Here is a 144,179-nt window from a genome sequence, read left to right as displayed (position 1 = left end):
GATGATACCCAGCTCTACCTCTCTTTTAAATCAGAACCAGTGAAGGCGGTGAAGGTCCTGTGTGAGTGCTTGGAGGCGGTTGGAGGATGGATGGCGGCTAACAGATTGAGATTGAATCCTGACAAGACAGAAGTACTGTTTGTGGGGGACAGGAGGCGGGCGGGTGTGGAGGACTCCCTGGTCCTGAATGGGGTAACTGTGCCCCTGAAAGACCAGGTGCGCAGCCTGGGAGTCATCTTAGACTCACAGCTGTCCATGGAGGCACAGGTCAACTCCGTGTCCAGGGCAGCTGTTTATCAGCTCCATCTGGTACGCAGGCTGAGTCCCTACATGCCCACTGACTGTCTCTCCAGAGTGGTGCATGCTCTAGTTATCTCTCGCTTGGACTACTGCAATGCGCTCTACGTGGGGCTACCTTTGAAGGTGACCCGGAAACTACAACTAATCCAGAATGCGGCAGCTAGACTGGTGACTGGGAGCGGCCGCCGAGACCACATAACACCGGTCCTGAAAGACCTACATTGGCTCCCAGTACGTTTCCGAGCACAATTCAAAGTGTTGGTGTTGACCTTTAAAGCCCTAAACGGCCTCGGTCCGGTATACCTGAAGGAGCGTCTCCACCTCCATCGTTCTGCCCGGACACTGAGGTCCAGCTCCGAGGGCCTTCTGGCGGTTCCCTCACTACGAGAAGCCAAGTTACAGGGAACCAGGCAGAGGGCCTTCTCGGTAGTGGCACCCACCCTGTGGAATGCCCTCCCACTAGAGGTCAAAGAGAACAACAATTACCAGACCTTTAGAAGGCATCTCAAGGCAGCCCTGTTTAGGGAAGCTTTTAATGTTTAATGGATTTCTGTATTTTAATGTTTGATGGATTTCTGTATTTTAGAATTTCTGTTTTGTTGGAAGCCGCCCAGAGTGGCTGGGGGAACCCGGCCAGATGGGCGGGGTATAAATAATAAATTATTATTATTATTATTATTATTAAAGAAAAATGTTACTCTCAGCTGGATACCGTCCTATCAGAGACACCTAAGGAAGATAAATTATCCTCCTGGATTTGGATCTGTGGCCTGGGACTATTGGGAAAGAAGGAGTTGGCAACAGCAACCAGAATGGAATCTTACTTTTGACAATATGTGCAGCACACAACCTTGTTATTACCAACACACTCTTTTGACAGAAAAATAAATTTAAAACTTCATGGAGGCATCCTCGTTCAAACCACTGACACCTCTTAGACTAGTGCGGCTTTCTCCCAATTGAAGTGTAGAGTGTTTGAGGACCGGGACGTTCGCAGGGAAACCAAAATGCTTGTTTACAAAGCTATTGTACTACCAACCTTACTATATGCTTGTGAAACATCTCCAACTCCTCAAAAGATTCCATCAATGGTGTCTCTGAAAAAATTTACACATCACTTGGGAAGACAGGTGAATTAATACCAGTGTACTGGAAGAAGCAAAGATCACCAGTGTTGAAGCAATGATTCTTCAACATCAACTTCGTTGGACTGGTCATGTTGTGTGGATGCCTGATTATCGTCTTCCAAAGCAACTACTCTATTCCAAACTTTAAAATGGAAAGTGTAATGCTGGTGGTCAACAAAAGAGGTTTAAAGACTGTCTCAAGGCAAATCTTTAAAAATGTAGTATAAACACTGACAACTGGGAAACACTGGCCTGCGAGCGCTCCAGTTGGAGAACAGCCTTTACCAAAGGTGTCATGGGCTTTGAAGAAACTCGATCTCAGGACGCAAGGGAGAAACGTACTAAGAGGAAGGCACGCTTGGCAAATCCATACCGTGATCAACTCCCACCTGGAAACCAATGTCCCCACTGTGGAAGGACGTGTGGATCCAGAATTGGCCTCCACAGTCACTTACGGACCCATTGTTAAAACCATGTTTATGGAAGACAATCTTACTTGGCTACGAGTGATCGCCAAATAAGAAGAAGAATTTAAGAACTCCCCCTCCCCCCCAAAAAATGGTGATCTGCACTGTCAGTGTTTTTCATCTGCTCACATTTGTGTTTATACAACTGTTTTCTTAATTTGCTGGATGGTGTCAGCAAAGAAAAATGAGTTTCTGAAGTACAGATCCCCTAAACCACACTGACCAACTGGAAATGAAAATGAAGAAACACAGCAAACTCTCAGAAAACAACTAGTATTCCTGATGTAAAAGCTGGAATCTCGAAAAAGAAGAAAGACCGAAAAGAATGGGGAAAGAAATGCTCCCAGCAACAACATTTTGGATAATAATATGCGTCATCCACTATATAAGCTGTTGCTAAGAAATGAGTACAGATGCGCCAACCTCTCTTTAGTGCAGGAAACCGCTGGGTCAAAAATACTGAAATTAAAATACCTTTTTAAAAGATGCAGGTGTAAAACACTGAAGTTTGGTTGATAGGATGTAGTCAATGGAAGGTTGTTGTTGTTTTATGAAAAGGAGTGGATGAGAAACATCTGTAACAAGAAAGAGTGTGCTTTGAAATGCAGAGCAAATACCTCCTTAAATCTTGCTGCAAGTCAAATTCTGCTCTTGGGTGCAAGTCAATAAACACCATTGACTTCACAAAGAGACAGTTATGAATATTCAAAAGCAGAACTTGATCCAGTGTATGAGAATGAATGTACATACACACAGAGAGGGGGGGGAGAGAGGAGGAGAGAGAGAGAGAGAGTTGTTATTGAGTGTTTCTGAAGGCAATGTGTTTCAACATTCCAAGAAAAGAAGAGGCCTCTAGAACAGATCAACCCTGTGCTGGAACCAAGTGAAAACTCCCCCCTTGCTGCAGTGCTGGGGCATGTTGTAACACTTTGCGTGTTGGTGCTCCCCTGGAGCATGACATGCAGCTACAGAATAATGAAGACATTGAATGGCTTGATTGACAGGGCTCCAGCGGCACACAGAAAAGAACAATGATTGCAACATAGTGGCAACCCCCTCTTGGATTAAAATTTCCTTCTCATCTGCAGAATCAGGAGGATGCCAGCATTTGTAAACATGCTTTATTAAAACAGTTACCACAGTCACACATAAACGTGCGCGCGCACACACACACACAGATAGAGAGAGAGACAAACTACACACAAATGTAATAAGAACCTAGGAAGGTTCATCCTAAAGAGAACTCAGTGGCAAGGCTAGTCCTACTGTTAGGCAGAATGAGGCAACCGTTGCAGGTAGCAGATGCTGAAGGGAAGCTATGGAAACCCTCGGGCTGTTATTTCTCTACCGCTTTATAATCTCCTTTTCTCCAAACTCTGCAACCTTTGTTAATGGTATAATGGTGTTTAAGTTTTTAAATGGAAGTCACTTGGAGACCTTTGGGTAACAGGCAACTAACAAGTCTAATAAATAAATAAAATAGTAAATAAATAAATAAATATTTCCTGCACTTGGAGAGCCCCACCCACTAGGAATCAAGCACCTGCCTAGTTGCATAGCACCTTCCTGGGCTCTGCTGCTGTTTTTGTCATACTGCAGTGTGATGAAATGTCAGGAACAGAATTTGATAGACAGATAGAGAGATGACCCTGATGTGCCTTCTTCTGAAACACGAATCAAGTATTTCATTTTCCATGGGTTCCTTTTACAAGGGCAGCTTGTAACATGCCATAACTTTAAGGATATGATTACTGGGGACTCTTAGGTAACTCTGTTGTTGTGCCCAACAAGACACTGATGTTTTAATCACATTACTGAACAGTGTGTCTGTTTACCTTAAACCATCAATGTTCAGTTCTTCAAAGCTCTTTGTATTTGGGTTCTCACCCTATAAGCTCATAAAGCATCTAAGTTTTTTACCTCCCCCTTCTTCTTTTCTTCAGACTGTGCAGTAACTACATTACAGTTGGCACAGCACCATAAAAACACGTTGGCAGTCAAACAAATAGCACCACACGAGACCCAACATAATTGTGGGTTATTGAAAAATGCTTCCTGTACATGGCTGGAATTCCCCTTGCAAGCTGAAAAGTTTTCTTAGCTGGCCAAAGTTCACTGTCAGAAGTGCCTGCTGCACACCTTCATGTCCTCCCCTGGAGGACACACTTGATCCATGACTTCAAAGCTCAGTCAAAGGAACCTGTCACTTATGCCTTAGAACTCTTGTCCAGTGTCACCTAACCTGGAAGCCAGCTAAGCCTGGGCTTTGGGGGCCAAGGTATCACTCACAAAATCCCACCCAGCACAGACGTAAGGAGCAACAGGGGAGGGAGAGCACAAAGGATTGAAAGAATAAAATAGGAAAGGATTCACTCTCTTCTCCAAGTTACTTCTCCAGGTGACTGCCTTTACTTCTGTGCCTGATAAAGAGCACCCTCAACCCCCAACTGCACCAATGCTCTCCTGCACAAAGTCCAAGCCAAAAGTATTTAATGCCACCAAATCATACACTTGGTTGTATTTATGGTGCAAGTCCCTCTTGATTGTCGGTTCAGGTATTATTTATTACTGTTATAATTACTATTACAGTGGCACCTCTGGTTAAGAACTTAATTCGTTCCGGAGGTCCGTTCTTAACCTGAAACTGTTCTTAACCTGAAGCACCACTTTAGCTAATGGGGCCTCCTGCTGCCGCTGGGCCGCTAGAGCCTGAGTTCTGTTCTCATCCTGAAGCAAAGTTCTTAACCCAAGGTACTATTTCTGGGTTAGCGGAGTCTGTAACCTGAAGCGTTTGTAACCCAAGGTACCACTGTATTGTTTTTATTATTACTACGTACTACTGCTGCTACTATTACCCTTCCTATTACATACATACAAAATTTTCTTTGTATGCCACCTTTGCGCGTTCAAACCATGCTCAAGGTGACTTGCAACTTGAAAAAAATGTTGTTGTTGTTTAGTCGTTTAGTCGTGTCCGACTCTTCGTGACCCCATGGACCATAGCACGCCAGGCACTCCTGTCTTGCACTGCCTCCCGCAGTTTGGTCAAACTCATGTTCGTAGCTTCGAGAACACTGTCCAACCATCTCGTCCTCTGTCGTCCCCTTCTCCTAGTGCCCTCAATCTTTCCCAACATCAGGGTCTTTTCCAAGGATTCTTCTCTTCTCATGAGGTGGCCAAAGTATTGGAGCCTCAGCTTCACGATCTGTCCTTCCAGGGAGCACTCAGGGCTGATTTCCTTAAGAATGGATAGGTTTGATCTTCTAGCAGTCCATGGGACTCTCAAGAGTCTCCTCCAGCACCATAATTCAAAAGCATCAATTCTTCGACGATCAGCCTTCTTTATGGTCCAGCTCTCACTTCCATACATCACTACTGGAAAACCATAGCTTTAACTATACGGACCTTTGTCGGCAAAGTGATGTCTCTGCTTTTTAAGATGCTGTCTAGGTTTGTCATTGCTTTTCTCCCAAGAAGCAGGCGTCTTTTAATTTCGTGACTGCTGTCACCATCTGCAGTGATCAAGGAGCCCAAGAAAGTAAAATCTCTCACTGCCTCCATTTCTTCCCCTTCTATTTGCCAGGAGGTGATGGGACCAGTGGCCATGATCTTGGTTTTTTTGATGTTGAGCTTCAGACCATATTTTGCGCTCTCCTCTTTCACCCTCATTAAAAGGTTCTTTAATTCCTCCTCGCTTTCTGCCATCAAGGTTGTGTCATCTGCATATCTGAGGTTGTTGATATTTCTTCCGGCAATCTTAATTCCGGCTTGGGATTCATCTAGTCCAGCCTTTCGCATGATGAATTCTGCATATAAGTTAAATAAGCAGGGAGACAATATACAACCTTGTCGTACTCCTTTCCCAATTTTGAACCAATCAGTTGTTCCATATCCAGTTCTAACTGTAGCTTCTTGTCCCACATAGAGATTTCTCAGGAGACAGATGAGGTGATCAGGCACTCCCATTTCTTTAAGAACTTGCCATAGTTTGCTGTGGTCGACACAGTCAAAGGCTTTTGCATAGTCAATGAAGCAGAAGTAGACGTTTTTCTGGAACTCTCTAGCTTTCTCCATAATCCAGCGCATGTTTGCTATTTGGTCTCTGGTTCCTCTGCCCTTTCGAAATCCAGCTTGCACTTCTGGGAGTTCTCGGTCCACATACTGCCTAAGCCTGCCTTGTAGAATTTTAAGCATAACCTTGCTAGCGTGTGAAATGAGCGCAATTGTGCGGTAGTTGGAGCATTCTTTGGCACTGCCCTTCTTTGGAATTGGGATGTAGACTGATCTTCTCCAATCCTCTGGCCATTGCTGAGTTTTCCAAACTTGCTGGCATATTGGGTGTAGCACCTTAACAGCATCATCTTTTAAAATTTTAAATAGTTCAGCTGGAATATCATCACTTCCACTGGCCTTGTTATTAGCAATGCTTTCTAAGGCCCATTTGACTTCACTCTCCAAGATGTCTGGCTCAAGGTCAGCAACCACACTACCTGGGGTGTATGAGACCCCAGGTCTCATGCGTATTGAAAAAAATACGCAACTACAATGTAACAAAAGTAGTGATATTAAGAATAAAATATTAAAAAATACACAACCAAGTGGAACAATTTCCACATAAATCACAAGAAGATCTAAAATATACCAAAAAAACCCAACAGCAACAAACCCCTGCCAACAACCCTCCAAACAACACCCCAGCCCTAGACTTTGTTGTTGTTGTTTAGTCGTTTAGTCGTGTCCGACTCTTCATGACCCCATGGACCAGAGCACGCCAGGCACTCCTGTCTTCCACTGCCTCCCGCAGTTTGGTCAGACTCATGTTCGTAGCTTCAAAACACTGTCCAACCATCTCGTCCTCTGTCGTCCCCTTCTCCTTGTGCCCTCAATCTTTCCCAACATCTGGGTCTTTTCCAGGGAGTCTTCTCTTCTCATGAGGTGGAGCCTCAGCTTCAGGATCTGTCCTTCTAGTGAGCACTCAGGGCTGATTTCCTTAAGAATGGATAGGTTTGATCTTCTTGCAGTCCATGGGACTCTCAAGAGTCTCCTTCAGCACCATAATTCAAAAGCATCAATTATTCGGCCCTAGACTTGTATAATTGTAGAGGCAATTCTTATTTTATGCACATTCAAGGCATGCACTCAAGGAGACTTTCATTATTTTCATTATTCTTTCCCTCCCAATATTATCCTTATAAAAACCCTGTGAGGTAGGTTAGGCTGTGAGGCAGTGACTGGCACAAGGTTACCCAGTGAGTTTCATGGTTGAGTGGAGATTTCAACCCTGGTCTCCCAGGTGCTAACCACTATAGTCTGGTACAGGCTCAATGGTGGGGGGAAATGAAATAGACAAATAATAAAATACACTCTTCTAATTTATTATCAAACAATTTATTATCAAACAAATGAATTTTTAAACCCTGGTGGCTATCACAACTTCCTCTGTTCTACTTTAACACTTTCTGTAAACACAGGCAATATCCCGGCACCCTGCAAAGGTCTTCCACCACTAGACTCAGTTCATATTTCTGGTGGGTTAATTAATTCATCTGGATGCACCAAATCACCATAATCTGAAGCTGGTTTTTGAAGATGCTGAACCCCCAGCCCCCTTGAACTGCCTTGCCACTTTGACTACAGATTTATGACTCATGAGTTGTATTGCAGCATAAATATTAATACTTCAGGCAAAACATCCTTTCCTGTTCTCCACAGCATAACATCATTGTTAATCTCTCTCCTTCATGTTAAAACATTTTCTAACTTTCAAACGGCACATGCAGCACGCAAGAACATTTTCAACGTTGCAGAACCCAGGAGTGGAATGACTAAAACCTGTGATTTATTCACCGGAGATTTGTTAGAATTTTGGCAGTGATTTATTCTCCACAACAAGTTGCTTGAATTGCAACATGGTACCCTAATAATCCAAAGCATTTAACATTTCAACACGAACGTTAGTCCTGTCATAAGTAGTAATAGTGACACCTTGTGCCTATCAATACACATTCTAACCAGAAGTCTTGTGTCATCTAATCCATTGTTTTAGCTTTGTAAGGCAAGCTTCTTGCAGAACAGGGGGATATGCTCTAAAAAATCAATAAATGCATCTGCCATGATATTCTCCAAAAACCAGTAAATAAAAACAGGTGGAGCTGACATAAGCAGTCCAAGTCAGCTTTGTGACCATGTCACTGAGGACTGTTGAAAGTGAGGGCAGTTTAACTGGCTAACTGAACATTTCCCCAAAGACTGCCAAAAAAGGAGAGGCATTCTTAAACGTGTTCACAAAAACTGGTGGGTGTTAGTCCTTGTGTAACGAAACAGTCCCACTCTCTATTACTAAAAATGCGCCACAGGAATCCAGGGGTGAAACCACCACACCCCCCCCCACTTCTCCTGCCGCCTTAAAAATGAACTCCTATTACTTGGGTTCCTTAGTAAAGAGAGTCTTCCAGCTTACGTGGCCTGGTATCTTGATAAACTCTAGGCTGTTTGACGGACTAACCTCTTGCCTACAGTAAAGGGTCTCAGTCAGATTGATTCCCCACTGCAAAAGTTTGCCCTTTCCACTCTGGCAACTTTGTAGCACCCCAGGTTATCCTCCTAAGCCTCCTCCGTGTAACTCTAAGACACAAACCGTTGCCTCTATTCCCGAGGTAAGTTTTGTCCTCTATTGAGCCACCACTTCTGTGAGTTTAGATACCCAGCTGGAATAACTAAGCACATCCACTAACATTTAAGAAAGCTTTATTTAGACTAGATGACTTTTAAATGCGTAATGGTTTCATGTGTACAGGCTCTTAGATCATATTCTTAGTTTCAATTAACAATGGCTAGATAATATACTGTAATTCAATTAAACTCCTCACAACACTTTAAGATCTCCTACGCCTACCCACACTCTCCCTCGCTCCCACAACCCTCTCCCCGAATTAACTGCCTCCCATTCCTTTTAAACTCCTGGCAGTCCCGCCCCTCAGGAATGGAATGCGTCATTTATCCAGGAGGTTGGGGTTTAACTCTCTGCACCCTGGAGTTCTTTTGCCCACCAGGCCATTCCGTCACACCTTGCATCTGCCTGAACATTGCATCAACATTTTAAGATCATACCTCGTTTTGAGTATGGCCACATTCTTATCATACATTTAAAGCACTATGATTCCAGTTTAAACAGTCCTTCCCCCCTCCAAATTTTTCAATAAAGCAGCTTTGTTTTTAGACACGCTTATTACTGGCATGTAGATGTTGATGCATTTTCATCTGTTTTGCTATTAATTTTAATTGTTTTGTTGTTATTTCTTGCAAACCGCTTCAAGTTCATGTGGTTTATAAATTTTGTTAAATAAAAATAAATAAATGCAGTTCTCCAACTATATTGCACACAAAAATACATAAACTGGGTTAAAGTGTGCATCCAAATGTATATATTAGTGAAAATAGCATACAAAAAAGCATTATATTACATTATATACACACCTGTTTTGCAAAAATGTGTACAGTGGACAGAATCTCATGTAAATATATGTATATTAGGAGAAATTAGCCCTAAAGGGTGTTGGTTTTTCATTAAGACTTTAAAAAAAAAAGAACTACTAACCAATGTGGAAATGTGAAGAATTGAATTTAATATTGGAGAAATGAGAAACCAAGAGAAACCAATTTTTTCAGATTTGTACTTTCCTAAGACTCCCGGGACACTTTGAGAACCGAAGATAGTGAGCATTTCTCTAATTGCGTCAGCATGGGGCAGTTTCTCCTTTCAAGTTCCAGGCGTTATAGAATAGAATCACAGAATTGTAGAGTTGGGAGGAACCCCAAGGGTTCTAGTCCAACCCCGCACAATGGGTTGGGATCCTTGCTCAGCTCCACATTTGTAAATCTGGGATAACTGATAAATAACCATAAATTTTTGGATTCCACCTGCACATATTTCTAATTTTAATCATGTGCCCTAAGAGCAATGAATGCAGGTAGGCATGCAATTAGAGTATTATTAGAAACACATATTAATGAACTGTTCCACAAGTGTGTCTTCCACAAAGTAATCAGCTAATCAGAGCTGATTAGTTGCTCAGATCTAGTGGCACTGTAGCCCAGCATTGTAGCAATCATAAAATAATTCATGAATAAGATAGGCCTATTGTGTCATTCATGCAAATGAATTTTGCTTTGGCCAGTAAACTCATCCACACTTCTGCTTCCCCCACTACTTTGCCCTGAGGAAACCCAGTATTTACTGCTGAATCGGAGCAAAACATCAACCAAGTTTTCCATGGATTGGCATTTGCTCTGATCAAGCAGTAAAGAGCAGGTCTTCTTGAGGAAAGTAGCATAGCAGATGGATAAACTGCTCAGACCTCTGCTTTTTAGGAGCAGTACAGGTTAAGTGTGAATGACCCCTATCTTTCAAAGAAAACCCCAAAAGTATCTGCCACCTCAGCTAACCACAAAAACAAACCCCTGTGTTGCAATGAGAACCAATCACAGAAATATAGACACAACACATAGGCTAATAACTTTTAGAGCATATATAATAGAATAATTATATCATTCAAAAAGTAGAAATAAATCTATTAGAGTTCATATATAAGTGAGAGAGAGAAAGTAATATATATATATATAAACTGTGCGAAAACATCTAAATAATAGACAAAATACAGCAAGTTTAATTGGAAGTCATTTTAAAATTTAGATAATAGAATACTGTATAAGTTTGAAAGTAACAGAATAATTGGTTTTATGTTCATTGTTTGTTGTGTATTATTTGTTATTGTTATTGTGTGTTATTTGTTATTGGAATGTATAATTTATGTTTGTAAGTATAATATGTGTTTGTAATTTGTTTGTTTTATAATTTTTAAATAATAAAGATATATATTTGAGGGGGGAAAGAGTTCATGTATACAATGCAACAGACTAGTGGTATAGAACGTCAAGCCATGTGTTCAAGATAGGCATCAAAGGTCAGTCTCACAATGGTTATTCAAAGGTTTCAACAAAAGATGCCTCAAAAGTCTTAAAAGTAAAGTTTTCTCAAGAGTTTTTCTGAGACATTTTCTGCACCTTGCAAATGTCCAGGCTCCCATATGGCAATAGATCTCTGAAAGCTGGAATACAATTCTTTTCATTACTGATGGAATTTGAACTTATTTAGCTTTTTTTTTAAAGCCATTGTAGCTGTAGTATGTAACTGCAATAGGGACTAGGGACTAGTCTACAATCCAGATTCCTCAAATTTTATATACGTTATATTAACCATACATTTTAAAAATAAAAATAAGTGGAAGTTGCTGTTTATTAAATTGTAGATCGTCTCAAATGTAAAAAAGAAGGAAGGAAGCTATGTTTCTGCCAAACCTATCAATATCCTTTGAAACTGTATTAAAATAAAAAAGATAGTCAACTAAAATCCATCCACTGGTTCATTGCCCTAAAATTTTATAGTAAAGGAAAAACAACCCTTTTTATACATGACTAATCATTAGTCATTATACATGACTAATCCATATATTTTAACGTGGGTCTTGTACCACCCTGTCACGGGTAAGATGCCTGCGATGATTTAAAAAAATTTCTGTACTGAATCCAGGATTTTATTTTGTTTTAAAATAAATTATACCTAATTGCAACTCTCTTACTTCTACACACAAGCATCTCTAACTGGGAGACTTGGAAAAACTTGTTAATATGCTAGTTAAATGCCTTGAGCATACACAATGTTATCATCTTGTACCAATTTAATAATAGTCATTTAAATTTTAAATGAAGGCAAACTAATCAATAAAAACACACATGGACTCTCATGGGATGCAGAGAGCCCTAATCTGCAATTAGCATGCAAATAAAGACACAGCAGGAAGCAATGGAGAGTATTGACTTAATTGCAATATTTTAGGAAAGGCCATACAAGAAACGAGTGACATTCTTGTTTTTTCATCAGAGTAGACTTGGATATGTTTCATAGACTTTGGCCATGATCAAAGGGAAGTTGTTGTGGCCATTGAAGGGAAGACATGCCTTCATCATTGGCTGAGTTCAGCCTCTGTTCAGCCTCACTTCCTAGTCTCATAGGACAACAGAGGGTTATGCTCCCTGGTAGGTGGGTGTCAAAGGGCAGCAACACTAGAGAAGTCTGAGTATGAGGGTAGGAAATGCCACCTGAATATTCCCAGCACCAAAGTCCACATTGTTGTTGTTGTTGTTTAGTCGTTTAGTCGTGTCCGACTCTTCGTGACCCCATGGACCATAGCACGCCAGGCACTCCTGTCTTGCACTGCCTCCCGCAGTTTGGTCAAACTCATGTTCGTAGCTTCGAGAACACTGTCCAACCATCTTGTCCTCTGTCGTCCCCTTCTCCTAGTGCCCTCAATCTTTCCCAACATCAGGGTCTTTTCCAAGGATTCTTCTCTTCTCATGAGGTGGCCAAAGTATTGGAGCCTCAGCTTCACGATCCGTCCTTCCAGGGAGCACTCAGGGCTGATTTCCTTAAGAATGGATAGGTTTGATCTTCTTGCAGTCCATGGGACTCTCAAGAGTCTCCTCCAGCACCATAATTCAAAAGCATCAATTCTTCGGCGATCAGCCTTCTTTATGGTCCAGCTCTCACTTCCATACATCACTACTGGGAAAACCATAGCTTTAACTATACGGACCTTTGTCGGCAAGGTGATGTCTCTGCTTTTTAAGATGCTGTCTAGGTTTGTCATTGCTTTTCTCCCAAGAAGCAGGCATCTTTTAATTTCGTGACTGCTGTCACCATCTGCAGTGATCAAGGAGCCCAAGAAAGTAAAATCTCTCACTGCCTCCATTTCTTCCCCTTCTATTTGCCAGGAGGTGATGGGACCAGTGGCCATGATCTTGGTTTTTTTGATGTTGAGCTTCAGACCATATTTTGCGCTCTCCTCTTTCACCCTCATTAAAAGGTTCTTTAATTCCTCCTCGCTTTCTGCCATCAAGGTTGTGTCATCTGCATATCTGAGGTTGTTGATATTTCTTCCAGCAATCTTAATTCCGGCTTGGGATTCATCTAGTCCAGCCTTTCGCATGATGAATTCTGCATATAAGTTAAATAAGCAGGGAGACAATATACAACCTTGTCGTACTCCTTTCCCAATTTTGAACCAATCAGTTGTTCCATATCCAGTTCTAACTGTAGCTTCTTGTCCCACATAGAGATTTCTCAGGAGACAGATGAGGTGATCAGGCACTCCCATTTCTTTAAGAACTTGCCATAGTTTGCTGTGGTCGACACAGTCAAAGGCTTTTGCATAGTCAATGAAGCAGAAGTAGACGTTTTTCTGGAACTCTCTAGCTTTCTCCATAATCCAGCGCATGTTTGCTATTTGGTCTCTGGTTCCTCTGCCCTTTCGAAATCCAGCTTGCACTTCTGGGAGTTCTCGGTCCACATACTGCCTAAGCCTGCCTTGTAGAATTTTAAGCATAACCTTGCTAGCGTGTGAAATGAGCGCAATTGTGCGGTAGTTGCAGCATTCTTTAGCACTGCCCTTCTTTGGAATTGGGATGTAAAGTCCACATTGGGATGTAAAGTCCACATTAGATATTGCTATAATGCATATTTTGGAATTTTCTCATGGGCCAGCAGGGCTAGTTTTACTTTTTGTGGAGCTGCACTAAAGTGTTAAAGCATATTTGAAGCATTCTTTCCATCCAAAAATTATGGGCATTGTAGTTTGTTAAGGGTTGCTTAGAATTTTCACTTTGTGAAGGGTAAACTTCATTCCACACTTGAAGGAACTGATCTTTCATTGTGACAGCAGCTATACCTTGGGATTCCCTGCCCACTGAAAGTTGTGCTGTTTTCGACACCAGATATAGAAATTTGACATGTATAATAATAATAAATAATAATTTATTATCTATACCCCGCCCATCTGGCCTTGTTTCCCCAGCTACTCTGGGTGGCTTCCAACAAAACAGTAAAATACAATAATCTATTAAACATTAAAAACTTCCCTAAACAGGGCTGCCTTCAGATGTCTCCTAAAAGTCTGGTAGTTGTTTTTCTCTTTGACATCTGGTGGGAGGGTGCCTCCACAGGGTGGGTGCCACCACCGAGAAGGCCCTCTGCCTGGTTCCCTGCAACTTGGCTTCTCGCAACGAGGGAACTGCCAGAAGGCCCTCGGTACTGGACCTCAGTGTCCGGGCAGAATGATGGGGGTAGAGACGCTCTTTCAGGTATACTGGACTGAGGCCATTTAGGGCTTTAAAGGTCAGCACCAACACTTTGAATTGTGCTCGGAAATGTACTGGGAGCCAATGTAGGTCTTTCAAGACCGGTGTCTTAAAGTTAATTTATTTTATAATGTAGATTTTTATTTTAAACCCCTGCTGATTTCATTTATATTTTGATTTTTTTTTCAAGTTAACTTGTTTTTAACATCTGATTTTTTTCGGGAATTTTTCATTAAGAAATATAATTAAGCGGTATATCAACCCTGCTAGATATGTAAATAAATTATCATTATTTCCCTGGGTTTCTGATGTGCCTCTTGTAACTCTATTCTTTCTTACTCATCTTCCTGCCTTCCAGCAGCATTAGCATATAAACAACTTTACACTGATGTCCTCCTTTTCGTGTGGGATTTCCCCCCCCCCCCCCCGTGAACTTCTTGGCTGCAATCCTAGGCAGCCATATGTGCAGTTTGGGAAGAAGTGCCTAAATGCACAGCTGGAGGTGTTGGGAACGTTTTCTTTCCTTTGGCAGTTCAGCCAGCAGAATAGGAAACCTTCTTCCCTTTCCCTCCCCCCCCCAAAAAAAACCCCTAAATCAACCTGTTCAACCAGATGATCAGTAAAAAGCCTTCAGAATCATCTCCCATTTCATGCATATTTCTCGCACTCCTACACATATAGCTTTCTAGAGTCTGGTATTTTGTCTTTTGACTTTTCAAAAGTGTCTCTCAACTACTGATGTTTGTTTGGTTTTTTCCCTTTTCTGATCTCCAATTAGAAGACATATTATATTGCCTCTGCTAAGAGACCAGTTCTCTTTGGTCCTACCTCAACTGTCACCTAGCAGTAGCCATACCATCAAACTACCTGAACTACTTCCAACTCAGCTGCTCAGTATAAGAAATGTGGCTTTAAGAACTTGTACGTGAGCTTGCTTTATTCCCTCTTTCGTTGCCATCCATTTTCCCTTGTGTGTCATGTATTTATACTGCAAGCCTGAGGGCACTGGCTGTCGTACTATTGATCTTTATCAACCATTCTGATAGGCTTCTCTCTCTCTCTCTCTCTTTTTTGCTAAAGTGGGGGATCTTTAAATAAATAAAAAACAATCGAGATTCAGAGCAACATTTTTAAGGATTAAATCCTCCCTCTTAATTAGCTCACATTTACACTATATGCTAGGTAATGCAGTGTGACTGTGATAGCCAGGCTAAATGTATACTTTGTGTCCTGTGTGTAAAAGGACTCCTGGACGGTTAAGTCCAGTCAAAGGTAACTATGGGGTTGGGGCGCTCATCTCGCTTTCAGGCCGAGGGAGCTGGGATTTGTCCACAGACAGCTTCCCGGGTCATGTGGCCAGCATGACTAAACCGCTTCTGGTGCAACAGAACACTGTTACGGAAACCAGAGCACTCGGAAATGCCGTTTACCTTCCCGCCGCAGCAGTACCTATTTATCTACTTGCACTCGCAACTGCTAGGTTGACAGTAGATGGGACAGAGCAACGGGAGCTCACTCCGTCACGGGGATTCGAACCACCGACCTTCTGATTGGCAATCCCAAGAGGCTCAGTGGTTTAGACCACAGCGCTATCCCACATCCCATGTGTATATCTGTGTGCATATGTGTTACACAAAAAAAGTGTTGATGCAAGGGTGGAGCAACCTAGATCAGGATGATGAAATGAGTGGTGAAAGTTTAACTTTTCATTCATTTGACTTGTATCTCATTCTCTCCAGTAGCAGGGACCCTATGGTTTTAAAGATGCTGTTGGACTTGGATTCCAACTTCCATCAATGCCATCCAGTGTGCCCAATGGCCAGGGACGATGGGAGTTGTAGTCCCCCAACTTCTGAATGACCACAGGCACCTCATCCCTGTTCTGTTTAGTCCAGTTGCAAAACTGGGGTTGCAGCACCAACCCAAACCCACCCATCCTGAATCCTCTACAAATTAGCAGAGTTAAATCCCAGCTGCTTTGGAAATCATGCCTAAACCCAAGAGGTTTACATTATGTTTGAAGGATGAAATATCAAATGCGGCTTCTATTTATAAACTACTACACTCTTTCTTTTCTTTTTGTCATACTGATAAATATCACCTGATGAATCAGATAAGAGAAACATTGGCAGAAGCCCACATTCTGATCTCATCCAAAGCTAGCCTGCTCCTGATTAATGAGTTGTGATATCATAGTCTGTGAGGACACATACTAAAGTGGCAGCGAAACAAGTAAGCACTAGACAGTGTCGCACCTTCTTTCTTCTTTAAAAGTGGAAATTTGTAATTTCACAAACAACTTATGTTTTGTTTCATCCAATACCTTGGTCCTCGGTTGTTGTTTTATCCAAACTCAGTATTTTTACTTCACTGTTGTAATTCTATTCACACTTGCTGTAAACAAAGATCTGAACTACACATTCAGGTCAGGAGATATAGCTCATAGAAAGGATACCAGTAATTCCTGGATGCCAAGATCCAAGTTTGGGACAAGTACTCCTCTTTGGTGAGAGAACCCAAGGAGATATTTAAAGTCCCAAAATATGCAGCAAAGTAAAGCATAGAAAGGCTGCTGGACCTTTGAAATATGCCCTTCCAAGTCAGTTCCAGAATGTCCCCTTAAAAATTCTCTTTCCAAAGTTTCCGTCTTCCTCCAGTATAGGGAAAAGACCCACACATTTGGTAAATTGAAAACTGGTTTACTTACAAGCTCTTCAAAGGTCAGGTTAATGTGCTTCAGAAAAGTTGCACAGGCAGTAAAACTTAGCTTAGCAAGCAAGTTGTAAAAGCGCCTAGATTATTGGTATAAGGTACTCAAGAGAGGCTTGTGAAAGCCATGCGGTTCAGCTGAAGCAATCAGCTCAAACCTCTTCATCAGCTGATCTTATGGATAAAACAACAGGTTTGATTCTACTCAATGTAGACCTATGAAAATTAATACACCCAACTTCATCATGTTCATTAACTTCAGTAGGTCTATGCTGAGTACAGCTTAGCTGAATATGACCCTATGCCTTTTAGAACTACCTGAAAACACATGTATATCAGCCCATGTGTATAGGTATGCCTTAAAGGGACCAATGCAACTTATGATTCAAGTATATCATTAGTAAGCTAAAGAACACTAATGGGCTGTCTCTTATTCTTTCTTTTTTGAAAAAAATGTCTCCGGGCTTTGTAACATAATATGACAAAATGAGTGGTTACATTCCATTCATAAATTGATTAAACTGAAGATCACACAGGTAAATTATATGTAGAGGCTGGAATTAGCACACATAATGAATTTTTTTCTTTAAATCTAACCAGCTAGCCAATTGATTTTTTACCTTCACAATTCCAGTTTATAGTGCCATTTCTCTAAGTGATGTTCTTCACCAGGGTCTAATTTAAATGATGGATCCTTCTCAATTACTGTCCATTAGAAGACAGGAAAACATTAAAATCAACAGAGTATTGTGAGAATTATGGGTTAGTCTTTAAGTAGGAGATTGTAAGTGAAAATTAATTTAACATGTTCATTTCTGACCTGGATATTTTAAAGGGGGGTGGGGCAGTAGAGCTTAAGCTAGAGTTGTTCTTTGACCAAGAAGAAGAAGAAGAAGATTGTGCATGATACGGAAGAGACAGGGGGCAGTTAGGGCAGTCATAGATTAAAAGCCAGGTGTTTATCTTCTCCAAGGCATGAATATCTTCCTCTGTGGAGGTAAATAGAAAAGTTCCTGAAGGCAAATATTGGGTTAGCAATCCTCAGAGCAGAGGTAAAAGGTAAAGGACCGCTGGATGGTTAAATCCAGTCAAAGGAGACTATGGGGTTGTGAAATACTTCCTACTGTCGTATTCTGGCTATGTCCGGGAAATTCCGTACATATGGCAACCTAGTTAACCCAGAGACTGGCCCAAGGTCATCCTGTGAGCTTCATGGCCAAGTGGGGATTTGAACCCTGGTCTCCCAGGTCCTAGTCCGACACTCTAACCATTACACCGCACTGGCTCTACTTTTGAGTAAAGCCTCAAAGCAGAATGGACATGGGCACTAAAAATATTCTTAAAATGCTTATTAGTGTGAATCTGAAAGAGAACTATCTTAAAACAATACAGTGGTATTTAATCCGTTCCGAAGGCACCTTCATGAGTCGAATAATCCGTAAGTCGAAAAACGCCATTGGAAACTCAATTTCCCATAGGAATGCATTGGAAACGGAAAAATTCATAAGTCGAAGCAACCCTATCTAAAAATTCATAAGTCGAAAAATCCTTATCTAAAACTGCCGCGGGTTTTTTTTTCGGGTGTCGAGACATTCATAAGCACGCAGCGATTACCCCCCATTTGTAAGTTGAAAAATTCGGTTGTCGACACGTTCGTAAGTCGGGCGACCACTGTATTCCAATGGTATTTAACTGCACACAGAATTAATTAAAATTTTGGCCCAAACATACAACCAGAGGCTTCCTTCCCATAGGGGCTAGTGGCTCGTTGCGCCAGGGTGCCAGCCTCTCAGGGGTGCCCCAGCATTGGCGGGGCACAATGAGCCACGAAGCCCTACGGCTCCTCTGCCGCCGCCTCCTCCTCCTCTCCCTCGGCCACAGGAATCCCTTGCCTGCCAAGCCGCTGTCGCCTGAGGGAGCGGTGGGAGCAGTGGTGGCGGGAGCGGCTCCCGAGGGGCCTCCTCCACATCACCGGTGCCCGCTGCCCCACCACCACCACTCCCAGGGCACAGGCAGCAGCGTGGCACCCGCCTCCTGCTCCTCGGGCCACTGGGCAGCAGCGAGAGCACCGGAAGCGGGCTGTAGTCAGGTAGCTCCAATGGCGCCCTCTGCCCCAGGCTAAATTTTGGGAAAGGGAGGGGGCGCCGGAGGGACCTTTGCACCACGGCGCTGGATGTGCTTAAGACGGCCCTGGGTACAACGGAATTCAGATGGATTTAATAGATAACTTTTGTTGTTGTAAAAAAATAAAATTGCCTTTTTAGGCAGAAGTATTGAATATTATATGAATAATAATGAGCTACAATCTTCAAAGAAACCCTAAAATAACTCTACTTTTCATACTTCATCCTGATATCATTAATACTGATTTACAACTGATTACTGCACTAACAACTGCAAAACACTATACAATATACAGTCATACCTCGGTTTAAGTATGCTTCGGTTTGAGTACTTTCAGTTTAAGTACTCCGCAGACCCGTATGGAACGGATTAATCCACTTTCAATTACTTTCAATGGGAAAGTTCGCTTCAGGTTAAGAACGCTTCAGGTTAAGTACGGATTTCCAGAACCAACTACACTCATACTTTGGGTTAAGTACGCTTCAGGTTGAGTACTCCGCGGACCCATCTGGAACGGATTAATCCACTTTCCATTACTTTCAATGGGAAAGTTTGCTTCAGGTTAAGTACGCTTCAGGTTAGTACAGACTTCCGGAACCAATTGTGTACTTAAACCGAGGTACCACTGTACTGAACAAAAATGGGAAAATTAAAATCTTCCTACCATTGGGTAGGGAAAACGTGGCAGACTATCTTAATGATAAAACTTACATATGAGAGAAGGCGTACTACTTAATAATCAAGAAAAAAAATTATTGGGAAGTGGGCCTTGTTTTTACATTTCTGGAATGACAAAGTAAATGACGATATTTTTGTTTTACATTTATTCATGGCATTATAGAGTTTTTGTTATGTTGTCTTCACGTGTCTCCCCTCTTCACATGTTATTTCCTCGGGGGGGGGGGATTGGCTTTTTCTCTGCCCCCCTCCCTTTTCACTTGTTTTCCTTTTTTTTTGCATGAGAAGCAAGCATGATTGGTGTACAATGTGTTTGGGGTTTTTTTTTTGCTATATATTGTCACAACATAATATTTATTTAACAAATTAAAATAATAAATACAGTACTGTGACTTAAATAAATAAATAAATTAGAATGTATTTGTGGTTTAAAATCATTTCCCACATAAATTACTTCTGGAGAAGAAAGGGGTTGCACTAATGGAGCGGGGAAGCAAACTCAGAGGAGAGAGGCTTAAACAGAAAATATACAGAAAATTCTACTTGAGTTCTAGTGTCAGAAATGCAAAAAAAAAAAATCCTTCTCAAACTCGCAGGCATTATTTTATCTTCCTGTCACGGTGTGTGTGTGTGTGTGTGTGTGTGGAAAATCCCCAAGCTGATAAACTAAAAGCAGGCTAGTGCTGCTGCAGAAAAAAAGATAATATAATTATCCTAATGACATCAGTCAAAGAATTTCATGTAACTGAAGCTGAAACTATGAATGAATGAGGATACTAATGTTACAAAACCTCTACTGCTCCCACCCCTCTCCTGTGGAATTAATACTACGGAGACCTATAAAAGATTAATCAAGGTAAGCAATCAATAACTTCTCAAGTGCTAATAAGCAATGCCATGTTCTATGATATGTTGAGCACTTTATCATGTTTAACCATATGAAGATTTATGGAAAATCCATTGTTAAAACTAAAGGATGAGGTAATGCACCACTTAGTAAATGAAGTGCAATTACAATTTATGCTTGATATTATACATTCCAGAGATCTGCAAAAATCATTTTGATTTCTTCCTTTTTAAAGAGAGGAAACTGAGGTACTGTGGTCACACATCTTGACATGTGTGAGAACAGCCAGGAAGTCAGTGGTGCCCATCTCTCAAGGAAAGTAACCCTGAAATACTGTGCCTTTCTTCTTCTCAAAACAGAAGCACGCCAAAAACCTATTATAATGTTATTCAGTTGTTTGACTTTTACTCAACAAATCTGAAAGATAAAATATAAAATCTATTAGGATTAAAAAGGTTCCTATTATTACACGTCATTCTGAAAGATTTGTAGGTCGGTCCAATGAAGGGCTTAATGGCTTATTAATAGCCCATAAAACAAAGGCCTCAACCCAAAGGGTCATTGACAAGGGACCCTATGGGGCCCTACATCCTACTGCATATTATTAACTAAACCTACCAAATCATGTGTTTAAGAAAGCTGCTAGAATTACGTGAATGGATCCCCTGTATTTGTTATGACAGCCAGCAATAAGTATTTCTGCATGACAGTAAGTCTAGGACTTGTATTTGCTCCGTGTTTTAATTGTTTTAATTGATTCATCAGCGGCCTTAATCAATTTTAATCCATCAAGTGTTATGTGGCAGGAGTTGACAACATTCTCTGGCCAGGATCCAAACAACTGCACAATTACTGTATATCTGTACACCAAAGGAAGCCTGGAGCTTGTGTTTGCTTGAAGAGCAGTCAGCCCATGATCCCATGCACATGGGGAGTTTTGAAGCAGAAAGACCTTTCAAGAAGGCATACCTGAGGGAAGGCTGCAACCTCTATGCAGTCCTATCAAAATAGTCTTCTATGTAGCCCCCCACTATTCAACCCAGACTCCCTGGCAGAAGCCTGAATCACTCTTGGACCTCTCCCTCCGGAGCCATCAGGACCCTGGTCCTGCAAAGGAAATGTGGCTCCATAAATACCAGAGGAAAGGATAGCCCAACACACACAAACACATTTCATTACTTGTAGGAGTGTATAATGACTCAACTTTCCAACAGTATTTACTTGGAGGCTCTGGGGCCACTATTGGACACCCTGAGATACTTGTGATGGCTTTAAACATAAATTATGGGTAATCGTGTCCTCCCTTGTGCGCTTGGCCTTGCTATGCCGTCATGTGTTGTCTGTCATTGGGGACAGGGGCGCGGCGGGAATTTCCCCCACTTGGCTGATTGGCTGGTGCCATTTGGGTTTTGCCTGCCACGTAGCAAATCGTCACAACTTGTAAGGTTGCGGATAGGCTCTGGTTCAGGTGATAGGGATGGGGGAACGCTCTCGCCATCCCTATGTGAAGGTATTCCGTTAAAGGAATCCAGGGATTCAATGGTTTGGTCAACCCTGTGAGGGGGTTGTGCCCGTGCCTGAGTCCAGGGGGACATCTGGATGGTGGACATAGCCTGTTCCCGGCTTTCTGCCTATCCAGGTATTCACCCTAGGCTGACCTATGCTACTTGCAACAGTGCAGGGAGCTAGTCGAACCAGAGCCTAGACAACCACTCACTTGCTGTATTCAATAAAGTTTTGGCCTAAATTCTGCCAAAAACCAAACCAAAATTTGAGTCTTGTGTGAATTTATTTAAGGGGGAGGTTAAAAGGTCTGAACACGCAAATACCGTAATACTTACTGGTATTAATTTTCTATAAGTATTTGTCATGATCCAACATTCATGGAAAACCTGATCCAAAATGTGATCCATGCACAGAGAGTTTCTTCCATGGAATTAACTGGACTTCTTGAATCATGATCAATATTTATAAAATACCAACACTGTAAATTAGCACTTGCTTGTCAAAGGAGGTGGTGCAATGAATCACACCTGGGGTGGGGATCTGTCTATTTCAGTTTCTTGTTTTTCAAATGTTATATTAAATCATTCACATCAGTTCACAGTTTTTTTAAAGTCCTTATAAAAATTCATTCTACTATGAATTTGCTTAATATATACATTTTTGCCAAGGAAATTTTCCCTAACATGATGCATTTTTCATTGCCATTTTCATCAACATATGCATTTTTGCACGTGTTACTTGACTGGAGAACTGCGCTGCAAAATTTGGTGTCCTGCGAATTTCAAAGGATGGTTGTGTTTCTGTTTTGTTTCAGAAAGTATGAATTAGGTAGATTTATGAACTGAATCAAATTTGCTCCTACATTCTGTGCCTACTTGAGGGCCTTGGTTTTGAAATTATTACAGTGGAGGATGGTTGACAGGAAGGGGGAAATCATAGGTACTAGGTGTCCACCAATACCCTTAATGACCCTTTCTGAGCACCTTCTCTCTAGGATCCTGAATAAGTGAGGCTGATATAATCTCTACAGCTTATATATCTTACTTAAGGAGTGGCTAACCCTTTTTGGTCTGAGGGTCACATTCACCTTTCATTGGTTCTCCTGGGGCCACATGCCAGTGTGTAGTCACCCAAACTAAAAGTCAGGTTTAGTGAGCCACCACTAAAAGTCAGGTTTAGTGAGCCAGGGGAAAAAAATGCTTCGAGGGCCACATCAGGCTCCCCAAAGAGGGTGGTTAGCACCCCCATCTTACACTTTGTGACACAATTCATCCATGTGTTGTTTATTTCATTTTTTCTGAATGAAAATTCAGGAGTTAATTTTTCAGAAATAGTAATCATGAGAATTCACACACAAAAGCACACGCCAATATCCCCTAGCACTAATAAGTCATTCAAGACATACTGCTTTCTAAAGCAATGCTGCTATATATACAAAAGCCATCATTTCTTAGATTCTCCAGGGCATGGGATACATAGTCTAGGATTTATAATGACAGATTTAACATACACTACATTAAATGTCCCAGGCACTTTCATTTACCTCTTTATAATTAAATATTAATCAATTTCACAAATGTATACATTACGTTTAACCGAAGTGCATCGATCCTTTTCATGTTTGAAAAGCAGAACAACCACATTCTGCTTTAATACAGCATATTTAGAATGCTGATTGATTAAATCCTCAGACGTTCTTATGGTCCAATGTCATTGCAGAAGCAGACCCACTTGCAAGGTTTAAATCCTTGTGTGAATTTGATTTATTCTGGTGTGTCAGTAGAGGGGTTTTTATTTGTTTGTTTGTGCAAGTGTAAAAATAATATAGCACTTTCCTTTTCACCAGAAAGGGTCACGGCAGTGTGCAGCAATCAGAATAATTAGAAAGTCTTGACACATATTTCAGCAGCTAGAAGGTCCTCAAAACCAGGCCTGCTTAACTCATATCTCTCCAGCATTCCAGGAAAGATCTCCACCTGCACTCATAAATGTTTGCCCTGTTATTCTTGAAGCCAAAATACAAGGGGGGACCACCTCACTCTCACCTTTCAGAGTTCTTTAGTTGACCTTACTTTCAACTTACCACAACTAGAGAAGCAAAAGACCACACCAGCACTTAAGCATGCCTGGCCTTCTGGCGAGAGATAAACCTGTCAAGGCTCCTCCAAACTGGTGTTTTCTGCAAGTATACTCTGCAGCAGGTCAATGAAACAGTAATAGTGCATTAGTGCAGCATTTATATTGGACCATCCACACAAAGAATCATAGAATTGTAGAGCTGGAAAGAACCACAAGGGTAATCTCACCTAGCCCCCTCAATGCAAGAATCTTTTGCCCAAACCCACAACCCTCAGCTCTACCAACTGAGCTATCCCAGGGGAAATCATTCTGATTTATAAATTGCTCTGAGATGCTTAACCAGCCAATATTATTGCATTGTTGCTGACTGGAGGGGCATTTTTCACCAGGGCGCAATGAAAGTGGGACAAAAAAAACTTTTGCTATAAAAGGTTCAGGATTTCAGCAGAACGTTTCTGGACATGCACTGGACATGTACAGCTGAAATGGTACTTCATTCACACACTTTTCACCCAAGGAAAGCTGCTCTGGAATCTTTATTCATGCAAGTGACCCCAGCGACTTCGTTGAGCCTGTTGCGTTTAACCAGCTATTCATATGAGTCAAGGTTTCAGGAAGAAGCCCTATTAAAAGTGGAGCCACCCAGCTTTCACACTGCAAGAGATTTTTATTGCAGTTTACCAGACAATGATCCACCAAGCAAGTAAATGGTTCTGTTCCTTTCCAGGGGTGAGGGCTGGGATCTTGTAAATCCCCCAAAGGCTAAATTAGATTTGACAAACCTAACCCACCTCAAAGCCCAATCAACCATACCCAAATAAATTAGTAGAATACTGTTGCAGCAACACATGACCTTTAATTCAAAAATTAGCAATGGCATTTATTGTCAGGTACCGGTATTTTAGGTAGCTTAAGCTAAGGAAGTTTGGGGTCTAAGGTTGCCAGGTTACAATGCAGAGACTGCCCCACTACCTTTACATCTGCTGCTGAAATGTGAGTTGGAACAGCCAAAGACTCTCTTATGATTTCTCTCTAATGATCCTTTGGTTTGACCTCTTCCCTCATTTACTAAGGACATAAAAACATAAGAAGGGCCGATCCAATGGTCCATCTAGTCCACCATTCTGTACTCACAGTGGCTAACCAGATGCCTATGGGAAGAATACAAGCAGAACTGATGGGCACAGCAGCACTCTGCCCTCCTGAGGTTTTCAGCAACTGGAATTCAGAAGCAGAGCACACCCATTCAGAACATCCAAAGTCCTGCTCCCTATAGAGACTGGGCAAGAGACTGGGGCTGTGTACACATTGCCACTTTAAAGCACACAGAAGGGTTTTTGAATTGAGTTTATTCATGTGCTTTTATTCACAATTGTCCACATCTGTGATTTCTGGTAGGACCTCAAGGAGGATAGACAAAAGGGCTGGAAGAAACATCTGAAAGAGGCCCACATATCTGAAAGAGGCCCGCCTCCCAAGCAAAGGCAGATTCTCTAGGTTGCAAAATGGCAACAATGCTACCTCCGCAGTTTTGTTTCCTCATTGGGCTGTTTTGCTTCCCCTCCTCCAATTATTTTCTTTTCTTCCATTTGGGGGGGGTGGGTGGATGGGACTCCCCAATTCTCGCTACGTTAAATTGTTGTGTTTCTCCACTGATGTCTATGGGCAGTTCTCATTTATTCTCCTGAGGAAGGTTTTTTTTAAGCTTCTCAGTATGAACTGAGAAATGATCTGTCCGGAACACATTATTGTTCTCTCTTTCTTTTTAATGTTTATGTGTCTTTTCCTATGCCCGCTTTTCCCAGCTACTCTATTTTATTCCCCTCCCATCCAGTTGTTATATTCCCCCCTCACTGGACTATTGCTGGAGTGAGGGAGTACCCCCAGAGGAGATTTGTCTACATTTTGTTTGTGCCTGGGCAAACCTCAAAATTACCCTTCCCCTGCTGCTACTGTGCTCGTGTGTGGTGCAGTTTTGGCTACATTTTGTGAGCATGTGAAGAGTTGAATTTAATAAGAGGTAATGATAGCAAATGGAACCTCCATATTCAGAACCAGCCAATCTCAAAATACCAGCTGCTAGAGACAAACAAGTGAGGGCTGTTGTTTAAATATTATTGGGTGTTTCCTATAGATATCTTTCTGGTGACTCTTAGAAATGGTATTCTAGACTAGATGGATCCTTGGTATTCTGAAGCAAGACTCTTCTGATGTTCTTAGCATCAACTTGAAATTCATCCCACATGTAGCCCCTTGAAAAAAATCTATTTTTGGCTCATTCTTATTGCAATTAAAAAGCAATGTTAAAAATGTACTTGATATGCCAATCCCAAAAGCATATAATAGGCACTAAATATCTGCAGCTTCCGCCCACCCCATACAATATAATATGTGACAACAAAAGTATTATCCTAAGGGTTTGATAGAGACATCCATGTTAGCTGAAATCACTGGGCTTTGATTGCAATCCAGACATGAAACACTTAAAGCATGCCAATTTAAGAACAGTGCCTCTTTGATCCAGTTTTGCCCAGCCTTGCATCATTTACCTGTCTCTGTATAGTCTCACCAAATGATTGGCCTACAGATAGAAATCTTTTGAGGGCAGGGAGGAACAAATTTTAATCAGCATAGGAACATTCACTAATCTCTATAACATTAAATTGCAAGGGGAGCCATTACTTCACTGTCAAGATTAAGTTTCTCTGAAATGCAACATCTTACTTTCCAACCATTCGGAGCAATATATTTTCATTCATTCATTTCTATCCCATCCATTCTCCCCCAAAAACTAGTTAAAGTAAAACAAAATACATAAAATAAAAACAAAGAAGCCAACTGAAAACCACTGGATACCTGCAAAGGTATTCCCAATGAGACCTCCCATTGGGGCAGCCATCAATAAAATCTCTCTCTCTCTCCCGCCTCCCCACCCCTGTGCCTTTCCTGATCAAACACAGAGCACAGATGGAACACACACACACACACACACACACAGAGAGAGAGAGAGAGAGAGAGAGAGAGAGAGAGAGAGAGAGAGAGAGAGAGATGATTATCTTCAAAAGGGCATGAGCAGGGGACCTCCCCGCCCCCCTTGCGGTCCTTGAACTAAAACCATTACTTTCCCTGTGGTCTGCCACCAGAAAGAGCATTTCCATACCATGTTGCCCACCCTGATAAAAAAAAACACCCAATGTTGTGCTGTCATGAAACCATGCATTTTCTCATCCTTGCTCCACATCACAGACTGCTGCCAATAGGGAAGGGATTCATAATGATGTAATATCGCATAGATGAGAAGTATGCTTTATTATACAACAGGGGAGGGAAAACCTTTTACAGCCCAAGGGCCACATTCTCTTCCAAGATCACGTACCAGGGGTGAGTGGAGGGAGAAACAAAAGTTGGCAAGGAAACATTGTGGGCTGATTTATTCACAAGCACTCCTCTCAATTCTCCATCCAGGCAAGACAGAGGCATTATCAGAGTTCAAGAGCACAATCCAACCAGGCAAATATTCCCAAGAAAGGTGTAAAGGAGGGCTGGTGAGGGGTGTGACCTGCAGAGCATCCTGGGGGCCAGATAGAAAGGCATTTGGATCCCAGATCAGAGGTTCCTGCCTCTGCTATACAAAATAAAGTGGAGGGTTGCCATTTTCAATAGCAACCCCATATCTATTTTAATATGCAGTCATTTCATAGATAAATCAAGGTGGGAAATGGCACAGATCATATCTAGGTTCAGAAATAAAAGGAAATTGAGGTTTCCTGCTATTGCTGCACACTCTGATGCTACTGTGCACTAGAGGAGGACATGCTGTGTTGCCAAATGGGCAATGGTTCTTTTGGATTCAGGTTGGCAACAAAGAACACCAAATTTGCTCTTTAACAGATTTTATTCATAGGGTGAAGATATAAAGAACAAAAGCAAAGGCAAATAACCTTACAACCCTTTGTGTTGCTTTTGTAGGAAAATTTTGCGTTCTGAAATTTCTATTTTCCATCTGTGTGGGAATAGGTACAGAATCTTAAGAGCCAGGTTGCAGCCCTTGTGCCAGCCTAACATCTGTGTCAGCTTCTCTCTAAGCAGGGGTGCCATTGGGGCTTATATACCTTTTCCCTGCTGGTCTGCTCCCACCAAAGCGAAAGACTGACTAATATTTGGCAGGAAGTCATCACAAATAACTCCTAAAGCTAGCTGATACTCCCTATAGCAGGTTTCAGTGTGAGATCCCTGTGGAAGTCAATCTAGGTCATCACAATTCCCATACAGAGTAGCTTCAGCAACTATTTTATAGAATAAAAAGAATTAACAACTTAAAAGCCCAGGTTCACAGGATTTCTAGGCATTACCTGCACATGAGAGGGAGAATTGCTTGGCACCACCCTAATCTCCTCATGATAATGATTGTCTTCCGTGGTATAGCCATAGCTGCCAAGTTCTCCCTTTTTTTAAGGGAAATTCACTTATGTTGAATAGGCTTCCTCGCGAAAAAAGGGAAAACTTGGCAGCTATGGCTATACCACGGAAGACAATCATTATCTTGAGGAGATTAGGGTGGTGCCAAGCAATTCTCCCTCTCATGCAATATAGATGGGAAACTTCCACTTCTGATTTTAAACTAATCACAGTCCCATCTGACATCTGAGTTGGGGGGGTGTCTATAGTTTGATTAAATACTAATTAATTAGAACAATACATGATCAAACAGAGCCTGGCTCATCCTAACAAACCAGTTTAAAGAAACCACAGTTCTCCAAGTTTGGACATCATGGGAAACTGTGGTTCGTTTAAAATCAGAAATTTTTGATCTGCTACTCTAGCATGCAAAGAGCAGGAAAGGGAGAGGTGCAAACTTGAAGTTCATGCAAGCTCATTCACATAACAGGCAATAACAGTTTTCCATTGCGTCTGAATGTGGCCACTATGGCTCGGGTTTTCTGCAAATTGTCATTTATTCAGATTCAGTGGTAAAGAGTGTTGTTGTTTTTTCAGGGAAAGTCATGGGGCAAACAATAAATCGCTCAGACCCATGCTTTCTAGGCACAGTACAATCAGAAGTGTGGAACGGCACTATGTTAGCAAATTATTATTTATTTAATTGCACGGACACATCTATATGGGGCTTACAGTATACAGGATGCAATTACTTAAAACCTATTTTGTTAATTTTAGATATCTATGGCAGTGCAGTATATTTTGGGACATTCTCCTGCCCCTTAAAAGGAGGCTAGAAAGCAGGTAGCCACATATTCCAACTCTTGGGACATGTTTCACTGCAATGCACAGTGAAGCCAAGGTTACAAAAAGGACATCAAAATAAATGGGAAGGAAGCAAATTAGAAAATGGATAGAAAGAGCCTGCCACTTAATAAATATTAGGCTGGCATTTGCCTTCAGCAAAGAGTTATTCATTTATTAAATTATTTCAATTTATATTCTCCTGTGTTACAAAGACTCTTGTCAACATGTTTTTAAAAATATTAGATAAATAAAAAATGAGGTGCCGAGACATAAAATAAAAACAAACACAGATTAGCCTTCTGCTAGCTAAGCTCTGCAACTAAGTGCCAGTCTATGCAAAGCAGTCTTATGAAGAAAATTCCTAAATAAGGCTGTTGATTTACAAAGCATAAGCAAGTTGAAAAGCTATTCCCCATGTCACTGAAGAAAAAGGAATCTGTTAACTTTTACAGGAGCAACTGAGTTGCCCTCGGTGGAAACGGAACAGAGTTGGTGGGCTGGTTATTCTTTTGCTACTGTGGGGTTGAAGACATTCTGGGGCACCATGCAGAGGCTCAGGCTCAGGTGATGCTAGGCCTTGGCCTCCCCCACAGAGGGGCTCAATCCCAATGACTCCAAATGAAATTTAGAGATGGAACAGGTCGTGCCATAAAATATGTATTTCTGTTTTAACATCGTTGCCATGCAAATATATATTTTTGCCATATTTATTTATGGGACAATCTACCATACTCTCCTCTCCTCCACCCATGTGCACAGTTCTGAACTTTGTACTACCCTACCACCAATTTGTCATTGCTTGGTCCCAGCTCCTGCCAACCTAGCAGTTCAAAAGCACGTCAAAATGCAAGTAGATAAATAGGAACCGCTACAGCGGGAAGGTAAACGGCGTTTCCATGTGCTGCTCTGGTTCACCAGAAACGGCTATGTCATGCTGGCCACATGACCTGGAAGCTATACGCCGGCTCCCTCGGCCAATAATGCGAGATGAGCGCGCAACCCCAGAGTCGGTCACGACTGGACCCAATGGTCAGGGGTCCCTTTACCTTTTACCTATGCTCATAAATAGGCTGTACATGCTTAGAGTAGGGACTGGGTTGGAACCTTGTTTTAGCAACATTGATTAAACATTGGGAAGAACTTTCTGACAGTTAGAGCTGTTTGACAGTGGACAGTACGAGCTCAGAAGGTGGTGGATGACTCTCCTTCATTGGATGTTTTTTAAAAGAGGTTGGATGGCCATAGGTAATGGATTCTTTAGCTATGATTCCTGCATCACAGGGGGTTGAACTAGATGACTATTATAGTTCCTTCCAACTCCACAATTGTATGATTCTGTGATTGATTGATTGATTGATTGATTGATTCTCTATAAAGCATATACAGGCTCAAACTCTGATTATTTCTAAGCATTGGGGAAGGGGTCATGCTAAATGCTATTGCTCCTTAATAACGCCCTTTACGTTAAAAGTGAGCATGCCATAAATAAGTCTTATAGCCTGCTTTTCTCTTCAGCAGCCCTGTTAAAGGATCTGCACTGCCTGCCAATTTGCTACTAGGCCAAGTCTGAGGTGCTTTTTTTAGTTTACAAAGCATTCAACAGCTTGAGGACCTGGCTCTTTGAAAGACTGCCCCTTCCTTTACAGACCTTCCTGGTCAGCTAAAGAGGCCCTCATGGTGAAGCCACCCTTTACATCAACTTAGGGGTTACTCAGAGCTGGGCATATAGTATGGTGGTTCCCATTATGTGGCTAGGGCTCCTAAATGATAGTAAACAAACATTGACTTGTTTGCTTTTGGCTCACGCTGAAGTCATTTTTATTCAGAAAAGCTTCCTCAGAATAGCAATGCCAGCCTTTCATTTTGATTTTATTGGTCACTGATTACTTGTATTTCTGTGCTTTTTTATTGGATACATTTTGAATCTGCCTTCTGAAAGTGGTTCTGGCTACAAAGGCTATACCACATAATTTGCCCCCATGCCTCGAATGTCCGAATCAGCTCTAAGGCATTTAGAAACAAGTCAAAAGCAGGTGTCAGAGACATATCTAAGGTAATAAAAGGTTTCCGACAGGAAGCCCATTCTCATCATTTGGGACAAAATGTGAAGAACAATTCATCTAAATAATGAAAACTACAGTGCGATGGAGAGTGGCAGAGTGTAATTATCCAGCTGGCACAGAGCCAGGTCACCAAGTGTTAACACCTTTAATCTTCAATCAGCAGGCCTTTCATATAAGGACAGGATTCTTTTTCTAAAAGAAAAAAATCTATCTGTGGAATGAATGAAAAGACAGCTGAGGAGGAGTGGTGGTGGTAAAATTCTATCTTCTTTCTTCATTGCTTTATCACTATATATGCATGTAGAAATTCTGAAATATTGATTAACTTGTAATCTTTGAAGTTAAAAAATGTAATAAATTGTAACATCATAGCCTGGCAAACACAATATTCCTTTATGCCAGCTACTGAGATTTGTGAGGAGCGAAAATAAGCTCAAATGCTAACAAATGGATCTCCTCAGCACACAGTGAACTAAAATGGTTGTAAAGTTTCCAAGTATTGGATAAAAAAAAATATTTAGATTTGTTTTATTTAAAAAAAATATGTCCCTCTGCCAAAGGTTCGTGATGGCTCACAGTAAAAAAGGAAAATCCATATATAGAGATAGAGATATATATAAATAAAACATTTTTGGCGATACTGTACAATGACCAAATAAATGTGCACCTTGTTCAGCAGGCCTAGAGGACGTATGTGTCTTACACAGCAATCATCTACATGTTTACTCAGAAGTAGGCTCCACTGAATTCAATGGGACTTGCTTCCAGGCAGGGATGGGCAAGTAAATACATGGCCCTCAGGACTCTCCCAGGGCCACATCCCTCACCAGCCTCGCTTTACCCTCTCCTTGAGTATTTTTGCTTGGCTGAAATGTGTTTTTCAACTCCTATAACATTTCTTGCTTGCCTGGATTGAGGACAGATTGTGTTAATGTGTGTAGAAACTAACCTACAGTACAAAGAAAAAAATACAGTTCCTGCTGTATGAGATTATGCATGATGTGGATGAAGAGAGATTTTTCTGCCTCCCAAAATACTAGAACCCAGAGCCATCCAATGATCTCAATGTTAGAACATTCAAGGCAAAAGAAAGTACTTCTTCACGTACCATATAGTTAAAAAGAAGGTATTAGCTGCCACAAGATGCAGTGATGGCTATCCACTTGGACAGTTTAAAAAGAGGATTAGACAAATTCATGGAGGCTATGGCTATCAATTGCTACAAGTCATCATACAGTACAGTGGTACCTCGGTTTATGAACACAATTGGTTCCGGAAGTCTGTTCATAAACTGAAGCGTTCATAAACTGAAGCGAACTTTCCCATTGAAAGTAATGGAAAGTGGATTAATCCGTTCCAGACGGTCCGCGGAGTAACCGTTCATAAACTGAAGTGAACTTTTCCATTGAAAGTAATGGAAAGTGGATTAATCCGTTCCAGACGGGTCCGTGAAGTACTTAAACTGAAGCGTTCATAAACTGAAACATGGGTGTAATTGGTTCCGGAAGTCTGTTCATAAACTGAAGCGTTCATAAACTGAAGCGAACTTTCCCATTAAAAGTAATGGAAAGTGAATTAATCCGTTCCAGATGGGTCCGCGGCGTTCATAAACCGAAAATTCATAAACCGAGGTGTTCATAAACCGAGGTTCCACTGTAGTTATATTCGCCTTCCTCTGTCAGAGAAAGCATGCCTCTTTATGCCAGTTGCAGGAAATCACAAGGGGGCAAGTTGTTGCGTGCAAGCTTCCCAAAGGCATCTGAGAACAGTATGCTAGACGACATGGGCCTTTGGCCTGATCTAGCAGGGCTCTTGTCAGGATCCTAGGTTATGTATTTCCCTACCTACGCTGATTTGCAAAGCAAGTTGTTCTATTTTAAAGTCACAGGAAGGAGATGCCTCACACATTTTAAATAAGAGATCTTCCACCTTACACAAAGCCACTTTACAGAATCAAGCAATGAGTGAGCTTTCCTCAGTTTAGCAATGTTGATAGCAAGATTAATTATCTTTCTGTTGCGATGCAAAAGCTGCCACAATGATGTGTCACTGCCACTTAACCAGCAAAGGCTTATTCATCACAAGTGACAAGCCGGCAGCAAAGTGAAATTCTTGTTCCAAGAGTTGTCTCTATGGCTAAAGGTGCTTTGAACACAATAGTTCCCTCAAAGCCGGATGAGGACGTGAAGAAGGAGGAGGGGGGAAAGAAAGAGAGAGGAGAAAGACGGAGAAGTACTTGAGCCAAAGAAAATGAGTGGAAGAATTTAAGCAATTTGATTTAAAACAACAAAAAAACCTGACCTTTTCAGATTAAATCTGAACACCCATTAGGTAAAGAGGAAACACTGTTTTGCTTGTTTGTCTCATTTGAATTGACTCAAATTCCTACTAAGAACAACAAAGCACTTTCTTTGTCCTCCTTAAATTAAAAGCTGGGGAAGGCATGTTTACAAACAGCTTAATTGATTTCGTGCAAATACTGTGTTACATTCCAACATCCTGTTAAAAAGCCCTTTGGATTTTCACATGTTCCTCTTCAAGGTGCAAAATTGGAGTTGGTGGGTAACTTGATATTAGTGCCACTGTGCTGTGTTTTACAAGCAAATTGTAGCAAGGGAAGCTTTCGCTTACCCAGTGGTCTGTCTAAAAATATACTGGATTTTCTGGCATGCTGTGGCCTTTCAGACAGAAAACTAGCACCTCAGGGAGAAAGGTCCTAGCCCTGAAAAATGAGATTACCCACTTGCAGTCTGAAGTGGAACAGTTCATTATACCACCCCAGGATTCTTCTGATATTGCCCTGCACTTATTGACAGGGGCTGAGAGATAATGATGTTGGCCAGTTAACAACTGGCCTAAGGGCTCCTCCGAACAACCTGTTTATTGAGCATTCATCCTGATTTATTTGCACAAAGTTTATGCAAAGATCTGGGGTCATTACTGAACATTTATTCCAATTTGTTTGCAAGCAATTAGCATTCATGCTGATTAGCTTATGGGATATTTGTACATCTTCCCATCAATCATTTGTTCATTCCACCCTTTTCAATGAATTTCCCCATCACTTTCCTAACTGCAAACAGTCTAATTCTTTTTTAAAGTGGATTTGTTGCACTAGGGTGACAGATCATTTTAATCTACTTTCATTGAACAAATTTGCATTTCCAGTAGGCACTTAAATTACTCTCACAAAATATTGGCAGCACCTTAAATGAAATTAACTTGTGCTGGAATCCTAGTTAAGGATAGCCCAGCAGAAAGAAACACACAGTAAAAGACAAAGTATCCAAAAACAACTTGTTAAGAGTGGAAACAACACAGTTTATCAGTTATTAACATGTTGGGGGGTAGGAGAGGTGCAGGTGAAAGAACACACCTCAAATCTCAAAAAGCATTGAGCAAAGCACCTACAGAAGTGCTATTTAGCACAGGAGACACTTAATAGCTCTTTCAATCAAACATGTCTCACCGCTGAAATCAGCTCCATGGCTTAATGAAACCAGATGGCTGAAAGAATTTGAATGAACACAACATGCTCACAAGGATAAGTGTGACAGCAAATAGTTAATTGATTTATCCGTCATCTAAAACAGTTTCTGGGGATGAACTGACTTGTGGTCCAAAACTTCTGGAGGGCACCAGGTTGGCGAAGGCTGATCTAAAAGCACTGCTCACTCATACAGCTGTAGTGATATAATGAAAAATTTGCCACTACATTTCTGTGGGTCTTGCATCCATCAGTATGTGGTTCTAGGTGTCCACTTCCAAGTAAAGGTTTGTTCTGTTGCTGGTAGGATCCAATGACAGTTCCACAAATGAAGAAACCTAGCACTTAATCTCATGCGAGCATAAATACACCCTTTAAAACACAAGAGAAATGGCTGAACTTTACCATTAGGCTTCCATAAAACCACATTGCGTACAATCCCATAAAATGAAGTTAATATGTAATTGTAATCATAAAAATTACATTAAAATACTGGTATTGTCAACTTAATGGCACCATAAAAGAAACTGCTATAATGGCAGTCTTTGTTAGCCCACTTGCATCACTATTAATTAAAACCTAGCCTTTAAATTTGGACCCTTTGGTAGCTAGAAACATTGTCAATGTTCATGGGAGATTTCATGCATATAGCAAAGTATAATGGGAAAACCTTTATTTCAAAGTTGTGATCATAAGTGTAGGCTGATCTACACGTGAACAGAAACTGCATGCTCTGATATGCCATGCCACTTCAGATTAGAGGCGGGGAACATGAATAGGCTATGCACCAGATCTGGATTTAAGATCTAGATTTGGGATTTGGTCAGCTCTGGGAAAGCAGAAGTTCCAACTAGACAAAGATAATGAAGTTCTGGTCACTTAGTTTCCCTTCGAGAGCCCCCATTATGGTAGTTCAATCATCTCCCCATTAGTAGTTATTTTATACTACAAATGTTCAAAGGGGGGTGTCCTGCTTTCATTACACTATAGTGCAAGAGTGCCCCTCCAAAAGACATTGGCAATAATGCTGGGGAGCCGTCAAAGGAGGAGGAGGAGGAGTTTGGATTTGATATCCCACTACCCTAAGGAGTCTCAAAGCAGCTAACAATCTTCTTTCCCTTCCTCCCCCACAACAAACATTCTGTGAGGTGACTGAGGCTGAGAGACTTCAGAGAAGTGTGACTAGCCCAAGGTCACTCAGCAGCTGCATGTGGAGGAGCGGGGAATCGAACCCGGTTCACCAGATTATGAGTCCACCACTCTTAACCACTACACTACACTAAAACTGAATGATGTGTGGACAGTCCAGTATAAATCTAGGAAATCCAGCCCTTCAAATCCAGCCCTTCAAAAATAAAGGTTCCCCATCCCTGCAAGAACAACAGCATATTCGTCACATTAGGCAGGGATTCACCCTTTGCACTGCTCCATTACCAGTAATGGCCAATGGGAGACCAGCCACATTCAGCAAGGAAATCTGTTTCCCCAATAGACTGCTTCTAGGTGAGGCTTGCTCACTGGCCTGACTCTGAGCAAACAGGTGTCTGCTCTTACTGGCTATGAATCTCTATAAACTTGCTCATCCTCTGACCTTGTCTTCCCCTGTCCTGTCCCATCCCATCCTCAGCGTAACAAGAACTGCAATGGGCAGTAACAAGGTTGACTTGTGCTATTTGAGCTAGTGGAGCAACATGCAACGTGGGGAAGGACCATAGCTCAGTGACTAAGCACCTAAGTTTTGAATGAACAAGCTCAGTCCTGAGCATCTCCAGGCAGCTGGCAATGGAGAGCTGCTGCTAGTCAGAGGAGACAGTATTGGGCTAGGTGAACCAATGGTCTGATTCAGTATAAGGCAGCTTCAGAGATAAATATGCATAAGATAGCAGACTGGCGAGCCCAACCCTAAGTATGCTAAAGACAGATCACTTTATTAAAATTTCACAGCACATTCTCTGTTGCTTACATCAATTGTCATGTTGATGCACACTTCACTATAGATACAATAAAGTAGTGCCAGAGGTGCTGCTGCTTTCATCATCCCCTAAAATGAGTCTGGGCTTTTTTGGGGGGGGGCTCACTCCAGCTAAAGAAATATGAACGGCAATGAGTCACAAATGCCAGGGGAACTCCTTCGTCAGTTGGTTGATTCCTGGTTCTTTTTTTCCCAAGCCAGCTGCCAGTTTCCTTTGGAACATGATGCTGGGAAGTGGCCAACTGCTTAACAAAAACTCATTTAATTTAGAGAGACTTTCAGTTTTACACTCAATAAACTGAGACTGCAGTTCGCTTTTTTTTAAAAAAAAAAATCTGCCTACATGCAACACTTGCAAAAAACACACACAGTCCTTTAAAAAAAAATCCTTAGGTTTATTAGGAAGAAAGAAAAAAGAAAGAGGGGGGGAGAGAGAATCTCAGTGAACCACTGAAAAACAAAGTGGGTACAGTGTGTAGATGGGGAATGTAAAGGAAGATGACCGCCTAAATGTGGCTGCTTTAGCAATGGGTGACATTTCCAGTGGGCACCGGAACAACTAGATATTTTACGAACGTCAACTTGTCCCTGCTGCACTGGAATGCTGTGTGTCACGTAAGTGAAACAGAGCCTCCTGAGTCAAAATCCTTTTTCAACTGGAAAAGGTCATACCAGCAAAGAGAGAAAAGGCGAGTGAACAAATGCACGTTATGCACACAGAGACCCAAGAATGAACTGACAGGAAAGTTAAAGCCAAAGAAGGCAATCTAGTTTTTTTCATGGACAAGCAATACAAGACAGAGCGTTTGATTATATGAAGCAAAATCATACCTTTATTCTGTTATGCACCTGAATCCTGCTGTGGGATGTACTACACACTTTCCTTACGTTCCATAGCTGGGCAGGATATAATAATGTTGGGTTGCTAAGGTCTTGAAACTTTATGTCCTATTCATGGGTGTAGCCAGGGCGGGCAGGGAGGGGCAGCTGCCCCCATAAATCAATAAAAAACAATAAAAATACATAGTTAACTGAGGTTCTGCCCCCCAACAAAGGCCTGCCCCCCCCAACAAAAATCCTGGCTATGCCCATGGTCCTTGTTTCAGCTAGCCTGAGAGCCCACTGAGCAAGACTTGAATGAACCTGACCTGGAGGGGAAGATGCCCAACAATGTGGAAAAGGTATCCGAGTTTTTACATGTGTCTGGCTTGCCTTTCTATAACAATTGCTAAGGCAGGTAACCTTATATCAAATTTAAAATACCAATACAAACTAAATGTCATGAAAATTAAACAAGAGAAACAGTTCTAAAGGGTGGGTTTTCATGGGGGAAGCTTGAGGCAAAACAGCAAAGACCACCGCTAAGACACGGAGCATTATAGTGCAGGCCTCTGCCTGGAAAGAGAAGGGCGAAAGGTAAGTGTGGACAAGCCCAAAATACAACAAGATCTGGATCAGGCCAGTGGCCCATCTAGTCGAGCATCCTGTGCTCGCAGTGGCCAACCAAATGCGCATGGGGAGCCCACAACCACAGCAGCACAACATTAAAGCAATGTTAAATGATGTACATTTAAACAGCAGCAACGACAAATTCATAAACAGTATCCATACCCATGAAAATATTGATATAAAGTCAAAGCATTACAAGGCAGCGTAACATAGAGCCACCTATTCATAGAACCGCTCACCCAACCTCAATGTCACCATCCGTTCCATGGCCGGCATTTGGTACCTCACACATTATCCTCCTCAACTAGCCGCTCACATGCCGCAATATTAAAGGTTCTCCCCATCTCACTAATGGGCCCCTGCCCCACATGCACTGGACCATCATAACCTGGGCCCAGACCTTTAAACAGTAACGCCAGAAACGCCACATAAAAACAAAGACAACACGCCGACTCCATATTTTATTGGACGGTCCGTTACAAAAAGGAATCTGACTCCTTAATCTCAAAGAAAGTTCCACGCAGAAAGCGTTACACACAGATATGGTGTCAAGGCATGAACACAAATGTATAGCATGTATAACCCCATTTACTTGGGAGTATTGTTATTTTGTATTGCTCTTAATGTTCCTTTGTTTATCAACACTCTTCATTGAGGGTCCCTGCAGACTTCTTCTTTTTTTAGATTAAAATAACCTTTATTGAATTTAAAATAATTATAAAACAAAACAGTCAACTAAAATTCCAACAAAAAATACACAACAACCAAAAAAATATACAAGTAAACAATCATAAACATTCAAATAAAACTTATCCTATCTTCTGCCATATTTATCGGTCTAGCTTCTACATCTTCATTTCAATCCCTGCAGACTTCTATAGGGTGAAGAACATAAAACTCTCTCTCTCAAAAAAAAAAAACCCACATAGCAGCACATGAATAAGGAGCTTATTCCCTTTTTTTATTCCTAACAAGGAACTTAACAGCACTGAGGAAATTTGTATTTCTTTTTAACACTTCGGGGAAACTTTACTACTAACCTGTTCTTGAGGGTTTGGGGCCTTACAGAAAGGCGGCAACAGGCATCATCTGTTCTGAGGTAAAATAAGCCAGTTGCCCATATGGTGGCTGCTCCCTGCGCCTCAATTCTACCACTGAGCATGTGCAGCCTTGTTAACATGATATATTATAGAGCAAACAGGCTACACTTGCTTACCAGTGACTGTCTACTTTAAAGGTGAGTGAATGAATGAATGAAAGGGGAATTACCTGTATTATTTTTTGCAGTTCCACTACTCTACAAATGCGCTAATGAATGCCAACGATTACCAAGTGCCTGTTCGTTTCCTTCCACCAGGCCTTTGCCCATGGGTAATATTTAGAGCTGGAAAACACTCCTATGCTTGAAATGTGCTTAATGTTTACAAATCTGAGGATCTGCGTGAGAATTCCCCCTCACGCAGGCTGTCTGAAGCACACAGGCTTACTTCCAAGAAATGTTTCAGAGCGGATCATCTCAGGAGACCATATTATACACGTTGATCTCTTGGCTTAGTGAAGAAATTCCTACGCCAAATGGGTATTCTCAGATTCTTAAGTAGCAGTTAGGCCTCCTCTAGGAATGATTTGTTTCAAGTACGCATATGAGCACTCATCCAGCCCAGAGGTAGCAGTGAAGGGGAGCGATTTGTAGTGGTCGCACCCACTGTAACAGCAGCAGCAATGGGGGGGGGCGGCAATAGGGGCGGTGGCAGCAATGATCAACTTGAGCTGTGGTTGGAGCTAGTCACGGCTATCAGCTGCACCGTGCCAAAAGCCTACTGAAATCTGACACTGGCCTTGTTGTCAGCCTCTCTCAACATCTGCTACTTGATGCTTTCAAACTGGAAATGCTGCCGATTGAATCTGGGGGTTGCAGCAAACCAAGCACCTGCCCTGCCACCAACTTGTGGTCCACACCCGATGTCTGCTCTCAGTTTGACAACCAAACCCACCTTCCACAGCTTGCGACACAATCAAGTGAAAAGGCAAGCTTCATGAGAGTCAGCCGAGGACAAACCAAAATAATATGGTTGATGCGTGAGAGAAGCAAGAGACCGGACGATGCTCACTGTCATGCGCCCTTCAGTGGCGGGGGTTTGCCTGCTTCTGGCTCAGCCTTGCATTTTTATTATGACAACAGTGACATCCGGTATCTTTCAATCCTAAGGACTTGATGAAAATATGTGATGGAAACTTTTTTCTCTCTCTCTTTTTTCTTTCTGGAAACATGAGAAGAAGCTGCTTATCTTTGGGAAGACGCTACCTTTGATGCTGATGTAAAAATGTACAGAATGTGTCTAAACTCAATTAAGAAGTGTCTGAAGGGGGGAAAGAAATCACTTAACCTCTTCAAAACACTTCCTTTCCCCATTCTAGAGGCGGCTGATGTGGTCTTTGAACAAGAGTAGGAGGGCAGGCAAGAATTGTGCTGAAAATTTGCTTCTTTGAAGTAAATTGCCTACTTCAAACTACTGTCTCTAAGTAGTTTCATAAAGGGGGGGAAGGATCAAAACTAACATGAATTACAGTTTAGAGTAAAATAATGTTGCCAATCTGCTCAAGGTAGCACTGCCCACCTTACCTTACCTTCACCTCCCCTTGGCACTGCTCTTGCACAACTGCCTGTCATGAGCTTTTGGAGTTGTGCTCAGCTTTCCCCATGTGGTAAACCAGAGAATGGCACATAGCAGCCTTTTCAGTGACGTGCCTTTCACAGACCCTGGACTGCTTCTGCCCATCAAGGCAGGCCATTGGGATCTTCCAAGACAGGCAGGGGCAGAAAGAGCTTCCTGTTTCAGTTGAGCCTGGATTGAGCAACAAGGTCTTCCTGAGCTCTGGCATAGATGGTCCTGTATCCTTAGGTACTGATTCGCACCTCAGCCCTGACTACTGTTGACTATGGTCCAGCCCTGACATCACTGAACCAAGGACTGCTATGGTCAACACACTCTCCACATGTGGAGGCACTGTGGAAACTTTAAATATGTTATCTGTCCAGTCCCATAATGCTAACAGTTACCCTTACAGGACACTTAAGAAGAGCTCCCTTTCTCTCCCTCTCCCTCTCCCTCCCTCCCTCTCTCTCTCTCTCTCTCCCTCTCTCTCTCTCTCTCTCTCTCTCTCTCTCTCTCACACACACACACACACACACACCCAGCAGAGAACATTGGGGAGAGGACTGAATTCTTCATTGAGATATTGGTGCCAGGACCTAAGACAGGTTTGCCATACATCAGGAAAATTCTGGCCTTGTCCTGGTTTTTGGGTGTAAAAATGGCGTTGGGGGGGGGATTTTGCCTAATTGGCAAAATGTCAGTTAAAACCCAGATATATGGCAATGTTATGGAAAAAGCAACAGAAACAGCTCCCAAAGCTTGAAATCACTATGGGGGGGGTCCCCAAAAAAGCTCAACAATTTTAGTGGGTTTCCCAAAATAGCTCAACAACTTTGCAGGTGTCAGGAATTTAACTTTTTGGAATATGGCAACTCTACCCAAGATCATGAATTACCTGGCATGTTTAATTAAAAAATATATATTAAGGGTGGGGGGAGTTGAACAAAAGACGGAAAAATATGATCTGTAGCATGCAAGTTTTAAATGCAAAATATGTAAATGCTAATCAAGGCTAAGAACATTTTGCTTCCGTAAGAATCAAATTCCTGTAAAGAATTTCGTTTTTGTACAAGGAATGTAAATGCTACACTTAAAACAAACTGAAATTTATTTTAATATAAAATAATATTATAAACTGGAAGTGTGTGTGTTGTGTAGAATTTAACATGTATCCATACAGCTCTGTACAAAAATATTAACTTTAAACTACAAATACAGAGACACCTATAGACTTACGGTAAGTCACATTCAAAAGTTCTGTCTGGTGATGCTGAAAAACAAGACTACATTGAGGATAAGCTCAGTGACCCATTTCAGAAGGAGGTATGGGGAGAAGGGTTAGGGACTGAAACTATCCACTTTAAAATGCCTGCCTCTTTTAACATGAATCAATTAATGAAATGGTTTGCTGTTAAATTATAGCCTGCCCTCACACACATGATGTAAATACATGCTTAATTCCCATTGAAACCAGTCAGTTCTGCTCAAATTAAATTGAATTATGCATAAAGAAAAGAAGCTTCTTCAGAGCACAAAACACCCATAGCACCCTCTGCTGATAAAGAGGGAAGAGAATAAAATTCACAGACAGCAATTCTACAAACATGTTTTTTTAAAAAGAATGTTGGGGGGGATACATGAAAAATGCATGCTACATTAACTGTCATGTAAAGTGATCTATTAAAGAAAATTGTATTTGGAAATCTACATTCAGTACATCCCAGCCAGATGAAAAGATTCTAACCAAGCAAAGACATTTTGCAACCTTCCCACATTTCCATTCATCAGTCCAGTATTCATGTTGACATTATTTGATGCCACCACTCAGCAGGCCATTGAATTATTCATTTGGCTCTTCTTGAAAAATTAAGGATGTAATCAATGGAGCGCATAGATGTTTAGTAGGCTTGTATTGAAATGAGATGATGGGGCTAACTAGGGTGCAGACTAGCTAGGATAGGGTACCTCTGAGTGTTCATACAGAGGTGAGATCACAAAAAGCTCTTCTGTTAAGTCAATATATTTAACTTACTATTACTGATCAATAGCAACTTAATATAAGTCAGGACGTAGTGGCTCCTAGGCAGTACCCTGATAATGCCATTTGTCAAAACCAAATGTGGACAAGTAAATTAAAACAATTCTTTAAAAAGATAGTTAAAAAGGCTCTTCTTAAAAACCTAAGAACTCCCTTAAAAGAATCAAGTCTTCAAAGAAGTTGTATGACCTAAGAAAGTCTTTAAAAGAATCCTTCCAAAACAATTTAAAAATTATAAAGTACCGGTAGCACCTTTGAGACCAACTGAGTAGTTTTAGGTATAAGCATGCACACTTCTTCAGATTAGATTAGATTAGATTTCTTTATTGTCACTGTGTAATTACAATGAAATTGGATGCTATCCCATAAAAACAAAAACAAGAAACAAAAACAAAAAAACCCAACACATTTTCAGCCACACATTCACATACCTACACAACTCTTCAGGTCAATTATTTAGTTACAGTATTTAAGATGGTTATAGCTTTTGGGTCAAAACTGTTTTTTAGTCTATTTGTTCTTGATTTAATTGTTCTATATCTCTTGCCCGAAGGCAGTAGTACAAAAAGACTATATCCCGGATGAGATGGATCCTGTAAAATATTTTTTACTTTTTTGAGGCAACGGGAGTTGTATAGATCTTCCAAGTAGTAACAGCTGGGATAGGCTTTGCCAGAAGGCCATTATGGAGCATAGATATTGGAGCTGTGACCCATCCAACCACTTTTTCCCCCTACAGGAAAATGTCCTTCAAAAGCAGAGTCCAGCATGACACTACATGACTGCACTATAATTTATTGGCAACTTCCATTCTGTTCAGTCTAGTCAAGCTTGGGAGTATTTTTTTCCACTACAGCATGTAATTGTCCCCTTTTAGGTGTTAAATTAGCATATTTGGCTTCAACAGTCATGTAAGACATTCTGCTATCATTTGCAAAGCCAGCCAGATGGGCAGGGTATAAATAATAAATTATTATTATTATAACATCATCTCTGTACCAGTGTAGATGTTCCATTCCAACTTTGGATACTTCATGCGTCTGATGAAGTAAGCTCCAGTCTACAAACGTTTGTACCACAATAAATGTGTTAGCATTCAATTTCTACAATGTTGTGACTTTGACAGCAGAGAAGGCATTCAGAGGCCCATTTGCCCCACACTTACAGAATTCTGATGGGTTAGCCTGTCAGCTCAAGCTAATTCATTGCATCCATAGCAGCTCCAGTGCCCAACACACACACACACACACACGAGACTGCCTTCCGTTTATCTCAGTATTGTCTACACGGACTGGCAGCTCTCAAGTATTTCAGGCAGGGGTGATTCCCACCCCTAGCTGGAGAGGCCAAAAATTGAATCTGTGTCCTTCTACATACAAAGCAGCTGTGCTCCAGCCCTTCTGCACCAGAGCTCTGAGGGCCAAACTATATATTGTTTTTTCTTTGTTTTAGTGGCTCTCATATTTCTATGTAAGCTGCCTTGAGTCCCATCAGGGAAAATGGGGAGTGGGGTATAAAAAAATCTTAATAATAATAATAATATGATTTCATATATTTGCCCTTACGTTTATAGGGGTGTAACATAAATTGCCAATGCAAGGAGTCTATCTAGATTCAAAATGGGGTAGGGGGTGGGTAGGAGGGCTTTAGCCTTTGACAGCCTTCCTGCAATGGCCTGTTTTTGAATCAACCCCTGCATGCTGGCAATAAGCATACTGGGAAAACTTCTCATTTGCTTTCATTCTAAAACTCACATGAAAACTAATTTTAAGATGCTTCATACTGTTGTTTTTAAAAACATAGTAGTTGACTTTGGAATTGCTCAGAGCATGCCCTGGATCTACTGTGATGACAGTTTTAATAAAGCAGCTGCTATGTGCCACCAAGCCTAGCTTGGTGCTGCCTTTTAAATAGAATTGTTTGTCTAGAAATGCAAGCAAAGGCCAGTCTCTGGACTAGAAAAGGCACCTTTTGATTGCACACACTGAACTGAATCCCTAATAAATTTCCCCACACCTTTGTCTGAACTAAGGGAGGCAAAGGTCTGCATTTTCTCACAAGCATGTACAAGCCTCATCCCAAATCATATGGCTTTCAGCCTCAGAATCTCACTCTTAATTGACTTAAAGAGTTTGTCTGAATGACAACGGACATCACTGATTTGTTACTTCTGTCATCTTTGCTACCAGTGCGCTTTACTTCAGATCAAAGTCAAAAGCCTATCATATATATATATATATATATATATATATATATATATATATATATAACATATACAAACCACAGTGACAAATAGTATGCTTTGTTTGACATTGCAAAGCAAACAAGAAATTGCTTTCAATAACAAAGAGAAAGAATCCCCTCTTTTCAGTCCTAATTCTAAAGCCTGAAATGCTATGAACTAGGTTTACTTCACGCTCAAGGAATGAGCCCCTTTCAAAAATATAACTAGCCTGACGAAAGTTAAACTGGAATTGCAATGTTAAGATTTTTTTTTCAAAATTGTGTACTAAGAAAATGAAAATAATTAGCTTCCCACCAGCAGAAAGTATTTCTTTTAGCAGTTTGTTTATTAGAGTCAATATAGTAACATACATGCAACTGCAGAAAATAACCATAAACACGGAAAATAACCCCCAATAATTAGTTACAGGTAGGTAGCCGTGTTAGTCTGACGTAGTCAAAACAAAATAAAATAAATAAATAAAATCCTTCCAGTAGCATCTTAGAGACCAACTAAGTTTGTCATAGGTATGAGCTTTCGTGTGCATGCACACTTCTTCAGATACACTGAAAAAGAAGTCACCAGACCCTTATGTATAGTCAGAGGGTGGGGAGGGGTATTACTCAGAAGGGTGGTGGGAATGGGTGATTGGCTGATAGGACCACTCCTATCAGCCAATCACCCATTCCCACCACCCTTCTGAGTAATACCCCTCCCCACCCTCTGACTATACATAAGGGTCTGGTGACTTCTGTTTCAGTGTATCTGAAAAAGTGTGCATGCACACGAAAGCTCATACCTATGACAAACTTAGTTGGTCTCTAAAGTGCTACTGGAAGGATTCCCCAATAATTAAACAAACATTGAAAAAATACATACAAATATCAGTACGGTAGTATTTGCATACCTATTCTGATTTAGATGCAGCTCAACAGCCTAGAACCTATGCTGTCCTAGATTTCAAAGCCAGAATTCTATGATCAGGAAATCCCAAACTATTATTGCAAAATAAATCATGCAAACACACAGATTTTTCACTCAGTTTCATTTGACCTAAATATTGCAACAATAGTTGGTTAGTAGTAGCCTGAACACAGTTGAAAATAACACCAGGCCTTCTTTGAATACCTGCATTAAGGTAGATACTGATCTGCAAAATACGGTAGTGCAGTTGGGACCAGTACGATGAAAACATAGCTTATACTCATGAATGTGACCCAGAACCCTGATGTGCACATAATTCCTGCAGGGTCAAGCTTCTCATCAGGGCCAGCACATCCCAAGTCGACACCCCTGTGGGTGGTGGAGAAGTTGCACTGGCATCGGCACAACATCTTGCTGAAATTGCATGACATCTTGCAGAGTGCACAAGACTTTGCTGGAAATCGGTGAGATCTCACCAGCAATCAGCACTGCTTCTCCACCGGTGGCAGAAGCAGTATGGCCGAAGCTGGGAGGCATGGCAACAACAGCAGGGCAGGCTGGCACTTCTCATTTCACCTCCAACAGCAAAACAGGACACACTGTTCCTGCTCCTCGTTCATTCCAATAGAGGCTGATCTGTACACACGTTTCCATAATCAAAAGGAATAGCAGGCTTCCTCAAACTCAGCCCTCCCCTCCATATGTTTTTGGCCTACAACTCCCATGATCCCTAGCTAGCACTGATGGTCAGGGATTATGTGAATTGTAGTCTCAAAATATATGGAGGGCCGAGTTTGAGGAAGCCTGGAATAAGGCAAATAACAGTTTCATAATAACCCTGCTTTGAAGTTCCATCTGCAACATGTATACCAATGTTGCAGGCCATGGCCCTCTTGTTGTATTGCTGGCATAGCTGCCAAGTCTCCCGTTTTTTGCGGGAAACCCCCAGATTTTAATCCGTTTCCTGCTGTTATCCCAAACAGAAAAAAAATCCCGGAAATCCACTGGATTTCGTACCTGCCAGGGAGGCTCCATTTCGGGTGCCGCTCTGCCCATGCCTGGGCGCCAGAAATCGAGCTGAGCGGCACTGGAAGTTGCTTCTACGCATGTCCAGACATGTGTAAAGCGACTTCCGGTGCTGCGCCGCTGCTGATCCCACATTTTTCAGCGGGAGACTTGGCAGCTATGATTGCTGGCCACACTGCTAATCTGTCTGTTTAGCTGCATGTCTACGCTCACAGTTGTTACAGGCATGCCACTCAAGCCAGGAGTATCAAGGGGTGTGGCATCCAGGCACAACCCAACTCTCCCTTTGGTCCAGTGAACATATGAGGGGCTCGTCTTCACACTAATGATATACACAGTATGGGATTGTATGCATTGAGCAGGGAGAATTTAAAGCAGGGATAGCCAGTGTGATGCTCTCTTTTGGTTATTGTATTTTTATTCTATTTCACTCTGCTATACACATTTGGATAACGTGCTTTATGTGCTTTTTATTTTGTTTCCTTGGCACTGGTCACTTACTGCAGCAATCAAGGTTTGATATGAATTTATATCCCATACTGTCAACATCAATCTATGTTCTCATGGCAAATAACAAAATAGTAAAAAAGCAAAAATACCATTTTAAATAGTAATACAGTGGTACCTCGGGTTACAAACGCTTCAGGTTACAAACTCCGCTAACCCAGAAATAGTACCTCAGGTTAAAAACTTTGCTTCAGGATGAGAACAGAAATCATGCTCTGGCTGCCGCGCCCCCCATTAAGCTAAAGTGGTACCTCAGGTTAAGAACAGTTTCAGGTTAAGAATGGACCTCCTGAACGAATTAAGTTCTTAACCAGAGGTACCACTGTAATGAAAATATAATGCATACAAATTATTACAGCGAACAACCTAGTCAAATAGAAAAAAATTAAATTGTCCTAAGTGCCTTAACTCAATGGCAGGGAGCCTGCTTTGCATGCACCAAGTCCCAGGTTCAACCGGAGAGAGACCCCAGCCAGTCAGTGTAGACTTTGGAGAGGACCCACTGCAGAATAACACAGAATCAGTCTGCAATGAGCTTTTATTTTCGGAATGAAATCAGCTTTCCAAGAAGCACTTTTCGGAGACAAAAAATATGCGATAGCTCTCGACTGTGGGTAGACTACCGTACATAGAAAAAACAAAGACTCAAGACTGTCTCCACGGAGTCCTGGAGGGAGGCGCGTGCATACAGCATCAGTACTGTATAAGGCAGATTCCTATGTTCCTTAAAATGCTTACTTTGGTAACTCTTAAAAACTTGAGGAAACAGAAATAGGGAGCGTCTACAAATCAGGTGTTCACTACTACCGTAGCTACTCTTAACTAGGAGAATGAGGGGTCTCGTAGACCGACCACCTCCCATGTCTTCTCCAAGAGAATCGCGTTCTACTGCGGTCTCCTAACAAAAACAAAAGCAGCAGCAGCAGCGTTCAATGTAAACCACGCGTCGGATCCACCTGAGCCGCCCACAGCCAGAGGTGCGTACGCGCCTGCGCCTTTCCTCTTCCTCGCCGCTTTGCGTCTTCTCCCGCGCGCCGCAGACGTTCGTTCCGTCGCTCGCGCGCGCTGAAACCTCCAATCACAACGAATCTTTCTAGCTCGCGTTCAACCGTCTCCGCCGCCGGTGCGCGCACGCACGCGCAGTCTGGACGAGCCTGGTCGCGCCTGGTCGCTTAGCAACCGCGCGCGTGGCCGAGCCCGCGGAGGGGGGGCGAGAGCGGTTGACCAGGTCGGTGTGTCGGAGGGGCGAGGGAGATAAACGTCGCGGGAGGCAGGCAAGCTGGGGGGGGGATCTGGAGTCCGGAGCGGGGGCACTACTGTTAATCTGTTTATTACATAATTCATATGCAAGAGTTTGCAGGTTTCCTCCTTCCTCCTAACCCCTTTTCCTTTTTTATGTAGCAGAAGCCTGAGGGCAGGGACTTTTCTTTAGCCGTTTGTAAGCCGCTCTGGAGCCTTCCCTCCACCCTTTTCTGAAGAGCGGGGTAAAAATTAGTTAAATAAAATAAAACCAACATCTCGCCTTTCTTCCAAGATGCTTCAAGCAGCGCACATCGTCCTCTTTCCTCATTATCCTAACGAAAAGCCTGTGCGGTAACTTCGGCAGATTGATCACCATCAGTGAGTTGCTTGGCTGATGGTGGAAGTTTGAAACAGTCTCCCTTGCCCTGATTGGACAGTCTTAACCAGGGGTCAGCAAACCGTTTCAGCAGGGGGCCGGTCCACTGTTCCTCAGGCCTTGTGGGGGGCCGGGCTATATTTTTTGTGGGGGACGAACGGATTCCTGTGCCCCACAAATAACCCAGAGATGCATTTTAAATAAAAGGACACGTTCTACTAGTGTCAAAACACGCTGATTCCTGGACCATCCGTAGGCCGGATTTAGAAGGCGATTGGGCCGGATCCAGCCCCTGTGCCTTAGTTTGCCTACCCATGCTCTTAACTAACCGCTCAGGGATGCCAGCTTGAATAAAATACAGTATTGTGGGGGGCAGCTAAGCTAGGGTTACCAGACGTCCCCGTTTCCTGGGGACAGCCCCCAGATTTGCGAATATTGTAAGTCCCTGGACAAATTCCATCCCCGGAATGTCCCCGGATTTCATCTAATGTCCCCGGGAAACGCAGCAGCGGCAGTCTCAGCAGCCCAGAGCAGTTGGCTCTGGCTGGCTTCAGGAGCTGCTCAGAAGTCCCCATATGATGGTGGTGCAGGGGCTCTAAAATGCAGCTTCCGGGCTGCCTCCACCCTCCCTGACCTCAGCAACTAAGCTGTGAAGGGAGGCGTCATGCTGCCTATCGGAGCAGCCTTCCAACTCCTCATTGCGTGCAAGTGGGGGGGGGATTTCTCAAGTTAGGCAACGGGAAGCCTCCCTTCCCAGCTAAGGGATCCCCCCTCCTGCTTGCATGCAAGTAGGAATAGGATTGGGGCTGCTCTGATGGGAAGGGAGGCATTGTGCTGCCTGAGAGATCCCTGCCCCCTCCTGCTTACACACAAGTAGGAGTTGGGATGGGGCTGCTCTGAAAGGCAGTGTGAAGCCTCACTTCCCAGCTGAGGGATCCCCACCCCCTCCTGCTTGCACGCAAGTAGGAATGGGATTGGGGCTGCTCCGATGGGAGGGGAGCCATTGCGCTGCCCGAGCCTTGCCACTGCCACCGCTCTCGGCCCTCCTTCTCCGCCTCCCCACCACCACTGAAGAACCAACAACTCAGGGGCTGCCCAGGCTCATGGAGAAAGGAGATAGAAGCCTCTGAAGAAGGGGGAACATGGCGGTTGAGGTCAAGGTGGCAGCCACCCCTCTGCCACTGCCATCGCTGCAGCATCAACATCCCGAACGTGTAGTATTTATTTATAGTGTCCCCAGATTCATTGAAAAAAAATCTGGTAACCTTAAGTTAAGCCCTGCTCTGCATAATCGATCACTTGACACGATGCACACATAAACCATTCGAAAGGTAATGCCCATCAACTTTGGGAGGGGGAGGGGCCCCTCAAATAATTCATGGGGGGGGCAAAGGGACTTCGACCCCTAGGAGTTTGCTCCTATGACACCACTGGACTATTTGTAAAGTTTTTCTATTTCATTTATGCTATGCTATTCATGCTCGAAGTGCTTTACAATAATTTTAAATTGGGGTGCAAAAATATGTAGCTCTCTATTTTTATTTATTGAATTTATATACTGCCCTATACCTGCCGAATCCAATACCAGTTACCTGCCAGACAATGTTTTTGTTGGTCAGTTTAGTGACAGTTGGAGGAGAGCTTTGTACATTGTACTTGAGCTTTTACAAAATCAGGATAAAATTGAATTCTTGTTAATGCATCTTATGTGTTCATAAGATTAAGAGGTTGTATATAGAGAGAAGTAGAAGTGAAGGGGGATGATCGAAGTAGGAATCATAAATAAATAAAGCACAGTGTTACGGGGTATTGGGTGCCAATAGAGGGAAAACCACAATGGACACAATCACACAATCCACTAACAGTCTGTTCTGAAGGCCCCCTAAAAGAAATGATGCTTAGCTTAGTTACAACAAACTCACATCCCGTTGCTTTCAAAGGGATTTAGTTGCAATTATCTTTTACTAGATTTTGTCTAATTAAATGTTGCTGCTCAGTCCTGTCCATGCTTTGGAGCACGTCCTGTTGATTTAAAGTAATAATTACTTCAAGTAACTATGCTTGGAATTATATCCTTAAGATAGTAATGTGCTGCATATTTACAGATAATTTGGGGGGGGGAGTAAGATTTTTGGTTACAGCAAAGATTAGCAAATGGGGAGCCCAAGGTTTCTGATTAATAAGAAGATACCATAAGTGAGTGTAGAGGTAGTACTGGGAGACAATTAGAAACAGAGGATGACCGAGAAAGAAGATTTTTATATTGTGGAAGAATAAAGGAACTAGTAGCTCATCTAGTCAGTCATGCTTTGAATATTATTAAAGAAGAAGTCAAGAGGAAATCTTAAGTTAATAAATTCTTTTTATGTAATAGAAAATGTAGACTATTTGAAACATTTTAGAAGAAAGCAGCTTGCTTCAGGTTTTGGTCAACCATCGAGGATGGCCAAGCAACAATGAAAAATAATGTTAAATCTGTGACATGGAAACTGTTGGAACAACTGAAGAACTGAGAAATGCATTTTCTAAGAGCTCACTTAAGTCTTTAAGAGGTCAGCTCTTCCAAATATATTCCTGAAGACTTTTTGTCCACCACATTTGTCACCAGAAATAGCCATGATGCTGAAACTGACTCATGGCATAATACACTGGCCCCACTTGGTTCATAGAGCAACTTCAACACGTGCCAGTGTGCTACATACACATTATATTTTGGGTTATCATTCCAATTACTTCTCTAGTGTTTGTATTTGTTGTTTTAGGACACAATTTTGACAGTCTGTTCTATCAAATGTTTAGATCAGTGAAGCATCCTTCCATACTGAAGATAACGAAATCATAATTGCCTCCAGTTCCATGATGCAAACGAAATATAGCAAGGTGCATGAATTGTATGGTTGTAAAACATGCTAAAATTGTAACTTTTACAATAAGGTATTATAAATAGGCCCATTTGATGTATATAGAATATTATCTACTGACATTGTTTTTTTTAATGTGTAGTTGCTTTGGAAGGCAAGAGTAGCCTAAGGTTTGGTTTTTAATTACATCGAAACAAAATATGTTTAGGCATGTCAAACTTTTATAGTTCATAATGAGTTTATTGCACATAATAATTATGGGTTCAGTAATTAAAAGTTTAAAAATTGCTGCTATTTTATTTAATATAAATGATAAATCAAAGATTTCTTTTGCCTTTATATAAGTAAAAGTTAGGATGTGTCAAACATCAATCTTATGTTTCATATTATGGTAATTGTATATTAGTAAGACTTCAAGCATGGGAGTTGTAAGAGTATAAAGCCTCTGTCAAGTGAAAAAACTATCATTGGCTAAGGGCTGAATTTCTTTTGTTGTTTAATATGCAGTACATAACGTACACATACAGAAGTAATTTATAATAATAATTATGAAACTTTATTTAGGGGAGTTCCTCCAAACGAGACTCTGTAGCACTTACCGCCGTGGCATTACAAGATCACATTTTACATAATCTTCAGCTGCAGAATCTTTCATTAGCAGATCCTTTTAAGTCAAAGACACAGAGTAAAAAGAATTCATACAAACCTGTGAAGAAGGAGACAGTCAGAGCAGTGGTTGACACTGGACTAAAGAAAACAAGCAGGCACCAACAAAAAAACGAAGATCCAGAAAAGGAGTATGTTCTTGATCCTTGTCCTCAGCCTCTCACGTTAGGTAAATTATGTGACAATGTGTTATTTGAAAGAATATTAATTAAATTTTTTCCATATTGTAACAAAGAAGTATTTTTTCCATATTGTAACAAAGCAGAAGAGTCCTACTTGTCCTTACAAGTAGACCCATGTATTCTCCACTATTTGGAAGCTTATGAGCAGGGCACAAAGATAGCCTGACCTGGTTTGCCTAAGCAACTACTATTCAGAGATAATACTGTCTCTGAACATGGAGGCTCTAAATATGATAGGTAGAAGGAAACTGTTAGAGACCAAAGCTAATTCATTTCAAGACTTAGAGTAAAAAAAAATTGGTAGGAAGGTGAAAGCCTAATTTGTGAACTGATAGGGCTATGATTACCTTCACTTGAAATGTAATAGATTACAGGGGTTGGGGGGGGGGGACCACATAAGGTGCTGACTATATCTTTGATCATTGTGTTCACTCATTATGTTTGCTAACATAAAGAGGTATCTCACGAAGGCTAGGACTTACTAGCATGCATGTGCATAATATAGTGTGTGACTTCATCCTTTAAAATAGTAGCTGTGGCTTTGGGTTAAGGGGCAATGTCTTTAAAAGAATGTAAATTGCCACTGTGATAAAAAATAGCAAAAGACAAACCTTCCATAATAAATAACTTTTTTGTAAGAGAGTTCTTTATATCAGTGGACTGAAAATACAGTGTAATTAAACTATTAGCACCATCTAGAGTTGTATTATTACTGCAGGTGGGATAAACACTTGGGCAACTATTACTTTTTCAAAAGGCAGTTACTAGTCTGGGCATAAAACTTTTACTTAACCTTTACCTACCCCTTGCTCAAAACTTTACAAGTTATGTTTTCATAATGATTTTAGGGCAAACCCATGAATAATGCCTGTAGTTAAATACTTACTTCAAATCAAGAAGCAGACGTGTCTCATAATAAAAACACATGGATGCAGAAGCTTAGAATCCTGCCTCAGGAAACAGGAGTTGCACAGGCAACACATAATATTGCCATGAGATAACATGTTATATTATCTGGCAATCAGGAAGGCCTGCCCAGCTTTAATGTCTACACTTTTCTGACTCTCTCCTAAAGTTTCTAGCTCACTCTTATTAACCCAATAATAGAAAAGCATTTAGCTTTTCTTTCCCTTTCAACCCCCTCCCCCAGCACTTAAAAAATGTGACTCAAGCATTTCCAGAGGTTTAAAACTCTTAATCCTGCAAACACATTAGATACAGGTATGTTTAGAAGTCTGCAACTGGAAGCTCATTAAGATATGTAGGTATGCAATCACATAACTCTCTGGGCAAAGGGACTTCATAGTTCAACACTGCCAAAAATTGTTAAGATCTTGGTTTCCGTACGTCATCCTACATCTTGGACCTCTTTCTTCTGCAGCTTTCTTTCTGCTAATATCTCAACTGCATTTTTAAAAAGGCATCTTACATTTGTTTGTGTATTTAAAGCACTTGCATCCCACCTTTAAGCTGCAAATGCCCATGCAAATAAAAAGCCATCAGAATTGGGAGGGATCCAGATTGGACATGCACGCAAATCTCTGGTGCAGTCATACTGTATAGGCCAGGCATCCCCAAACTGCGGCCCTCCAGATGTTTTGGCCTACAACTCCCATGATCCCTAGCTAACAGGACCAGTGGTCAGGGAAGATGGGAATTGTAGTCCAAAACATCTGGAGGGCCGAAGTTTGGGGATGCCTGGTATAGGCCCAAACTGGGCTTGCTGCAGCTATTGTGCAATATATGAGGAAAGTCAATTCATATATGATATGACAAAGGATTTCTCAGAAACATTAAAGCCTGCTACATCTTTCACAACTGCAAAAAGGATTAATAACTGCCTTCAAAGAACACTTCATTGAACTGGCTTGATGAGCAAGATACTAGGTGGAAGCATGAATTCTTCACTTTGCAAGAATTACCCCTTCTGTTAGTTCAAACAAATAAGCCTGCAAGTTCCAAGAAATTTACAATCAGTTGATCAGTCTGCATTTGTTTAATTGTTCAATGTACTTTCTGTAAGTCATAACATGGAATGGTTTTCGTGCTACAGTAGGTAAATACAAATATACATATATGGATAGGATCTGAAGTCTATAATAAGATGTTCTGACCATCTAATTTTGATTCAGGATTTTGCTCATTGGCACTCTGCACTGCACATATTCTCTCAGTAACTTCATTCAGTTGAAGAGTTGTAAGAGGTTTTGCTTGCCTGAAAAAAATATAGTTTACCTGTTGCGTGCTGCTTTCAGATGGCACATCTGCCACTCTGAATAAGTGAGACTTAAGGGTTTATAAAACAAATCAATAAATTTTTCATTTAAATGTAGATTTTAGTATTCAGATTAGTAATAAGTTTAATATGTGCACAGGCACAAAGCATTAATTTTTGGTGGTTTCTTGTGGGACTAAAGCCAGCCTGCACACTGTCTGAAAGAACTCTGTCCAACAGAATTCCATTTGAAAAAGGGACAAATAAAGTTTAATTCACTGATTGCCTATTATTCTGTTACTTTTATCGGAGCCATTATTTTCAAACCTGTGCTGTATGGGTGTATGTTTGTATACACAGAAGGAGGAAAACTTCCATGAGGAAAAAGCTTTAATGTGTGTCAATGTCATTACCATATTTTGGACTTTGTGTCTATAGCTCAGCAACTTGGGTTGGTGGAACCTCCTGCCTTGCCTCTAACCACTGAGGAATGGGAACATGTGAAACAACGATCCATAAAACAAGGAGATTCAGTTCAACCTTGTGCCATATGCAGAGAAGAATTTGCACTTCAGCCACAGGTATTTTGTCTGTCTTACCATTAAGTCAGCTATCCTATGAATATGTTGAAATTTGAACTGGAATTACAGTCAAAGCATGAACAAGACAGTTGGGAGAGGATAGCAAAACTTAAATTATATCATTTTGCCACTGTACAGGATCTTTTCGTATCAATGTATGTTGATATAATGTGTATGCTGAAGTTGGGCATAGGAAAAGTTGGACCACTTCCCAACTGAGAATGGAATAGTTTGCTACTCCTGAGCAAGCATTGAATTCCTCTTCCCCAAGCAGTCTTCTGTCAACAAAGAGCTGGAACATGCTTTTTAATACAGAGTACCTTGTTTAGCTACTTTAAATAGCTCAGGTCTAGGCCTTGTGAAATAGCTCAAAAATTGCACCGTTTTTGTCAACGGCGAGCGGGGCAGGGAGAGCGGGGTGGGGAGAGCAGGCCACGGGAGTTGAAAAACTTTGGAAGAAGATGCTTAAGTTTATTTATTACAGTCAATAACACCATTTCCTGAGCAGAGTTCGTGATCATTTTTAGGAATTTTGATTGTACTAAGGTAGAATTTCTTATTTGCTTGCTATCACGCTTTTATGAAAGGGAAAACCAATATAGATTAGAAAACGACTTTTCAAAGTAGTTACTGCAACTACTGCAATCTGAAGTTGCAGATTGTTATTCTAGCCAAATCCCCCCAATTGTTAATGTCAGTTTCGCTAGATAAAGAATTACAAATTGTGATTGAGCCCTAAATATTCTATTTCTTGAACGAAAGCTATTTATCTGACATGCCATTGGCAATTTTCACTAGTTATATATTTTGAACTTTTAAGTTTCACAAGATGTTTTTATTCTCTCCTAACAGGTGCTGCTGTCATGTTCTCATGTGTTTCACAAAGTAAGTAAACCCTACGTTTATTAAAAGTGAAATGTGCATCAAAACAGTATTGTACATTGTAGAACTAATGTGAATTTAAAGTGTTGAAGTCAGGCTTTTGTTTCTAAGGTTCACAAGCTGAAATAATTTGAGGATATACTGTTTTGAGATACCGGTAGTTGCTCTTTCTTGTAACACTAAGCCAAACCGTGGTTTAGCTTGAATACATAGACTCCTAGAGAAAAGATTCTGGCTGTTTTGCTCACCCTCTGTTCCTGCTGCTACTGCTGTGAGCTTAGCTGCAGTTCAAAATACGCTGTAGTGTGTTGTCCAAACCCAGATTCATGATTTATCTCCTCAACACAACAATGGCATGTTGTAAATCATGAACATACTGTATCTTGGTTTACAGCACATAGCTTGTCTGAAGCAAGATAAACCATGAGCCCAGGTTCAGATGATGTGCTGAATTAAACTATGGCTTAGTTCTCCATGATAGGATTGAAGAATGAACAAAGTAATTGTGATCTTCAAGAGAGCACACTAAGCCATAGTTTGGCTTAGCTTTACATGTGAGATGGATCAGTGTCCTTTATCTTATTATGAAATGTTATCATTCATATATATATATAAAGGCAAATGTACCACAATTGCATGTAGTTATGCACTCTTGAGGTTCTAGTTATGTCAGTGGACATAGTGTTGCATTCCATTTAATAGTTAAGTGTATCAGAATCAACAATGTGCAAGATATAACTGTGTATAAGAATAAACAATTTGCAAGATTTAACGATGCATGGCTCTTTATTTACTCTAGCTGCTTCATAGTTATTTTATTACAGTAGTTTTATTAATATTTTGATATTCCTCTTAAAGAGCCAACACAGTTTATTAAAGTAAATCTGGAATTGGCAGTCTGAGTAGTGCTCTAATAAGGATGGCAAAAAGTGCCTAGACAACATGGAAGTACTTTGAAATAACACGTTTCCAGAATTTTAGCATCATGTACATTCGCTTTCCCCTGCTGCTAGTTCCTGTGCAAGCTTTGCATAAATTGTACCCACAAACTCGTTTGTAGGAAGATGGTGGGGTAGTGGGGGAGAACACATTTCAAGCAGATTTAAAGGTAAAACTGAATGTTATTTTTCTAGGCATGCCTGAAAGCTTTTGAAAGATTTGCAGGTAAAAAGACCTGTCCAATGTGTAGAAAGATCCAGTATCAGACCCGAGTAATTCATGATGGAGCACGCCTATTTAAAATAAAGTGTGCTACAAGGTAAGGATGACTGGCAAATGACAAAACTGTTTTCACTGAGAAACGTTTATTGGAAGATCTGCATACACAGAAGACACTACACAGTGATGGGTGCAATGTTATACCAGAGCTAGAGAATGATACTCTAACATTTTTATTTACATTTTTATTGTTAGCATTTAATTTTTACAATTTAATCGTCTTATATTTAAGCAGAGATGCAAAGATTCTATGCAAATTTTCACTTTGAGCCAGATACAAAGTTAATTTTAGATTAAGGTTGATTTTGCTCAGAAAATGTGTAATCATTTGCCAGGCTCATTCCAGACCATGTGGTTCATGCAAGTACCTCCACTGACACAGTGGAATAGTAGTTACTACGAAACTACTAGAAATTAACGTTCTTGGGAAAACTGGCTTTTGATCAGGCATGTCCAAAGTTCGTTTCCGGGGCCTAATCAGTCAGTTTAATCCAGCCCCTGTTTCTATCTATAGAAAATATTTCTAACTTGTAGTAGCAATAATTGGTGTGAAATGGTAAAAAATAGAAGTGTCCAGTCAGAAGCTCACAGTCAAAGGCTATGTATTGCTGCTGTAAGAAAGTTACAGTTAGGTAGCTGTGTTGGTCTGACGTAGTCGAAACAAAATAAAAAAATTCCTTCCAGTAGCACCTTAGAGACCAGCTAAGTTTGTCATTGGTATGAGCTTTCATGTGCATGCACACTTCTTCAGATACGTTGTAGGAGAGCCTGTCATGTTTTAGTAGTGGTGGAAGACAAAAAACAATAACTGGTGCAAACGCATTCTGGACACATGGTGGCCACATAAATTTGCTTAGCAGTTTGGGCTCCATTTAATAGAGAGCCATTCCTCTAAAGTAGCCACCGCCGACAGAAATGAGCTCTTTTTCATCCTATTTGTTAGTCCCAAGATAGGAGCCACCAAAGCTCGCAAAGCCCTATTTCTAGCCTTCATTCTGAGTGTTTTGATCTGTATCTTTTCTTGCTGCAGAATTCAAGCTTTTTGGCGGGGGCATATTGTTAGGAAATGGTATAAAAACCTAAGAAAAACAGTGCCTCCAAAAGATGCCAAATTAAGAAAAAAATTCTTTGAAGAAAAGGTATGTGTAGCATTTTTTAATTCTTAATAATGATCCCCAGATTCCTCAACCTCAAATTATAGTGCTATAAAAACAAAATGAAGTCCAGCATTTATTAAATTGTTCAGAATAAGTTATACTTTATACAACAGAAATCTAATAGACCTTGATAATGTTTAAAACATATATAATGACTCTGGGTTTTTCTCTTCTGCATGCATTTTATGTTTAATCAAACTTGCAGGTAAGTGTTCTTTTGGTTTTTCTCCTATACAGTACATGGTGGAAGAGCTGGATAGCTACAGTGCCTCTGATTTAATCTCAGTTTTAGTTTAGACCTTTACCTATGGGATAGTGAGAAGAAAGGTCTCCACTTTGTGTAGCAATCCACTACACAGAAATATGTTGGGGACACTACCATGTGGAATAATTTCAAATGCCTTTCATTGTTTAATAGCTGAAAACAAAAATGTTTTTCAAATGGTTTAAAATAGTTATTCTTAGTTCTGCGGGAATCTTACACTTTGTAGTTTTGTTGAATTTTCTTATTATATTCTCAAAGGATTATTTAATTGTTAGGCAAAGTCATGTTTTATACAAAAACCGTATTCAATGCTCTTCTAATGATATGATTCAATTCCCAAAAAATATTCACATATTATCTATTTCTATGGATATCTCTTCTATGTAGAATAACAGCAGTGTTCATTCCAGTGTTAGAGATACAAAGTAGTTGCAGATATTAAGAGCAAATGTATATTGAAACAAAAGGAAATAATGGTTCTGACAATAAGAAGCCATGCCCTCTCACCCATCATGCTCTCTGTCTTTCTGACCTTTCAGGTTCAATCATGTTGCTTTTCAATGCAGCAAAATCACTGAGTTGACTTTACTGCATCAGTAACAATCTAAGATGTGTGGTTTGAATCTTCCCACACCTAGTTAAAAAAATTGCTTCAATGCTTCACTGTGTCACAGTAATTACTAGCTCTCACCATGTGAGGGCATATTTAAACAATATATTTGCCTCTCAAAACTGATATGGGGAAATCACCTCAAGGTGACCTTATCATATCAAAACGTAACATGTTAATCAAGCTTCAATCTTAATCTTAAAATGCAATCTGTACAACTTGAAAATATGCACTTATGGAATTAAAGGTAGAAAGCTAAATATAAAGAAGAGTTGGCTGAGCCACAGCTTGCATAATCATAGTCCCTGGCCATGATCTAGAGCAGTGCTTCTCAACCTGTTTTAACTGATGCCCCATTTTAGCTAAAACAGAAATCCCACCACTCACTTTAAACCCAACTTCCCTAATTATTTTATTTTAATGTTCAAATGGATGGAAATTTCAAGATGTTCAGTTTTTTACTTATATTGTACTTTTTTTTGGGGAAATACACCCACACAGAATATCTTCATATGCCCCTGGAGATGGGATGCCTCCTGGCTGAGAAATACTGAACTAGAGTGTGTACACAGCTCACATACAAGGAAGCTTTCATATTAATTTCAACAAAAACATGACAATAGCTGTTCAGGCCCCTCAGACAATCCATTACGTAAACTTTGCCTTTTCCTTCTACAGATTTTCTTCTATTTTCATTATTTTAAAAAATCTGATCAACCATACCAACTCTTCCTTAGTTGCAATATCCTTGCTGCTTCTTTCTAATACAGGGGCACACTACTAAAACCACTCACATAACTTGTGAGGCAACATCATTATATTAACAGTGTTACATTGTAACTGTTAACTCTTTAATTTGTTTTTCTTAGCCTCTAATTTTTCCTCAGTCCTAATACATATTCTTCCTCCTCTCTGCACTACCAGGAAGTTCTCAGGAAGTTGCAAATAGCCATGGAAGAAACTGCAGTTGATCCATGGGCCCCTTGAAAAGAAAAGGCCTGCTCTAATACCTAGTCTTATTAAAAGGGCCAGAATGCAGGACAGTATTTTATACCCTCAGTGTGGTCTACACACTGTCCTTGAGCAAGAAGTGAGAAGGCATCCCTTTCCCCACTCTATCCTGGTCTAGAGCAGAATTCAGTTGACGAGAAAATGAAGGAGGCCAGATCAACAGTGTTCCAGCAACACTCCTGAGACTAGGAAAGCTAGCATTTGTCTAATTTGTTTTCTTCTGTATATATGAACAGTTCTTTTCTCATTGACTTAATGCTATGCCAGGAGTGGAGTAAGAAACACCTGCAACTCACTCTGCTCCATCCACTCAACTTGCTAGGTTTGATGGAGTAATAAGAGGTAGTAATAACCAATCATCCTTCTCTGCAGAAAATAACACATTTACATTCAGTTCTCCTTATGGAAAACCATTGTTCCTAATCATGTACTGCCCTCCACTTTTGAATCAGAGCTTCCAGACTACTTTTTAGAGTTATCCAGCCTCATTGTTCACTTGAAATATACTTTTTAATATGTGTACACTTCAAGGCCTCATGGGCACTCAACTTGGTCCTGAAAAATATAAGGATGAAAAAATATAGGGCCATAGCTGCTTGCACCAGTATGAACTTTATCCATTTATTTAATATTAATATATTTAAGGGATTTGAGCCCCACTTTCCACTATACGATATGTCTCAAAGCTATGAACAAGGCTTGTGCCCCCTTACGCTCTTCTCTCTTTGTGTCAACAAGCAAGCATACCAGAAAGTTATTGGTAAATTATATTTTCCTTTCTGTCAGAAAATCTATAGTTAATGGCTTTAGTTAATGGCTTTAGAGCAAGCTAGGATATCAAGCCACATTTTGAATTTGGGTTCATATTTTGGCTTTTCCCAAAGCAGTTAACTGTAGTCTTCTGATTTGAATGTGATATAGAAAATGGATAGAGAAACAATCGTTAACTGATGACTTCCTGGTATGTTTGCTTGCTCACAAAAGTGGAGAAGTGAAGTGGCTGTATTTGGGGACACAAGGCTTGTTCATATATCTGCTACTTATGTACAATAATTTAAACACAGGTACTGCCTCCTGCCAACCAGCCCCTCCCAGTCCCTTACCACTTAATCTGCTCCATGAAATCATTATGTTGCCATTGTTGGATACCTTCATGCAGGACCAAAAGAATGAGCATGCGTCCTTATCAGCATCATCTGTGTTGCTCACATTACTTATCTACAAGTACCTATTGATAGATTCAGCAACTTTGAAGATAAAAAAAACATAGCCTGCAGAAACAACAAGATGGCTTTCCTAGATAAAACATACGAATAAACCAAGTTTCTCTTTATCATTTGTAATTCAAGCACCTAGGAAGATGCACACAGATTTCCATTAGATATACGGTATACAAAAAAATACTGTAGTATTTTACTAGCAAGTGAAATGGCTGATTCTGCACGCTATTAATCACTGTATGTTCAAAGCTATCCAATGCACTTACACAAGAAGTAAGTCCCATCCAAATCAGTGGGGCTTAATTCTGAGTAAACATATAGGATTGCACTGTAAATATCAGTTTCTTAGGGTACTTGGTCTGCAATCCTCTGCACATTTACCTAGAAGTCAATCCTTGCAGGCCTTAGTTTTGAGTAAACGTGGATAAGATTGTAATGTCACCCTGTGATCCTCCAAAACGGGTGTTTCTAGATTGCAAAAAAGGATTTTAATATGGAAGTCTTAACTTCTCGAAAGTTACAGAACCATACAGTTAAAAATGCTACAAAAAGATGACTAAAATGTATTAAAATATATATTGACTTCCTTTGGCAGTAACACACACAAAACAAGGATCAGGTTTTGTACTGGTAAAGAAATTCTACAGTTAGAGCTTGTGTTTAAAATGTCACTGCTAAGTAGAATGTATTTTATTTGTCTGACTGTGGCACAGTAGCCTTTTTATTAATCCATTCAAGATTTTACCAATAAACATCAAAGGGGTTGCAAAAGGTTACTGCAACCAAGCTATGCTAATTTTTAACACCAATGTATACACAGAGTAAAGTGTTGCCTAGAATTCAGTGTGCTTGGTAGTGAATTTCTTTGATCCTTATCTAGAACTGTGCTTGTATATGTCATCTAATTGAAGTAAGATATTTTATTGCTGTAATTAAATCTTTTCAAATGCATTGCATTATCTTCAACTTAGCTAAAAATGCAGACAATTGTTTAAGAAGCTAGGTATATTATTTGTAAAACAGTGAGTTTGTTCTAGTATCCACCTTCCTCACCATGTGACTTCTTCCCAAAGATTTTAATTTAAATCCCACCAAACAGCATAATGGTCCATGAGTTTGTTTAGCCATTTGACTTCCTTTATCACATAGAGATGGCAAACATTCTGTTGCTAACTTGATGTGGCTCCAGGCAGCAAGGCTATGAGGATTTTAAACCAGTAAAAGCTTATCAACTGATTCATTGATATGCTGTAAATTCCAGTCTTTTCATTTTACTTTAAAGTCAACACATTAGTAAGCAATTTGCTGACATAAAGATGGATTGCTTTAAAAGGGTTCCCCTTGGGTGGACAAAGTTCACCTCAATGCTTTTGTGTGCATCTTTAATTTAATCTTGTTCTTGGCTGTTGCCTAAAACTTGTGACTGATGGTGCTTTACATATTGATAAAAATATTTAGAATGCCTCCACTTTGTCATATTCTTCAAGTTGAAGGGCAGAGAGGTCACGAAGTAGATACAAAATTAATTTCCTAAATATAGCATTCTTTTCCAAACAGCTTTTCTGGGAAATAAAGATATCCCGGGTTTTTTCAACAGGATATTTTCCTTTTATCCATTAATTAACTACCTTTCCTTTGAAGAAAACATATAACTGCTTGGATCCTAAGTTGCTTATCCATTCATGTAAAGTGACAGGTGGTTTCTGCCACCTCTCCTTCTGTCTTCAGCCCACAATATCACAAACCATCCCCCAAAGTTCCCCAACCCCCAGGAGGGGAAGTGCAGGGTGAAGGAGAGGTGGGAACGCCCCATTCAGTCCAGAAAGGAAAACATTAGGATCCCCCAAATTTATTTTTAAATACAATTTACATTACAAGTTTATATTTTGGGTGTCTGTTGAAGACCTTCCTTTTTCAACAAGTCTTTTAACTAGATTTTTTAACAGTATCACATTTGAAATTGTTTTCATAAATGTTTTTATTGCTGAACACTTTGGGATGTTTCACGGGAAGCACTTCATAAATAAAAATAGATTAATTGTAAACACTGACTTTGGTCTTAGTGACAGGAAGAAAATTGCCCTATGATCCTCAGATGAAGGGCAGTATAGAAATTGAATAAATAAAATAAATTTAAAAATTTTTTTTAGGAAACTTCATTCAATTAGGCCATGGGCAGTTTTAGGTAGAAAATAGGCAAAGGGTCCTAATCCTGATTGGGAGCACCTTCTGGATTGTGGCCCTAAATCTTGAGTGAGAAGCAGATGCCAAGCTAGCAATTTGAATAGGGAATAGGATTCATTATTTTAAGACATAAGAGTATGTCTGAACTCCCTGCAATGGAGGAAACACTGGCACTGATGCCTCCTATACTCTTCAGATCCGCTTGGAACCTATTACAATGGGAGTAAAATCTTTTTCTTACCTTTCAGTTTTCAGAGATCTGCCAACGATTATTGAATTCATATGATACCCGCATAGATGAACTCTTCTCCGAGATTGATTCTAATGTAGCTGAAAGTCAAAACGTGTTTCAGCAGCTAGACAAGAAGTTGGGCCCAGGCATAGATGAAGTTGAATGGGAAAAGATACAGATGCAGGTTGGTTTCAGAGCCAATTTTCTTTTTTTTTCTTTTTTACGTTCTTTTGGACTTTTTTGTGTATGAATACAAAGTGTTGCTATTAAGCCAGTTTAGTATTTTCTACGCTTACCATTTTCTTTGTTTCAGGCACTCCGACAAGACATAGTTGACTGCCCAATTTGCATTATGCCTCTCATCTACCCCCCTCACCTGCAGGATGGAATTCCCCAAGCCAGCTACCCATCATGCTCCAGCAAGACCGTTCTGCTCTCCTGTTCACACATGTTTCATAGTACCTGTGTTCAAGCATTTGAAGACTTCTCCTTGGGAGAAAGACCCATATGTCCTTTATGCCGTTCCCATTATCAGAAGAAAATACTTAACTAATGTTTTAATACACTTTTTCAAGGTAACTGAAAAAAGGCATTGGGTTGTATCCAATGCTGGACATATTCCTTGGAACAGACTCATTGAAATTTAAGTCCCTAATTTTAATGGGTCCACTTTTGAGTAGGCCTTAGTTGAATGTGTATTATATAAATATATATTAATATATATGAATAAATATTAATATATTTCAATTATATATGAATTACTTGCCATTTTCAGCAAGAGCTGCCACACAAGTTTTTCCTTTGTGCATATGTGCATATGGCCTTCTGGCAAGTCAGAGTGGGGTGGGCTTTTATGGTATTGGATACAGCATATCTTCCCATAATAGGGAAAGGGGTGGAAGAGATGTCAAATTTATGGGGGAAGGATTTACCAGGCCTTAGCCATTGATTTACATCCCTTTCATCCAGTTTCTCGAAACCAGAGACTGAAGATAGAGGACACCGGAAGTGTGGTAGCAGTAGCAACTAGGCTACCAACTTCAATCTCATCCCCCACTGACTCCCAAGCAGGAGAGAGGTTTCAGTTCCTGCCCAGGAGTAAGCACTGAAACTGGGAAGAAAGGCTCAAACCCTCATATCTGTAAGCAACCTGGGGGGGAGGGGTGTCATTTCATACGTTTCAGTAGTCAGATGTAAAATACATGTTAGCTCAATATCACCATTCCTATTTTTAGAACAGGTTCTAAAACATACAAGAAACCTCCATGAGTAGATTGTTGTTGTTGTTTAGTCGTTTAGTCGTGTCCGACTCTTCGTGACCCCATGGACCATAGCACGCCAGGCACTCCTGTCTTGCACTGCCTCCCGTAGTTTGGTCAAACTCATGTTCGTAGCTTCGAGAACACTGTCCAACCATCTTGTCCTCTGTCTTCCCCTTCTCCTAGTGCCCTCAATCTTTCCCAACATCAGGGTCTTTTCCAAGGATTCTTCTCTTCTCATGAGGTGGCCAAAGTATTGGAGCCTCAGCTTCACGATCTGTCCTTCCAGGGAGCACTCAGGGCTGATTTCCTTAAGAATTGATAGGTTTGATCTTCTAGCAGTCCATGGGACTCTCAAGAGTCTCCTCCAGCACCATAATTCAAAAGCATCACTTCTTCGGCGATCAGCCTTCTTTATGGTCCAGCTCTCACTTCCATACATCACTACTGGGAAAACCATAGCTTTAACTATACGGACCTTTGTCGGCAAGGTGATGTCTCTGCTTTTTAAGATGCTGTCTAGGTTTGTCATTGCTTTTCTCCCAAGAAGCATGCGTCTTTTAATTTCGTGACTGCTGTCACCATCTGCAGTGATCAAGGAGCCCAAGAAAGTAAAATCTCTCACTGCCTCCATTTCTTCCCCTTCTATTTGCCAGGAGGTGATGGGACCAGTGGCCATGATCTTGGTTTTTTTGATGTTGAGCTTCAGACCATATTTTGCGCTCTCCTCTTTCACCCTCATTAAAAGGTTCTTTAATTCCTCCTCACTTTCTGCCATCAAGGTTGTGTCATCTGCATATCTGAGGTTGTTGATATTTCTTCCGGCATGAGTAGATTCCCTGCTGCAATTGCCCTTCATGAGTAATTCCCATTGTTCCACATTGCAGTCACATTATAGAACCACCATCCTAGTCCCTTAAGAGAGCTTTTCTCTCCCATAAAGTCAGCTCCTCACAAAATAGAAATACCAGTAATAATACATTACTTCTACCCTACCCATCTGATGGGTTGCCCCAGCCGCTCTCGGCGGCTTTCAGCAAAATATAAAAGCACTCACGAGGTTGAAGAATGGCTGTGTTTATCCACAGGATAGCTACTTGAAGGCTAGTTAACAGGAAGGTAACTTTTGTTTGTGGGTTCTGCAGAGTCCCAAATGGGAAGAATAACAAGCTCACCAAGAGATGGGAGTAGGAGGCAAGCAAGTAGAGACAATTGAGGCAGCTCTCAATAGCTTAGACATGCTTTGTGTGAAGCCAGCAAACTTTTTTTTAAAAAAAATAAATCTCTGGTTATGAACTTAATTTGTTCCAGGTCTGTTCTTAACCTGAGATACGGGGCCTCCCGCTGCTGCCACGCAATTTCTTTTCTCATCCTGGGGCAAAGTTCTTAACCTGAGGTACTACTTCCGGGTTAGCGGAGTCTGTAACCCAAAGTGTTTGTAACCCGAAGCGTTTGTACCCCATGGTACCACTGTACTTGCAAGATTTGACCATATGCTCCTTGCCCAGGTGAGTGAGGCACAAGCCAAATGCACTCAAAGAATTTTATTCCCCACACTCACCATGAAGTATGACAACAGGCTAGAGACTGGCTAGAAAAGACAGTACCAGTATAAAGGCAATGAGGAAATGCTAGAACAGAATTCCAACTCACTGGGAGATAGAACTAGTATATTTCTGCTTAGTCAGTTTCCGACTACTCAAGAAAGAACCTCTTAACACAGGAGGTTCCTTCTTGAGTAGTCAGAAAGGAACTAAGTAGGATTACACTGGTTCTACCTCCTTATACTATACATAAAAAACGTATTGTACATGAGTAAAGAGAGGCGCCAGCACTCCTAGTCTTCCAGAGCTTTCTACAAGATTCTGCCTGTGGTCAGCTTTCAAATCATGGGATGTATGTCTTCCCCTACCTGGGTGTGCTTTCATCCATCCTCTATTTAAAGTGTGTTCCTGGGCACATTAACGGTACACCCCAAAGATTTGTAAAGGTGGCGTATCTGATTGCCCATAAACTTCACCCATACAAACAACTACATACATTGCTACCCACTTCCCATTTCTTCTGAATAAAGTTCACAAGCTCCCTAAGAGGAGAAAAGAAAAATCTCAGTGCAGGCAGAACATCTGTGAGATGTTCTCAATACCAGGCTGTACACAATGTCAAAGTGTTTTAAGTGAACAGAAGCTTGAGCTGAATGAAACACCTCTGAACCAAATAAGCTGTAGAAGAACATATTGTCAAATCCTTTAATTGACACTGTAAAACAGGCAACTGTGTAAAAGATTGGAGAAAGAGGTGAAGGTAAACGTCACATTACAATCTGTAAACAAAGTGTCCTAGTGAATCCAACTTCTAAATAACCCCTCTATGTCTGCTTGACATTGGCTTAAAAAGCTAAAGGGTAAAGATGTGCTCAGACTTTGCAACAACAATTCTGTCACGCTGTGTTAACACAGTGTACCAGTGGAGGAGAAAGCCAAACAATGGCGCACTTAAGACACTTAACTTGCATACATTTTTGGTCTGATTTTATATACATCTAGCTCATACAAGAAAAGCATATTTGTGCTTTAGCCTCATAACGAGGCAGATGGTTTATGACTGAAGTAGAGGTTTTTGTACCTTAAAAAAGGTACAAAACACTTGACTACACGAGTCAAACCACTAGGAATACATTACTAGTATCCATCAAAGAATTACTAATACCATCTACTTAAACACATTTAAGCCTTTATAATTAAGTATTTATGTATAATTTTATCACTATATTTGAAAGTAGAACTTCATCTGTAAAATAATTTGAACTGAGGGATAAAATGACAATTTCAACAATTTCACATGGACAAAGTCAAGGAACAGGAGACCATCACACATATTTATAAGGGGGGGGGGTGCTGAATCTGTCCCCCTTCTAGTGACTCTTATTTCACATGCATCTCCAGAGTGGTGCATTGTGTATTTTTGTGTAAGTTTGGAAGTGGGAGGCAGCAATAGCCAGGTTATACTTCAATTTCACAGGGTGAGATGGCCTGTATTATTCTAGTATCAGCAGGAAACAATGATTTGCTGCAATGGCACTAGTCACATTACTAGATAAGTCCCTCCTATTTTCCTGCCAAAGGCATTAAAACTTTACAGGGGTCAATTTAGTCTTTGGCCTAATTTCATGCAAGTGGCTGGGAAGGGGCGGAGAATGGAAGGGGAAGAAGAGGTCCTACCCATCACTGGCCTATTTAGCACAACAAATATTGTCCCAAATGTCGGTCTTGAGAGGGAAAGAAAGTACCCCACCCCTGATTGAGATACACACCAATACATAGGATAAGTTGCACACCTGATTCTAAGAAATTACAAGAATTGAGATGGAGCCTTCACAAATCAAAGGACTTTTGGGGATGGGGGCAGGTGTCATACCATGTACAATTAATGCTAACCACACCGGGATAACCAAAGGCAATGTTTTCAGGGAAGCATTTCCTCTTGCACAGCTCCTGATATGAATGGGGCTGTACAGTAGAGCACTTACAGGTGAACTAACCCAAGTTTATTAAGGTACTTACGGAAGATTCCTCATGCCATCTGCATTTATTGTCTTTGATGTTTAATTTGCAAATTTGTCTAAGTCAACTCTCTACCTATGAAGAACATGGATTAAAATTCTCAATAATTTGGTATGAACTTTGTCCAAGGCATGATAGCCACAGAATCACAAATACTTTCAAATTCAGTTGGATCCATCTATATGTTGACTGCAGTAGCTATGGTAATAAGCATACTGTTGATGTACCTTTACTATACAGAATCCACTTTTTTCTGTAGGCATATTACTATTATAACATGCACATGAGTATGTTTTAATGTGTTAAGTGGAGGTGCCAAGCATACTAAAAATCCTAAAACCAATTACCGGTACTACCATTTCAAATTGAGATACAGGGTATCAACATCTAAACTCTTGGGCCTGGTTGAGATAATCAAATGTTGGTTTAATAAGCTGGGCTAGGCACAAACACACTGCCCTCAACTCTCCCTTTTGCTCTTGCTTTGCCATTCCCTTCATGTGAATGGAAAAACAAGTCAGGAAGCAGAAGTTCATTGCAACTTCTCTTGCTTAACAGCTTCCAAACGAGCTTATCCACAAGTTGGCTGGTTTGTTCAGAAGCCATTGATTTTCCCATTTGCATGTGATGTGAAGTTATAGTTAATTCATAACTACAGCTTCCTGGCTTTTCCCCACTTATGTGAAGGGTGCTGTATGTGGTGCACAGCACTTGGGAATATCCTGGCTTAATCTGAGTCAGCCGATTTCTCTACATCTTCCACTTTGGCAAAAAGCCCCCAGTTTACAATTTATTCCAGTTCCCAGAAACAGTTTTATGAAAAACAAGTTCTGTCCTGCATCTGCTCTATTTGTCATTTATACTGACAAAATTAGAAAAAAATCTATAATGTGTTTACTATAAATGCTACCTTCCAAAATTTTGTGCAATATAAATTTTCATAAGAAATCATCTGAAACTTAAAATAGTGTCTAATGTCCAGAAACTCTACACTGATGTCAAACAGTGCGGAAAATGCTTGTGAACCCCAATGAATCTAGTAACATTCTGATCTTTCATAAAAAGCAGGATAATTTGCAGAATTATTTCAACATTGTAAAACACATCAAAACCCAGTTTTGGATTTACTGAGATTAATACAATACTGATATTTTCAAAGTGAGGTAAAACATTAAAGTTGTGAAGATCCAGTTAACCTTATGGGATCACTTATAAAATGTGCTCATCTATGAATGGCCAGTGTCACTTCATCATCCAAGAACTACAAACCTTCAGCAAAGTTTCATACAATGTCATGCTAGCCTTTACAATCTACCTACCTCTACTCACAGTATGTATGCTAACTTCCTTCAGATTCTTGTGTTACACACAAGATTTGCTAAAGTGTAACAATATCAATGAAAATTGCATGCCTTAATTGGAATCTATATTTTAATATTTAAAAAACTGGAGTTGATAATCTGCTACCTGATTACTCCATGTTTTTTAAATAGATAGATCAACAAAGGAAATAATGAAAAAATGGTCTATTCTAATTAACTAGAATGCACTGCACACTTAACCCAGGGCATCTAGAGTGGGATAATTGTTTTAACACTTGTGGAAGTTGTGTGCTATTGTATCCTTTTCTCATTGCTTATGCATATAAGGCGACACATTACACAGAAGGAAATGAACAGAATTCTCTGTGCATTTAATGGAGTTGTGTGATTGCCCTAAAATGCATGATTATGTACACAACAATCAGAGGTCTGTGAAATTACAATTTAGCACTGCAACCTAGGGTTACATTACTGTGTAATTCATGAGTCTCAGTTTGTCATTTAGAACCAGGAACTGCTGGTATCTTAAGACACAATGACGGTGGAAACTCATCAGATGGGCAATGAATGTACTGATCCTGGATCTTACCGTACTCTCTTTAAGTTGTCAGTTTTCGTAATGCAATTTTACTGAAAAAGCAGCAACTAGTAAGGGATTTACCATTTTCAACTAGCAAGGCTCATCTCAAGACACCCAGCCTAATTCTTCAGCAAAAGGTTTATGCTCGGGAGATTCTTGGCCTAATATGTTGATAGATCAATATGGAGGCGTATCCAAAGAGGAATAGAGTTTTCTTTTCTGCTTCCAGGTTTCAAGACACAATTCTGCACCAGCTGAAACAGTAATTTAACATGGATCAATCTGGGCAAGAAGAGTACAGTCTGTTACACCCAGCTTTCTAGGGTGCAATTTTTTTTATCAACTTGGACCCAATATACAAACAAGAAAAAGCAATACAAAAACAAGTGCTATGAAGTGACAGGAATGTCATGAAGTCAAAAGGGCTCGGTTCCACCACCTGCTTTTCACAGTGTTTTCTGGTGCCCGTTTACAGATGGCTTTGCAGCCTCGGAGTCTCTTGCATTGTGTGAGAGGTGAAGCTTGTCAAAACCTGCAAAACATTTCAAAAGATGGTCAATTTAAATTTCTCTTTCACTTCTGACAAGTATAGGTGTTTTCAAAAATCACATTAGTCCTTGTTCCAATAACTAAATAAATTGAAGATTTTTGTCTGGAGACCTTATCTGAGAATATGAGAAACTAGACAGGATTATAAATGGCACAAGAACAGCATCTGTGCAACTTAACTGCCCCTTGCAACTGTCTAGTAGAACTTGTAAACACTGTAAAGTCGTAATAGGAGGCATTTCCTCTCCCCAGGTCTAAATATTTGGTTGCTGACGGGAGAAGCAGAATGTCATGGCATCATTATACAAATTTAAATTCTATCAGTCATTACAGAGGGGGAGGGGAGCTGTATGTGAGCTTTCCATCACATCTCACTTTTACACACCGAATACTGAACATTCTACATGGCTTTGTCTATTGATTTCTAATGTGTTAATGTGAAGTTGAATTCATACACCTGCAATTTCATTATTACTAAATTTTCAAGTAACAAAATAAGCCTCAAAAACCGTAAAACAATAAACTACATGCAGTTTGAAAAGCACAACAGAAGAGAGCATTTGTCTACTCAAAACATCTCTCTATGAGTCTCTGGTGCAATTCTAATGTTGCAATTCCTAAATTTCCACATCAAAGCTTTCCAGCTTTTGCATCATTATCTAAAGCAAACCAATTGGCATGTCAAAACCTAATAAGAAATATCCTGCGCCGACCCTCAGTGTTGGTGGATTTGATTGTGGCAACACATTCCTTAGTTACATCTTATCTGAACTGTAATGTGCTGTTCTTGATGCTGACTGAACAGTGAAAGTTCTACTGCTTCAGAATATTGCAGCCAGTCTATTGAACAAGGCAAGCTGTAGGTGGCATGCAATTCCCATATTACAAGAGCTTCATTTGGTACCAGTCTGAGGGAAAATTCAAAAGTACTATATCATGATGACAAGCCAGAGAACTACTTGGCCTCTAATTGTGTAGCTTTTGTAGATCATAACTAACATTCTGATGGTAGGTAAAGCTTTTATTCAAACAGGCTTTTGGCTTCATAAGCTGGCTTGCTATGGACACTAAGTATGCAAAACAATTGGTTCAACTAGTTGTTTTTAGTTGTTTTTATTTTTACTTTTGCTTCATTATAAGTTGCCTTGAGCACCACTTGACGGAAAGATGGGATAAAATCAAACAAATAAATTGTTTTCTTAAAAGGAATAAACTAGGTGAACTCAACACAGAACCACTCACCACTTATGTCTTTTTATACCAGAGAGGTGGGCATCTTGAGTTGTAGGTTTCACATGAAGGAAGTTAGAAACCCACACCAGGCAAATTACTCTCCCTATAACTCTAGAGGGATAGTTTAAATTCAAATTATGCACAATATGGCTATCAAAAGAAAGAGAACAAATGTTACCTAATGCTTTGAGAAGCTCCTCTCTAACTGCAGAGGTGAACTTTCTAACCAGACACAGGGTTGTCACAATGGCAAAGAGGATATTGTAGGATAGCACGATGTAGAAATTTCCTAACCAGTTAAACCTTCCAAAGTCTCCAAGGAGATCAAACCTGGTAATACCTGCAGGGGGAGGAGAATGTGACATAATTCAGAAAAGCAAACGAATGAGGGTGATATCTAAGATTGAAAAATGACCTCCAAGTACTTTAATTGAAATAAATTTTAAAAATTGTCCAGTAGCACCTTAGGGGCCAACTACGTTTGTTCTGGGTATAAGCTTTCGTGTGCATGCGCACTTCTTCAGATACACTGAAACAGAAGTCATCAGGCCCTTATATATAGTGGAAGGGTGGGGTGGGGTTTTTCTCAGTAGGGTAGTAGGAGATGGTTGATTGGCTCAATGGGTATGGTAAATCTGTTGACGACTGTTAACGACTGCAATTAGTCCTACAGGAAAAAGCAAGGGATAGGATGCAGATGACCAAAAATAGCTTTAGCATATGTAATGAGACAGTAATCCAATATCTCTATTCAGACCAGACCAGGTCTCTCCATAGTTTTCAGTTTAGTAATAAGTTGTAATTCAGCAACTTCTCTTTCAAGTCTATTTCTGAAATTCTTTTGTAATAAGACAGCTGCTTTGAGATCCTGTATTGAATGTCCTGGGAGACTGAAGTGTTCTCCTACTGGCTTCTCTGTCTTGTGATTCCCGATGTCAGATTTCTGTCCATTTATCCTTTGGCGTAGGGTTTGGCCTGTTTGTCCAATATAGAGAGCTGAAGGGCACCGTTGGCATTTGATGGCATACACAATGTTAGAAGATGAGCAATTAAATAAACATACCTGAGATGGTATGTTTGATGTTGTTGGGTCCAGTGATTGTGTTGTCTGGGTGTATGTGGCAGCAAAGTTGGCATCTGGGTTTATTTCAGGCTCTGGTACCAGTGTCCATGTTAAGTCTGGTTGCTGTATTATTGTGGGTGAGGAGTTGTTTAAGTTTGGGTGGCTGTCTGTAGGCAATGAAAGGTCTTCCTCCCAGAGCTTGAGAAAGGGAACTGTCGTTGTCTAGGAGAGGTTGTAAATCTCTGATGATGTGTAGAACTGTTTTAACTTGGGAGCTGTATGTGATTACTAGTGGTGTTCTGTTATTTTCTCTTTTGGGTCTGCCTTGCAGCAAGTTCTCTCTGGGTATCAGTCTGGCTTTGTTGATCTGTTTAACTTCATCAGGGGGATATTTTAGTTCCAAAAAGGATTGCTGTAGATCTCTTAGGTGAGAATCCCTGTCTAGAGTTGGAACAGATGCGGCTGTAACGTAGAGCCTGGTTATATACAATTGATTGTTTGGTATGTTTGGGATGGCAGCTGGAAGCATGTAGATATGTTTGTCGGTCGGTTGGTTTTTGGAATAAGGTGGTGTCTATGCACTCATCCTGTATTTTTATAGTAGTGTCCAGAAAATGTATTTCTTGCATAGATTGGTTCATTGTTAGGTTGATGGTGGGGTGAAAGTCACTGAATGTTCTAATACAGATCATTTTACTTTCCCATTTGCCATTCCCACGATGACAAGAGCCCTCCTCATTTTATCACCCAGAAGCCTGCTTTACTCATACTATGAAAAGCTTCATAGCATCCAATGTGGTGCGTTTTGAGATTCTGCAAAGCACCACATGACTCACTGTACCCTAATGCACTCCACTAATCCTGTTTGGACAGCTGTGTATGTGCATTTTGTTAGCTGTGTTTTAACTGTTCATCTTTGCAGTTTGAGCCTTCCTTTTATCTCTATGGCAAACAATATAGGAATTTCATTTGTGTCCCTCAGCAGGGAACTAGGGAGTCTTGCCTTTAATTTGCTCTTGTGTGCATGTGCACACACTCATTTTTCCCCTGATTATATTTTCTATAAGAAGGTCATCTTCATGCCAATTGACAATGAACATAAGGTTTTCCCACCACCCTAGAAAGCCATGAGCAGCAAAAGATCACAGACCTATTTTTACCCCTCATATTTTTTTAGGCTGAAACACCCAAAGGCTGCAATTACTCACTTCATTATTTAAATGAATGTGTACTAAAAGTTAAGAAAAACTGCTAAATTGATGAGACTTTCAAAAGTGGTTTGTGGAATAGCACATTAAAGGGAAAATATGCCTCTAGGCATGATCAAACAATTGAAAGTTCCTCAAGTAGCTCTTTCTAGGTTGTTAATGCTACTTTGCTTAGGTTCACCTCGTTTTCTCTCTACTTACCTAGCACATGAATACCATCAGTAGTTATGACAGAAAAGCTCATATTTGCTAACTATTTATAGAGGTCTTATTTATTTATTTGTATCCTGCACTTCTGAAATGGTCTTCAGAATCTAAACATTAAAAGAACAATATGGTGCCAGGCAAGTCTCCTGGAGGAGGATATTCCAAAACGAGGGCAGTGGGGTCCCACAACTAAAACTGCTCTTGTCCTGTTATAAACCACCACACCTCAGAAGGCCAGGAAATCAGGAGCAGAAGCTCACAAATGATAGTTTCTGTCACTGCACTGCAACCATGAAAGGCTTTAAAGGGCACCAAGACTTTGAGCTCAGAAAGAAGACTGAGAACCACTGCAGCCAGTCTACCGGTAGCACAGAGGACTATGATCTCACACCCACCCCAGTTAGCCTTGCAGCTGTAATCTGAGCTACTTGCAATTTCCAGACTGTCTGCAAAAGGCAGCACAATGTACAGCCCATTGTAATAGCCCAAGTATATTAGTTTTGTTATCTGTGGCTGCAACTGTTTTCCTTTTACCACAATGACAAGATCATTTGTGTTATGAAACAGTCTGTGTGGCTTTTCAACAAGACCACCTCACTGAGGTTTGTGGCTATGAAGAAACCTGAATCTGGATTTTCCACAACCGACTCCAGACCTATCCATTGTGCTTCACTGGCCTCCAAACTGCATGACTGCATTCTTGGACATACCGGTACCTGATGGTCTACATTCCATTTGACTTCAGGACTAGTTTTAGCACTGAAACTAGCTTGGTTGCCCTGACGCCTGAAGGACACAGGCGTATGGCCTTGTTACTACTGCTAGACCTCTCAGCAGCTGTTGATACCATCAATCAAGGGCAGGCTACTCAGCTTCAGAACTGGGGCACTTTGAATCAGTTGCTACATTCCTATCACAGAGGCAGATTTCAGGTGCTGGTGGGAAACTACCACTGAGCTCTGTGAAATTTAGATTACATCTGTGTTTTAGGCTTTTGCTGTCCTGTCCTTTTACTGCTAATATTTATGCCTTTGTTTATTTTTAATCTTTGCTAGCCACACTGGGAGGGCAATTTGCATGAAATCAGGCCATAAAGTCTGTGCACACATCAACACACACAAATCCCAGGGTTTGTTGGTATAAGACTCTTACTGTCTGTATTTCCTCCTTGCATGAAAAAAAACACTACACGGAAGGCAAGGGTGTGCTACCAAACAAATATATCCTGACTTTTCCCAGGGTCTTTCCTCTCAACCAGGCATCCCCAAACTGCGGCCTTCCAGATGTTTTGGCCTACAACTCCCATGATCCCTAGCTAAGAGGACCAGTGGTCAGGGATGATGGGAATTGTAGTCCAAAACATCTGGAGGGCCAAAGTTTGGGGGCTCTGTTCTTAACTCTGCCCTTTAGGGCCTACCACCCAAGCCACAGGCTTACAAGGAAACTTAGGCATTGCTGCTTGTGTTTCTGGAACCCCAGCAGTAATGCTCAAAGTATGGCGCTGACATGGGACGAATGATCAGAGTCTGCACTGGCTTGAGAGCTCCAGCAAAGTATGTTCAGAAAGCTGAAACATGAAAGACTAGATTTTCTTTCCTGAAAATATGACTGAAACCATTTACTGATCTGTAGGCAATGACACCAAACTACACACACCTCAATAAAGAGTTCTCTAAAAAACAGAAATAAGACTTACCCAGTGTCCTTGACATAACTGGCAAAGCTGAACTGAGGACTAAGATCGAAACGCAGTTCCCAATTATCTGTTTGAACAAAAAAATGTTTTTCAATATGATTGATGAGTTCTAAGTCTACCAAGTAAGGCACTGAAAACACACCCCAGCTTCCTCTAATTTGATTTTAAAGTCTGCCCGCCCCTAAGGTTAATGTTTCCTCTGGATTTCTCCAGGATTGCTGTAAGGCAAGTGTTCCCAAACAACTCAAGTCTCCTCTAAAAATTCTTATATAGACCACAAGGACTTCTGAAATTGGCATATACTGTATCATACAAACACAAAGAAAGCATACTAAGCCCCCTTTTCTGCCACAGATGCTTTTTAACATAAGAGTGAATGTTATGTTGGCTTCCCAGGTACAGAGATTCCAGCCTCTGTGCATCCAGAACAGCATTTGGTCTCTGTGTTGAAATGAGCAGCAGGCTGGACTTGCTATTTTTGGTCCCAAAGGAATATGAATGCTGGTAAGAGATGAAACCGTAATGGGCATCCTTCTGTGTGCTGAAGCAGGGGGGACGGGGCTGAAAGAACACTATACAAATCACTGTATAGTTTATGGCATTTAAGGCCACTTCTAGAAACACTTGCTTACATGTTCAAGATTTAGGGGGTTATTCAACACAGCATCAAGGAGACTGTTCCATCAATGCAAACATTTCTTCCTGCCCAGCAAAATGATCTCCCTTCTCCTTCCCCTGCACACTGTTCTTGGAGCCTCCTGACCATCCAGAGCAGATTTGAAGGAGGCACAGCGGGAAAGAGGGGGGAAGCCCCACTACACTAGAGGGTGTCCTTGCACTGGCTTCTGCTTATGCAATGGGTAGTTGAATCTGACCCTCGCACATTAAACATGGATTACACAAATGTGTGATGAGCTCCTTTGGACAAAGGTAGAGTGTATCAATCTAATAAAATAAAATGTTAAGCATTATATAGTATAGATGGGGACTGAACCTTACTGTTTCCTTTCTTCAGTTTCACAAAGGTATGAAAAAACAGCTGCCCTTAACTTCACCTCTGGTTACAGAACTTGCTCTTTCACATTTCACAGTGCTTGTGCAAGAGATGTACCTAATATCAGTATAGCACTATTATATTAAAACTTTCCAAAAGTTTTCAAACTCTCTAAATACAGTGTATGTAATTGGCCCACAAATCATTTTTCTAACATGCTGTATGTGAAGGGGCTGAGCAAAAAATAATAATACATTTTTAATCAAGGATCATCTATAGTTGTTTACTTTCCCACTTTCAAGAATTGCTTGCAAGATGAAAGCAAATCTTTTTCCCCTCCTCTAATTCCTTGAATACAAAAAAGAAAGAAAGAAAGAAAGAAAAAGTTAATGGCCAGTAGGTTTTCAGTTTAAATAATTTTGCTCTGTTTGTGGGAATGACTTTTTAATGTGTACATCACAGCACTAGTTCTTGTAAAGCCACTATAAAGTTCTGGAAAAGTCAAAGTAGCCTCAGAATAAAAAGTGTTGCTGAATACTGTATAACTACTTCCTATTTAGTTATTCAATTTGAATTAATTTGCCTGCATTACTTGTAGCAACCAAATTCTTTGCATTTCAAAGAAGCTCCTAAAGTACAGTTTGCAAAAGTTACTCATTAGCAATACAAGGGGGGAGGGAACCCTTCAACAGATTTTCTATGGCTAGTTAACAAGCTTGGCCATTCCAGCACTTTACAAGTGAATGGACGCCATCCAAACTAAACAGGACAAGGCTTTTCCTTCCTTCCCCTCCCCCTCAAGACTATTCAGGGCCTGGAAAAAATCTTCTAGTCTGTTTACGCAACTTACAAACACTAATCACCACAAATGAGCCATTCAGAACAATTACCATCTGTGGGAGTCAGGTGGAAGAAATGGGCAAGCAAGAGGAGGGAGACATCACCACCTCAGACTTTTTAACCTACCTTTGTCATCGTTGTGTCATCCTTTCTGGGAGTGAAATCTCCAAAAAAGCGTAAGCTATAGAAGCCAACAACCGAAGAGACCATTAGATAGCTGTGAGAATCAAGGAATAAAAGAACCACTAAAGAATGCCGGTTTCAGACTTCTAGAAGACTTAAGCACCACAAAGGGAAGGGGGGCAGAGAGAGAGAGAGAGAGAGAGAGAGAGAGAGAGAGAGAGAGAGAGAGAGAGAGAGAGAGAGAAATAACAACCACTTTTGAGTGCATGGGAATGGCTGGCCTGTCATTTTCTCTCTTCTAGGCAAGTGTCTTAGTAAATTAACAGCGTCCCAGAAAATTAGACAGAGTACTTGTTAACAGACAAGAACGCCTACTGAAAGAAAGGATACAAAATCAAAATGATCTCGAGTGCTGCTCCCACAAAACCAAATGTGGACAGAGAGGCATTTCCTATGCCAGGGCCCTGCAAGATTTAAGAAATAAAAGTATTACACAGAGAGCACTATTATTTTTCTGCCCATAAAATCTCAAGTGCATTGGACAGAAGTACTAAAAATGAAGAGTTATGAAGCATCATTTTCTGATAATCTTCTTACTAAGCTAATCCCTAGCCATTAATAACCGCACACTATCAAGGCTGAAAACATGAGCCAGACATTCCAAAACATACAGTAATTATTTTCCATCCATATGAGCTACGTTAGAATGCCAGTGTGCACATTCAGAACAAATATTGAAATGCACAAATAATTTGACGCAAATAAAGGGAAACCAGCAGCTTGCCTTACTAGCTACTGCAATCTCAACAGTAAATGCAATTCTTTCTAAATCATGCTCCATGTTTAAATAGAATAACAGAAAAGTCACAATATAACTAAGATATATTTAAAGAAGGGTAATTGTGTAAAAAACTGGAGCTTTGTTCAGTTTTGCTGCTGATGTGATCCCTGTTGCTTTAGATACATGCCACTTTGAACAGCTTTCCCCACCAGCAGTGGTGTTAATGGTGACAACTAACAGCTCTGTGCATTATTAACTTGTACACATATGCTGCTGCTTCAGACATTGATAATTGAGATTGTTCCTTTTAAATATGTTCCACATGCCAAACAATGTGCGAAGCACACTTCACAATATGAAAACTTGAGGTTGTGTGACTGCTATTAAACTCAAAGTCAGGGACAGAATTCATACTTCTGAACACAGGTCTCTTAAGGCTGCAATTTTCATGCCCACTAAATTCAATGGCACCTTTCCAAGTAGGCATGTATTAGATTGTGCTGTCAATGTGCCTTTTGCTGGTGTTAATATCACAAAAGAGTAACACTTTACCCTTGACCCCTTTGGCATTGCAGTTTCGTCAACTAGCAGGCAAAGAATATTGCAAGCAACCAAGAGGACAGAGATTGCCTAAAAAAGAAAAGGAAACATCAAGTCAAGAAGGTTCAAAAATGTTTGCTGTATTTCACACTGATTACCATTTCTGAGGAATCCCCCTCTGTACTGGAGAAGAAAATTGAGTGCTAATGGCTTAGGGCAGTGGTTCCCCCAGGGTGTGGCCTGCCACACTGGTGTGGCAGGAGAGGGTGGCAAATGCGGCAGGAAGATTCAAGGACAATCAAAGAAACATTTAAACGTTTCAGTGTAGTATAGTATCAAATCACATCAATATAATTGTGTTATACTCTCTGGATGTTCCACAATCATATTATAAAGTAGTTGTGTTCTATGTTATAAATCAAGCACGAATAGGAGTGGTTTCTTTTTGTTTTCTAATGTACTTCTTATCAATAAAAAATTGGTGTGGCACAAGGAAATTTTCATTCTGGAAGTGTGGCCCAGGCCCAGAGAAAAAAAGTTTGAGAACCACTGGCTTAGGGAGACAAAAACAGCTCCTAATTATTTCTGTTACTCAGCTCACACACGTACATGAAAAAGATCACTAATCTCAAAAGGACAGATGGGTTTTAAGCAATGGAAGGAAATTACAGCTTACAGTTTCAATTAGCAGCAGGATCATTACAGCTGGATACACAAGATTCCTCTCCCAAGCTGAAGCCTTTTTCCGTCGTTCTTTTAAGAGAAAAATAAGCAAACTTGCTATATTAGGGTGTTCAGAGACAAACATCTTTTCCTATTCTGAAAGTAGAAGTTCTCTAAGATATAGATCCACCACACTTAACTAAAAGCAGCCCCGATTAACATTGTAAGCAAGACTACTGTGGAATTCCAAGGACAACTTCCTAGCCTACCTCTGGTTTCAGGAGCAATTTATAGGTCAATTGCCCTATCCTGCCAGGCAGTAAGTGGCACACACATAATTGTCCCTAACTATGACCAGGCAAAGTATTGGAAGGATTCGTTTTGGGGACATCAACCACCTGCCCATCTTTCTGGACTGTTTTATCCAACAATCCGGCTTCACATATGAGGAAGTACTTGGAACATTCAAACATTCGGCTCCCTGCAATGGTACCCTTTTCACTACAGATTACATCACATGCAAAAAGCTTATCAAAAAGAGCTAACATCCCATTGACACAAGAATGTATATGTGATTTATTTCCTCTTTTAATATATTTTTACAAAAGCATAGTCAACCCATGGAATTTGTTACAAGGTGTGGCAATTCTCACCAACTCAGGTGGCTTTAAAAAGTGATTAGACGAATGCATGGGAGGATAAGGCTTATGATGGCTCCAGGACCAGAAACAGAATGCATCTGAAGACCAGCTGGTAGGTAGAGCAGCAGCTACTGCATTCATGACCTATTTGTGGGTTTTCCAGAGGCATCTATGGGAATCAGGGTGCTGGACTACACAGGTCTTTGGTCTAATGCAGTAGGGTTCTTATTTCCTTATCTTGTGTGACTATAACCATCCATCATCAGATGGGATACTTAATTTTAAAAAACAACTAAAAGCTATTATGTACATATTTACTGAGTCCCATCAGGGAAAAGGACAGGGCATAAATAAATCAAAACCCATTTACAGGACTGCAGGGTTTCCCCCCATGAAGTGTGATGTTAACAAAACCTATTTACACAAGAGAGCGTCTTGGTAATAACACCTGATATGATAAGCACACACAATTCTAACACCTCCCAGAAACAGTTTTAAACTGAACTAACACACACAGGGAACCACAGAAAAGGCCTGATGTAATTACCCAATTTTGTCTTCATACTCTTCACTTTACTTAGTTCCTGCTTCAGCTGCTTTGTGTTGTACTCCACTGGTGAAGACATCCCTGTTCAAGAAGAAAGACATGGCCACTTGGTTAGGACTACTAAAACAAACCTGGCTGGATTATAACGGTGCAATAGAAGCAACTGTGCCAGTCATCTCTTCCCCCCCCCCCCCCCGGTGACTCGCTAAAATGTATAAAGGCAGAAATCCAATGTGTTGGAGATGCAAAAAAGAGGTGGGATCCTATTATCACATGTGGTGGACTTGTGGAATGATTAAGGTGTACTGGAATGATATATATGAAGAATTTAAAAATATATTCAAAATAACCTATAAGAAAAAATCAGAAATATTTTTATTGGGTATACTACCCCCAGAATTCAAAAAGGAAATAAAAACACTGTTCATGGATGGTCTGACTGCAGCCAGAGTTCTTGTAGCAAGAAAATGGAAAAGTGAAATACTCCCAACAACTACACATTGGCAGATATTGATGATAGACGGGTTGGCAAAATTGACGGGTTCGGTGCGTGGAGTAGTGAAACAGAAAGTATCAAGAGAGTGGATTATATATAAAGAATATATAAATCTTTATTATACAAACAATTCCATATTTGCTGAACTGGAATGATATTTGTCAAGGAAAAACAAACGAAGTACTTAAGGAGGGGGAGAAGATACAGTAACAAAAACCTGTATAAAAAAGTAATAAAACCTGTATAATGAAAAGGATTGGAAGTTCTATAGGTATAATTTGGAATTAACACTTCGGGTGTGTTTAAGTTTTTCCTTGTATTCATTTTTCTTTATTCTTATTCGTATGAGTCAAATAGAATGTGATTTTTTTTATTAAAAAAAACATTTTCGTACATTTTAAAAAAAACTGCACCAGGGCCCATGCCAATAGGGGCCCAAGACTATGAGCTGAAGCTGCTAGCCCTCCAAGTAGAAAAATTATGAAGCAAAATGTGCAAGCAACCTTCTAAATGATTTCTGTGAGAAGACTTACACCGGCTGCTGCCAGCTATGTTTTTAGCCAATGAGTTAAATCAGAACTGTGACTGATGAGTTGTTTGAATCCTAGACTATCGGGATCCTAAAGAGTTACTGTTTTTCTTTCTCTTTCCTGCTTTTTTCTTATTTTCTAGGCCTTGGCATTTCCATTGCCCTTCCTTTCTTTGCAGAAACCAGGATGCACCTTTCCTGCAGTGGTCCATCTGCAAAAATATAAATTGTCCTTTGCTTCCACATGGAAAAAGGCAAACACCTCTTTAACCATTTTACATTAGGAACAGAACCATAGGTCACAGGTGGAGCATAATGTTTGTATGCATGGGGTCCCAGGTTCAACCTCTGGCATCACCAGTAATGAGGATAACAGCACAGCTAGGAAAGTCCTCAAAGAGCAGCTGCCCCTTGGAGCAGAGAAGAGTGAGCTAAATAATGGGCTACCCTGGATAAAGGAAGCTTTATTTATCAATACAGGTGTTTTGATGCTCACCAAATCTCGCTACATCTACAGTAATTTTCACATCAGTGTTAATGGGAAATACATCAAATCTTTAATATTTACACTGACGCATAAATGACAGGTCTTACAACTTCCTCCGAGATGATAACAAGGCAACACTAATCCCAATATTTTGCCAAAGAGCAAGGCAACATTTTAGAGCAATCAAATCAGAACTCTGAAAGACAGCACAAACTATTCAAAGCACTACAGCCTCTCAACTTCATTTCAAACAAGCACAAAAGTTTAATGTCTGCATTGTCTAGCCAATAAATCAAACTGGTAGACAGAACATGTCCAGGCTAGTCATGAAAAATTAGAAGGGATTCTCCAAGAAAACCACAAAGCAGCTCATTTAAGGTCAATTTAACAGTATTATTTTGTTTTTCTTCCAGCCCCAACATAATATTTCAGTACCTCAAAGGAAATTGTAGGAGTATCTATTTGCATTCCCTGTAGGTGATTGGCAGTTCAACACCAATTAGTTCAAAATTACACTGTTACTAGTGCGCAATAAAAACAACACCTTTCATCTTTCTTACATAGGTCAGAATACCTTCAGAGCCAATAACTTTGATCAAATAAGCATTTTTGATCCTGCCCCACCCGTCTCCTTGGATTCAGGAAAACTAATAGCTCAAGGCAACTTTTTCCTTTTAATATAAAGAAAGTCCTAGCTTTATTCTTTTGGTGTAGGAATGATGTGGGTATTGAAATACAATATGCTAGAAACACTTCTGCCAACCCAGTCTCTTTCGCAAAAAGAAAGTTTAGGCAGATCATCCATTGCAGGGATGATTTCCTCACCACCAAAAAAAGCATATGGGGAAAATAAAGTTATATAAAATTCACATTTTATAAATTATAAGTGTTTTAATGACTGGCATTACCTTAAAAGGGCATTTTTAAAAGACATGAGATTAATAATAATTTAGGTTTTTTCAGTTTGATTCCTAGAAGCATTCCTAGAAGCATTCCTAGAAGCAAACCGAAATGAAAATATTGCTGATTCAGATCCACCCTCTAGGAAATTATGAAGATTATCGCTACCAAAGTTTCTCATTCTTTGCAGGATTAGAGGTAGCTTCCATAGCCCTTCATTATGCTAGTACCTGAGTTTCTGCCAAAAATGTGATTAACATCTGTTACAGTGGTACCTCGGTTTGCATCCGCAATCCATTCCGCGGAGGCGGTCGCTCACCGAAGCGGTCGCTCCCCGAAGGCACGCTTCTGCACGTGCGTGAAGCAACGATAGAGCACTTCTGCGCGCACACACGCTGCACAGATCGCTTCTGCGCATGCACGAGCTGCACAGATCGTGTCTGCGCATCCAACGCTGCGGAACCCGGATGTAAACACTTCCGGGTCTGCGGCAGTCGCAAACAGAGGTAGACGTAAACCGAGGTTTGACTGTATATGTGTGTCCACACTTGCAAACAGGTGCTCAATACTTCCTTGTTCAGTATTTGTTAATTCTCACTAGCATACAAAGACACGGTTCTTCAATAGGTATGTTTGTTTTTCTTGGATAGATTAGTGGGACAAGCGAAGGTCCACAGCACCACTGAGTCGACTGCCCCAAAGACAAAGGAAGATTCTGAAATGGTTCCATGTTTAGCCCAGGGAATTTTTATTTACAGTAGGCAGTGGAAGACAGGAGTGCCTGACGTGCTATGGTCCATGGGGTCACGAAGAGTCGGACACGACTAAACGACTAAACAACAACAACAATGCTTTTAAACACACAAACCAACTAACCTATTCAAGAAACTGAGGAGAACATTTTCTGTTTTGTGGCTGCAGTTCCAACACCTCCAATCCTACACTGTTGCAACTGTGGATAAATAGGAACTGCAGCTTGCCACTCCAAAGCTGTTCTTTGGAGTTCTTCAGGGAGAGGGGATTTTCATCAGGACTGGCATGGGAGAAAGGGTTAACTTCCCTTCCCAGCAGAGTCCTGATTAGTCAGAGGGGCAGTATCTCCAGCAATTGCTGGGTGAAGTGCAGGAAGCATACAAAGCTTTCTTCTACCCAATGAGACAATTGGTCCATCCAGCTCATTACTGTTTACACTGACTGGTGGCAACTCTCCAGTTTCAGACAGTCCTACCTGGAGATACCAGTCTGGTATAACTGGACACCAGGGACCTTCTGCATGTGGAGCAGATGCTTCACCACCAAGCTATGGTCCTTCTCAACGGTTGGTTGGCTAACTAGCTGACTCCCTGATCAGGAGCACTCAGCACAGCAACATTCTGTAGCAGGCCCATCTGTCCACAAAAAGTTGAAAATAAACTAAAGGAAATGTGACTATAGTAACCAGACATATTCCAAAGCTTCTCAGCTATACAGTAAAACATCTAAGCTACTGAAATGCTATTTTAGTCTTCCCATCTGATTCCCTGAAAGGACAGAATTCAAAACCAATTGTGTCAAAACACGATTTCTCTTAAGGAAAGAATGGGAGGGAACCATGACCATTCCATGAGCACCAAGGAAACAATAATGAAATACACAGCAACAATTATTGTGCAGTTCCATCATAACATCAAGCTCGGTAGTTAGGGAAAAAATAATTACTCCACTGTAGCTTCAAAGAAATTCACTGACATTTGTGCTAAAGGTAACATATAAACCTGTTCAATGAAACAGATGCTCTGCTCTAAAAATCTCAAGGTAGTCTTTGAAATTCCAACTATAATTCTCTGTATTTTAGGTGCTTCTAAAAATAAAACGATTCTCTATGATTACCTTATGACATGCAATGCCTCTGAGCTCGTTTGGAGGTTCTAGCAGGACAACACAGCTATCATATATCCTTGACCGAAGAACGGTGCATTCATTCTTATCTGAGATAGTTGTCCTCTTCCACTGAACTTGCACATGGAGCGGTGAGGGAGGAAGGGGACACCTGCCCAGTTAGCCAGATCAGCCCAATCAACCCTGGCGACCAATGGAGTGACAGATGTCACAGCTAGATCACCCTCAAAACAACGTCACTTCATTGTAATTGTCACCCTAATTTGTTTCTTGTTTTTCCCTTCTTATAATAGCACCTTCATTTCTATACTGTGAGCACAGTACACAAACACTTGGGCCACAATCCAGCAGCATGTGCATACCCTCTGATGAACAAGGACAACGTGGTATTTCTTTCTGTGAGTTTCCTGTAACGTTTTATGCATAGCATGTAAAGAAATGGTTGGCACCCATCTGTTTCGAGAGGCAACGGAGTGTGCCTCCAGTGGTTCTGAAGTCAAATTGCAACATTAGCAGCACCAAAGTAACCTCCTCAGGGTGCAAGTCTGGGCTGTGTGTATGGGGGTCCTGGGCTGCCCAGATGACAAGACCCCCCTCTCTTGGCCTCGCTGATGTGGTCCAAAGGAAAGCAAGAGTGCATTTGGCACCAGCTTGGCTGCAACAGCTTCCAGAAGGAGGCATACAAGGAAATGTATTCTTGGTTTTGCCTTTATTTAAAATGGCTGGCTACACCACAATCCGTTCAGAGCGCAATGCAAGTGATCTGCAATGCTTCCTGTCCTTAAGCAAAGGCAGGCTTGGATCGAAAACAAATGTGGCAGTTCATAAAGCTTAACATTTCTGTAGAAGTGACAAAATATTGCCTCTTTATACAACCAGATACAAGAAGAACCACCGTAAGTATCAAACATACCTACCATTTAGCCTCCTCATGATAGCTTCTTCTTCTAAGGTGATGATATATATTTGTTCATCCAAGTCTTCAAGGATCTAAGCCAGAAATTTAGACACTACATAAACATGCATTACAGGTAGTCCATACACAATTCACCATGTGCATAACCTAGAGAGAATAGGAGCCTAGGCATGAGGACAACCTATACTGCTGGGCCAAGTGTGAACTGGCCCTCAGCTGACCAAAATGGCAACGTTTATTTTTCAAAACAATGCTTTTGGCATTCTCCTAGGTTTCTCTCTTGGTTCCCAAACACAATGGATAATTTTAAATTTGTGCATATAGAATTGATCCTATGTGATGAGCAAAATACTTCATGTTGTCTACATATGGGGAAGGTTTGTTTAAAAATGTTCAGTTGACAACACAGGTCAAGACTACAATTCTGAAAATACGCAAGTACAGATTTATTTATATGTAGGACCCAGGTTACAACATAAAAGCATTTTCCTATCTATAACAAAGACTATGAAACAAAAACTTTCAAGTTTGTTCACACCTAATATTTTTTCTAGAAAAGTATTATAGTTTAAGCCCCTGGCCTGAGATAGCTCAGGCAGTAGCAAATGAGACTCTTAATCTTAGGGTTGTGGATTCGAGCCCATTTTCCTATCTTCCCATATTGAGCAAAGGATCCCTGCATTGTAGGGGGTTGGACTGGGCGGCCCTCAAGGTCCCTTTCAATTCTATGATTCTAACAGAACTTGGTCAAACACAGACTGTTTAGGTAAAGCCACTTTCTAGTTTGGGATTCAGGTCCCAAGCATCATATTTTCCGGCCCACATGTTAACATGTGTCTCCACACACATGCCATGATCCCATATATAAAATTTCATGTTATCATAAAAGAGATTTTTCTAATTTAATTCTGAAATTAAATTGTACACATTTCTGAAATTGCACCCTGGTGCACACTGAGGTTTCTCTGCTATGCCCCCAAACACTCCTCATTTCTGCTATTTTGTTAGAACACAAATTCAAGCCTGAATGAAAGTTCTACAAAGCTTGTTGACTATTTTGTAAAAAAAAATAAAGGGAGTAATGTTTTGCTTTTTTAACATATTGTACCAACACAGCAGCAAACGTTTTACGAATAAATCAATTCATTTCACAGCTTTATATTTCTAGACTCTTTCTTTGCAAAATCATGGGTTGTTTTCCCAAAAAATCAATTTCTCATTAAATCCCTTGACCGACAAAATAGCAGGTGCCATAACTGCAGTTTTTGATGAGTGCAAGCTTGCTTACACTTATTTCAGTGTCTGACAGAGAGCCTGGCAGTGTGCAAAAAGTATGGAGGGCTATACACACTTCACTGAAAACTAACTGCAGTTGTTTGTTGCAAATCTCCTTTAGTAAGGTAAGTGATGATACTTCACACTCTTTTCCAAGTGGACTTGGAGTATTTATTTTCAGGTGGAAATGTCTGAAATATATGCGGGGTATTTGTGAAACAGACGTTTAGAAGTTTCCTCCAGTTTATCGGGGCCTAGTTAAGTATTTTATGACTGAACAAAATATAGAACAAATGGGTTTATTTGATTACAATTTAGCCTCATTATCCCCTCATAGTAATGGGGTTACAGCCTGGCCAGACCGGGCTCCTACTGATCTCAACCCACCCACCCCCAAGCCTTTTTTCCTGTTTGGATTTGCTTATTGCGTCAAAGCAGGCAACACCTACCGTTGGCTTTACAAGCAACTGACCCATCACTGTAAACATTCGTGAAAGTCCCACTGGTGTGCATACTGTGGAGGAAAACGCAAGATAACACAGTTCTAGTCTCCATTAAACAGAATCTGAAAGAATTAATATATGGAACAGGCAATTGTTGTTAGCAAGAAAAGCTCCATTCTGCCAAATAATTTCATAATTTGTCGCCATGCAGCATAGGGATTGACTGTTTTAAAGTAAGGCAGAAACTCTAGTAGGGGTATGGAGTTAGTCCTACAGCTGTCCGAATTATGGCCAAATACATTTCCTTTTTCCATTTTATTATTGTGTCTTATTCTCATATCACTGAAATTTAAAACTGAGAATGATTAAAAAATGAGTTGTTTTGTCCAATTTATGGGAAACTACCTCCACCCTGTTGCTGGTCAATATCCTGACAATATTCTGCCACCAATAATTAATTTCCTGGGAGCATCTTGTAGAAGTTTATCGTTCAAGTAAAAAGTTTAATTAGATACAGTTTGTAAGCTTGTATTTCTATGCTGCAAGTTGCCCAGACAACAATGTCACTGAGTGACATAAATATACTTAGCAGATAAATGAATAAATATCCCTCCCCTTTTAACAAAAGCATCTACACTCTTGAGCATATAATGGGACAGAAATAGAGCTCAGTGGCAGAGCTTATGCTTTCCCATCCAGAAGGCCTTGCTTCAAAACCCAGCGTCTCCAGCTAAAAGTATACCATCAGGTAGCATAACATCATAAGAAGAGGCTGCTGAATCAGAGCAATGGCCCATGTAGTCCAGTATCCTGTTCTTACAGTAGTCAAGATGCCTACGGGAAACCTGTAAGGAGGATCTGAGCACCATCCGTGGAGGCAGAACATAGCTTCTGTCATGGCTAAAAGCCACTGAGTGACTTCTCTTCTATGACTCTGTCTAACTCCCTTTTAAAGCCATATCGATGGTGTGAAAGATCGCTGTCTGAGATCTGAAAAGCTGCTGCCAGTCAGACTAGACCATTCTGAGCTTGTTGAACAGTTTGACACTGGGCATAAGACAGGCTCCTCTGTTTCTGCATACAGTGGAACCTCTACTCACGACCACAATCCGTTCCGGAGGCCCGTCCTTATGGCAAAACAGGTTGCTGGGAGAGGTGCCATTGTGCGCAGGCGCATGCGGCGATTGCCCGTTTCTGTGCATGCGTGAACAGCGATCACTGCTTCTGCGCAGGCACGAAGAGCGAGCGCAGCTCCTGTGCATGCGCAAATGGCAATTGCCGCTCCTGCGCATGCACGAACGGCAGCAAATCCGTCGGTTACTTCCGGGTTTGCCGCGGTTGCAACTTGGAACATCCATTAGTGGAGGTGGTTGTAAGTAGAGGTTCTACTGTACGCAGCTTTGTCCTGAGATGTTTATTTGTTGTTCAGGTTCAGGCAACTGGTAAGCAGGCTGCTATGGGTTGATGTCTCCTCTTGTTCATACACTGCAGACTACAATTGTAACTTTTCATGACACCTTGCTAGCTCTCAAATATGTGGTCTCCAATTTCCCTTCTGTAAAATGGCCAAAACTCAAAACAGAGGGATATAAGAAACAAGTCTTTACATTTTTTTTTACATATGAAAAGGTGTTGTTATAAATGCCAATATATGGTTTTTTCCAGCACTGAAGTGAGCACATTTATAAACAAATGTTGTTAATGCTGGTCTAAAGAAAACAAATAGCCAGGGGTGAAAGGATAAAGGTGTTGATACTAAGACACCAAAAATAATTACATATGCATTACTTCCTCTTCTAGTATATACTGCAAGACTTACGTAGAAGTAATAAACATCCCATCAGTGATATACAGGAATATAAATAAGGGAGGTAGAATTCCCAAAGATCTGAAAGTAAAAAAGGTAAAATGGATTCAACTTGTACACTATTATGTTTCATTTGGGCAATAACATGGAAAAAGTATGCCAATCACTGTGCAATCATTCTGCTGCTGTCTTAGTAAATAATTATACTACCAAGCTTACAATTTTTTTGCATGCAAACATTTACTTTAACACTTTAACAGTGGCTGGCTGAAGACATGGACAAATCTGTTCTATGAATACATATATTTGTCAAGTTGCTTTAACCTCAATTAAGACTTTTTGTTGAGCAGAGAAATGCAACTCCCCATATCTTCTGCTCGCTGGAGTGGCTAGAACCTAGAACTGCAAGTTATTCATATCAGTGTTTTTTGGGGGGAAAGAATATGTTATAAAGATGTCCGTACCATACAAAGACTCCATACTCGCAGCATCATTGTCTATGAGAGCTGAAGCCACCCAAACGATTCCAAGGATAAGCAGTGCAAGAAGAATGAGCATAACAAGGGTTTCCAAAATGCGTGCTTTAATCCCCTGTAACAAAAAATAACTTGCATTTAAAACACGCACAAATATATATTGACCCACACACAGCTGATCACCATATATTGCCTTCCATAAGTGACTTCTGAGAGCCTAAACTAGACTTTCTTATTCTAAAGCCACAGACAAGAGTTTCCAGTTGCTACCTGGCATCACAGTTTTTAATAATTTTATTCAATAAATCTTAATATTTTCACAGGAGCATTTCCAAATGACAAGTTGCTTTTATTAAGTCACCCAGCTGAGAAAGGATATTGGTCAAATGTAATCTACAGTTCCTGTCAAGAGAATGGAAAGCCAAGTACAGTACATAATCCAGCTGGCATTAGTTTGCTCAAGTAAGGTAAAGGTAAAGGGACCTCTGACCATTAGGTCCAGTCGTGACCAACTCTGGGGTTGCGGCGCTCATCTCGCGTTATTGGCTGAGGGAGTTGGCTGTGGCCAGCATGACAAAGCCGCTTCTGGCGAACCAGAGTAGAACACAGAAACGCCGTTTACCTTCCTGCTGTAGCAGTACCTATTTATCTACTTGCACTTTGATGTGCTTTCGAACTGCTAAATTGGCAGGAGCTGGGACCAAGCAACGGGAGCTCACCCCGTCGCGGGGATTCGAACTGCCGACCTTCTGATCGGCAAGCCCTAGGCTCTGTGGTTTAACCCACAGCGCCACCTGCGTCCCAGTTTGCTCAAGTACAATCTGCCAATCCAAATACAGTCTTCCACCGTAATGGTTTCTGCTCTGTTCCTTGCAATGTGAACACCCTCAAGAGCACAGCACAGCTAAGACACTGTACATACTTGAGATGCAATACCAGTTCCTTCGCATGTAGGTTATTGGAGATGGCTGGGTTTGATATAAACATGGCCCAACACACATCAGTTTCTCCTGGGCCCAGATACTCCTGGACACCCAGATACTCACTTTAAAATTCCAGCAGTGCCAGAGGGCCACTTTCAATTCAGCAAGAGAAGGTTGCAAGTTTTAAAAGCTTAGCTTCATTTTCATAAAAGCACTTCAAAAATCCTTCTATACTTCCAAATCCAATTTCCCTATGTCTATTGCATTTCTTTTCACGATTACAGCCATCTTGCAGAGGCGCATAAAGGACCTGATAATTAATTCTTCTAAAAAGCAGAATATGCCTGTAAATTTTCAGCTCATGTATGAATGGCAGCTGACTTTACAGTCTTGAAGCAATGAGAGACTAGGAAGCCACAAAGCATAATTACTAGGAAAGAAGCCCTCTCTCCTCCCCTAATAAATCTGTATTAAAGAGGATTACTATTATGTCAATTGAAACACATTAAGACATGCCTCAATAAGTGTGTTTACAACTTATACCTAGAGGGTAGTTTCGCTCCATTCATGAAGTATGTTTTCTGATGACAGTTCCCTGTTGACTCTGGATCAAACTTTTGACTTAAAATTTTCAGATTTTGTACTTTTGGAAAATTCCAGGACTAAGTAGAAGCAGAAGGCACACCAGGCTACCACACACATACAATTATATGGGTTGGCTAACAAATATTAAGTATTATTGACTCAGAATCAAATGAAAAATATCAAGTATTGTCAAGACAGTGTGTCTTGGACTACAGATAAAATTTCTTTTAATTGTGAGAAAAGCCTGACTTGTTAGGTTGGTATACTAGATTTGGAGCTTTCTGCAGTAGCTTGAGGCTTACATTACTATGCATTTGTAGCTAGTGTCCTCATTAAATTAGTGAAAATCACAGAAGCTGCCTTTGTTGTTACAATTATTCACTATTGGGACATGAGAGTCAAGAAACTTGAATAAGAGTTAGCAGACCTAAATGGAAGGGGAGCAACACAATTTTTGAATATACTCAGGGTAAAAAATGCATGGATGGATGACGTACAGAAGCCTCATACTGTCTAACAAAAATTGTTGTCTCTCATTCGTTAAAAATGAATGAACTTGGTAGGCTGGTGGAAACCTACACATCATACAATGCTTACCCCAAAGTGCTATCTATCAGCAGTAATATATACATATATTAAAGGAAGCAAAACATCAAATAAGAATACTAGACTAAGGGTCATTTTAAAATAATATATTTGCATACATATTTATTTTAAAATATTCCGATACCACCTTTCACGTCAAGTATTCAAGTGGTGTAGTAGAACAATATTAAAATTTTAAAATGCAGGGAGAAAATGCAAATAGAAACTAGGAAAGAGATAGCATGACAAGCAGCAGCAAAGGTCGGGGAACAAAACTGTGTTTTTTAAATACCATAGGATTGCATTGGAAAACAGGGAGAACAAGCTCCTTCTGGCATCCTGGCCCCAAACTGTTTAAGGCTTTATAGCTCAATACCAACACTTTAAACCTTATTAGGTGACAAAATTCAAACTGATTATTAAGGTCAATTAAATTTTTCAAAGATCTTAAACTTAAGCTGTCTATTTCAACAAACTGAATCAGCAATGCAGGAGTTCAAGTACACTAAATTATCAATGAAGTTAAAACAGTCATATTCCGTGTTTTAAAAAAAGTGGAGGCGGGGCCTGAACAATAAGCTACAGAACTCATGATTTAACACACAATTCTGGCAGAACATCTTGGTCTCTTGCAATGTATGTTAACATTACTTTTTATTGGCACTGCCCTCTATGCAACTGGCAAATCTGAGAAACATCCATGGAACAGACCCAACCAGAACTTTTTACACCTGCTTAATTCGAAAGCACATCAAAATGCAAGTAGATAAATAGGAACCGCTACAGCGGGAAGGTAAACGGCGTTTCCGTGTGCCGCTCTGGTTCACCAGAAGTGGCTTTGTCATGCTGGCCACATGACCTGGAAGCTATACGCCGGCTCCCTCGGCCAATAATGCGAGATGAGTGCGCAACCCCAGAGTCGGTCACGACTGGACCTAATGGTCAGGGGTCCCTTTACCTTTACCTTTAATTCTTTTTCTAGGAGCTGTACTTAGGAATAAAATGTTGATAAAAAATATTCTTTGCTAAAGCTAGCACAATAATTTAGCATTCCAATACCAATCCAGGACTTTAAAAAAATAATTAGGTAAAAATTAATGAGGCAAAAATATGTACCGGTAAATTCATTTGTTTCATACTGTATAATTTATTCTTGTCAGAGAAGGAATGAGCAGGGTTGTTGCATGGTGCAGACATGGACCAAATTACTTGCCCATCATCTGTACTGATTACAACCCTGAAGTCACTGGTGCTGTTGCAGTTCTAATTAGTAACCATAGTACTGTATCAAATGTCCTATATTGTGGCTTTCGAGGATTTTCAAATTTATGTTTAATAATAGCCTTAGCTACTAGTTGCAAAGGAAGCCCTAAGCCAGCGAGGATGCCACTTTAAACAAAACATCTATAGTAGTATGTTTTAAATGAATTTTAAAGAAAATATTAACTTAAGATGTTAGCACATGTCAAAACATTGGATAGGCTTTGATGTCACTGATTAAATAACTTTTGCTTCTAGTTCTGGTAATGAAAAAGTAAATGGGGTGTAATATAGTGCAGCACAATTCAGCTGCATACCAGTAAACATTTCACTGAGATCAGAGCACTAAAATTTCAGTCTGTGATGAATGATTTTATAGACAAATAAATATGAGAGTAAATGCCAAATAAACACACACTCCTAACCACATTCCATCATTCTGTTTGCAAAGCCTATATTCACAGTAGCTTGTGCTTATCCCTAACTTCAGCTATTTAAGCAGGCATAGAGTGAGCTTCTGTCATATATAGGAACTCTCTTCTCATTAACAATTTTTCTGGGAAGCTATACAAAAAACCCTTCTTGGAAAAAAGGCAAGATTTTAATCAAGAGATGATTCCCCAGTGAAGAGCTACCCTCTTCTTTAATAGTATTACCAAGAAATAAAAGGGATTAAAGTTATTCCAGATTTTTTTTAGAGGAACAAAATGTTTTTAACAACAAATCCACTGATACACTACAAATATTCCATCACAGTTAAGATAATTCTGCACTTACTTCTTAAAACATGTAAAAGTCTGTTAAGATACCTGGCAAGAAAGCCAAGATCTAAAGCATTTGTACTAAACTATATTCAAAGATGATGCCAAATAAGATTCTCTCTCTGCCAAAAAAATCAAAATTAAACCTATATGTAAGGCTGCTCCATCAATTTCTAAACCTGCTATTCTTGAAAGCTGAAATTTCAAATAACGTAGTTTATGAACTCCAAAATCTATCAGGAATGATCCTCTGAACTAAAGAGTCACAACGTATCAGTCATCTATATTAAATAGTCAGCACTAATTTGCTTTTTTTCTGTTTAAAAAACATATAGGACCTAAAATCACCACAAAGGTGTAAATTATTTAACTGAAGTTTTATAGATTTTTTTCTCTGCGTATTATCTGTACATGCAGTCTCTTGTTGCAAATTGTTTCTCACTGCTGAAAATTTAGGAAATGATTTTGAAGAACTACAGAAATGTTTAACGTAACTTGAAGCACTGTGCTGTCATAAATAAAGTCTTTTGGACAGTGGTCTCTCACTCATATCTGTACAAAAAACAAGGCTAAGCCTGTTTTATTTTTAAACAGTTTTCTTATTACAACTCTTCTATGCTAGAGAGAGAGAGGTGGAAGTGGTGATGGGGTTACTACTTGACACACAACAGCTGGTGAAATATTGCTCTATTTTTTGTAACAAACACCAAGATCAAAACATTATGCAAGTTACATTTCCTTGAAAGGTTCCCAGCAGGAGCCTTCCTTCTTGTTTTTCGCAGCGCTTGATTTCCTTTCAGCCACAAAAAAACGGCTCACCAAGAACATCCATGTGCCACTAACACTAAGCAGCACTTCCTTAATCACTTATTTCCAACAATTTATGGATGATCAGTGGCAAAAAAAAAACCCGAGCAAAAATAATGAAAGAACGCAATGAAGCGTCCTTGAGACATACTGGCTTAGACTTCCTACTCATTTCTCTGTCTCTTTAACATTGGGGGCCTGATACAAATTAGCCACTGAGGGGGGGAAAGTCATCTGGTCATAAAATACAGTACAGGGTCACTTTTATGTAAGTTTGCCAAAAGGGACATAAACCAGGACAATTTCAAACTGTGACACAGGATAGAAGTATATTAAAACAATCTTTGTTCCTCCTCTATTGTGCTGTCATGTTGCTCAGCTTTATAGATATTCTGAGCACCAACACTGGCCTCTTCACTTCCACCTGGCCTACCTAATTAATTAAGCAAGGAAGTTACCTCAAAATTTTCTACCATTTGCTTTTATTATCAAGCACTCTCTTTTGATGTTCTCAGAGTTAACTTCTTAATCCACAGACTTTTTGTGCTGTGTTTCAAACATGAAGATGTCTGGATACTTTGCATAATTGGTCAGGATGTTGCTGTCGCTCGTGGTAAATTTTATGCCATAACTTCAAGGGCAAAAAAGCAATACAACAACAACAAAAACCCCCAAGGTGAAAGTATGCTATGGCGTGTTTTTTTATTCATGTTTCAAATTTCGCATTTCAGTAAAATACAAATGATGCCCCTTCCTATGATAATGCATTTGATGATATGTCAAGAAGCATCACTATGTAGCTAGGTTATCACATATAAACAGCATTTATCTTTCAATTGAGAATAAACACAAATTGAACTTATGGCCTTTGTGTACACATTGTGTGCACTGCTCCCCTGGGTTCCTTTGGGAGGAAGGGAGAGATAGAAATTAAATAAAATACATACATACACTGACAGCTGAGATTTCAACATATAGGCCGAAATCCAAATAGCTTAAGCCAATGCAAAAGGTTTATCATGGACCAGGGAAATTTAAGAATTATTTTCCTTTCTACAACACACATCCCCATGCCGTATTCCCTATAATAGCAAACTCAGGTGGCTGAGTGGCAATACTGTACAATGGAACCAAAATGAGGTTACTGAGAAACAAGAGGGAGATATCAGCTTACTTGGGTGAACGTCAAGCAACTTAGAAGTCTAAAACATTTTTTTAAAAAAAATTCAGAGGGGGAAGCCTATTCTATTCTATTCTGATCACATGCCCTAGGCTAGGCAGGAGCAATGATTTGTAGGAGGTCAGCTCAGTTTTTCGGACTCGTCAAGCTGTAGCAGGTGTTAACTGTGTCCTTCTGTAAAACATCTAAGCAGAATTGTATACCTCCCACCCTGGCTCAAAACATGGATACATAGGAAAACGAAGAAGTAAATAATGAACACATATTTTTAACAGAAAACAGAAAACTGAACTGCACCCCCAAGAGGGGAGGGCCCTAGTTAAATCCTCATCATCTATCGTCCTATTTCTGTAGGTTGATGAGGGGTTAACTTGCTTGGGACATACCACGATGGTTTCCAACTCAACAGGTCCCAATTGCAGTACATTAGCGATCAAAGCACCTGATGCAAAACTGTGCAGCTGAATGCCGCATCAGAGGAAGACCACTTGTAAGCTCCTTACAAGTTATAGTATTCTTGAAGATATACTGCGATATTTTGTTGCTGATAAACTTGTCACAAACTGTTTTAAAAACTCATGAGTTTTTGTGTGAGTGGGTGGGGGATGCCATCTTGAAAAGAACATGTCTTAAGGACCTTGTTATCAGGAACTAATTCTACAGTTCTTTGGATCACAAGCTCAGAAGGCAATGGTGTTTTGTTGTATGTATGTATGTATGTATGTATGTATGTATGTATGTATGTATGTATGTATTATTACATCTATAGCTAAAGTAAAGGTAAAAGATCCCTAGACGGTTAAGTCCAGTTGAATTCGACCTTGGCACCTTGGGGTGAGGTGCTCATCTCGCTTCAGGCGAGGGAGCCAGCCTTTGTCCGCAGACAGCTTTTCCAGGTCATGTGGCCAGCATGACTAAACCACTTCTGGTGCACGGAACACCACGACGAGTGCCAGATCACACAGAAACACCATTTACCTTCCCGCTGCAGCAGTACCTATTTATCTACTCACACTGGTATGCTTCCGAACTGCTAGGTTGGCAGGAGCTGGGACAAAGCCATGGGAGCTCACCCCGTGATGCGGATTCAAACTGCCAACCTTACAATCAGCAAACCCAAGAGGATCGGTGGTTTAGACCACAGCGCAACCTGCGTCCCTATTACATTTATATCTCAAGGTGGTATAATAGTTCTCCCCATTCCATTTTATGCTCACAACAATCCTATGAAGTAAGTTAGGCTGAGGAATTGTGACTGGCCCAATGTAACTTGAACCCTGGTCTCCCTAGTCTGACATTCTCCCTAGTCTGACATTCTAACCACTGCACCACACCAGCTCCAAAGAGCCATGAGGGGAAAGAAGGACACTCCCATTGCTGCTTTGGAAAGGCTTGCAGAAGGGGTTCCTCAAACCATCATACAGTGCTGTAACAATTCTCACGCTTCTGCTTGCGCAAGCAGAAGAACATCCTTGATTTAGTTTCATTTTTCTGACACAATGCTCAAGTTCCTGACATAAAACAGTCCTTCCACAAGCAGAAGACACCTTCCACATAGGAAAGTGTAGCTTGGCTCTCACACAATGACACTGAGAAGCTGCCAATTCACATAATAGGTAAATTATTCCCAAAAGAACCAGCTGAAGCACCAGCTGCATATTAACCAAAAAAAAGTCCAGCAGCAAATGAACAAAATCTCCTTGGGTAAAATATAAATCAAGAATTAAAATATAGGAAATTAATTATATTGCCCTTCTTAGGTGCTTTTAATGCTTTGTACATCACAATGAGTGAATAAGTGAAGTGGATTCTAAAAGTAAGCCTAAGTGAAATAATTTGGGTAACTAAAACAATTATGTTTGTTTACTATCAAGGCAATAATGAACTCCAAGACATTTAACGAGGATGTAAGTACTGAAAACCAGCTTTCAGAGTGAAGACGGATCTATCTAGATTTACAATTTAAAGAATATGGAGAAAACTGCAGACCCAATAAAAAAATGTAACAGTGGACTAAGGGAAAAGGCCATTTAAGCCCCTTTTTAAAAGCAGTGAGTTAATCCCCTTAGGCCTAAAATATCCTGTCTGAATTAACAGAATGGTTTAATTAAAACCCTAGACAGAGAACCGTGTTGAGTTTGATTTTCAGAACACTGCATCCATCCGTGGTGAGTGGCCAATTTCCGTATCTGTATCTCTGTATAATATGGAAGTGGTTTAAAAAACAACAACTTTTGCCCAAGGGAATCAATGGGAGCCTTCCAGAGGAACCATATGCCATAGAGAATGAATGCCATCAATTAGAACAGAATAACTCACAATAAATTTGCAAGCAGAAAAGGGTGGTAGTGATGAGAATTTATTTATTTTTTAAACAAACAGAAAATATTAGTCTAGTTGTTATAAACATTACTAAGGCCTACTTTTCATTATCAAATTATGTCATAATTTATTATACAATATATTACATTGGGGTAGAGGGTTAAGTTCTAGCAGTCAAGCCATCAGCCGGTACCCAAAAAGAGTCAGAAGACTTTCTTTCATAACTGCAAATTTAACACTGTCTGTTCCTTAACTGCAGTAATAGGTTCAGGTAGATAGCCGTGTAGGTCTGATGCAGTCAAAATATATAAAAAAAATTGTCCAGTAGCACCTTAGAGACCAACTAAGATTGTTCTGAGTATAAGCTTTCATGTGCATGCACACTTCTTCAGATAAACAGTAATAGTAGTAATAGGGTTTCCATTCTGAAGGAAATCAGCCCTGAGTGCTCACTGGAAGGACAGGTCGTGAAGCTGAGGCTCCAATACTTTGGCCACCTCATGAGAAGATAAGAATCCTTGGAAAAGACCCTGATGTTGGGAAAGATTGAGGGCACTAGGAGAAGGGGACGACAGAGGACAAGATGGTTGGACAGTGTTCTCGAAGCTACGAACATGAGTTTGACCAAACTGCGGGAGGCAGTGGAAGACAGGAGTGCCTGGCGTGCTATGGTCCATGGGGTCACGAAGAGTCAGACATGACTAAACAACTAAACAACAACAACAGTAATAGGGTTAGGAAAAGGTAGCAGAATTACATATTCCCATCAGCCTTAATCAAAAGCAGTATAGCTATGGTCCAGAGACAAAGCCATGGTGAACACTATCCAAGACTTGTTTCCAAAATCAGCACAGAGGGAACAACAATCATGTCGAAAGAAGCAGGGACTGATGGGAGAGTGTGTGTTTCTAAAGAAAATGCACATTCCTTAGCTGGATCCCAGCTCCATGATGATGATAAGGGGGTTGGTATCAATACATCTGTGGAGGCCTCAGATATCAGATACAGATTGAAGTCCCTCCTACCTAATGGGAGAACCTCAAAACTTGTTCGGGGGGAGGATAAATGGCTTTTCAAATGCTATAAAAACACTCACCATAAAGTAATATCAAACATCAGTTCACATGTTTTGAATTAGATAGTTCAGAATTCATTCACTTCATCACTTACATCCTCATAGAAACTTGTGCCTACTTCCATTAACAAATGGTTTGGGAGCACCTAATCTTGCTCCCTGAAATATGCCATTTTAAAGGAAGGTGTAAATAGATACAATGAAAAAGTGAAGAGTTTTAATTGTTTATATTCAGGCTGCTACATTTAGTCAATTTATCCAGAAGCACATTTACACAGATTTTTTTTAGCTCTAATTTATTTACATTTTTATATAGTAAAAAACAAATTCCTTATTTTGGAAAAACCTATTTCCATTTCATTTATTGAGGAGTATGATTGTGTGTGTAAGAAAATTTCATAAACACAAACAAACAAACACACACACACACACACTACAGATACTCTGCAGGCATAGTATGTACATTTTCATACTCCACCACCTGTGAAACAATGCAAGTATCAGATATTCAGTGAAGGGCGACAGCTCAGTGGTAGAACATATGTTTTGCATGATGAAGGCACCAGGTTCAATTCATGTCATCTCCAGGTACAGGTGAGAAAGACCCCTGTCTAAAAACCTGGAGAGCCACAGTCAGACATGTTGACAGTACTGACCAAGATTGGCCAATGACCTGACTAGCAGCTTCCAGGATCACTGGGATATCTGAACGATTTTCATGCTCATACACTGTCATATGCATTTTGTCCTGTCTGACTACTAAGGTGGGTGAGGTGAGGTGCTATGAGAATGGGCTTCAAAATATATATCTGTCTGAACAGGAATACGAAGGAGACTTCTAGATTGTATCTATGGGGACTCCACATGAAGAGGAAAGGGTTAATTCAGATGGCAGAGGTGGAGGATAACTTGCAGAAGTAAACTAAGACTAAGAAGGAGACCATACCAAACAATGGGAGGAATTAGCAGTCAGTAGCTTTTCTATTTAGCTGATTGCTGTCTCTAGGAGCTTGCAACTGAAGTATGTTTTGAGGGGAAGACCCAGAGTCCTGTCACAGTGAGCCAGGTGCAAAATTTTACTCAATTTTTAAAGTGTCAACCCAATGGTGGACCTGTCTTTCTGTGGCCCTGAAGCTTGAACAGTTATGGGGGCCCATTTGCAACCAGCAGTGTCTGGGTAACCACTGTTATTTTCTTCAATGGGGTTGTTCCACAACAGATCACTGCACCTTTACAACAACTGTGCTACTGACTCTCAAACTTTGGGATTGTTGAAATATATACAACAAAAAATTAATCAATTTAAGTCGTGTGACTCAATTTGGGTCTACTAGACCGAAAGTTGCAAAGCAGTGGGACTAAGGTTGCTTCTGGGCCCCTTCAAGATTAGAGGCCCTGAACCTTAAGCTTCATTAGTTTCGTAGTAGTCCCTTGTGTCAATCGCGAGCATGCCACAAAGTTAACTATTCAGGTTAAGTCACATTCAACAAAGAATATTCTTGTTATTTAATAAATCGTGTTTAAATTATTAATGCATAATTCATATATAATTTTACTGTAATATATTTCATAGATTCATAATGTATTTCAGATATCAATTCCCTAAATAAATCTCTCTCACTCACTTGTTATACTCCTTCAAAAATATTATTTGTGTACTGTGTTATTTGTTTTATTGTAATAGCAAGGTTATCAAACCTAATAATATTAAGAGGACTAGCCTGAATGCAGACCAAGAGTTTGTTGCTACTAGTATATATTTTAAAGTGCCTATTACTCAGGTTTATATATAATTATTGCCAATGCCAATTACTATCATCATCAATTTGTTTTAGCATAGATTCTAAAAGCTGGCCATTAGTTTTGTAAATATAGCGTTGCTGGCTGCTCATAGTATTTTAACCATCACATTCACATATATTTAATATCCACGCACCTTTTTTAAGCCAGCAAAGCCTTCCGACTCCAGAAAGAAGAAAGCAAAGGGCATCAGTACAAACAAACAAAGGTTGGAAAAGAGAGAAACAAGATTCCATAAGCCTAGAGAAAAACAAAATGTATGTGTTACTTGTGAAAGCTGCAGAACCTTTAAAGTATAACACAAAATGAGTTCTATCACTTATTCCACAACACCCTCACTGAAGTGAACATGCTCAGTTATTTCTAATGATTTCAAGTTCACTAAAGCTGGAAGGTGGTGGGAAAATTAACAAATTATCCTGCAAAACCCCTTCCCTGAGCTGTCAATTTGGGAGAAATGTAAAACAGGGCCTTGATTTGATTTGGCTTCTCAAATGTCTTGTCGCTGATTGACTATGGGGCAGCGTGACATCAGTACACTGGTTGTATGATCCCTGGCTGGCTGTATTGCACAGATATCCTATTTTTTAAAAATACAGTATACCAGAGCAGCTACCCAGAGTCAGCAAACATGAGCAAAATGGTAGGAAAAAAGGCCAGGTTTGTGAAATCTTCAGAATAAACATGTTGGTTCTGTGAAATTTATTCATACCAAAAGTTTGTCCACGATTCAGCTCACTGCTGAACTTTATTCTCATATGCTTATGAAAGACCACTATATCACTTAATAATTTATTACCTTCCAGTGTTGACAGCAGAACCCAAAAATAATGCTCACTGACACTTTCACTACTCTGAATTACTTAGTTTGAAAACTAGATTCCTCTCTTGGAGGAAACCAATTTTCTGGATCCTTTTCAATCAGGGTTTTGGCCTGGTTTTGGCGCAGAAACTGCTTGTATGATAGCCTCTGTCATGAGGAGAGATGGGGAAATATGTCCCTGTTAAGTTTCCTTGACCTCTGATCCTGGCCCGGCTTCACTGGCTGCCAATCAATTTCTAGACCCAATTCAAAGTGCTTGTTTTGACCTACAGAGCTTCAAATGGCTTAGGACCGCAATACCTCAAGGACTGCCCCCCCCCCATATGAACTGCCCAAGACCCTCCAATCATCCTGTGAGGCCCTTCTTCATGTGCCCCCTCCCAAGAGAGGTCTGCAGGATGGCAACATGAGAACGGCCCTTTTCTGCAGTGGCTCCCCATTTGCAGAATGCTCTCCCCAGGGAGGCTCTGGCTCACCTGGTGCCTTCATGACTTATCTTTAGGCACTACACAAAAATGTTCCTGTAATACCTGACCTTTGGCAGATTAAGGAATCTAGGGCCTTTAAAATGTGTTTTTATAGGGTGATTTCTTTTGTTATTATGTAATCCATTTCGTGTTTTCATTTTGTATACCGTATTTATGTTGTGCACTGCCCTGTGATCTTTGGATGAAAGACTGTATATTAAATAAATAAACAACTAAATAAATAAATAATAGATAGGCATCTGAAGTGGCTCAGTTACATGCCACATGTCGTCTAGTTCTCTAAAAATTACTGCAGGCAGTGCAACATAGAACTCAACCTCATCCATTCAAAGTTTGGTCCTCTTTTCTTTCGAAGAACCTATGAGGCGAGCACCTTGTGCAAAATCTTCGTCAAGGGGGGCAGGGAATCAAACTACACCCTGAAAATATGTTTGGAATATTTTGCTAGGCACACCTAATTGTTCTCCTATGCTTATTTTGTCCACAAATATTTGTGTGCCAAAAATTGCTTTTATATGTATGAAGAAGCATAGGAATATTACTGCCTGTAACTCTTTTAACCCCAAAAAGGAAGATATCATAAAGGAGGAACAAAAGGTTGTGTGAGGAGGGGGCAAACTGGCTGGGTGTGCAAAACATGGGGTGAGCAACCACACCCTAAGCATTAATGCGGCTGATGACAAACTACAATGTATGAAGGATTTTATGAGCAACCCACACAAACCTTGCCAGCTTAACTGATACAATCTAAATGTTAAAGCATTTAAGTAAAAGAAAACTGCAATTAAGCAAGCATGTTACCACTTCTGATAAAGCCTCACCCTTGCCGACAGTACTTGTGGAATAGAATGCAAGTCCTGCATTGTGTAGATGTGGAATTTTCACTATATTCTATCCCCATCTGCTGGACACATATGAGATAACAACAACCTCACATTTGCCATGTTCATTTTATGCATTACTGTACTTAAGTTCCAATATCTCAAGAGTCTTGAAATTGAGCTAAATTTATCTGGTGTAAGACATACTTTAAAATTATTGTTTTCACTTTAAAAGGTTATCTACCTTGGCTTTCAGAATCATTGCAAATGAATAACTGAACTACAATCACTAGCCTATTCCAGTTAGCTCAGTTGGTTACGAGTGTGGTGCTCGTAATGCCAGTGTTGTGGATTCAGTTCCCATACGTTCCACGAGGCTGGACTGGGTGATCACTGGGGTCCCTTCCGAGTCTACAATTCTAGGATTCTAAGTGTAATAAACCTGGCATTCCTTAGGTGTTTGCATCAAGCACAATGCATTTTCAAAGTTTTCAAAAGGTTTCTGAATTCAATTAGACATCCTTTATAAGGGAATCTACCATAGGAACAGACTGCAAAATTATATGCTTACATGTAGATTACAGATATTACTATGCAAAATAAGATAAACAAACTTCATGTAGGAGCTTCTGGTTTTGAACTACCATGTGCGCCCCCAGGTACCAGATCAGGGCAGAACATACAAAAATATATTTTTATTAATTCAATTTCTCTATGAAGGACTCAAGGGAAGTAACACATTCTAGTGCAAGAATTAAACATAGTAAGTATCTAAAACAATCCATGCTAGTGCTTAATTTAAAAAATACCACAAATTAACTTCATCAGAATGACCGAGGACCCCCCCAAGCACACAAATTCAGCAGCTAACTAAAGTTAATATAGCTTTATATATGACATCCAATATCACGCTGAGATTCTAAGCTGCTGACTAAGCAATATGTTCCACCTGTTCTATGACTCTCCCATCTCCCCAAAATATGGTGACTTCAAGGTCGTTATTTCACAGACCCTTTTTCCACACATCACTAATTTATTTATTCAATTTATATTCCATTTTGCCTTCAAGGAGCTCAAAGTGGCACACAAATTTTTTCTCACCACCACCTCTCAAGGCAGGTGAGATAGTGTCTGGTCCAGCACTACTCAGCAAGCTTCATAGCTAAGTGTGGATTTGATCCTGGGTTTCCCAAATCCTAATCTAACTGCTACACCACACTATCTTTCTCATCTTCAAAGCAAAGAAACGGGATAATTCCTGTCTTCCACAGCCAATAATCTTGCTTCTGCACTGCAAGCTGAAGGACCAAAAAGAATGGCAATCTTTATATACACATTCCCACACATCAGTCACTCAAAGCAGAGTTACCATTGATGATCTTCATTTATCTCATTACCCCTTAAATCAATTCATCGTACAGCTGGATATGTGGGTTCTCATATGCAGCTTGTTGCTACTGCCGTGCTAGAGGATGACCAGGAGTTCCCTGAGGCAAACATCATGAAGGAGCAGCCTGTCAATGAATTGTGAGACAAAGGGGCCCTCAGAAGGCACAACAACCCAACCTCCTCCTCAAGACAGAGGAAGCCCCTTCACGGAATGGGGGGGGGGGGGCAAGCGGCCTAGGGAACACAGGCACCCAACATTACAAGCTCAGTCGGCCACCAGACACCGTAGTACACTCCTGAAGAACAAGAACTTCTCGGGAGTAAAAGAGTACTCCTGAACAAGCTACTTTCCCCAAACAAATAAATTCCTCTGGCAACATGGATGGTCTGAAGCTGTGCTCTGGTGGGGCACTGAAGGCTCAGGTTTATGCACCAGCTCCATAACTTGTGTTATCCTTGTCTACCTAGCTATTTGCTGGGCCTCCCTCTGTTTTGACTTTAGACTGCCTTTGAACCATGTTACCACTGGGTTTGAATGTATGACTGCCATCAGACTGCGATTCACATACAGTTCACTGCTGACTCTCAGCTACACTGCTTGCCTTATCACCTGTGGAACGCCAGTTTTGTGTGGTTCAGAATACTAATCTGCTGTGCTGGTCGAGAACTGTAACAATAAATTAACTAACTAACTAATCTGAATATTGGACAGAAGTAGAGTAGGACATCTCTGACCTCATAAAAACAAATCCTATAATGAAAACAAAGCAGCCACTCTTCCAAAGTTTCATTCTTCCCACTCAGAACCAGAATGACAGCTAATTGGGGATGCCGCCACAGCCCACAAATCTAGTACTGTATAGATAATTGAGGATTGGCTAAAAGAAAGCATTCAACTTGTATCAATTGTATCAATTGCAGAAGATGCAAAAGTTCAGGATTTGGAGAGCCCTTATGAAAAAAGAGCATTCTAAAGATGAAAAGCAGGTAAGATTACCTGTCCAGTTTACTGAAAGCCCCTACTTAGGATGGAAAATATTTATCTGTGTACCCTAATGGTTCTGATTTGATGCATAGCTGGTACAGATAATTTTGTGTTACAAATTCAAGTACCAATATTAAAATTATATAATACAAACCATGAATTAGAGATCCATTTAACCACTGAATATAGTAGCTATGTGGAAAAGAGAGCAGGATTTCATTGCTGATTATTGAGAAAGGTAGAAGAAGGACAGCACCAGCTGAAACTGCAAGAGTAAATGTACTCAAGAATAGCCTGAAAATAAAAAAGAAGCATTATTGTTACTACTAATACAACAATTCAGACACAAACTGTTAAGTTAATGAAAACAGCTTAAAAAGAGCTTCAATGCATAACTGCCACTGCTTTGCAGGTATGGAGCTAATTCAACATGCAAAGTTTAATTTTTAAAAAAATAGAATGGAGACCTATCAAATATTAGCTGCTATTATTATTAATTTATATATGGCTTACACATGCCAAAATGGCCTCTAAGCAGTTCAATTAGCACACCACCCTCTCACTTCCTTGTCTTTCCTTAAACATCACGAAATACTATTCCTAAATGTGTTAAAGAAAACCAAGCAAGTCAAATCTGTCAAGGTTAATGAAAGTGCTCCCTCTGTTGTAAAAGTCTAGTACTGCTGAAGTGATGAAAAGCTCTGCATGGGAGCAAATTCAAACAAATTTTGGTTTGCAGATGAATACTAAGGGAAACACACACATATGCCACAATCCAAAGAAAAACACGACTAGATTGGCATGCACAAGAAGGCTCTCCGTTTAGAATTGTCAGATTGCAGCTCCCATGTCATATGGAAAGACAGTTATGATAATATAACTTTTATAACAGTTTCTTATAAAGGTTATTCAAAAAGTCAAAATTCTCAGTGGAAACCTCAGTTTAAAAGAAAATTTAAATACCGGGAATGCAGATTCTATTTTCAGATTTTGCTTTCATCAGGCTATTTGATTCATAAACACTGTATCCATTGTCAAAAACTAAGAGCTAAAAAGCCATGAAAGCAGCATATATTTCAGTTTTGTGCTTGGAAAGCACAAGAGTATTCTTCTTCTGCAACAGAAAAACACTTATTTGGTTTCACTCATTCACTCATTATACTAAACCATGGTTTATTAAAATGAATTAAAACCATGACTTAGTGTTATGTAAGAATCCTGACCAGAAGCGTAACTACGGTTTGTAAAGTTATTTGAAACCATGGTTTGTTTTTGGTTCACGAAACATTGGCCTGATGTTACGTGTGAACCCAGCATCCTTCTTTAACCACAGTTTGTTTGCCCACCCAACTCTAGAAAAACTACAACAGCTTGGGGAAGAGCAGCTGGAAAACAAATAAAACTTTGGAAAAGCAATCCACGATTCATTTGATTGTCTGTGGGTTTAGCGTTATGTATAAGCCAGACCTATATTTGCATAGCACCAGAAAGGTAATGAAAGCCTAAATAAGATATACATATACACACAAACATATACATACGAAATTCTATTGACAATAGCATCTTCATCCTCTTGCTCATCTGAAAAATAATGCATATTTGTATTACATTTTATTTCCAAGACAACTGTTGCCTGCTTTTTACTTCTTTTTCAACATTTTTATATATAAAAAGTGATCAAAATGCAGATTACAAATCAGTGAAAACCTTGTTTAGACTGCCCTAGTCTTTGCCTTAAAGACAGATGCCTACATAGCAAGATAGCCCAGTCTTTGCGCTGTCATAGTACAATGCCCCTATATACAAGCTTTTCTCCTCCACTAATCTCAAATTCAGCATTTCTTTCAGTCTTCATCACAGTTTACAAAACCTATTGTTCTTGACTGACTGCCTTTGGACAGTCAATGAGGCAACAAATGAGGAAGTTGCTCATGGTTCCTCTATGGCTGTTTTTAACTTTTACATAGGCAAGAGACACATCTCAGTGGCAAAATGCACAGTCCATGTTATCCAGTGCATAAACAAAACAAACATCCCTCCCTTCACCCTCAAATGAGACCCAGAAATGTAAACAGAGGAAGCACAAGTGAATTAGGTTTTCTCCCTTGCTTGCTTTGGTAGAATGTCCTAAGGCCATCTTATGCTTATTTTGTTTGCAAACACTTACGGTATATACCACCAATATTAAGGGGGGGAAATACCATGGCACTGCAAAGCATAACATCAACAATAAAATTCCATTAATAAATTCCATTAATAAAGAAAAGTGACATCTCAAAGCACTTTGAAACCATAGGTTTAAAAGTTTATTTGTAGATGGGAGTGCACATAATTTTGGGGAAAATTAGAATACAGTCATACCTCAGCTCCCAAACGCCTTGGGAGTCGAACATTCCAGCTCCCGAAAGATCGAAAACCAGAAGTGAGTGTTCTGGTTTTCAAACATTCTTTTGGAAGCCGAATGTCAGACAGGGCTTCTGTGGCTTCCGGTTGGAGTGTCCTGCAGCCAATCAGAAGCCGCACTTTGGAAGTCAAACATTTCGGAAGTCAAACGGACTTCCGGAACAAATTCTGTTCAACTTTGAGGTATGGCTGTATGTACAATTCTAAATTTGTTATCACACTTTCTTCACTTTCACTTTGGCTTTATTTTAACAATGTTAAAGAAAATGGAAAATGGAAATTGTGCTTCCTCTGTGTTCTACCATGAATTTATATATACAGATTGGACTAGCAGACATTCTCTGAATAGGATGACTCCCCCCTCTGGCCTTGATAGGCAGGGTCTTCAAGACTGTTGCCTCATCAAGACTGTTGCCTCCTCTTCCAGGGGGAGAATTCGTCCTGCCCTCCAGACCTAACTGGCAGAAAAGAAATAACCCCTCAACCCCAAAATAAAGCAACTCTGGGCAGATAGGAAATGAGAAACAGATTGAAAAGAGGTTTAATTTTAAAATTTCCAACTGTAAGGTGCAAGACAATATGAAACCGTATTAGTTATTAGGATTTGTATTAAGAAATTTTATATATATGATTTGACAAATCAGTGCAGAATTTCATGTTTAAAGAGAAAAAAAGAAAAATACAGTTCTGGAATTTTGAAACTTTAGAAAGCTCCATTAAAATATTGTCAGAAAAGAAATGAAAATGTGATCAAAATATTATGCAAGGTTTTTTTTATCAAACATCATATTTTTAATCATACTTCATATTTGTACTTTATAAAAGTACTGTATTTCATAGATTTTTTAATAAAAAAGAGAAATGTGAAAGTTTTCATAAAGCTACATTTATAAATATACACAATGTTAGAGATGAAAGGGAAGAAAAATGTCAAGATGGCTTGATGGTGCAAGCCACCAGAAGCTTACCCTTACCCAAGTATAACTTAGTTTTTGACGGATAAGAAATGACCAACCAGATTCCTGTGGGAAGTCTGCAAGCTGGACATGAGCACAACAGCCTTCTGCCCACCTGCAATTCCAAGCAACTGATAGTTGGTGGAATAATGCCTCTGACAGTGGAAGCAGAACATAGCCATCATGGCCAGTAGCCTTGGATAGCATTGCCGTCAATTAATTTGTCTATAATAACATAACAGAGTACAAATAAATTTGGATGTTAAGTTTATGTTTTATTAAGTTTTCAATTTGCAGATTTAACAAGGAATTGAATCATGAAAACATGGGGAATAAAGTAAAAATGAAGAAAAACGGGAAAAATAGTACTAACAGTAATAGCAAACCATAACATATTGGATACAGTGACCATCAATATGTGGGTCTTACATTAAAAATACAAGTTATAATATAAGCCCTCCAGTTAAACTTTAATCTCAAACCCTTGAGAGTATATCATTTACTGACATAGTAATGATAAACTAAATTAGCAATCCTGAACCCATATTTATTTAGACTTCAACCACAATGCTATTTGTACCACTAGGATCCCTGTCATGCAACTATTCATTAGATTGTCACCATGTCTGTAGACATTTGAAAGCTAGGTGGCAGCATGGCACAGACAATGAGCTTTCTTTCTGGCAATTGCAGTAAGGTGCTTTCCAAGACTGTTAACAAACATCTGCTTGTGCAGGTTTTGCCCCACTAGGTTATTGGCCCAATGGGTTATTGGCCCATTTTACATATGGTGCTGTTGCATTACTTACTTGTCGTTGATTATTTTTTAGATTGTATGTATAGTTTAGTACTTATTTGTTCTTATATGTATTTAGTACTGGAATTTTAGACGGTGATCCTTGGAGATCCTTTTATCAGAAGCAATATATAAATTATTTAAATAAATAAACTTCACTTTCTATTAACCAACTTGCAAAATTATAAATGAAGAAAACAGGCACAAGTTAATAGCTAAAGTCCTAACAAGTTGGGAAACCCACATTGCAAGAAATAAAGGTTGGGCAAATACAACAAAGAGATAATGTAAAATAGTATGGCTCTCTGGTCAAACACAAACTTTCCCCTCATCACCCAAAACACATTTTTGGCACTGTGCCCCAATATCACCAAGAGCATCTCATCTATTTCCCATTTTGATTGCAATCTACATTTGACTATAAAAACAGTTACCTCCTTTCCTCTTGTATCTTCTGATAATGAAGTAGGAAACAATATACAGAATAGCAAACAGAAGAAAACAGATCTGAAAAAGAAAGTTACAGAGTGAAGAGATTCGCATCATATAACAAGCAGCAATTTAGTTTTCAAAAATACTAAAGTGACACAACTTATAACAAATAGAAAGAAAACATTATACCAACAGTATAATTACTAATATGCAATGCTTATGTTATTTTGGCTATTTTTGTCACTTTCCTGAAGTACTAATTTTACTGCTGCAAGGGCCACACATAAGAAAATTCACCACTATATCTTCTTACCCCTTCATGGATCACTGCCTTGTCGTGGGGAAGGGGCTTAAATAACTTAGAGAAGTTATGTTTTGACCAAACGTGATCCACCTGGAGAAGGAATTGGCAAGTCACTCCAGTATCCCTGCCAAGAAAACTATGGACAAAGACAACAGGACTATAAAAGTTATGACGCTGGAAGATGAGCCCCTCAGGTCGGAAGGCGTCCAACATGCTACTGAGGAAGAGCGGAGGACAAGTACAAGTAGATTCAGAGCTGATGAAGCGACTGGGCCAAAGCCGAAAGGTCGCTCAGTTGCGGATATGCCTGGAAGTGAAAGGAAAGTCAGATGCTGTAAAGAAAAATATTGCATAGGAACCTGGAATGTAAGAACCATGGATAATGGTAAGCTGGATGTGGTGAAAAATGAGATGGCAAGAATAAATATTGACATCCTGGGCATCAGTGAACTAAAATGGAAGGGAATGGGTGAATTCAGTTCGAGTGACTATCATATCTACTACTGTGGGCAAGAATCCCGTAAAAGAAATGGAGTGGCCCTCATAGTCAACAAAAGAGTGGCAAAAGCTGTAATGGGATGCAATCTCAAAAATGACAGAATGATCTCGATACGAATCCAAGGCAGACCTTTTAACATCACAGTAATCCAAGTTTATGCACCAACTACCGGTGCTGAAGAAAGTGAAATTGACCAGTTCTATGAAGACTTACAACACCTTCTAGAAATGACACCAAAGAAGGATGTTCTTCTCATTACAGGGGATTGGAATGCTAAAGTAGGGAATCAAGAGATAAAAGGAACAACTGGCAAGTTTGGCCTTGGAGTTCAAAATGAAGCAGGGCAAAGGCTAATAGAGTTCTGTCAAGAGAACAAGCTGGTCATCACAAACACTCTTTTCCAACAACACAAGAGACGACTCTACACATGGATATCACCAAATGGGCAGCATCGAAATCAGATTGATTATATTCTCTGCAGCCAAAGATGGAGAAGCTCTATACAGTCAGCAAAAACAAGACCTGGAGCTGACTGTAACTCAGATCATCAGCTTCTTATAGCAAAATTCCAGCTTAAACTGAATAAAGTAGGAAAAACCACTGGGCCAGTAAGATACAATCTAAATCAAATCCCTTATGAATACACAGTGGAAGTGAGGAACAGGTTTAAGGATTTAGATTTGGTGGACAGAATGCCTGAAGAACTATGGATGGAGGCTCGTAACATTATACAGGAGGCAGCAACGAAAACCATCCCAAGGAAAAGGAAATGCAAGAAAGCAAAATGGCTGTCCAACGAGGCCTTACAAATAGCGGAGGAGAGGAGGCAAGCAAAATGCAAGGGAGATAGGGAAAGATACAGGAAACTGAATGCAAATTTCCAAAAAACAGCAAGGAGAGACAAGAGGGTCTTCCTAAATGAGCAATGCAAAGAAATAGAGGAAAACAATAGAATGGGGAAAACCAGAGATCTGTTCAAGAAAATTGGAGATATGAAAGGAACATTTCGTACAAAGATTACCATAATAAAGGACAAAAGTGGTAAGGACCTAACAGAGGCAGAAGACATCAAGAAGAGGTGGCAAAAATACACAGAGGAATTATACCAGAAAGATATGGAGGTCTCGTACACCTCAGGTAGTGTGGTTGCTGACCTTGAGCCAGACATCTTGGAGAGTGAAGTCAAATGGGCCTTAGAAAGCATTGCTAATAACAAGGCCAGTGGAAGTGATGATATTCCAGCTGAACTATTTAAAATTTTAAAAGATGATGCTGTTAAGGTGCTACACCCAATATGCCAGCAAGTATGGAAAACTCAGCAATGGCCAGAGGATTGGAGAAGATCAGTCTACATCCCAATTCCAAAGAAGGGCAGTGCCAAAGAATGCTCCAACTACCGCACAATTGCGCTCATTTCACACGCTAGCAAGGTTATGCTTAAAATTCTACAAGGCAGGCTAAGGCAGTATGTGGACCGAGAAATCCCAGAAGTGCAAGCTGGATTTCGAAGGGGCAGAGGAACCAGAGACCAAATAGCAAACATGCGCTGGATTATGGAGAAAGCTAGAGAGTTCCAGACAAACGTCTACTTCTGCTTCATTGACTATGCAAAAGCCTTTGACTGTGTCGACCACAGCAAACTATGGCAAGTTCTTAAAGAAATGGGAGTGCCTGATCACCTCATCTGTCTCCTGAGAAATCTCTATGTGGGACAAGAAGCTACAGTTAGAACTGGATATGGAACAACTGATTGGTTCAAAATTGGGAAAGGAGTACGACAAGGTTGTATATTGTCTCCCTGCTTATTTAACTTATATGCAGAATTCATCATGCGAAAGGCTGGACTAGATGAATCCCAAGCAGGAATTAAGATTGCCGGAAGAAATATCAACAACCTCAGATATGCAGATGACACAACCTTGATGGCAGAAAGTGAGGAGGAATTAAAGAACCTTTTAATGAGGGTGAAAGAGGAGAGCGCAAAATATGGTCTGAAGCTCAACATCAAAAAAACCAAGATCATGGCCACTGGTCCCATCACCTCCTGGCAAATAGAAGGGGAAGAAATGGAGGCAGTGAGAGATTTTACTTTCTTGGGCTCCTTGATCACTGCAGATGGTGACAGCAGTCACGAAATTAAAAGACGCCTGCTTCTTGGGAGAAAAGCAATGACAAACCTAGACAGCATCTTAAAAAGCAGAGACATCACCTTGCCTACAAAGGTCCGTATAGTTAAAGCTATGGTTTTCCCAGTAGTGATGTATGGAAGTGAGAGCTGGACCATAAAGAAGGCTGATCGCCGAAGAATTGATGCTTTTGAATTATGGTGCTGGAGGAGACTCTTGAGAGTCCCATGGACTGCAAGAAGATCAAACCTATCCATTCTTAAGGAAATCAGCCCTGAGTGCTCACTAGAAGGACAGATCGTGAAGCTGAGGCTCCAATACTTTGGCCACCTCATGAGAAGAGAAGAATCCTTGGAAAAGACCTTGATGTTGGGAAAGATGGAGGGCACTAGGAGAAGGGGACGACAGAGGACGAGATGGTTGGACAGTGTTCTCGAAGCTACGAACATGAGTTTGACCAAACTGCGGGAGGCAGTGGAAGACAGGAGTGCCTGGCGTGCTCTAGTCCATGGGGTCACGAAGAGTCGGACACGACTAAACGACTAAACAACAACAACATATCTTCTTAACTAGTCAAGATATATTAAAAAGGCCAGATTGCAAAGGAATTAATCCATCATTTTTCAGGAACAATGTGTATTAATACGCAAGATGACTGCCAGTCTTATTTTCAAGTGAGCATGCCAGCAAACTTCTGTTTTGCTTGCACAACACATTTGAAGATATAATCTGGCAACTGACCCAGAACACCAGTAGGATGCAATGATGGCACTCCAGCACTCCTGCAACACATGAAGTCTGCACAAGTCCAGGTATTTTTAACTGGATCAGGCTTGTGAGAAAATAAACTATGCACTAAAATGGTGTTGAACTTTATACTAATCGTTTGTATTTCTTTCAACCACTGACATGTAGAGAATCACTGTACCCAGAATATAATACAGGGAAACAAAGCCAGACATGTTAGAAATAAAGTAGGAACAAAATGCATGGAAAGTTAATCAAAGGTTTTAAAACATTACACTTCCTGTATCAGCCCCACAATCTGACACTAAAAATCCAACTATTCAAATTCATAATTTATGGGATGTCAACTCCCAATTCTATCGAATATTGACCAAGGCTTGCAATCCTATGTACACTTACCTACCAGTGAGCAAAGACTCCAGAATTTGAGGCTGCACAAAACATCTCATGTCAAAGGACAAAGTATAAAGTTTGCAATTTGCGCTACATGGGAAACAACTACTACTGTATGTCTTCCTTCTTACAATGACTGGCAACTGAACAGAGTGATCAGTGGAAATCAGTGGCAATGTATCTTTCTATCCTGATTTCTTCTTTTATAATCCTGTCAGACCTTGAACTTTTTCGTTAAAAAAAATCTTACAATCATCATCATCATCATACTAATAGAAACTAGGAGAATGGAATGCAACAGTATTGGCAATGTGGTACCCTTGAGCTGTTGTGGACTGCAACTCCCAGCCTCAGTCAGCAGGGTCAACAATGAGGAATGATGGGAGTTGTAGCTCACAGAACCTGAAGGGTACCAGATGACTGCCCCTGGAATCAAGTGTCTAGAAAGAAAGAATGACTGTTGTGGTTGAATAGGAATATTCTACACTGCAACATTCTGTTGCAGGTCCCACTTGACTCTTACCATAATTGAAACATTCTGATACAAAATGTAATGAAAAATGCAACATGAAAGTTAGTATTTCCTCTAATAATGAGTGTCTGTGCAATGTAATGTTGCCCATGGATAGCAAATGGCCAAAGGATTGCACTCCTCACATACACAAATTCCATTTTACTATTAATCATGTTTAGTAGTCAGTATGATGGTTTAGGAATAACACCAAACCATGGTTTGGCATTACGTATATAAGAAGAGTAATTAATAATAATACTAAAAGTACAAAGGCACAACTGTGCCTTAAATGTCTGAGTAGAAAAGCAGAATAGAGATTTATAAAACAACAAAAATAACTCTTCATAAAAATTTTTTAACTTTAAAGTAGAGTTTCACATTAAATACTGACTGAAAAGGTATCATTGAAGAAGAACGAACTCAGGAAGAAAAGGAGATATGAGCTAAGAGAAAGGCACGCTTGGCAAATCCTCACTGTGATCAACTCCTATCTGGATCCAAAATTGGTCTCCACGGTTGCCTAGGGACACACCGTTAAGACCATATTCATGGAAGACAATCTTACTCAGCTATGAGTGATCACCAAAGAAGAAGATTAACTGTATATTTGTATGGAAATAGAATATTCCCTCCCCCCCCCCCCGTGCATATGTCAGGACTTAATCTGAGCTGGATTGTACCTGAACGGTATATTAATTTGCAATTTCTTTGGACTCTGGCTTTATTCACTGTGCTTTCACTCGAATTAGCTATCTCTAAATGTCAATAACTAGTTATATCAAATGACTGGACACATCAGCACTCTCCAGGCCAGCGCTTGTCAGCATATAGTACCCCATTCCTGGTTCAGCTCATCTTATCCAGCACTTGTCATTAAAACCCTGCAGAGTGCTTCTATCATCCTTCATTCTCAGGGTTTCAGGAAGGAGATAATGAAAAAACTAGAGGGTTGTTTATGCAAAAACTATTTTAAAATACATTATCTACAATTAATTGTCTAACACTTACGTTCTCATGCAAAAACACTTATGGATTAAAAATGGCTTGCTTTGCCAAGTTCAATTTGACTGGAAGCAGGGTCATATTTAATTCTGAAACAGTACTTCCAACCCACAGCGAGAGATCTATTATTCCAAATTAAATCAGTGTGATTTAAAGCCAGAATAAAGGTAGTTCACATTTTTGCAGAGAACACCTAACGCCATGCAGGGATTTGCACATGCAATCAATTTCTTACTTCCAACTGCAGCTGCCTATAATTTCATCACAGTAATCTTCAAAGTGTATTTTTAGGATAGAGTAGGAAATGGTTCTATAAACAATTTGTCAGGTGATGCTACAGAGGGCCTCACCACAATAGGAGTATAGCATCTAGATCAAGGGAAATAATAGTACCACTGTATTCTGCTCTGGTCAGACCTCACCTGGAGTACTGTGTCCAGTTCTGGGCACCACAGTTCAAGAAGGATATTGAAAAGCTGGAACGTGTCCAGAGGAGGGCAACCAAAATGGTCAAAGGCCTGGAAACAATGCCTTATGAGGAACGACTTAGGAAGCTGGGTATGTTTAGCCTGGAGAAGAGAAGTTTAAGGGGTGATATGATAGCCATGTTCAAATATATAAAAGGATGTCATATAGAGGAGGAAGAAAGGTTGTTTTCTGCTGCTCCAGAGAAGCGGACACGGAGCAATGGATTCAAACTACAAGAAAGAAGATTCCACCTAAACATTAGGAAGAACTTCCTGACAGTAAGAGCTGTTCGACAGTGGAATTTGCTGCCAAGGAGTGTGGTGGAGTCTCCTTCTTTGGAGGTCTTTAAGCAGAGGCTTGACAGCCATATGTCAGGAATGCTTTGATGGTGTTTCCTGCTTGGCAGGGGGTTGGACCGGATGGCCCTTGTGGTCTCTTCCAACTCTATGATTCATCCAGTGATCTACAACTAACCAATACTGTATGTGTCTCGAGAGACATGGAAGAGTGCCATTGGAGGATTACAGCATTCACTGTGGCTGTAGAGACCGATACAGGAGGGATGTGTTTTGCTGCAGCAGGGGCAGATGAAGACACTAGGAACTAGAGTGGGTAGATAAATCGGCTAGAATGAAACATTATACATAAGAGATGGCAGCTGCCAGCATATCCTACAGATAGTTAATTTCACTTGCACAATATCTTTCTGTTGTTTGGTTAGTGGTTGAGACTCCACCAACCAAACTACAAAATGATACAAGTGAAATTAACTGTCAGTAGGATACACTGGCAACTGCCATGTCTTTCTACATACAATGTTTCATTCGAGCGATTTAACTACTCTCCAATTCCTAGAAATTTACATACCATATACTGTACAGTCTCATACCTCGGGTTGCGTTCACTGCGGGTTGAGTACTTTTGGGTTAAGTACTCAGTGGAGCAGAAAGTGTTTACTTCTGGGTTCCGCCGCATGCGCATGTGCAGAAGCATGATACACGCTTTGCGCGTGCGCAGAAGCGCTCTATCGGCGCTTCACACATGCACGGAAGCGCCACTCTGAATACGTACATTTCAGGGTGCGAAAGGCACCCCAAAATGGATCAGGTACGTATCCAGCAGTAACACTGTATTCTGTAATAGGGCAAAGAAAGGTTGGCAATGTTATTATCACATTCCAAGCATATTGTGTCCAAGGACCAACATTTCTCATGGCTAGTGCTTGCAAAAGTCTCTGAATTTAAGCTCTAGAGCTTCTTAGTGATCAGATGCTGTACTTAAAAGGTTGGGTTTTTTTCTTTTGTTTTTTACAGGCCTAAAATCTGGGGCAGGGGGAGATTATACAGCCCTAAATTATTCCTTAGATTCCCCCAACCCCAACTCAAGAGATGGTTCTACAATTGCAAAATACTATATACAAAAATACTATATACAAAATACTATACACATCATGCGAAAGGCTGGACTAGATGAATCCCAAGCAGGAATTAAGATTGCCGGAAGAAATATCAACAACCTCAGATATGCAGATGACACAACCTTGATGGCAGAAAGTGAGGAGGAATTAAAGAACCTTTTAATGAGGGTGAAAGAGGAGAGCGCAAAATATGGTCTGAAGCTCAACATCAAAAAAACCAAGATCATGGCCACTGGTCCCATCACCTCCTGGCAAATAGAAGGGGAAGAAATGGAGGCAGTGAGAGATTTTACTTTCTTGGGCTCCTTGATCACTGCAGATGGTGACAGCAGTCACGAAATTAAAAGACGCCTGCTTCTTGGGAGAAAAGCAATGACAAACCTAGACAGCATCTTAAAAAGCAGAGACATCACCTTGCCGACAAAGGTCCGCATAGTTAAAGCTATGGTTTTCCCAGTAGTGATGTATGGAAGTGAGAGCTGGACCATAAAGAAGGCTGATCGCCGAAGAATTGATGCTTTTGAATTATGGTGCTGGAGGAGACTCTTGAGAGTCCCATGGACTGCTAGAAGATCAAACCTATCCATTCTTAAGGAAATCAGCCCTGAGTGCTCCCTGGAAGGACAGATCGTGAAGCTGAGGCTCCAATACTTTGGCCACCTCATGAGAAGAGAAGAATCCTTGGAAAAGACCCTGATGTTGGGAAAGATTGAGGGCACTAGGAGAAGGGGACGACAGAGGACAAGGTGGTTGGACAGTGTTCTCGAAGCTACGAACATGAGTTTGACCAAACTACGGGAGGCAGTGCAAGACAGGAGTGCCTGGCGTGCTATGGTCCATGGGGTCACGAAGAGTCGGACACGACTAAACGACTAAACAACAATATACAAAAAAGGTCAAATGATGCAGGTGAGACAAGAAGCCATAATAACTCATAGCAAGCAAATAAACACCCAAAAAGTGAGAAGCAGTCCACATTAATGCCCTGAAGTACTATATATTAACTCTTGAGTAAAAGCAGCAGGAAATATAACCATTTGTGCACCATCTTCAAATTGCTGATACAGAACTCCATGTAAACCTGGAAAGGCCATAGTGCAGCCTTTTTCAACCTTGGGTCCCTAGGTGTTGTTGAACTACAACTCCCATCACTCCTAGCCAGCATGGCCAGTGGTCAGGGATAATGGGAGTTGGATAAAAATGCTGAATGTGTATGCGGATAGATGACTGCATGGAAACAAATGAGGTTGAATCCAGGCTGAAGGGGGCAGAAGCTGAAACAGGTTAAAGCACTTTCACAAGTGCTCGAAAAAGCACAGCCATAATTACAAATACAACCATGGCTCCCTCACAATAATTTTTAATTATTCCCAATATTTAATAATCCCAATATTTCCCAAGCTTAGTGATAGAGAAAGTGGTTATCTTGTAGGTTATCTTAGGACTCATGATACAACGCAAATACATGGAATCTACAACAATGCGTTCCTTAAACTTTCTTTCTCAGTGGTAATACTGTTGAGTCTGCAAAGCATTATAACTGTAAACCACATTAAAAGGTTTGGAACAATTTAGAACAGTTTCCCCAAATTGAAAGCAGTGAATATAATTACAATTAGCAATCTTTCTTCTATACAGCAGGTGGCAACAGACTGATTCTAATGCAAGAGTGTTCCCATAAGGAAATGCTTGTGTCCTTCAGGGCCATTTGGCAAGTAAACAAAGTACTAATAGCTACATGCAGATCCATCTCAAGCATCATAAATAAAGATATGCCACTCACAGACTTCTGCAAAGAATATGAAATCAAAATTTCATTTTTATTTGCATTCTTTGGTGCCTCAGAAATGCTTTTAAAAAGAACAGAAATGGGAGTGGGGGCATAATCTTGTCAGTTGCCTTTGCTCATGAACTGCTTTGATTACAATTAAAGAGACGAACAGAGCATCAACAATTTATTCCATATGACAATAGTTATCCATCTATCTTCTTTAGGAAAATGGTGAGCCTGGAAGACCTTAAGAATGATGGTAGCATTCAATAATTTCTCAGTCCAACCCATCTGTAGTATAACAACAATGATGGCCTATCATATAGCATTGTGATAAGGACTGAGAAGGATATTGACAAGCTGAAGTGTGTGCAGAGGAGGGTGACAAAGTTGATCAAGGGTCTGGAAACCAAGCCTTATGAGGAACGGTTGAAGGAGTTGGATATGTTTAGCTAGGAAAAGAAGAGACGGAGGAGACTGAGAGGAGATATGATAGCTATCTTCAAACATCTAAAGGGCTGTCACATGGAAGATGGAGCAAGCTTGCTTTCTCCTGCTTTGGAGGCTAGGACCCAAACCAATGGATTCAAGTTACAAGAAAGAAGATTCCAACTAAATATCAGGAAGAAATTTCTGACAGTAAGAGCTGTTCAAAAGTGGAACAGGCTCCCATGAGAGGTGGTGGACTCTCCTTCATTGCAGGTTTTTAATTAGAGGTTGGATGAATCTAGCTGAGATTCTTGTACTGCATGGGGTTGGGCTCGATGACCCTTGAGATCCCTTCCAACTATGATTATATGAAATGTAGCTTCTGAGTGTGGAAGCATTCTTTACCTCAATTTTCAATGCCTGGAAGCCAAAGTTTACTTGACATAACAACAGAAAGGAATCAAGTCTGTTAACCCTGCTAAATCATCCACCCATAGCAATGTCCTCAGAAAACCCAGGTCCATCACGCTGCTCTCTGAAATTCTTGCCATTGTTGAGGAAGGAACAAGGGGCTAGAATAGATCAATCTCACTGCTTCAGAAAAGAATGTGGAAAGGACTGTACTTTCCATGCTCTCAAGCCTTAGCTTATTATTACTGTATTGGTTTTAAAAATGAAGTTCCAAATTAAAACAGGAGGGCAGTATGTTAAAGCCACAACAATATCAAGTTATATTCTGCTGCTTTTTGTAACACACCTTTAATAGGGGTGAGGAACCTATTGCCAATGGGCCAAATTTGGGGTATCATAGTTCCTAATTTGATCTACGAGGCCGGTTTCCCCAAACCATGCCCATCTGCCCCACACCTGACATCTTATATGTTGTCAAGTGTGGGGCAGCTAATGGTGTGTCTGGATCATCTGTACAGCAGTTCCCCTTACAAAGTCCCTTGCACTGGTGTTCCCAGACACCTGACAACCAGTTAGCTGTCAGACACTTGGGAAGCACTGCAGAAGGGACAACGCACCTGTCCAGTCAGGAATGATGACAGAGAAAGATCTGGTCAGTTTGGCCAAAAGGTTCCTCGCCCATGCTAGAAGGTAAAAAAGGTGTATGTTCTAGACATAGGCATGTAGAAGAAAATTTAAAAATAAAGAAGTTGTTGGCACATGTTAATATGTGTTTAGCTTAGGTTTAGCTTATTTATATTTTGAATTGTTTGAAACTTTTGAGAACTTAATTTGTTTTATTGTTTGTAAACCACTTAGAGATTCTATTTATAATCAAGTAGTATATATATCTTGTTAAATAAAATAAATAAAATTCCAAGGTGGCACTTTTACAATAAACTATATAAATAAAACTCAATATATCAAATTATTTATGATATTCTTTAGTATAGAACTACACACCTGCATATTCATGGAAGCTAAGTTATAACTCAAAAAAATTATTCCAATGTATTGATTTTTCATACTTTTGATATGACAGATTTATAATACTCTACATAAGCATTAAATTAGAACCAGTACTTTCCTCCCCTTAGAATAAATAAGAAACTAGCATTAAGCTTTTATGAACAAAATATAAGCCCAAACAGGATTTGGAGTCACTAAAAATGTATTATTCTGTTTACAGCAGAATATTACTCCCTAACACAACTGGATAAAAGCAAAAACCAACAACCAACAATAAAAAACCAAGCAGATTACTCCCCCTTCTCATAGGCTAATGTGACGGGAGAGCAATCCTGCTTAATGCTGGGTTCCTGCTTAATACTTCAAAGGCTCCGAACAACCAGCTGGCTGTCAAGCACTTTGGCAGCTGCACAAAGCAGGCTTTGATCAAGCCCAATTTTTATCAGTATGATGTCAGGTCAGGGACAGGGCAGGTGGATGTGACTTGCCCAAAATGGACTTGGGGGCCAAATGGGGAAGCCTGGTGGACCAACACTGACCTGAAGGCTGGAGGTTCCTTGCCCTAATTTAAAGCACTGGGATTTGGTCCGTGAGATGCCCACTCAGCCATAAGTTGCGCTGGTGACATTAGGACAAAGTCTTGCCTGGCACCTTTGTTGCATATCATTAGGCACCAGGCAAAAACATTCCTCTTCTCCCAGGCCTTTGGCCACGTAAACAATCTACGGCCTTTTAAACTGGAAGGTGTATTGTTTCTATTTGTTACTATGATACATATTTCATTTTTTTATGGTAAAGCACCATGTGATCCTCAGAAGAAGGGTGATATAGAAATTTAATTCATTCAGTGGTTTTCAACTAGTGTGCCATGCCACCCTGGGGTGCCTTGAATGATGGTCAGGGGTGCCACGGGCAACACTAGCCTCTGTCCCTCTTTCTTTCTTTCTTTCTTTCTTTCTTTCTTTCTTTCTTTCTTTCTTTCTTTCTTTCTTTCTTTCCCTCCTCTGATGCCCTCTCACATCTCTGCCTGCCCCAAGCTTGCACAGCTGTTTATTGCAGCAGCCCTGGCTATAAGCTCTGCAAAGGAATGGTGCCTGTAGGAGGCAGCTCTCTTTAGGATGGGGGTGAGGGCAGCTCAGAGACCAGAGAGAGCAGCAGCAGCTGCTGCTGCTGCCCGGAGGACTCCCAAGGAGAAGAGAGGGGCATCAGGAGGCTGAGGGAACACTCCACAAAGGAGGGTGTTTGAAAAAGGGTGAGAGGCTGCCAGCTCTGCAAGCAAGGGGTGACATAACTGGGCTCCTGAGCCGCACAAGGGTGCCATAGAAATAATGCAGTTGGTCAAGGGAGCCGTGGACTCAAAAAGGTTGAAAACCTCTGAATTAATAAATTAAACTAATTAATAATAAACTCACAGTTAACCCCATGGGGAAAGTATGAGGTGCAAATAATAAAACAAGACTCTTGAGTTTTCTCTACAGTTATTGAAGATCGTACCATTTTACCATTTTAAAAAATATTTGCGAAAAGGAATGAATGATGAAAAACTTGATGTTGCCCAAAGACTATAGAATAAGTTTATTTGCTGAGCAGGCATCTGGATTCTGGGGAACCATTCAAATTCTTACCCGGCCAACAGAATTCTCAGATCCAACTTCAAAACTTTAGGACTGTATTACATTGCCACCTTCACTGACAATACTGAACAATAATTTTAAATAATCAAATTTCAACAAGCCATGGATTAGTCTATGAAGCCTCATTTGGGCAAGGCACGCCCATTTGCCCAACATCTGACATCTGACATCAAACGTGACACAGTTTCAAAGAACAGTGTGGGCTGTTTAAAAGTCATTTTGCAAACAGCCCACACCACTCTTTGAAGTCGCAACAACTGGGGCTACAAAGTACATCACCTGATGTTATAGTGACTATAGTAACCCCACCTGCCTGCCAAATTTGGCCCAGTAGGCATGGGGAGGTAAAGACCTGGCCCACCAGCCCCCCCCTTCTATCGCTCAACTTCCAACTACCAAAACCCAAAATAAATAATGTGGATTTATAAGTGTTTGAAATAGGCATTTATAAGTGTGTGAAACAGGCACTGCAATACTAACACACATGCTGCTGTGGCTTCAAGTAACCAGAGGAAAAATGTAAAGACAGTGGAAAACAATTAGGACTGAATAGTTCAAACCCATTGTGGACAACATTCACACAGAAAGAGAATACATTTCACCTTGAACTGAATAAATTTCTATCCATTTTTAGCTTCTCAGGAAAACAACTGTCTGCAATGCAAGTCCTACAGGTCAAATAAAGGACCAACTGTACTGTTCTTTAAAAGATTCTCAGCAACATGCCAGGTAGGCCAATTAATCAAGAGTTATAGTGAGAAGAGAAAAAGCCTTCAATCCTAACATTATCATATTCTTGTAACATTAACACATTCACATTAATACTTGGCTTCCATTCATGGTTTGTCTGGAAAGAAAACAAATCTGGGAGCCCAGGTTCACACTTCACAACAAGCCAGATTCTGTATTGGTTTGGGCATGTTTCCTCTCCCACATTGGCACAGCCAGGAGCAGGGTAGGAGAAAAGCACTTGTGCACATTAATTTATTTTAAACTATGGTCTAACAGTATGAACAAACCCAGCCAAAGAAAAAATAGCATCTCCAAGGAGACATTTAAAAATTACTTAAAAGACAGATATTGATTGATAGTTTGTGTGGAAAAACTGAGAACAAATGGCAGCAGCCAAATCAAAAATATATGTGATTAAGTACCCACATTTCCCCTTAATTTTTAGAAGCCACATACAACACTGGATCCAATCTAACTGTAAGCACACAACCTGATAGTTCAGTCAGTAGAGCATAAGACTCTTAATTTCAGGGTTGTGGGTTTTAGCCAGGCGTAGGCAAAGTTGGCCCTCCAGATGTTTTTAGCCTACAACTCCCATGATCCCTAGCTAACAGGACCAGTGGTTAGGGATGATGGGAATTGTAGTCTCAAAACATCTGGAGGGCCAACTTTGCCTATGCCTGGTTTGAGCCATGCATTGGGCAAAAGATTCCTGCATTGCAGGGGGTTGGATTAGATGACCCTTGTGGTCCATTCCAACTCTACAATTCTGTGATTCTATTATCAGAAAATCGTATCTACCTTTCAGCAGAGAAATGGGAGTGAGTAGGAGCAGGGGAAACCAAGTCCATGTGCCTCCCCCCCCCAAAAAAAAAAACACTCTCGGAACACTTAATGCAACCGTTGACTTTTCTACTGCAGTTACTGTATCTGGATTGAAGGAGGGGCCATAAATACAACACTCCACCTGTGAACAGAACAAAATTCATACTCATTGAAGAGGGATTTCTCACTTCCCCCTACCCTCTGCAGTACCCAATAATCTTCTCCTGGGTTTGGAGACCCTTGGGAATGGTGTACGATATTGTGCACATGGCTGCAGATAGAGGGGGGAGTCGGCTGATATCTCCTCCTTATGTGAAGAGAGGAGCAACTTAGGATCCAAGTTAATGTTCTTCATCCATATAAATTTGCCCTTTCATTGGATCAGGAAACTAAAAACTGCCATACATAATTAGTTCATAGACAAAAGTAGTGACTCCCACCATAGTAGACAAATGAACTCTGGGAAGAGATTGAGAGAAACCATGAATTAACAACCATAAATTACCTCTCTCTCAATGCAGCATATTCTATTTAACACACCTACATGGAAAAAATGCCCAAAGGATCTAATTTATACCAGGGAATTTCACTCAATACAGCAGAATGAATACCATTTACTTAGGCACTAAACAAGTATGGAGGATGAAAAAACTGTATTTAATAATTGTTTCAATTGTTTTCCAGATTTTCCAGAAAACTAATTAAGGATTTATATTTAAGATTTTCATGAAACAATAGCACCTTGAGTAGTCCTTTAAACTTTTGCATGAAAACCCTAAATTCTACACACAAATCACCAAAACTGTAAATTTAATATCATTCACATTTGTTCAACTGGGTTCTCCTTAGAACTGTTGCCATGGTCTGGTAACTTCTGGAGGGATATACCGGTATATGCATTTAGCATTGAGAGGGTTGTAGGAGCCTGGTGCAAGGCAACCAGAAAAGTTATCTATTTTGATCACTGGCCATCAATCAACATGTTAAAGCTCCTTTCAACTGGATGGGAATTGCAAGTTGAGATTCCTGCATTGCAGGGGTGGACTAGATGACCCTCACAATCCCTTCAAACTCTACAATTCTATGACTCTTTTCTTTTCATTGAGTTGTGATCTCCATGAATAGTGAACTACAAAATCCTAGTTTCAGACCCATATTCTATGGTTTACAGTCAACAAACTTTCTAAACTGCAAGTCATCTAATTTCTGAAAAATGTATTGTGCATTATTTATAATCATGCAGCCTTTAAAAATGCTAAATTGGCATATTTGGTGCATCTCAACCATCAATCACTCTGAATGCTATCACTTCAAAGACTGAAAAGGGTGTTATAAAAAGAAATTCCACACTGGAGTTTTATAATTCAATAGAAAGGAAGTGAAGGTACCGTAGTGCAATTTCACTTCCAGAAAGTCCATTTTCTCATATATTGCTAAGAAAATGTTACAATTTGTTTGATGTTTATCTGTATTTTGAGTCTGATTAATCTATTATTCGGAGTCTCATTGAAGCAAGGGACTAGGTGAGGAAAGCTATCTGAAGCTGAATCCAAACAAAGATGTCATGATGACATGGGTACAAGAAACTGACCACTGTATTGTTCTTTGGTAATTTTGTTGTACGTCTGTGCTGTCTGAAAAGCAAAAGGATGGTATGACTGCCAAGTCCACTTTCACAAACTAAATTTGTAGCTATTTAAAATGTAAACTAGGTTCATAGCACCAGGAGAACTGGACCAAGAGTAAGAAGATGCTGCTAAGAATTATGAAAAAAGCAGGCTAACTTAAGGTATTAGCTATTGTGCAACTTTTGCACAACACAGAAGTGTTGCTGTGCTATGTGTGGGCTGCAATTTCTAAGAAGGGCTTAAAATTCACTTTACTGAAAATATCAGCTTACAACTGGAGTAAAAAAAAAGGTTTTATAAAAGATCAAAGCTGAGAATAACAAATCCTCAGAAATGAGAACAGACCCTCAGCTGTTCACACCTTGATCTAATAAAACAAGCAAAACAAGAAGGGTCGCTATAATCAAAACCAACAAGCTAAACAATCTGGTCTGCTCCTACTCTGAAAGGCAGGATTCTCCATGCATTAAATGAACAATATGTCCCAGGCCACAGGAACCAGCCTGATTCCGGGAATACTGTAGTGTAAAAAAGCAATTAAGGAAGTATGCCAGGTTACAAAAAGCTTCCAAGAACACTAATTTTATCTAACCTGTTACAGTTTTTTCAATAAAAAATTAGAGGTCAAAACTGAAAACACAGTTTGAGGAAAGTATACCATAACATTCCTAGAGAAAGACTATATATTCTATTTCTGGTTAAGAACAGCATTTAACACAGGATGAGCAACTATAAAATCCATTACCAAAAGTACTGTGCAGAGGAGGTGACGTAGTCCTGTGACACTGAGGAGTTAACCACATATTCCCTCATTATGATGCATGCCATGCTCAGTCTGGAGAAAGTGTGAATGACCTGTGTAAGGAAAGACGGAATGCAACAAGCTACCCCATACTTGCCTATGGAATTTACAAAGCAACATAGTGGTTTATCAAACATTAAAATCAGCAAAAGGAGAGAGAGAAATGTAAAATATTACACTGAGGGGTATTGAATAATGCCTTACAGCACAACAATTCAAGGTGGCATCGGGCAATAAATAAGCAGTATAATTTACTCACACATCCAACTTTTCAGTATTAAATTGGCACATCACTTCATGGGGAGATGTGCAAATTCACTTTGTATTTGCAAGGGTAGGGAGATGTGATAGAACCAAAGCGGACAACTCAGAAGAGGCCATAAAGACAGTTATGTAACTCTGAATGTACCCAGCATGAAACTATGCAAAGTTGGGGAGGTACCAGGTTGGGGAAGAATGCTGTGAGAATAGTATTTAGCATGATGTGAGGGAAAGCAAAACATTAGGGGGTACAGAGTCACAAAGTACTTAGCACTTATGAGGTACCAGTAGTTGGCTATTACAGGACTGATGTGGAAAGGCTAGACAAATGATGTATTCTTGTACTTGACTGGCATAGGTTCAACAGAGTGTGTCAGCATTAGAAAGATTCGGCCATGAAATTCAATGGGTAACCTTAAACCCATTACCCTAACCTACCTCACAGGGTTGTTATGAAGTATAGTGGGGTGCACTTTTTGAGCTCCTTTGGGGGGAAAGTAAGATACAACTTATTTTTCAACAGATGATGGGAGTCAATTGCAAACAACATCATGACCTCTAGGGATTCATCTATAAATGTGTGGGGAATCTTTTTCAGCACGAGGGCTGTATTCACCCACTGGCAACCTTATGGGAGTGGCATGCCAGTTTAGGTGGGACTAGAGACAAAACTGGGTGGAACAATAGGCATGACCACACACAAAAAGTAGGGTGTTTCTTTATGCACATACATCTCTCCATGCTTTACTCTGGCAATTAAGAAACATTTTCCCAGTTCAAGGACACATTCCAGTCAGTAAAAAGCTGATCAGGAGCATGACCTTTGGAAAGTCCCAATGGCCAAATAATGAGGCCTGGAGGGTCAGATTTGCATCCTAGGCCCGAGGCTTCCCATCTGTTCTAGAAGTTGGAGATATATGCAACAATCCTGCACACCTGCTCAGTACATGATATGCAAAAGTAGTAGATGGTATTTATAGAAGGGCTGTGGTGACACCATATACTTCCAGGCTTGGGTTAAGGTTTGGATTATGATCTGGAGCTAGGAAGCACTCTATATGCAAATCAGAATGGCACAAGCTTCTTTGTAGAATGTACTCCCACATTCAGCGAAGGAGGTAAAAGCAGTGGATATTTGGACACTGTATATCAAAGACACATCACTTGTGCAAAAGGTGATGGACTGAACTTTGAATGTTTCAATTTTACTCAGAAATTAGTACTAATGAAACTAAAGAAACCAATGAAAAGTTTTATTACAATCAAGCAGTATATAATTTACTTACAGGTACTGAGAATCAGAACTAGAGAGAACAGCTACAATGTGTGCGTGGTACAGTCAATGCAGCTGCTGTACTTGGTATGGGCTGTGTTTGGAGAGAGGGTAATATGAATATGAGGAAGACACTCTCCTGCAGGAATGTATGATACATACCACTTATATTGGCTGTAAATCTTTTTTCTCTACCCTGTATATAGCCATACTGTGGGCAGTCATATGAGCATAAGCTTTTCCAAGTGAAAATATCTTAGTGAGCTAAGTGTCAGTCGGCCAACACTTTATATGCTGAAACGAAAGGTCACTGCAAAAGTATCCCATGAACACATTTGACCCACATTACCTTTTTTTTTCAGACAAGTTTGTTTACGTATTTATTATATTTCTAAACTATTATTCACCTGAAAGGGATCCCAGTGTTATATACAGCAAGTAATAAATACAATAACACAATGCTATACTTTAAAGTCACAGACCATAAAACCAACTACTGTATCTTACAGCAAGTACCTGACATAAGCAGAACCCAGAACTCTGAGACATCCCAGACCATTTGGAAGAATGATATTGCTAAAGGTTGGTAAAGTGCTATTTATTATTGTACCTCCTCTGCCTATGGTGGGGGGAGAGAGAATTATAGAACTTTAATAAATAAATAAATAAATAAATAATAATTAGACACCCCCGCTCAGGTGAAGAAACTCTTTAGGCCAATCCTCATTGGAGACAGAAACTATGACCACACACTTCCACAGCTGCACAAAAGTGCAACGCTGTTAATGGTCTCATTACATTCTTGTCTTCGCAACTGCTACATAATGCTTAAAAGCCTAGCTTTAGTCCCTAAGCAGCGACAGTAGGGGCAACACGCACACAAATACGGAAAAACGTGGAACTGAAAGTCGAGGCGTGACTTGCGGAAGGCGAGGGAGGAGGGTGCAACTTAACCACAAGGGAAGTCCTTTTAAAAAGCAGCAGCAGCAGCAGCAGCAGCAGCAGCAGCAGCAGCAGCAGCAGCAGCAGCAGCAGCAGCAGCAGCAGCAGCAGCAGCAGCAGCAGCAGCAGCAGCAGCAGCGTCTACTAACTGCCCGGGCGCATAAAACGCAGGTGCAAAACACACGAGCCCGCTCAACGCGGCTTGCAAAGCGAGAGAGCAGCGCCGTCTCCTTGCACGCGGGGGCGGTGTAGGCGGGCCTTCGTGAGGAGGGGAGGGGGATGGGGAGGCAGAGCAAGTGAGATACTGAACGGGCAAAAGGGGTCGACACGTTAGAACCGTCGGGGGCGGTTCAGGAGGGATGGCGAGGGGGCCGTCGAGAGAGGCGGTGCCAGCAGCCCCGAAAGGGCCCTCGGTTCCCGGCGGCTACGCACCGTGTACTCCCGCACTTGGCTGTGGAAGTTCTGCTCGCGGATGGTCACCTCGTCTGCGTCCATCCTCTCATCGCCGCCTCGCAGCCCCCTCAGGCAATGGCGGCCGCCGCCCCAGCTCCTCCTGCTTCCAGGGCGACGGGCGGGGGACCATGGCAGGGGGCGGCGGCGGCAGATGCCCCTGACACCTGGGGGCGAGCGGGTGAGGGAAAGAGGGCGGAGGGGGCGGGAATGAGGCGCGGGCGCAAGGCTACGCTTAACTACGCGCCGCCGCCTCCTCCTCGCTCCCTTGCCGCGGGGTCTGTCACACACCGTCCTGCGGCTGAGGGGGGCGGATGGGACAGCCTCTCTGAGGGGGTACCTCGCTCAAAGGTGACGCTGCGCCTGCGCGAACAAGGCGGGGCCCGCTCGCGCGAAAGGCGGGCAGGGGGCAGGGCCTCCGCGAGAAGGCGGGACTTAAGCGGCGGGGGTGTGGCTACCGCCGCCTCTTCTGCGTTGCAAGGAGAGAGGGAAGAGCGGGGCGCGAGCCAATGCTGCGAAGAGCCCGCGCGCCTCTTGAGGGCGGAGCTTGCCAGCGGGAGTGGGCGTGGCTGTGGAGTTGTTGATTTAGGAAGAGACAGGGGCTTGGGAAGAGGTGGAGCCAAAGATGCAAAGTGGGGCGGCGTTTAGGCAAAGGTTTGCGGGGTTCGAAATACAGTAGGCGGAGCCAGTCTGGCAATTCCACGAGGAGGCGCAGGCGGGCGCTGGTGTTCTTATAAGCGGAAAGCCCACAGCGCAGCAGGTGCATGCTTATTTCCAGTACAGGAAATTTATGTTTGTATTTATGTTTGTCTGCAGGGCCGGCCCACCCATGAGGCAAGGTTGCAGGGGGTTGGACTAGATGACTCTTCGGGTCCCCTTCCAAGTCTACAATTCTATGATTCTAAGGTGAGACGACGGCCTCTAGTGGCAGGATCCACAGGTAGCACAATATTTCCCCCCTTATGTTCTAGATTTCCATGTACTGTATAGGAAATTTATATCGGAGAGAACACTCAGGTATTCCCCCCATCTTGCAGGCTAAAATGGTACAGTCCAGTAAGTGGTGGTGCTTCTACTGTTTAGTGTGAGTCACTTAGTATGAACCAGAGTCCAAAAAACTGGTCCATCTTTAAGTAACAGCAATGACACATCCGTAGGAATGACACATCCAAAGAAGGGTAAAGTAAGAACTCTCTCTTGACTCCTCTGCATTCTTACTGTGTTCCATTGCCATGTGTCTATCAGCCTGTGTCCCTAATAAATCAACCACATTCCCTCTTCTGACTGAATAGTTGGCCCCTATGGAACCCAAAAGCAAAATGAAAACAGTATTTTTCATTCTCATCATTTGAAAACAACTTGGTGATGTTCAAGGGGCTTGCAGTTTGGCACATTCACAGAGATTAGGAAGGAAGAGTCCTTTGTGGCTGCAGGAAAGAGGGGATGAAGCAAGCTGCTCCTTCTTTCCAGTTTAAGATGCACAAGGTCCCAAGTTTCGTCCCCAACATATCCAGGTAAGGCTGGGAATATCCCCTGTCTGAAACCCTGGAGAGCTGCTACCAGTCAGTGTTCACAATATTGATGTAAATGGACCAAGGATCTGTCTTTTTATACAGCAGCTTCCTATGTTCCTAATTACTTCGGCTTTGAATTTCAGTTACTAGATAACCATCCAACAAGAATTATTAATTATGAATCTCACAATTGGTCTATGATCATTTTTACATTTAGCAGATAGATGACGCTGATTCCTATTTAGCTGTACATTTGTAATAGAATTACTTACTTAAAGAGACTGTAAGTACTGACATCATTTCCATTACACATCACCAGTATTTTGATAGATTTGATAGTCACTGCTGAGGGCTATTTAACAAATGATTTGAAACAGTTCATTTAGCTCATATTTGTTACACTTTGCTTCCATGGATGTGTTAATGTTAAAACTGTCAAAAGGTGATATTTAACTCAGTGATAGAATCATTGTTCCTAGGGTAACAATTCATTGTCCCATACTATCTATAGTTACCTATTTTAATTCATTCTCACTCATCGGTCACTTATAAATCTTCAAGTTCACTTTTGTTCTAGACGTATGCATCCAGAATAAATACCATCTGCCAAAATTGCACTAAAAATGTATATTCTTGTATTTAAAATTTATATTCTTATTTCTTAGCACAGCCTGATTTCTGTGTGCTATTCATTGGCTCCCAGTACATTTCCGAGCATAATTCAAAGTGTTGGTGCTGACCTTTAAAGCCCTAAACGGCCTCGGTCCAGTATACCTGAAGGAGTGTCTCCACCTCCATCACTCTGCCCGGACACTGAGGTCCAGTGCCGAGGGCCTTCTGGCGGTTCCCTTACTATAAGAAGCCAAGTTACAGGGAACCAAGCAGAGGGCCTTCTTGGTAGTGGCACCCGCTCTGTGGAACGCCCTCCCACCAGATGTCAAAAAGAAAAATAACTACCAGACTTTTAGAGGACATCTGAAGGCAGCCCTGTTTAGGGAAGCTTTTAATCTTTAAGAAATTAGTGTATTTTAATATTTATGTTGGAAGCCACCCAGAGTGGCTGGGGTATAAATAATAAATTATTATTATCATTGTGTTCTCATGCTTTACCAGCCCAGCCCAGGGAATCTACCAATCTGCATGGAAGGATATTGTACAAATGTGAGGATTTGGGATTCATCATCTCTGCAAATATACATGTTTGCATCACTAGTGGAAGAATCATCTGAATCAGCACTACAGCAGATATTCCAACAAAATCAGGAAAGGCTGAAAAAGTTGGGTATCTTCAGCCTGGTGAAAAGAAGCTTTGCTGGTGTTCTTGCTTGAGTAGCAGTCGGTCTATTTTGTTCCTTTGGCCGGTGAATGGGGCCAGAATGTCCTTTCCATTTTCTAGTGCAGTCCCAGGGCAAGTGACAACTGAGGCTAAACATTCATTCATGCAGATTGTGAAAGCGACCTCCCTGTGGCTGCTGCTTTGAACAGTGGGTGGTGGCAGACTGGTCTCCTGCTTGCAGTGATGTTCTTTCTGGGAGGCAGCCTCCCAGTAACCATAGGTCCCTTGACATGTTCAGTTTGTTCTCATTAAATGCATGTTATGGATCTGTACACACATGAACTAAAAATGCCCTGGAGATACTCTGTTAATTCTAATTGCAAAGCTCTAAAGAGATCTAAGCTTGAATGCAACCATGTACAGTCATACCTTATGTTGCGTCCGCTGCGGGTTGCATTTTTCCAGGTTACGAACATGGCGGACCCGGAAATGTTTACTTTCACGTTTCGCCCCGCACGCAAGCACAGAAGCATTCTGCACACTTCGCGCATGCGCAGAAGCGTTCTGCGCACTATGTGCAGAAGCGCTCTATCGCGCTTTCGCACATGCGCAAAAGCACCACTCGGGTTGCGGACTTTTCAGAGTGCGAACAGCACTCCGGAACGGATCAGGTCTGCAACCCGAGGTACCAGTGTACAGAGAGTTCTGCTCACATAATGGAACTTCTCCTGTCCCTCTTAAAAAAAAAACCCTTAACACTTTGGAACAGATTCTGAGAGTGGGGAGAGGAGAGGAGGGAGAAGTGCCATTACCATTCCCCGCAGTCACCATGACATGCACAGGAAGTACAGCAAAATGTGAGGTTTATAGTATGTGTCATGAAACAGGGGTTTTTTTCAGAACTGTTCTGGATTTCCATTGCATGCTATGGTTCTCCTGCTCTCTATCAATAACAGCCACAATAGAAATACATTATGATATAAATCACAGATAACATCCTTTTGAAAGTGCAAAGGGGAGTGATCTAAGGAAGTGCAGTCACTGTGAATTACTGGGCAGATCTGTTGAAAACATTTGACCAATAATTTATGAGTTTGGGGTATTTCTTGACATGTTTTTAATGTGGGAGTATGGATTTTTCAGAGTGAGCCATTCTGGGAAGTGCCCGTCTTGAATCACTCTAATTTCCGGGTTATTGGATGTATTCCATTCTAACAGTTTAAAGTTCGTGGAAAGCTAACTTTGTGTACAGGTTTTATTTCATAGTTGATTAATGTCCTTTTAATATCCGTTGCAGGGGTAGGGATGAGGAAGGGAAGGGAATGGGCAATGTGTCTTGCTAGGTTGGCCCTGCCAGATAATACTCATTAGACAAAATAGACTGGGGTGTGGTGGGAAATTGTATAGTAACTATTAAGTTTCAGGAACATGGAAGGCATTATGGAGGAGGATGTTGGGTGTAAGGCAGGACAGTGGGTTACCTTGGGCCGTTCACTCGACCACAAGCTGGTTGTGAAGCTAAAAGAGGGAGTGGGAGAACCAGTTATGGCACTTTGAGCTCTTTAGAGAAGGGGGAGATAGAAGTGTAATCAATCAATAAGTAAAACTTGCCTCAAGCCATAGCAAAAAAATGTGGGACCTCATTTGAATTGAATCCAGCTCTCACTTCCACACATCACTACTGGGAAAACCATAGCTTTAACTATACGGACCTTTGTCGGCAAGGGGATATCTCTGCTTTTTAACATGCTGTCTAGGTTTGTCATTGCTTTTCTCCCAAGAAGCAGGCGTCTTTTAATTTTGTGACTGCTGTCACCACCAAGGTAGGCAGGACCCTCAAAATCCAATCTTGGTGTTACCAACATTCACAGTTAGAGGTATGTTAAGATCAAGGGGGCACTAAGAATGGTGCCTCAAGCCCATCATTGATTGAAGACAACCTGTTTACTCAGCCTTTGCCTGACAGTTAATAGCAGTGCTCGGTGTCCATAGACTGTAGGTGTTCAGCTGATGACAACTGTTGCTTTTTATTGAATATTTATGGTGTGAACTGCTCAGGTGGATGGCTGGATGGACAGACAGACAAGCAGATAATAAAGTCATTGATTTCACTATTGAGTGATTTTTATTGATTATAAAGTTTTTATGTTGTGAGCTGCTTCAATTTTTCCTTTGTAAATGAAAAACCAGTATAGAAGATAACCATTTGATAGATTGACTGATTGCATTTATATCCCATCTTTTTCTCCAAGGAGCTCAAAATGCTTCTCCCCCTCCTTATTTAATCCCTACCGTACAATAGCCCTGTGAGGCAGGTTGGGCTGAGAGGCAATGGCTGGCCCAAGGTCATCCAGCAAGCTTCATGGCCGAGGTGTGATTTGAACCCTGGTCTACCCGGCCCTATTCTGACACTTTCACTACTGCACCACACTGGCTCTGATAAGTCATTTTTCACTTCAGGGCAGTATTTTTAAATATATCACTGCTGTCTTCACCAACCAGGTGCCCCCCAGATGCGCTGGCAGGGTCTGATGGGACTCATAGTCCAAAGAAACTGGAAGGCACCAGGTTGGCAAAGCCCACATACAAGTAACTATATTCTTGACGTCAGCCCCTTAGGAAGAATTATCTCCCAATTATACATAAAAGATGACCAAATAGGAAACACCTTAAATTTATATCAAATTATAATCGAGTTATTCTCCACTATCCTAATTATGTGCATTAAATATTTTTTATAGGGCAATAATTTCAGAGTCTCATGTTTTGTGGGCAGCTGCTATAGTGGTAATTGCATTTTAACTTGAGAAAGACAGATCAATCAATCTCTGGTCTCAGTTCAAAAAAAGAATGTTTGCAACTGTCACTTAAGTCATTCATCCATCCTTTTGCAATATGTTTGAGGGGCACTTCCCATTAACACCCCTAAGCTGCTTGCTTTCAGCCGGTGAGTTAATAGATAATGCAGGTAACTATGGCATAGCAATCTACCTGTATGGGTAACATGCAACCTAAAAATACCATCACACTTACACTCTGCCTTATGTCATGTCTTTCAGCTTCTTGAAGCAGGACTGAAGCAGGCTGTCTTTTTTATTGCACTCCATACCCCTGATTCGGGGATGTGCAGGAGCCTTGATGCAGACATAAAGCTCTTGCACCGTGGCTTTCCCTTTCACTTAAATGTAGGGAAGAGTGCCTTGCATTAGTCCAGATAAGAAGACTGGAAAACAGCCCAGTATTTGAAACACTACAGATAGCTCCAGGTGAGCAACTTGCTCCTCCAAAGGCTTATTATCATTTATTGAATTTATATACCACCCTATACCCGGAGGTCTCGGGGTGGTTCACATAAAAGATCAACATAAAAACCACAAACTAGAAAAATTAACCAATAAGCTGAAACTGACACTGGGACAAATAGAAGACAACTGCTTCACCCCGGTATGGTTCCCCTTTATCACATACACAGCCCAACAAGACAATGATAAAAATCCACCAACAGCATACAAATCAATATGGCTAACCTGACCCAAAACACCCACACACACGAAACAAATAACACTACAGCCAACCACAAATGAACAACCATATCCTAGGCCAACCCCAACATCTCTCACCACCAAAGGAACGCAAGCAAACAGCAGAGAACCTACACAAGCGACGCTGACAAAACAAAAATCCCACATACACTAAGCAAAATAGAAACATCGGCACCCCACCCCCTCCCTCCCTCCCTCCCACCCCCATCTACCTCTTTCCCCCTTTTCTTCCCAATGTCTCAACAAATGAAACTGATTTGTAAAGATGTTACAAGAGACGTTGCACATATTTTTGTAACTCAAGAAAACCTTTAATTAAAAAAAAACACATAAAAACCACAATATATATAATCAAAATAAAAACAACTTAACACCCCCCAAAAAAGATCCACATTTTGAAAGGGCATAGGATGTAAATCAGATCAACCAAAGGCACTAACTGCCTGTGCCGTGTGCCTGCCCCTCCTCCCATGCCATACCTCCCCCTACCATAGCTGCCAAGTTTTCACTTTTCTCGTGAGGAAGCCTATTCAGTATAAGGGAAAATCCCTTTAAAAAAGGGATAACTTGGCAGCTATGCCCCCTACCCAGAATCACCATAATTGGGTCTCCCCTCCTCCTCTCCTCCCAGGCACATCCCACCAAGTACCCTTACAGCCCAGTTAAAGAGTTGAAACGCTACAAAAACAATTTAAAAGAAGTCCTCTCTGCTGAGCAGCAGCAGCAGTGCTTATATAGGAACCCTGCTGAGGGCCCTGCTCCAGCATCTATCCGTCTGGTGGGGGGTGGAGCTGAAAGGCTTCATATGGACTTCTGCTTCTGTCCAGCAAGGACCACCCTGCTGAGAGCCTGAGGGTCCTGCTCCTGCCTGTCTCTGTCATGAAGGGGTGATTCTGTAAGCAAGTTGTTGCTGGGTGGGACCCCTCAGGCAGGTGTTAACAATTAGTTGCCAAAGTGGGAGCAGGTGATGGGGCTGCCAGCATTTCTCAGCTCCTATAAATCTTCGAGTTAAGCTTTAGTTTTGTACACAGGGGAGCTGAGGAAGTCAGTATCTGGAAATGGGTCACCATGCCTCAGTTTGTTGTTAAGCTTGGGCTCTTCGTAGGAAGCTTCTTTTTGGCCGTGTTGAAGGTGCTTCCATAGGGATGTAATTGGTCAGATCTTTCAGGACCTTGTGCACTTCTCCTTGTGCTGTGTTTTGTAAGGAGGTTTCTGGAATTGCACATGCTGTCTTTTCCTCGCATCTGCCAGAAGCCACCTGCCTGAACAGCTAAAAGGCTCCTGAGAGGCCCCTGGGACATTGCTGCTGCCTTGAGTGTTGGGACCTTTAGGCTCTTAAAGGGCCACCCACTTGGACCACTTGGAGGAGAGTGCTTCTTCTCGCCACTGCCCCATGTCTGGTACACTCTGAGCCACTGGGCAAGCATGGTAGCATTGGAGGTACAGTACTTGGCTCCTTGAGGCTCAGGGGAAGGAGCTTCTGAGGGGTCTTGGGCAGCTCTGGTCCAACTCTGGCTCTGTGTCCTGCGACGGATCCATCTCTTCAGCCAAAAGCACTGCAATCTCAGACGCAACTACACGAAGCAGGATAAAAGAATTGTTGTTGTCCTTCCATCCCTTAAATTTTGTATTTAGATTTAGTTTCTGAATCACCAGTAACTGAGCTAAATAGACAGTTCAACGATCTACCAAGCTCCTCACTTCTACAAATTAGTCTTTGTGTCATCATCAATGCAGCACAGGGTCAGGAAACCCATGTGTGATCTCATCTTCCATGAACTGGAAAACTGGGAGGGGGCAGTTCCCTCCAAAGGAAGGGCAGATTTTGAAAGAGTTTGTTTCTCTCAGGGCGAAAATAAGTGTGACTTACCTGGCTATGTATTCCACAAACACACCACCCACCTTTTAAATGCAGTTCCTATGGTATCAGTACTGTTCCATATAACACTGGTGGCCTTTTATACTGGTAACCCCATCCCTATTGGCATTCCAACCAGCTCTTGAAGGCACATCTGTTTAGACAAGTGTTCTCCTAACCTGAACCTCCTGATGAAATAATTTTAACAGCTGTTTTAAGTGCTATGCTATTTTAATGGCCTCATTGTTCACTCCAATTAATGGAATTTTAAAATGTTTTGCTGGAATTGTTTTATTGGGTATTTCAATTATGCATGGATATATTTTTATATTAGTAAACTACTTGGAAGCCATTCTGGCATGTAAGTGGTATATAAATTAATAAATAATATTAACAGTATACATTCGGCATTGGTATGCCAGTGGCTTATCCACCTGGGTCACTGATTTGCAAATATGGCAACACTATCAGCAAATGGTCTGGGCTCTGCATCACATGTAGTAAGTGTTCCCCACCATGCTTAAATGCACTTGCCAAATGAGTTTATTTAAACATGATGGGGAGGGGTTGGAACATTTGCACAGGTAAATGATTTAGCTAAAGACCGTGTAACAACTGTTTCATTCCCAAAATTATATGCTGCTCACACAATTAGATACTGCACTCAGAAATCATAACATTTAACTATAATATATTTTCCCCCAATGGGTTTACATAATCCCTTTTTGCCATTTTCTCTTTGACAAGAAGCCATGCACTTTTATTAAAGGCTTTTCCCTCCCAAAAATGTTAGAAATCTTAAGGGCCATAAATCATCTTAATTCTTACAATTAACAGAGGCAAGATTTATTCTTAAATCATGAATGCTCCTTTCTAATTAAATTCAAATGAGTTGAATACCTCTCCAAAGTGTTCGGATAATAAGTAGTCCCTTTTTTTGGACCTTAACATCCTTGATCCCTGTCAATAATTAGATTGGGTGGCTTATAAAGCACAATGCTTGGCATTTTTAAAAATCTTTATCTTCCTCTTCTGTCTCATTAACAAAAATGAATAGGTTCACTCTTCTGGCAGAGGAAACCATGGGGATTCAATGTTGCTCAAGGACATGACAGATTCTAGGGATATTGAATTACGTCCTTCTGTCCTCCTTGGAATAGCCGCTGATGAACAGGAGACCTAGATTTCCAAACTCATAATTATTTCTCAACCAGAAAACTCAAATTGTATGATGAAGAAAAATTATGCAGAAGTATAAACTGAGGTCATTTTCAGTACAGTATTTGTTCCAAAAAAAATTTTTTTAATTCTTGGCAGGATGTTGTAAATGGTCAGAGCCTGCATGAGACATTTTGCTGTTTCAAGCAGCTATGGTGCAGCCCATAATCTATTAGGGATGCTCTAAGACTAAGTAGTGGATTTCCTACCATGAGCAGATGCTTGGATTGGATTACCTTTGAGGTCCCTTCAACTCTATGATTCTAGGAGTATCTTGGGGGGGTCTCACTATTGAGGGTCTTCTCATGATATTCATAGCATGATGAATGCTTTAAAAACGTCTGTTCAGAGATGTGCTGGAGCAGATGATTCTAACCACTAAACAAAATGCAAACGGCTTTAAAGCTGTTGGTGCTTGTTAAGACGTTTAGATTCCCTACATCACAGGTCCTGCACTCACAGCTTCCTCTTCTGAAAGGTAAAACTTTCTGCCAGGGCACATTTTGTGACTTTGCTAAAGGCAAAGGACAGGCTTGTGTGCCTCTTGTCAGATAGCTCTAAAAGTAGATCTGATTCACATTCTGACTCATTCCAAAGCACTCAGAAGAGATATTGAAGGAGAAAGAGATGTGATGTGATTGTTGACCTCCTAGAAGTAGCTCAACAGCCTGGCTGTTTTCAGTGCCCACACCAGCGTTAGGGGTAAAAATATATTTATGAGTGCGGCATAATTTTACATTTGTATGTTTCTTATTTTGCTCATTACTGTGTGAGGTACTTGATTGATCATTGCCAGCCCTGCTGCTTTTCCAGAATGCAGAAAGTAATTATGTGAGCAGCAAATCTAACTGATCGGCTCTTAGTATTGATAGTCAGGAGAACTTGACCCAAAATGAGGATAACAGCAGTTAGGACTGAGATTACCCAAAGTATAAAAGGGGAAGGTTAAAATCCCACACTCAAATGCCATCTTCGGAATTTTATCTTCTGAACTATAGTTCTACAATTCTGATTCAAGGATAACCCTGCTGGAACCATCAAAGTCTCCTACTTCAAATGCAGCTTTAGAGAAAGCTGGTCCAAAAAGATGGGAATCTTACCATGTACTGATAGAGGACATGATGGTACCATATTCCAAACCTCAGTACAGTTCTTTATAATGACCTGGAAGATGTGGTGCTGGGAGGCCCATATAGTGTGGAATAAACTACCGGTAGGAGCCCAGTCCTGAAAGGAGCAACATCAGCTCTTCTGGAAGAGCTTCCTCTCCCACAGCTATGACAGTCACTTACAGCCACTCCAGCAGGCTGCCTCAATGGAAGAGATGGGAAGCAGGACTCATTCCATCAGCTGTGGAAGAGTCAGTGCCTTCAGGTTACCCCTTCCCCTGAACTGCTTCCATTCCAGCTAGTCAACATAAGGAGTACTATTTAACTCCCCCCATCCATCCCTATCCCCTTTTCCTTTTGCACTGCATAGTTTTAGATTATAAGTCTGTGGGCAGGGACTGTCTTGTTTAACTGTATGCAAGTCACTCTGGGAGCATTTTGGCTGAAGATCAGGATAGTAATGCAGGCACGGGCAAACTCGATCCTCCAGATGTTTTGGGACTACAACTCCCATCATCACTAGCTAGCAGGACCAGTGGTCAGGGATGATGGGAATTGTAGTCTCAAAACATCTGGAGGGCTGAGTTTGCCTCATAGCTGCCAAGTTTTCCCTTTTCTCGCGAGGAAGCCTATTCAGCATAAGGGAAAATCCCTGTAAAAAAGGGATAACTTGGCAGCTATGGTTTGCCTATGCCTGTACTAATGCAATAAATAAACTATCGAGGAACTGACACTCTCAGTTTACATGCCATGTGTTTAAAACACGTTGCTTCTGCCAAAGAATCATGGGAACCATAGTTTTTCCCCTGCACAGTGCTACAATTCTCAGCACCCTTTAAAAACAAAATTTCATCCTGCTCCCTTTAGCTTTCCTTTCCCATTTACACCCAGCTACTAATCTCCATTGCCTGCTACAGCATACTCCTTGCTCTGAGCAACACCAGACTGTTCAGTCCCGTCTTTGTTTTTTAGAGTGTAGAATTTATAAACAATACAAAATGGAATAGCTTAGGGTGTGTTCTTCAAACCTTCCAATCCTGTTGACAAAGTCATGCAGTGCAATCCTAAGCCTTCAGAGGGGCTTCCTCCCAAACAAGTGTGCACAGGATTGTGCTCTTTGCATCTTCCCCATGATAAATCCATACCAAGAATCCCAAGCAGTAGATATTTGTAAGCCAGCAGATGCACTACGAGGCTGTGAGCTGCCTGTTCTAGAACTGTAAGTTCTGGGCCTGCAGCAGAGCATCCGTCACGCAATTGACAATGATTTCTTTACATGATCTCAGTTTAATCTGCATATGTTTATTGAGAGATGAGATTTAATGGGTGAGTCTAACCTTGCTGCCTAATTATGTTATTGCTGCTTTAATATTTCTCTTTAGAAAGTCTCCTGAAGGGAATTGGGCATCTCCCCAGAAGGAAAAAGGTTTTGTCTTAACCGACCGGAAACATTTATACTGGTGTCAGGAAGAATTATGTGTATGGGTAAGGTAAAATAAAGTCATTAAAAGTGAAAAATTTTGTTTATATGTAAATACATAAGCCACATTAACCAAAGCATTATGCTAATTATTTCTTTGCAATGATGCTAACCTTTTGCAGAATATACATGGGTACCAGAATGACATACATTAACTGCCATTCCAATTAAAGTGTGCATTCAGAAATGCAGGTGCCTCTCTGTATAGGTCCTTAGGGCTAAACCACATACTGCAGCTGCGTGTGTCTGTAACATAACCACAATGGCTAGTTCTTCACTGCAATGGACCTTCAGGACAGAGTGGTGACATGCACAGGAGAAATGTTGGTCTGGGCTATATAGGAATGTTTAACCTTTCCCAACCCATTGCTTCCACCCTGCCACCCAACACACACACACACACCAATGCTTTTCTGCTTGTGGGGATTCCAGATCTACAATTATGATGGAAACCCAAGCCTGGAACCCCAGCAGGAGATAGTGGGGGGCCCAGCAGGGGGTGGGATAGTGAATGAAGCACCCTACCCTGTAACTTCTTAGAATCACAGAAGAATAAGAGTTGGAAGGGACCTTGGAGCTCATCTGAATCTGCAATGCAGGAGGCAACTACATCATCC

The 144,179-nt window shown here is 40.7% G+C and overlaps 2 protein-coding genes across 3 annotated transcripts; one reads left to right on the top strand and one right to left on the bottom strand.

Annotated features, from left to right (window-relative positions):
* The first annotated feature begins 48,830 nt into the window (after positions 1 to 48,830).
* RNF32 (ring finger protein 32) lies at positions 48,831 to 65,075 on the top strand. The gene is made up of 9 exons (XM_035130079.2): positions 48,831 to 48,894; positions 52,038 to 52,118; positions 52,664 to 52,934; positions 55,601 to 55,743; positions 56,596 to 56,628; positions 57,759 to 57,883; positions 58,874 to 58,982; positions 64,539 to 64,706; positions 64,836 to 65,075. Exons 2-9 carry the CDS (start codon positions 52,095 to 52,097, stop codon positions 65,073 to 65,075), a joined length of 1,113 nt encoding a protein of 370 aa, XP_034985970.1. The 5' UTR covers positions 48,831 to 48,894; positions 52,038 to 52,094.
* Positions 64,667 to 131,926, bottom strand: LMBR1 (limb development membrane protein 1). Of its 2 annotated transcripts, none has more exons than XM_035129041.2 (17): positions 131,548 to 131,926; positions 111,932 to 112,004; positions 108,884 to 108,923; positions 107,497 to 107,636; positions 102,973 to 103,076; positions 91,527 to 91,653; positions 91,075 to 91,143; positions 89,262 to 89,326; positions 87,539 to 87,611; positions 82,332 to 82,412; positions 81,157 to 81,233; positions 80,493 to 80,570; positions 79,550 to 79,623; positions 79,163 to 79,253; positions 77,203 to 77,269; positions 73,207 to 73,368; positions 64,667 to 71,778 (listed from the first exon to the last, which is right to left on the bottom strand). In XM_035129041.2, exons 1-17 carry the CDS (start codon positions 131,608 to 131,610, stop codon positions 71,693 to 71,695), a joined length of 1,470 nt encoding a protein of 489 aa, XP_034984932.1. In that variant the 5' UTR covers positions 131,611 to 131,926; the 3' UTR covers positions 64,667 to 71,692. The 2 variants fall into 2 exon arrangements, with proteins under 2 accessions (XP_034984932.1, XP_034984935.1); XM_035129044.2 differs by lacking the exon at positions 131,548 to 131,926 and adding an exon at positions 110,720 to 110,816.
* Positions 131,927 to 144,179: the final 12,253 nt, after the last annotated feature.

The sequence above is a fragment of the Zootoca vivipara genome, chromosome 12 (genome assembly GCF_963506605.1).
Source record: "Zootoca vivipara chromosome 12, rZooViv1.1, whole genome shotgun sequence".
NCBI classification, from domain to species: domain Eukaryota; kingdom Metazoa; phylum Chordata; class Lepidosauria; order Squamata; family Lacertidae; genus Zootoca; species Zootoca vivipara.
The sequence above is the reverse complement of the archived record's forward strand: the minus strand, read 5'-3'. Positions and strand labels throughout refer to the sequence as shown.

What these genes read in the sequence shown, in the direction of transcription:
- RNF32 (XM_035130079.2), top strand. Translation starts at nt 52,095, where the DNA reads ATGATGCAAACGAAATATAGCAAG. An exon ending in TGCAAACGAAATATAGCAAG is followed by an intron (nt 52,119 to 52,663) that starts GTGCATGAATTG and finishes AACTTTATTTAG; the next exon opens with GGGAGTTCCTCCAAACGAGA. An exon ending in TCCTCAGCCTCTCACGTTAG is followed by an intron (nt 52,935 to 55,600) that starts GTAAATTATGTG and finishes TTGTGTCTATAG; the next exon opens with CTCAGCAACTTGGGTTGGTG.
- LMBR1 (XM_035129041.2), bottom strand. Translation starts at nt 131,610, where the DNA reads ATGGACGCAGACGAGGTGACCATCCGCGAGCAGAACTTCCACAGCCAA. An exon ending in AAATGGATCTCTAATTCATG is followed by an intron (nt 103,077 to 107,496) that starts GTTTGTATTATA and finishes GTTTTTCTCTAG; the next exon opens with GCTTATGGAATCTTGTTTCT. An exon ending in GAGTATGGAGTCTTTGTATG is followed by an intron (nt 91,144 to 91,526) that starts GTACGGACATCT and finishes TTTTACTTTCAG; the next exon opens with ATCTTTGGGAATTCTACCTC.